Below are 142113 nucleotides of genomic sequence, written 5' to 3'. Positions count from 1 at the left end.
AAGGGGGAAAAGGAAAGGGTCCCAAGCATGAGTAAAAGATCACACAAAGACAGAGAGGTTAAAGAAGGAATATCATGCACAGAGAACTCTAAGTAACCCAGTACAGCTGAGATGTATATATTCCTAAAGAATATATACTACACACAAACATGAAATCAGTCTAGAAAGAGAATTTGAACCATTCTGAAAAATAATTTGGAAATAAGATGAACAAAAATTGATCAAAATACCCATAACCTTTGAATCAGAGATCCCACATATACCAGTAATAAATAGGAAACATGTAAAAGACAGATGGGTCCCATATGTACCAAAACATTCATTAGTATCCAAAGATTAAGTAATGGCCAAACATTTTTGATGAATGTTATTATGCTATTTTTTTAAAAAAAGTTAATGTGAAGGATTCAGAGAAGCATGAGTGAGAAGACTTGTATGAAATTTTGCAATGAAGTAGAAACAGGAAAAAAAATGTGGAATGACTACAGTAGTATAAACAAAAAAAAAGACAAGAAAAAATTCTAATGAATAAGCTTGAACATGAAGACGAGTTATGAAAATGTACTTCCCTTCCTTATTGCAAAGATGGGGGACTTTAGATGTGAAGTAATATATACATTGCCAGATGTGTTTGGATATATTTATTGGTTTTGCTAAATAGCTTTCTTTTCTTTTCTTTTTTTTTTTTTTTTTTTTTTTTTTTTTTGTAACTTTTGTTACTAGGGAATGCTCACTGTATCCAGAAAGAAGGAGGGTTATATTAAGAAACGAATGTAATCTTAAATATATATATATATATATATATATATATATATTTCAGTTTTTTAAATAATAGATTGTAACCACATCATGAAGAGCTTTAAAAGTCAAACCAGAATATTTTGTATTTTATCTTGGAAATAACAGAAAATCACAGACATTTCTTAAATAAAGAATCTAATAATAGTTAGATTCAAGGATTAAGGCAATTATAATCATAGCTAGTTTTTTTCTTACCCTTTAAAGTTTATAAATCACTTTTTATATATTATCTTTTTTCATCCCTAAACAAACCTAGAAATTTGGAAGGGGGGGGGGAAGAGAAATAAGCATTTATTATTATTAATTTACAACAAAGATAAAAAGGACTCAGAAGTGTTTGAAGTAGGTTGGCTTATTTGCTGTTATTTCCAGAAGCAAGTGATTGTCCAAGAGGCAGTCCCTGGGAAGATGCACCCTGATATACCAGAGAATGAGCCTTTTATTTTCTGTCCCAAAGTGAAAGATCTCTTCCCCCGTGGCCCCACTGGCTGGGGATGATTAAGTTGAATAGATATCTTGGCCCATGTTTTGTAGGTTTCTCCTTGATATGTTCCCCCTCCCTCACCATACAACACATGTTCAAAAATGGCCGAAAACTCTTCTTTAGGGAGAAGTTAATATTAATTAACTCAATAAGCATGCCAGTACTTCCAATTACTTTTCACTCACTTCTGTTTTTGGTTGATTTTTATCAGTTTATCAATTCAGTGGCTCCATATCTTGTTTTGTACATAGGTAATGGCCTTTCTCTAAATCTATGTCCTTATATAGAAATACAATTCTATAGGTTGCTCACATTAAGTACCTACTATGTACCATCACTATATTTAAAGTTAATATTAACAAACATCTCATTTCCTATTGTAATTCCTATTTTACAGATAAGGAAACTCTGGCTGAGGGGTTTAAGTGCCTTGCCTAGGGTCACACAGCTAAGTAAATGTTTAAGGAAGGATTCAAAATCATTTCTTCCAGATTTCAAGTCCAGCATTCTATCTGCTACCTAGGTAAAAACACATTGCAAATTCTAATAGGCTTGTGATGGAAAGAGTCATCAGCATCCAGAGAGAGAACTATGGGGACTGAATGGAAGACATCTTTTTGGTTGTTTGATTGTTTGCTTGGTTGTTTTCTGGGTTGTTGTTTTTTTTAATCTCATGGTTTGTTTGATTTTTTCCCTTCACCTTTTGATCTGATTTTTCTTGTGCAGCATGATAAATACAGAAATATGTTTAGAAGAATTACTCATGTTTAACCTATATCAGATTGCTTGCTATCTATAGAAAGGGACTGGGGAGGAAGGAGGAAGAAAAATTTGGACCACAAGGTTTTGCAAGGGTGAATTGAAAACTATCTTTACATGTATTTGGAAAAATTAAAAGCTATTAAGAAAAATAAAATAAAATAAGAATGACAACCTTAAAAAAAATACTACAAAATCATACAGAAATTATATGGATGTCTGCAAGCTTATAGTACAGATAAGTAAAAGATAACTCACTATCCAGAGAAGATATAGTGGCAAGAGCCCTGGGCTAAAAAAAACTGTGTGGTTTGAGTAAATTATTTCACCTTTATGAGTTTCAGTTCCCTCATTTGCAAAATAATGATAAAAACTTATACTAATACCTCAAAACAAAAAGATTATTGTGAGAAAAGCTATAGTTCCTAAGACTGTACATGGATTTAGGGCTAAAAAGGAACCTCAGAGATCATTTAATCTGACTTCCCTATTTCACAAATAAGGAAAATAAATCCTAGAAAGATGAAGTGATTTGTCCAAGTATTAAATGGGAGTCAGAATTTGAATCCGTCTATGAAAGTATGAGCACAATATTACTTTTACTTAGCTATTTTCTCCTCCCATCTCACAGATAGCTACTTTTTCACTTATCTGCAACATTTTCTCCCTTTCTCTTCTCCAAGATCTCCCTCCACCTTTCATCCTGCAAGAATTGGAGGTGCCCCTCATCAACCACCAAGTCTGTGACATGTACTACCACAAAGAATCAACTATCTCTCCCTTGGAGCCCATCATCCTGTCTGATATGATTTGTGCTGGCTTCCCTAATGGCCAAAAGGATTCCTGCCAGGTAAGATGGCTCACTGGGACCCCTTCCAGGAATTTTCTCCCACCCCCAAGATTCCAAATGTATCTATCTCTCTGTTGTCTTGCTTAGGAGTCAATCATCCACATCTTGTGCTCTATCACAACTAACCAGGTTACCAAACATCCCTTCCAAGCCCATTTGGTGCCTCTTTCTCTTTCTCTACATGTCCCAGCCCAGCTCTGAAAAGTCCAGGGTCCCCTACTGAACTCTTTCCTCCCCAGACTTTCCCATGGTCCAGATTAACCATTTTTCTCACCTCTCCAGGGTGATTCTGGAGGACCACTGGTATGCAATATTAGTGGCGTCTGGTTCCAAGCTGGCATTGTAAGTTGGGGAGAAGGCTGTGCACGCCCCTATAGGCCTGGAGTCTATACCAACGTCAATGTCTACAAAAATTGGATCTTAAACATAGTTCCAGAAGCTGGGGTCATTAACACTGATGCTGCTGAACCCACCAGGCTGTTCCTCCCTATTCTACTGCTACCGGCTCTAACTTTATTGGGGAATCCTTCCCTTGCCTTGGAGACATGCTAAACTCAAAGGAGAGATTAATAAAATTGAAATAAAGAAAACTATTGAACTAATTTATAAAACTAAGAGTTGATTTTATGAAAAAACCAACAAAATTAATAAATCTTTGGTTAATTTGATTAGGAAAAAAAAGAAAAAAACAAATTACCAGCAACAAAAATGAAAAGGATAAACTTACCACTAATGAAAAAGAAATGAAAACAATAATTAGGAGCTATTTTGTCCAACTGTATGGTTAATATGGTTAAAATGAATGAATAGTTATAAAAATATAAATTGCCCAGCTTAACAGAAGAGGAACTAAATTATTTAAATAATCCCATTTTAGAAAAAGAAATTGAACAAGTCACCAATGAACTCCCTGAAATGTGGTAAGTATGGTCAGTCTTCTACCTGCCACCCCACCCTCCAACAGCTCTAAATCTCAGCCTTCCATCCCAAGGATTATACATTCTCTCCTGCAGGCAAATTGAGGAAAAAACCCCTGAAAATCAGTTTTTTAATGTGGAGAAAGACCTAATTGGGGTGAAAATGTAATGCCAGAGAAACTGAGGCAAGACAGAGATTGGGTTTTTGATATTTTAATTGTGGAGAATTTGAGCTAGCCAGTCAAACAGGATTCATGTCCAAAAGATGTTCGATTTCCCCCCCCCCCTCACCCCCCAGCTGGCTGCATGGGACTTGTCTCAAACCATTCAGCCCACAAGCAATTAATTCCAGATACTTTATATTATAGAGCTCCAGGAAAACAAAGGCAAGGGGAGAGAGGAGAGAATACTGAATGAGTGGACAAGCCATAATTCCAGGAAAAGATCATAACTTAGTACTGACAAGAAGGGGGTCAAGATAGGAGGGTGGAGGGGTAGCTAGTGGTGCAGTAGATAGAGGACTGGTCCTGAAGTCAGGAGGACCTGATTTGAAATTTGACCTCAGATAGTTAACACTCCCTAGCTATGTGACCCTAGATAAGTCACTTAACCAGCAGGCACTTGAGATAACCCTCCTGGAAGTTTATGACTCACTGGTATTTCAGGGCCTCTTAATTTCTCCATTCCTCAAAAACAAAGGAGAGGGGCTATAATAATTTTATTGAGGGCATAATAATTCAGGGAAGCTGAGGCATTACAAAAAAAAAAAAAAAAAAGATTGAGTTCATAAAGATCATGTGGGAACCTAAAAAGCTACATGATCTTTTTGTTGTTGTTGCAATTTAATATTTTATTTTTCCCCAGTTACATGTAAAACATTTTTTACACTAGTTTTTAAAACTTTTGAGTTTCAGATTCTCTCCTTTCTTCCTTCTATACCCCATCCTCCACTGAAAAAGCATATGTGAAGCTGTGCAAACCATTTCCATAAAAGTCATGTTGTAAAAGAAAACATAGGTCCCCTCCCCCCCAAAAAAACTAAAGTTAAAAAACAAAACTAAGTTTTAATCTGCACTCAGACGCAATTAGTTCTCTAGGTGTGGATAGCATCTTTCCTCATAATTAATATAATTAATCATTCAGAGTAGTCTTGGATAATTGTGTAGCTGGGAATAAAAGTTACATGATCTTACACTGCATTGATAGAAAAAACAATGTCCAGAAAATGAGAGGAATCCCACTGTCTTTAATCCTTATCAGACTATATCTAGAAAGCTGTGTTCAGTTCTGGACATTATATTTTAGAAGGAGTCCAGGGAATGGTGTTTAAGAAACTGGAATGTTTAATCTAAAAAAGTATGGGCTGGGATTGGGAGAAAAAAATCCCAGTTATCATATATTCAAAGGGCTAGCATTTGGAAGGTGAACTAGATTGGCTATGCTTGACCCTTCAGGAAAAACTCAAGTCGAACTGCAGAGGGGACCCCGAAACTCTGAAAATCCTTCAAGGAGAAAATCTTCAACTCTGCCTCAGTGAGGGACTTTGCCCTGAGTGACAAACAGTTTCATCTTGTTATCTGGGTGGGGTCAGCTCAGTCCTGAAACTCATTGGATTCAATTCAAATTCTAACTCAAGCTGAAACCCAGTGAGGAGCCAACTTGGGACTCCACTCACAGGCCCCCTTCAGCTAAATCCCTCTTTATAAAAAGAGCCAAACTAAAACCTTCTCTTTGCAGAGGTTCCAAACATGCCAGCTATACCATGCTTGGCATCCCAAGGAGCTTCTGTCCACTGGAATACTCTTTCCAGTGCCATCCTCTCTTTACCCTCACCTATTTCCCTAACCAGACTTTATGCCTCTCTGTCCTTCCTTCTTTTTCCTTACTTCCAATTCCTATAATAAACTTCTTTTATCAGTCTAGGTTTTCGGGTCTGTAAATTCCTTTACGGAGAACCTCTGCGCTGCCAGAAGGGAGTCCCCCAAACTCCCTACTCTTGCGCCGAATCCCAAGGGGGTGCAGGGGAGCCAAACCTCTCCATTTGGTTCCCTGAACCCCGAACCTGCCACTAGATCGTGTCATTTAACTCCCTGACCACCAGAAACCTTAATTTCATTTTGGTTCCATAAATCTAAACCTCATCAGAACATTGCAACAGATTTTGACTTAGAATAGCAAAAAGAAAAGGAAGCTCATTACAGGACTAGAGGTATCCAGTGATGTAATAAGCTACCCAAAAATGAGCTACCTATCATTAGAACTACATATATAGTCTAGATCTGCACTGAGTGGGCTATTGTTTTAAGTGACCTTTAAATCATTTATGTTTGGTCTTTTTATTGTCTTTCACACATATCAAACTTATTCTTGCCTCAACTTTTTTCCTCCTGGTGTATACATTCACTCACACTCACACACACACACACACACACACACACACACACACACCCTAGAATGTATTCCCCATCATTCTTCAATCCAAATCTTATCCTCCTCTATGAGATCTGTCCTAATGATTCTGGGTTACACTGATTTCTCCTTTCTCTGGCCTCCTACTATAGTATTTATTGTCAATACCACAGAAGCCCAATCTTACATTGCTCTTTTATTGTTTCTTTCTGGTTATCTGAATTTTAAAATGTCCTTTAAGTTCAAGATCATATTTTTTTGTCTCATGAATGATTGACAAAAATCTGGCCACATAGTAAACACTTCTGATTCTCTACTCAAATAAACTTTGCATTAATGTACTGTATATAGTTGTCTCTGTAGTCTTTGTGTCCCTTTTCTTGATGTATATATGCCTATATCTATAGTTTAGTACTTTTAAAACTGCAGTACTTTCCCATTAAATGAATTGGCCTGACTGGCTAAAACAGTATCTAGGCAAGGCTGTACCTCTTTAAAAACAAAGGTCCTTTTATCTTTTCAAAGAATATGTCTCAAGGTCATTCCTCTTGGCAATGATTAAAGTCATTTGGATATAAAGACACATTAAAATGGCTCATTTCCTACTGGGTTTTTTTCCATTCTGCTTACTTAGGCAATTTATTGCCTGTGATATTTTGCTTTACTGCTGAGAACTGCTGAGATCTTTCCTTGTTTACAAAAAATTAAAATAATGCTCCTCTAGGCCTGAATGAAGTCATTTTCATTTGGGCTTTTTTTTTTTAATTTTATAATTTCTGGGGCTATAAGTAACAAATGTCTGCATCCCAAAAGCAGTGAGTGGTCCATCACTCACCATCCCATCCATTCAATCACTGCCTGAGAGCACCTGAGAGTTGAAAAATCAAAACATAACTGATGCAGATTAGAGATGAAACCTTTCCTGTATAAAGTAGGAATGCTGCTGAAACATGTTTAGTGCCAGGGTCTCCACTGACTGTGCTGTCATACAACCTTGAGTGTTATAACATTCCTATACACAAATCTGCTTTGAGACCTTTGACCATGCTGCTCAAAAAAGTGGTAAAGATTCACTTTAAAACCCAGTCTTAGAAGAATTTTAGCTTTCATGTCCCATTTCCAGCCCTCCTGAGACCTTTCCTGTGTACAAAATACCTTTCGATAAATCCTTCTGTTGTAAGTGATGCAGACTTGCTTTCTCCCCTTGCCAGGAAGAAGACCAACCAGCTATTATCAAGTATAACCAATTCCCAGACTATCCTGTTTATATAGATTGTGAGACTGGAACTCATTTATCAACCTTCCTTGTCTTCCCTCCAACCTCTGTGTATCTTTAAATAATCTTGAGATAAATTATTTCCTATGGCATCCCAAGATAAACTTGATGGGGTTCATCTTCTAGGGGAAAATATAGCAGTAATCCTGAGGCCCCCTGACCTTAGTGTTGGAGTTCAGCTCCACCTAATGCAGAGAGTGAAATGAATACCCAAGGCCAGAAGGAAGATAATGCTTTGCAGTTTTCATTTATTAATCTGAGTATCAGCATTTATATACCTTTTAGATTAGTGTTACAAAATTACTAGCTTCCAGGGCATTTCCATAGCCACCTTAACTGTCAATACCAAGATGATTATCAACACAGAATTGTAAATAGCATAGTTGTTAAACTCATTAACATCACCAGAATTGTAAATAGTTGTGATATTTGCCAATACAGAGCAGAAATTATCATACTAATGTATTTTCATCAAGTATGTCTTTGATTCATTGTATAGTTAAAATGCTTTTTTGTTGTGCATGCACTCTCCATCAAGATCATCCTGAATTTACCAAGTATGTCTTTTCAATTATCAGGGAGATGGTGAGCCAATATAGTTTGAAAAGTTCACCCTAACAGAATAAGTCTCAAGTAACATCTGGACCAGACTCTTGCTGTTCATAGACTTATTCAATATTGGCTCTCTACACCTTAGGAGTGCTATTATTCTAACAGTCTGTCTGTTAATAATCCTAAAGTCTCCTGGCCTTAGGGATACTATAGCATAATTCTACAAACATTGCTGCCTGTCAGATAAACAATCTGTTGTCAGTAAGAACAAAGTTCTTGAGACAATATGAATAGACCTCCCCTCAGACCTACCTGTAATCCATAAAACTAGCAAATAAGTAACATGAAGCTACTGATCTCTCTAATTTTAGCATATTGCATCGTCATTATTGAAGTTCAGAAGGGACCCCAAAAGGTTGGAGGTTGCAGAGGTGTCTCAAAAGAATTTGCAGGCTTGAACCCATATCCAAGTCAAGAGGCAAAGTTTATTGCAATTATAACACCAATTGAAGCAGGCTAAATTTCAAAAGAATTTAGCAAGGAACCAGTCCTCCATGTCATTGATATGCTAATTTTATGGCCTAGAGGTAGAACTGAGAAGTGATCTTAGGAATTTGGTTGTCATTCACCAGCAAATTATTATGTATCTTACAGTCAGCAATGTTTGTAAACTATTTTAAGGCCAGAAGACTTTGGAATCATTGACAGATAGTTAGAACAAAAGCAATCTAAGGTCAGGGGACCTTAAAATTATTGCTATTTCCCCTGGAAGCTCTACACTATCAATCATTATCATTTTCTTTCACATAAATATTAGTTGCTTCTATGATTTGTACAGTGGCATACTAGCTAGTAGGATTTCATTGTTAAGACTCCATTTGTGCATGTATCCTTTTTTTGAGGGTGTCAGTAGTTTACTAACTCAAAATACATTAATTCAGTTCAAATTGTATTAAGCATTGTAGAGGGCTGGAACTCTGAAAAGGTGTACTTGAATCTAAGACAGCAGAGCACTTCAGGCTAATTACCCACTCAATGTGAAATCTCTAATTAGCTCATATCCTAATAGAGTAAAACTAGATGTGTGTGTGTGTGTATATATATATATATATATATATATATATATATATATCATAATATGAGGAAAAGAGAAAAAACACCTAGTGAGCTAGGAGTGAGGAGCGGAAATGGATCGGGAATGACTTTATGAAGGCTCATCTGAGCCTTGAAAAGATTCTAAAAAGGTGAAGAGGGAGTTTATTACAGATATGGGAATCAGCCTGTGCTAAAGGATAGAGATGGAAGTTGTCATAGACTGAATTAAGGAGACACCAAGACCATAACAAGCAAGATGATAATTACCCTGTCCCCTACCCTGTGTTCTGTGCTAGAGCACCTTCTAAAGAGGAAGGAAATAAGCATTTATACATTTCTACTATGTGCCAGGTACTGTGTTGAACACAAATATTATTTCATTTGATTCATCCAACAATCCTGCAAGGTGGGTGTTTTTATTGCCTCCATTATATAGTTGAGGAAATCGAAGCAGAAAATGAGGGTCTTACCTAGAATTACACAGCTAATAAGATTTTGAGGGTAGGAACAACATACTGTTTTGAAGATCAATCAAAGTAACTGAGGAGGTTCAGCCTGGAAGAAAGAAGTCTCAATTGAGGACATGAAAATAGTCTTAAAATATCAAAGAGGCTGTCACTGTGGAAGAGAATAAGACTTGTTCCCAACAGGGCAAAATTTGAAGTCAGGGTCTATTCCATTTTTGTCTTTGTACTTCCAGTGCTTATCATGATCACCTTTCAAATAACAAGCATTTAATGCAGGTTGAGTTAAGTTGACCTTGATGTGATTTATTCTCTTCACCTGTCAGGAAAAAGCTATTAGCAGATAATTCCCAGACTACCTAAGAAAGAATTCTTTAGGAACCCCCACTGTCCATCCTTCAACTTCTGGGTATCTTCAAACAACCTTCTGAGATATTGAATTGAATATCTTTAGGCAGGTCTGGGACCTGGTCTGCCTGGTGCATTCCATCTAGCTCCCTTCCACTGAGTTTCCCCCTTTACTTCTCTGGTCTCCCTAAGAAACCCCAAGGCTATATTTTCCCTATAAAGAATTTGTTTAGGATTATTTGCTAAATCCTTTTCAGGACTAAGCCCACTATGAGGTTATTTAGTACCTTCCTTCTAATGACCTCTTTCTCTTTACTTTGACTAACTCTAGTTAGTCTAACTATATACTTTCCCAGCTCTATTTCATATTTACCATTCCTCATGTCTATTGTATCCCTTCATTTTGTCTAACTTCTTCCCCTAAATAAATCTACTTTTTGCCAAAGAGAATGGCCATTGTGAATTTGTCACGTGTTTATTTTAAACTAGAGCAATCTTTTCTGCTTTGGTCTTAAACCTCCCAGATTTATTTATTTATTTGTGTGTTTGTTTGTTTGTTTAGATTTTTTTTTTTTGATCAGGTGAAATAGGAGATACTTTGCTTCAATTTCAACCCAGCCTTAATCACTGAATAGGTGCAGCCTCAGTCAAATTGAGACTTGTTGAAGAACTCAGTTTAAAAAGGCCAAATTCTTCCATTTCATCCAAGGCCATTTCCAATCATCTTGAACACTGGACCTAGATGGCTCTGGAGGGGAAAATGAGGCAGGTGACCTTATACAGACCTCCCTCATTTAAATCCAATTCACTTGCATGTCATAGCATCACCTTCCTGATGTCATGGTCCTTTTCAAGAATGAAGGGCAAACACCAACAGGTATTGCTACCCCAACCACATTAACTTGGTCTAGGAGCAAACAGATAGAAGCTGCCAGGAAGAAAACCAACAACAACAATAAACATTAACCTAATATTTTAAGTTTGCAAAGTGCTTTACACATATTGTCTTATTTGATACTGTAAAACAGGGACTATTATTGTTACTCCTATTATAAGGGATGAGAAGGGACAGATGAGGGGCATAGTGGATAGAGCACCAACCCTGGAATCAGGTGGTCCTGAATTCAAGTCTGACCTCAGACTTCCTAGCTATGTGACCCTAGGCAAGTCATTTAAAGCTGATTGCCTCCCAAAAATAAAAATAAAAATAGATAAATGAATGAATGTATGCATGCATGCATGAATAAATAAATACACACATTACATAAATAAGGAAAAGGAAACAGATTGAGGGAGGTGAAGCAAGCCCTCCAGGCTCACAGAGTTAGTATATGTCATTGTGAATACAGGTCTTTTTGACTCCAGATCCAATACTCTATTTGCAGGGCCATCAAGATTCCCCAAACAATTAGAGTTATCTAGAAGATAAACTGATTGTCTTGGGAAACTGCCTTTCCTGTCTCTGGAGGTCTTCATATTGAAGCTCAGTTACCACTATTTGGGGAGAAGGGAGAATCATTCAATGAAACACCAAGTATTTTTGAAGCTTCTACTATTACAAAATAGATTCAAAAGTGAGACAAATCCTGCCCTGACATTAATAAGTTTCTATTCTACTAAGGAAATACAATATGTCCGCTGATAGCATAGAGAAGAAAGAGAAAATGAGATAGACACAGAAACAGTAAGAAACAAAGGGACAGAGAGAGATGAAATACACAATGATGAGAATAGGGTATAACCCTTTGATCCAGCAGTGTTACTACTGGGCTTATATCCCAAAGAGATTATAAAGAAGGGAAAGGGATCTGTATGTGCACGAATGTTTGTGGCAGGTCTCTTTGTAGTGGCTAAAAACTGGAAACTGAATGGATGTCCATCAGTTGGAGAATGGCTGAATAAATTGTGGCATATGAATATTATGGAATATTATTGTTCTGTAAGAAATGACCAACAGGATGATTTCAGAAAGGCCTGGAGACTTACACCGAACTGATGCTGAGTGAAATGAGCAGGACCAGGAGATCATTATATACTTCAACAACAATACTATATGATGACCAGTTCTGATGGACCTGGTCATCCTCAGCAACGAGATCAACCAAATCATTTCCAATGGAGCAGTAATGAACTGAACTAGCTACGCCCAGAGAAAGAACTCTGGGAGATGACTAAAAACCATTACATTGAATTCCCAATCCCTATATTTATGCACACCTGCATTTTTGATTTCCTTCACAAGCTAATTGTACACTATTTCAGAGTCTGATTCTTTTTGTACAGCAAAATAACGGTTTGGTCATGTATACTTATTGTGTATCTAATTTATATTTTAATGTATTTAACATCTACTGGTCATCCTGCCATCTGGGGGAGGGGGTGGGAGTAAGAGGTGAAAAATTGGAACAAGAGGTTTGGCAATTGTTAATGCTGTAAAGTTACCCATGCATGTATCCTGTAAATAAAAGGCTATTAAATTTTTTTAAAATGAATATAAAAAAAAAGAGAGAGAGAGAATAGGGTATGAAAACTAGAGGAATCAGAAAAGGACTCACTCAAGTAATAATGATAATAGCTAGTAGTTATATACTATTATAAAGCCCTTTAAATGTAGTAAGTTATTAGATCTTCCTAACAACCTTTAAGGTAGAATCTATTATTATTCATATTTTACTCTCATTTAATATATTTATTATCTTCATTTAGAGAAGGAAACTGAGCCATAGAGAAGTTAATGACTTCTCCAGCAGCACATAGCTAGTAAGTGATAAGGCAGATATGAACTTAGGTCTCCTGATTCCAAATAGGGATTGGCCTAAATGTCCTTTGAGATCCCTTCCAATTCTAAGCTGTAATCTGTCTACCTCTCTTCCTCTCTTTATCTCTCTCTGTGCATTTTTTTGTGTGTGTCTCTCTCTGTTTCTCTCTGTCTCTCTGTGTGTATATCTATCTGCCTCTCTCCCTCTCTTTATCTCTCTCTCTGTCTCTCTGTTTCTGTCTCTTTGTGTCTCTCAGTCTGTCTGTCTGTCTGTCTCCCTCTTCCTTCCTCTCTCCTTTTCTTTCCCAGAACTCTAGGAGGAAGGACTCTTAGTCACCACTGGGAGTTTTCCTTAATAAAAATTTCTCCTTGGAATGAAAATTTCTTTTGGTAGTTTATTCCTTAGGATAGAGATCATGAAAATGTTTTCTCTTCCTTCCTCCATGTTCCTAACATGGGATGAAAAAAGAGCTTGAAAATATCCCATAGAATAGAATTGAGAATCACATCTGAGAAGTTAGGCCCTGATATAGGTCCCTGGAGATTTTGCCCCTTATAATGGATGGGTCCGACTCAGGCACTCATTAGGACTACCTAGGTGAGAGACTTACAGGTCATTCTCCAGTTAACCAAAAGGTTTACTGAAAAGCTATTTGATAAGAATATAAGCATTTACCATGAATAAACACATAATCGCCCTCAGTTCCACACAGAAACAAGTCTAGTCAGTGGGGAAGAAAAGGGTGACCCATTAGCCTTGGAATATCCACCAAGTTGAAAAGAAACAACATTAGAAGGGCAAAAGACCTGTGAGAAGTTATCATTAAGAGAGGCACAGTTCTCTGGATCAAACACACCCCAAGGACAGTTCTGTCATCTTTCAAAAAAAAAATTAGCTTAACCTAGATGGGAAACCTGATCCAAGAGACTCATAGGTAATTTGAATAAACAGTCATTTCACATTGTGTTTTAGGAAATTAGATCTATTCAAACCACAAATTTATTAATTCATACCATAATTACATAGTAAATGATTGACCAGAAGGGATTCTCCTTTATCAAGCCAAGAATCTCAACTCAGAATGGGAATCTAATTGTTCACATGCCTTTCCAACGGTCTTCTAGGAAATTCCAATCAGTTATCTATAACTACTTACAATCTTACATTATAGTTGTAACTCATGAACAGACTGTTCATTTAACAGTAAGGGAAGAACAAATCAGGATACATTAGTCATGTGAAACAATATCAGCCTCAAGGACTCCAGGATGAGATCAGGGTGTTGTAGCTCATAAAGATCCAAATAACTGCAAAATTAGTAGAACAGGAGGACTTTGCATCTTTAATATTACAAATCATGGCGTGGGGTTGGCTGCAGAGGAGGGAGGCAGGATTAGTATCAAGAGACTTTTCATTATCTGAATCTCCTTTCACCCCCAATTTAATTGATGAGATTCCAGAACTAAAGTGACAGGTAACAGACACAACAAAGCTTTAAATTGTCATTCTAAGGCTTGGAGTGATCGCATTTGCACTTCCTAAAGGTTGTGAGACCTTGAGAGGTCCATTTTCTATCTCTGTATTTCTCTCTGTGTGTATGTGTGTCTGTCTGTCCATCTCTATCTCTATTTAGACACACACACACACACACACACACACACACACACACACCACTTTTACAAAGGAATATTTTCTACCAAGACATATCAAGAACAAAAGTTGAAATCATTTCTTCCCCCAATACCTGTATACTTTTTCCCTATAACTTCTCTCTGTCTTTGTTCCCATTGTCTGTCTCTCTATCTGTCTCTGTCACTATCTCACTTTCGCAGATACGTTTACTGCCAAGAAATAACAAGAATAAAAGTTACTGTCATTTATATTTACAATTGCTCTCAAAAGTCAGACACACATTTTCTTCTCTATCACCTCAGTTCTGGGGAAAGTGGTCTCAAAATTAATATATTGTTTGCATAGAATTCATCCCACCAAGTTCACTCCCAAATAAGGGATAGCTGATAGATGGATGGATGGATGGATGGATGGATGGATGGATGCATAAGAATCTATATCTCTTCTACTAAGCTCGTTCAGCACAGTTACTGATGACTTTATTCTTCATCATCTGACTTCAAGAAATTTCCAATAAAGACTCTAAGCTCCCAGAGCTCTAGTGGCTCAGTATTCTGACTTTTTGATTCTTATGGAGTCATAGTCTTGTCTGATCTCCTTTACTTAAAAGCAGGAAAAACTAAATTCAAAACAACAGAATGAACAAAAACAGGGTCATACTATCTTGGCTACATGCTGGCTCTGATTAAGTCCCAAGGCCCTTCTCCAGTCTAGAGACCCAAAGCTGATTGTCTTCCTTCTATAACACAAGCCAAGCTGGGAATAAAACCAAGGGCCATCACTTCCCAAAGACATTCATCCTGCAAGTTTTCTTGCTACTAATTATCAAAAGACAAGGGGAACAGAAAAGATTAGTCTAATATAGCAATGTTTATAACCTTTGATGATTTCAGTAGATTACCTTTATGCCTTTCATAAGGAACACCTTTGACCAATAGCACAGGTCATCTGCATCCACATTGGTTTTACATTTGATCAGTGCCTCACCCATCCCAGACTGGCAGCATCTAACAGTGCTAATGAAACATTCAGTGGGCCTAAATAAGAGATTCATAAATCATTCTGCCTACATTTGAAGTCCATATATTGTTGTTCAGTCCTTTCAGTCATACCCTGCCCTTTGTGGCAAGTAGGTTACCATTCCCCTCTCCAGTAAATCCATTTTGTTAGACAATCAAAAGTTAAGAGACAATGCCCAAAGTCATACAGCTAGGAAGAATCTAAGGCTGGATTTGAACACAGTACTTTATCATGAGCCATCAACTGCTGCTATACTCTATATGCAATTCCAATTTGTGAATAGGATACTTTTTTTAATAATAGCTTTTTATTTTCAAAATACATAAAAAGATAGTTTTCAACATTCATCCTTGCAAAACCTTGTGTTTCAAATTTTTCTGTCTCCCTTCCCTCCACGCCTTCTCTGGATAGCAAGTAATCTGATATATGTTAAACATGTGCAATTCTTCTATACCTATTTCCACATTAATCTTGCTGCACAAGAAAAATCAGATCAAAAAGGAAAAAAATGAGAAAGAAAACAAAAAGCAAGCAAACAATAACAAAAAAGGTGAAAATTCTATGTTTTGATCTACATTCAATCCCCACAGTCCTTTCTCTGGGTGCAGATGGCGCTCTCTATCACAAGACCATTGAAACTGGCCTAAATCACCTCATTGTTGAAAAGAGCCAAATCCATCATAGTTGATCATCATATAATCTTGAAGTTGTTGTGTATAACATTCTCTTAGTTCTACTCACTTCACTTAGTATCAGTTCATGTATGTCTCTCCAGGCCTTTTTGAAATCATCCTGCTTATCATTTCTTATAATAATATTCCATAATATTCATATACCACAATTTATTCAGCCATTCTACAATTGGTAGGCATCCACTCAGTTTCCAGTTTCTTAACACCACAAAAAGGACTGCTACAAACATTTTTGCACACGTGGGTCCTTTTCCCTTTTTTTTTCTTGTCCCTTTTTCATGATCTTTTTGGAATACAGTCTTAAATAGAGACATTGATGAATCAAAGGGTATGCATAATTTAATAGTCCTTTGGACATAGTTCCAAATTGCTCTCCAGAATGATTGGATCAGTTCACAACTCCACCAATAATGTATTAGTGTCCCAATTTTCCCACATGGGATACTGTTATGATCAATGATTTCTCTACCATCAAATACTTCTGTAGCCATCCTTTCTTAAAAATTGTTACTAATCACTCCAGACAGGTGTCAATGTAGCAGGAAGGGCTCACTTAGATCTGCAAACACTAGGATATTTATAAAAAATGAGACAAAGTCCTGTTTTTAATTCTTAATCCAACAATCTACAAATGGCACTAGAAAGGTTAAGAGAAAATTGTCTGTTTTTGTCTTTGTGCTTTTATTGCTTCTCAGCCCTATGCCCATGAAGCTTTAAAAGTCTTTGCAGAAAGACTTATCTCTCTACCAATCTTTAGTAGGAGTCGGCAAATCTTACAAGTCTTTAATTCTTGAAAATTCTTTAGATGTGGCCAGGTAATAAGGCCTATTATTTTCTCTCAAATCTACTATAAGTATTGGCCTATTGCTTGGCCCTAATTGACAGAAGTGATTCCATGTTTGATCATGGAATTGAGCTACCTATACAGGCAAATTCCTACATACCCTGTAACAGACTTAATTAGCTTCATTTAGGCAACAAATGCATTGCTACCCTGATTATAATCAGTTGATCAGACTTCACCCAATTTTTAAGTATGTAATGTTAACAAACTTTCCTAATTGCAATGCCTTTAACATCAATGAAAAGGCAGCTAGGTGGCACAATGAATAAAGTAAAGCTTAGAGTTAGGAAGACTCATCTTTCTGAATTCAAATCTGGCCTCACTTATTTAACTCTGTTTGCCTCAGTTCCTCATCTGCAAAGATGACTTGGAGAAAGAAATGGCCAACCATGTTGCCAAGAAAATCCCAAATGGGATCAAGAAGAGCTGGACACAACTGAAATGACTGAACAACAATGTGATCAGTAAAGGGAGTCTCAGTCTAAGACTCCATCCCCTGAATAACTGTCTCTAAGCCATCCCCTCCTCCTTGGTCCCTATGAATCTGTCTAGCAACAACAATCAGATATGAAGACTCAAATTCAGAATGCCATGCTCTCTACACCCTTAGTGGAGGTACATATGCCAACATATGCCTATTCAACCAACCATATTTGCCTAGAAGATTTATGGTCTGAGGAGCCATATGCTCACATGTAATAAACTGCCTGATTTGTGGTACTTGGGAATTTATGTTCCTTTTAAGTGCCTCACCCAGGATCTTTTCATACCAGCAAAATCACCTCAAAACCTGAACATGTCCAAGAGATTGATAGTCATCTGCTCAGAAAAAAAAAATGGCCCAAAGTGGAAAAAAATAATTCAAGAGCTCAGTTGTAAGATTGCTCCACTGAATTTTGCTAATTTAGCTACCATATGGGAAGACTGACAACACCAGAGAAGAGAGCCAGCTTCATTCACCTCATCCCCTCAAAAGTTCAGGAGTTAGATGATGTCAGCCAGAGAATCAAAAGAAGAGAACCCATCAGGAGTCGCTTCTTTTAATTGTTGCAATACCATCACACCCCAGCTACTGTCATGGGAAGGGAAGGACCAATGGACCACTTTGGATTTTTAGCAGTGTAAACAACTGACAAGTTCTTTCAATATATGGCCAGAAGCGACCAGAAAGCCTGACATCATCAAAAGGTTCATGTGTTGAATCACTATGTAGCTGGGGTTATTGGCAGTATACAAGAGAGCTCTGTGTACACACTCCCTGAAATGATCCATAAAGATTAGTTCAGTCTCTACTACAGAAAGAAAAACTTATCAATGAATCACTTAAGACATACACAGAAGAAAGCAGAAGGTAGTTTAGAAGGGTACACAGAGAAAAAAGGCAGTGATAGAACTATCTTGTTAAATTTGAAATATACTTAAAAATTCAAACTATGATTCCTCGATAGTCACAATTTTATAAGCAGTCCTCTTTTTCTGTTCTTTGTATGGAAAAATGGAAAAAATTTAAACCTCTAGCCTAGAGTATTATAATACCTTCTTATAAGTATCCCTTTTTCCTGTCTCTGCCTTCTCTTTTTCTCTATATATAGCCTTCCTAAGTAATCTTCCTAATGCACAAATCTGATCTAACGAATTTCCTGTTCAAGTATCTTCAATACCTTCATCTTGCTGGCTAAGTAAAATACAAATTCTTCCAATGCAAAATAACTTTAAAATGTACAACATATCTGGGAGATAACTAAATACAAGTAAGATTTATATGTAGAAGAGTGTCTAAAAATTCTGAAACTTTGGCTGGTATCTCTGCATATGAAAAGCGTAGGAATGTGGGGTTTTTTCATTAATTTATTTTTTAATACCCATTGCTTTATGAATCATGTTAAGAGAGAAAAATTAGAACAAGAGGGAAAAATCATGGGAGAGGGAAAAAAAACAGAAAAAAAGAAGTGAAAATAGCATGTATTGGTTTATATTCAATTTTCATAGTTCTTTTTCTGGGTACAGATGTCATTTTCTATCCAAAGTCTATTGGGCTTGCTTTGGATCACTGAACCACTGAACAGAACCAAACCTTTCATAGCTGATCTTCACACATTCTTGCTGTTATTGTATACAATGTAATCCTGATTCTTCTTGTCTCACTCAGCATCAGATCATGTAAATCTTTTCAGGCCTTTCTAAAATCATCTTGTTTATCATTTTTCATAGAACAATAACATTCTACTACCTTCATATACCACAACTTCTTCAGCCATTCCCCAGGAATGTGGTTTTTTAAAAATAAAATAATGACTTTGCCCCCTTGTGTTCGCTTGCTTTTCCCCACTCCATCATCTACAAGGGAGAATAAAAGGGTCTTAGGATTCAAAAACTGGGGAACCTAAAATCCCAGAGCTATTTAGTATTTATGAAGCAAATAGCCAATAGCTAATTTAAAATCTAGCTTTTACCAATTAAAATTGGTAGATATATGTGAAGTGGGGAAAATGAGGGAATCCTTTAATCTACTAAACTAGGGTGATCCATGAAACAAACTAAATGTTCTGGTTCCATTGAAATGCATACTAGACTTACTGATAGGTGCTTCTCTGCTGAAAAGACACCATTGTGTCTTTTTACTGAGTGGTCTTTATGTGTTTCTATGACTGAAGTATATATCAAAAGAGGATATTTAGCACCAGAGGTGATGAACTCTTATGGAAAACTATTAGAAAGGATGGAAGAAAGAATGGTAAAAAAGAATTTTCTTTTCTCCCATAGAAGCTGAGAGGATCACTTTATGGGAAATTGTGATAATGTGGGTTTTGAAGAGATTGTGCAACATGTGTAGGTATTCTATAACTGGTTCTGATCTACATTTAGTTAGGAGAAAATTTTTTTGAGGTACCCAGAACTAGGATCAACTTCAAAACAGCTGGGTCAAGTCTAGGGATAGGCCTTTTGGTTATTCTCACTTTCAGTTTATTCTGCTGTTATGCCAGCAGCACTCATAGTATCCAGTGCTAGTAAGAGATGATGCTATATAAAGAGAAATCTTGGGGACTCATTCCTTCTGAGGCCATATGGCCCTGTGCCTAAAATGCCCTGCCTGCTCAACACTACCTTCTTGGCACTTTGGCTTCCCTCAAGGTTTAGCCAAATTACCATCTGCTTCATGAAGTCTTTCATAGTCCCTCTGCTCCCTTCCAGTGGTTAATAAATCCCCTCTAAAAAAACAACCTAACATTCATTTTGTATATGTTCTATATATAAACATGCATGTGCATTGTGTTCCCCATTAAATATGTAAGCTTCTTAAGGGGAGAGACTGTTAAATCTTTTTTCTTTTCCAGGATTTAACATAGGTTCTAACACTTAGTAAACCTTTAATAAATGCATGTTGATTAAAAGAAATACAGGTGGTAAGAGACAATAGAATTTCCTTGCCTCAAATATTATAAATGATAATCATCAAAGCTGTTCAGTAATTGGTTAAAAAAAGTTTTAATACACTATTGGAACAAAAGTGGATACCTTTCACAACTAGATCTAGAGAATTATTGACTAAACAAGGGATAGTAAATAGTTATAAAATACAAAATGGACAATTTCAGGTATGTAAAATTTTTATTTTTTTGTACAAAGAAAATCAATGCAGAGAGAATAAGAGAAACTATGGAGTGAAAAAAATCTGCATCAAACATCTCTGATAAGTCAGGTATTGAAAATATTTCAGTAATTAACACAAATACATAAGCCCAAGATATATCCCTCAGTTGATATATGATCAAAAGAAATGAATAATTTTTAAAATAAGAATTGTAAATTGTCAGTGACTATATGAAATATGTTCCAAAGCATCAATAAGATAAATTCAAATTAAAATAACTCAGATTTCACCTGACATTCAAAAAATTGACAAAGATGAAAAAAATAAAAAACAGGCAGCACTGGGGAAGGTACATACAATAGGGATACTAATACATCATTGGCAAAGCTTTGAATTGATTGAACCATTCTGAAAAACAATTTGGAATCATCTGAGAAAATTATCTCTCCTGTTCTTACCCTTTAATCCAGCAATCCCACTACAGAGTATGTATCTCAAAGAGGTCAGAGACAGAACAAAAGGCCCATGTAGAGCAAAATATTCATAGCAACACTTTTGGTTGAAGCAGACTACTGGAAACAAACTGGTGACCCATCAGATGAGAAATAACCAAATATGTAGCTTATACATATAATAGAATATTATTATGCACTAAAATTATTTATATGAAAAATCCAGAGAAATATGGGAAGACTGATATAAACTAATGAAGAGTAAAAATAAGCAGAATCAGTCAATAAGCATTTATTAGGCACCTACTATGTACCAAGTGCTATGTACCAAGCAGTGTGCTAAATGAATAAGAAAAAAATGAATAAGAAAAAAATAAAATAAAAACAATCCTTGACCTTAAGGAGCTTGCAATCTAATGAGGGAAGACAATACACTGAAAAAAGACTGAGAAGGGGCAGATTGGACAGAGAAGTCCCAAAGTAGTGACGTCAGGTGAAAAATAAAGAGACAATCAGAAAGAAACCAGAAAAACATATATAGTGACTGCAATAATAGAAACAAAAAGGCACACTCAGGGAAACCTGATTTCTAAGCAATTGTCCCTAGATCAGTTATTTCTACTAGGTTTGGGGAGAGATGGGGCTAGGGAAGACATAACCAAAAATGATTATGAAGTACAAACAAGAGATATCCACAAAACTTTTCTGAAAAATAAAATCACCAAGCATGGTGGTGCACACTTGTAATCCCAGCTACTAAGAGAACTTTCTTCGATTGGCCGATCTCCAGAGGTTGAGACTTCTGAATTGTATTGGATGAAAAGGACTAGTTGTCTGCCCTAAGTCTGCGGTCAGTATGGTGGGCCCTTGGGGACAAAGGCAACTAGGTGACCTAAGGAGGGGCAAATCTGCCCAGGTCAGAAGTAGAGCAGGTCAAAGGTCCCATGGGAGAGGCCTATTTGTAAATGGGTAAAACTGGGGAGACTAAGTTAATATGTAATATAATGCAAAGTAATATAATATAACATATGATAATATACGAAATATAAAATAAAATTTAAAAAAATAAATTTATCCTAGCAATCAAGCATTCTCCCTTCTGACTCCAATCTATCGTCCAGTTCTGCTGGATATTATGCCTCTTAATGGATACCGTGGTCCCGCCATTTTGGACTCCTTGCCCTTGCCAGCCTTACTCCCCTCCTACTGCCATGGCCTCTGCAGAATCCCCTCCCGTCTCAGCAAGCTGAAAGGCCCCGCTCAAGCAGCAGAGACTCAGGAGTGCGCCGGAAACGGCTCAGATCCTGGGAGAGCTGATGGTTGTGGCCTAGAAATCGGGGCTGAATTGTTTGGTGGTCTCCACTTGAGAAAACACTGGAAAGTAAACGCATGCCGTTGGGCCATTTACCAGCACACGGGGGCAAAAAGGAAGCATTGCCCACGGCCCAGGCCGCCACTCAGGAGTCAGGGAGGCAGCAAAGGGCCCAGGCCACGACCTGGGGGGAACGGGCAGGGCGTTCGGGAGCCTTTGCTGAAGAGCTCTGGGGGCTTTGAGGGGCCCAGTGACAGGGCCAGCAAGACAGGGAGGCTGGGGCAGCACCGAGCCTCTGGAGCGCCAAGGCCCCCGCCTCGGCCAGAGCACAGGCCTAAGCCGGCCTGGGCGGGGGGGGGGGGGGCGCAATTACTGCCTGGCAGGGAGCCCTGCAGAGCAGGCCCAGAGTCAGGAGCGATTCCTGACTGGCACTCCTGGGCTCCCCACCCCCACGGTCCAGCCTCCCCACCCCCACGGTCCAGGCTCCCCCAGCCCTCCAAGCCTGCAGGAGGCGCTAGAGGAACGGCCAGAGCTGAGGGAAGGAGAGGGGAGCAGAGGCCCCAGGGCCAGGCCGACGACCATGGGCTGGGCCCGCCTGGCCTTCCTGCTGTCCCTGCTGTCCCTGCTGCTGCAGACTGACCACACCTGTGAGCTGGGACGCCCCCCCAGGCCCCAAGGCCCCCAGAGCTGAGGGCAGCAGGGACCACCCCAAGTGTGCGGGGCAGCACGACCACCTTTGAGTGTGGGGGGCAGCAGGAAGCACCCCCACGCATGGGGGGCAGAGCTGAGGGCAGCAGGAGCCCCCCAAGGGTAGGGGGCAGAGCTAAGCTAGCAGGGACCACCCCCCCAAGTTTGAGGAGGGAAGAACCCAATTCCCAGTGTAAATCTCTCTCTCTTACACACACACACACACACTTTGGCAGGGAGACAAGTCTGCAGCCCGTAATGCCTTTCTCTTCTCTCCCTTGCCCCCTTCTGCCAGTTGATCGAGATAGAGATTTATATGAAGGTAAGACCCGGGCCCCAGAAGTCGGAGATTTGGGAAAACAGAGCAAGTGTTTGGAGGGAGGGGCGTAGAGGGCGCGTGTCCTGGCTAAAAACTAGGTGAGAAACCTCAGGAAGGGAAAAGAGGAGCAGGCTGCGGCCCCAGAAGAAGTGGAGGCCTAATGCTTGGGCCGCCAGAATGCCAAGCCCTGAGGCCGGCCGGGCAGGCCTGGAGGCCTGTTCTCAGGAGGCCTCTCCTCGCCCACAGAATGCGGGCGCTCCAAGCTCAGGCCCCGGGACTTTGGCATGGAACCGAGGCGCGGGCGGTGGCCGTGGCAAGCTAGCCTGCGGTATAAGGGCAAGCATCGGTGCGGCGCCACGCTCATCCAGGCGGAATGGATCATAACAGCTGCCAGCTGCTTCCAGTTGTGAGTGCTTCCCTGGGGGTAGGGCCCCGGGGTCAGCAACGCGGACCTCGGCTCACTTGAAGGCTGTCCAATCTCTGTTCTCTCTCCTCCCAGGTCCAATAACACTTGGGATTACAGTGTGATGATTGGTTCCATCTATGCCTACCCAACCACTCGGTTCCTGGCCACGTTTCTACAGCACCAAGAATATTTCCCCAGGGTGACTAAAATCATTATTAGGTCTGAGTATATTCCTTACCAGTTTGGGGACATTGCCTTAGTAAAGCTGAGCCAAAAAATCCCATACCGGAGAAATATTTCGCCCGTCTGCATCCCACTAGGACCCTGGGAATTGAAAATAATCAGACAGTGCTGGATAACAGGATGGGGAAAATTTGGAGGATCTCAAGGTAAGTCTTATCTAAAGGTGCTAGGACTATTTTACTTAAGAAAGTCAGTCAAATTTCTCTCACTAGCAGGCCAATCAACCACTGCCATCAGTCTGGGAAGGATTTGGACTTCTGCTCCATCATCCTCTTCTTTAGATGCTCCCAACATTGCATGGGTGAGAGATCCCACTTATTTATTACTCTTTAATTCCCTATGATGCGGTTAGTGGCAGTGCAGAGAGTTGATGTGAGAATCCCCCCTTTGGTTGGAGGCTCAAGTACAGTGTGAAAAGCATTCATGAACCCAAAACGTGTGAATGGAAAAAGGGAGGTTTATTGGCACTGAGAAGTCAGCTTTGCTAAGAAGGCAGACTTCTGAGTGGCAGCTCTGAGAAGAGGGTATCTTCACAGCGGGCAAGAGTTCTGGTGGGCAGTTGTGCCAAGAGGAAAGAGAGGTCCCTTGGCAGAAGCAAAATTCCTACTTCTGACTTCTGCAAAGATTTGGAGTTTAGAATTATCTTTTATAAAAGGCTAAGGCTTCCAGTGGAAAAGAGAGCCAGTCCCCCCAGACCTAGATACTTATCTTGGAGTTTCAAGCCACCAGTATCAGGCCCAGATCTCCAATTGAATGAAATTACTGAATATCTGTCTACCCCAAAGATCAATGGGAGGTGGGGGAGGGGGGTCTGATTTGACAGAGATCTCTTGTTGAATGAAGCTGCTTATCTTAGAACAAGTTTGTCTGGAAAGTATGTTTCTTCCCAGACTTTTTGGAGTCAGAGACCCGAATCTTCCTTCTTTTACAGATCACAGTTTCATCCCCATCACCTAGACCATCACAGAAGTTGCAAGAACAGAGTTTTTTTTTATTTTATTTAATTTTTTTTTTTTTTTTTTTTGGCTGAGGCAACTGTAGTTAAGTGACTTGCCCATGGTCACACAGCTAGAATGTGTTAAGTGTCTGAGGCCACATTTGAACTCGGGTCCTCCTGACTTCAGGGCTGGTGCTCTATCCACTTTGCCACCTAGCTGCTCCAAGAACAAGAGTTCTTAAGTAGAAGTTCAAAGCATCATCACCATCCCAGAAAACCTATCAGGGATTCCTGAAAGGAAATCAGTTCAGTTCAAACTGGTGTTTTGCAAGGCTGGTGGGAAGAGAGGAAGTACATTGAAAACAATGTTATAGTGCCTCATGGAAGGAAAACTTGAGTTCGATTGCCAGCTCTAGTACTTAAGTCACCATGAACAAGTCATAACCCCTCTAAGGTTCTGTCTACTCTTCTGGAAAATGGGGATAATTATTCCTGGAGTATCTACTTTATAGGGATATAATATTACTACTAGTAACTGTATGATGTTCTCATGTTCACATGAGATAATATGAGTTCATGTTCATATAGTGTTTTAAGGTCTGTAAAGAATGTAATATAAATTATTTCATTTGATCTCACAACAATTCTGTGAGATAGGTATTATTAGAATCCCCATTTTTCAAATGAGATAACTGAGGCTCAGAATTTAAGCGGGTTGCCAGAATCACATAGCAATAAATGGCGACATGATACAGTGGGTAAAGTACTAAACTTGAAGTCAGGAAGACTGGATTTGAATCCTTTCTCAACCATTTACTAGCCATGTATTCCTAAGCAAATTACTTAACTTCTCAGGGTCTCAGTTTCCTCAATTTTGAAATATGATGGTTTTTACCCAGTTACCTCTAAGTTCCCTCTCAGCTCTAAATCTAGAATCAGAAATGTCAAAGGCAGGTTCTGAAATCTTTTCTTATGGCTTCAGTCAAGTTCTATGACATTACACCAGAACAGTTCTCTATAATGTATAGAAAGTCCTCTGCAAATTTGAAAATGATATCCATGTTTCTTTTTTTTTTTATAGGTTTACAGATCTATTGTTTTTTTTTGTTGTTGTTGTTTTGTTTTTATTTAATAGTCTTTTATTTACAAGATATATACATGGGTAACTTTACAGCATTAACAATTGCCAAACCTCTTGTTCCAATTTTTCACCTCTTACCCCCCCACCCCCTCCCCTAGATGGCAGGATGACCAGTAGATGTTAAATATATTAAAATATAACTTAGATATCCATATTTCTTACCCACAAGGGATGCTACCTTCCCAGTACTGTGCAAGGGTACTCAGTACACAGAGACATTAGGAAACAAGCCTTGCCAACATTAAGTTTACATTTTACTGGGAGCTAGATATGAAACAATATTAGGTAGCAATATTAGGTAGAATTCCATATACAAAAAGTGGCTTAGAATGTAAGTGATATCAGCAGTAAATTCCAATGAGAGGGGTCACTCTATGCAGACTTATGGAAGGAGTTGGAGTGAAGCTGTAATTCCCAAGACAGAGAGATGAGAGATGGAGAGGTGGCAAAGTGGGAGCAGCATGAGCAAAGATGAGCCAAGAAGCTAGGAGCAGTGAGCAGATGGACGGGGAAAGGAAATGTCCATATTGGAACACAAGGATGGAAGTGGGAGCTGATCAAGAAGGGGCTTGAATGCCAGGTTGTGGTATTTAGACTTTTATTCTGTGATTTCACTGTTTCATCTATGGTATTCTGATCCCCAGAACCTCAGATAAGCTCACACAAATGACAGAAGCACTGCAGAGCTACAAAGGAACACACCTGTGTTTTGTTTTGTTTTCCTGGATTTGGGGAAATTTGAGAAAGACAACATGGAAGAAACTGAGAATCCCAAGCATTAAAAAATGGCAAGGTGGCTGATTGAGTGCCACAGAAACAGATGTAGGGAGGTCAGAAGACAAGGCTATCTATCTGGACTACTCTTTACTCCTTAATTATGAGTACCAATCAAGATGGAACCATTAAGCTACACAAGGATTAACAATATCCTGTTTTTTACTTCTCAGTGTCCTTCATTTTAATGCTGATGTCTTTTTGTCATGCTTCTTTAGCCCTAGAAGGTTCCCTGGAACTTCGGGAGGGAAGAGCAAAAATCACTGACTTAGACAAATGTGAAAACATCTATGGAGACATGGATCAGTCTACTGACTCTGAAAGCTATCGGAATGATGTACTTTGTATACTTATGCCTTTATATCCAGCTGAAAGATGCGTGGTAAGAGATAGCTTGATAAAACTTAGCCATCCCTATTTGCCTAAGGACTCCAAAGAAGTCCAAACATCTCCAGCTCCTATGCTGGACCCAGGTATTTTCATCCCTAAGAATTCACATCAGACCTAAGCTTCCCTGTTTCATAGACCTAGGCCCAACCTAGAAGTCTCATCACAACTAATTTCTTCCTTACTGGCCTTTCTTCTTTTCCTCAGGGTGATCAAGGTGGCCCCCTAATATGTCGGATTCAGGATATCTATTACCAGTTTGGGATCATGAACTGGGACTATGACTGTAAGCCAGGAATCAAGGCCAAGACTTTCACCAGTGTTGCCCTCTACAGTGCCTGGATTGAGAAAACAATCAACAGCCCCACCACCACTTTGAGTCCATTCAGATTCCTTCTCCTTACCTTGCTTCTACTCCAGGCTCTTCTAGGACCCTTCTGAGCAGGGTTTTTTTTTTCTCCTTAAAGCTTGGCTAAATATGGTCATATTCAGGGCTCTTACCTCCTTTACTCATCTGAAAAGATATATAAGGGTCTCTAGTTCCTGGGATAGGGACACACATACCAGGTTCAGAGAAATAAGTGGTGAAAGTGGGAGTGGGGATGGGGAGACTGTCAGGACCATTTGTCTATTTGCCAGGAGGTCCTTTTGGAGAACTTACAATGGCAATAAAATGTTATTGATTTCAGCATTGATTATACTGTTGATAATTTCCTAAGAGGGGCAGAAGTTAGCATGAGGAGAAAGCAAGGTGTCAGTGCTGAGAGTTTTGGGAGGGGAATCTTAAGACAAAGCTGTATGATGGCCAAGCAAGAGTATTGAAACTTGGGGCTTTTACAAGATGACCCAGGATTCATTTAAGAAAAGAGTTTCATTCCAAAATACTTTCAAATGGACCTTGTATTAGAAGTTAGAAAAATGACCTGACTACAAAGCTAGAACCCCAGTCTGAGTTTTTGGCACTGGATTTTGAAGATACACCTGGGCAAAAATATCATCGTTGTAACTAGAGGGTGGGAAGCAATCATGGAGAAAGAGAGAGAGTAGAAGAGATAGAGAGAGTAAAGGAAGTTTGGTCCCACTTCTTCTCTTTCCACCATGACAGGACCAAACAAAGTAAGGATGGAAGCTTCTTTTTCCTCCTCTACCTACTTCATTCTCACACTGTTCCAAACATAGCATGCCAACCATGACCTGATTCTCCATTTTGAAAGAAAAGGTGGGGAGCTGCAAGTAGCAAGAACGATGACTATGGACAGGACTATAGGCACATGGAAGAAATTGGACATAAGCAGGGACTTCCAGGAAAAAAAGAGCTGGAAAGGGGACAAAGTTGGCAGAGATGAAAAGTTGGGGAGGCCAGGATGCATGGCAGATGTAAAAGATAGTGAGAAGATAGACTTCTAAGGGGGAAAATATGGGGAGTAATGGAAAGAATTCTCCTGGGCCAATAATCTCAGCAGATCAATGGAAAATCAACTTCAAAGCAGATTAACTACAGGAAAGCCCTGCCTGTTGTACAGGAGCCAAGAGTCTCCAAAGAATTGGTTCAGTTCAGTTTGTGCCACCCTAAACAAATGTTCTTTCCACATAATGGCTTCCTACTTTACTATAATCTGATCATGAGATTTCTAGGCCAGCTAGGTGTCTTGGATTCAGAGATCTGCACTCTAGTCCCTAATTACTTGCTGTACTACTCTTGTCTGTGGGGACCCTGGTTCCAAATAAATTTCATTCCCCAATAAGTTATGCATCTATTATGTATAAAACTCCTAGATTTTAATCAGATCCTTTGATTTCAAAGCCAGAGAGAGCTCTGTTCACTGTGCCTTGCAGAATGGGAATGTGGGAAGAAAATTTGAGCCTAAAGGCTTCTCTTACTCCCCTCAAAATGGTTCTCTGGTAAAAGATATTCTATATTGGTGACAGTTCTATCTCCCTCTCCCAAAGGCTGAGCAACAGTAGCAGTAAGGACTACTATAGAATGAATGGAAGCAGTTGGGGACATTTGAAGTAGCAGTTGCCATCCAGGTCTAGGATTAACTGGACTGAGTTTAGCAAAATAAAGAAATTAAGATTTGCTGACATTTAATATATGGACTGACACTAATTCCCTCACTGGTTCTGTATGTCAGATGCTTGATCACATGTAACCTATGGTTTGCAAAAATAAGTATCCTAAAGGAAGTGCTGGAATTCCACCACCCAGATGCATTTACAGAAGTGTTTTCATTCATTCCTTCACTTTAAACATTGCTTTAATTAGACAAGGATTTTCAATTGTAATGAAGCAATCACATTGCTCTTGCTAAAAATAGGATCAGTAGAGACAGCTAGGTGACAGTGAATGGAGCATCAGCCTTGAAGACAGGAGGACCTGAGTTCAAATATGGTCTCAGACACTTCCTAGCTGTGTGACCTGAGCAAGTCACTTAATCCCAATTGCCTCAGCAAAATAAAAAATAATTAAAATAGGCTCAGGTAGCTTAAGGGGAAGGGCATCCCCATCTGCCCAGACTTTACACTGAACTTACATGCTCCTTAATATTTGCTTCATACCTAAGAATCAACTCAGGAATCCTTGCTGTGAGCTCTGACCCCCTAGATCTTCCATCCTCCTTTGGCCAAGTTGACCAACTTAATCAAGTTGACCTTCCTCTCCTTCCAAGAAGGGAGAGATCTCGGTGTATAACAAGTATAACTGGCTCCATGATAAGATTGTGAGTTTGGATTATGAAATGATTCCCAGTCAAATCTTTACCTGTCACTATTGGATTAATTGATCTGTTAGAAGAGTACAAAAATACATTAAAGACAATATTCAAGCTCCCTGCCATGAGCTCCTTTGGGATCTGGGGGGGGGAGGGGGAAGAGGGTACTCTTTCCTGCTATCCCATTCTCTCCTTGGGAGTGATGTCAATGGGTATATGATGAATATAGCCACAGTCTGGCTAAAGGGCCAAGACTTCCTCTATAGCTGTCAGCTTTAGCAAAGTTAATATAATCTACCTTTGAAAGGGACCTGTATGTGCTAAAATGTTTGTGGCAGCCTGTTTGTAGTAGCTAGAAATTGGAAAATGAATGGATGCCCATTAATGGGAGAATGGTTGGATAAATTGTGGTATATGAATGTTATAAATATTATTGTTCTGTAAGAAATGACCAGCAGGACAAATACAGAGAGGTCTGGAGAGACTTACATGAACTAATGCTAAAAGAAGTGAATAGAACCAAGAAAACAAACACAATCACAGCAAGATTATGTGATAATCAATTCTGATGGACATGGCTCTTTTCAACAGAGAGGTGATTCAGGTCAGTTCCAATGATCTTGTAATGGAGAAAGCCATAGGCACCCAGAGAGAGCACTGTGGGAGCTGAGTGTGGATCACAACATATTATTTTCACTTTTTTATTGTGGTTTGCTTGCTTTTTGTTTTCTCATTTTTTTCCTTGTCTGATTTTTCTTGTATAGCATGATAATTGTAGAAATATGTACAGAAGAATTATTGAATATGTTTAACATATATTGAATTATTTGCTGTCTAGGGGGAAAAGGGAGAGAAGGGAGGGAAAATTTTTTGGAACACAAGGTTTCACAAAGGTGAATGTTAAAAATTATATATGCATATGTTTTGAAAATAAAAAGCTTTGATAAAAAAAAATTTAATGAGATCTTCATCAGGGAATATAATCATTGAAAGTTTAAAAAAAGCCAAGTTAGGAGACTTGAGTGCCTTCACAGAAAAGCAATAGGGGACCAGGAGGAACAGAAACACAGAAAGTATTGTTTATAATAGAGTCTAACTAGAGGACTTTCTAATAAAGTCATAGGGTGAAGCAAGGATGCCCTTATCACAAATACTATTTGCAATGCTGCTAAAAATGATAACATGAATAATCATGTAACAATAACATGAAAAAGAAATCAAGGAAAGAATAGACAAAAAAAGAAAATTATCACCTTTTTTTTCAGATGTGTGAAACATTGCATATATTGTCCAATTTTTATGATTTATTGATCTATTTTAATGATTTTTATCCTTTTTCTTTATTCTTTTTTTAAAAATATATTATTTGTTATAAGGATTGACTATCTGTGAATGGGAAAGAGATAAATGGGGGAAAGATATGGGCAAATTTTTTAAAGAAACTTTGGCCAGGAAAAACAAGTTCCAATACCATTATTCTTGTTATGAAGGATTATTCTCTGGGAGAGGAAGAATGCAAAAAACAAAAGTCACCAAAAAGAATTTAAATTTTAAAAAAGTCATAATTTCTCTTGAGAGTTAGTCACTCCAATACCTCAATTCTTCCCTTTCTCCTAAACCCAGAATCATGTAGTCAATCAATTACCTCTTTCCCCACGTTTGAATCTTCACTTTGCTACTTACTCTCAGTGTGACATTAGGCAAATCAATTCTATTCTTTGGGTCTCAATTTCCTTATCTACAAAATGAAAGGATTGCATTAATGCCCTCTGAAGTCTCTTTCAGTTCTGTGTCTAATGCCCATTTTACAGGGAGTTAGATTCAAGTTGACTCCATGGTAGGAGGAGAGAGGATGAACCTGGCACCTTTTGGGGGACACTTGGCAGTTCAGAACGAGGTTCCAAACCCTGAGGGGTCCCTTGTTCCTTTCTCCGAGCCTGATGTCCTTGCCCCATCAGAGCAGTGATGCGGCGGGATACGGTTCTTTAATACAAAGGGGAGGTAGCTTCAGACCTCCTGCTCCTTCTCTTTTGATTCTTCTGGACCACACCAGCAGCTTGGGAAGGGATACATAGCAGCTAAAGTGCTGGTTGTTTGGGTTGTTCCCCTGGGATACTTCCCTGTCCCCTTCTTATTTTTTAATTAATTAATTTTTTTTTAATACACACAGCTTTATGTTGGGAGAGAAAAATCAAAGCAAAAGGAAAAACCATAGGAGAGACAAGAAAATTAAAAAAAAAAAAAAAAACAGAAAAAAAGAAGTGAACATAACATGGGCTGATTTACCTTCAGTCTCCTAAAAGGCCCTGCTTTCTTTCCCACAGTCGCCCTCCCCAGCACCAGGGGGGCGCCAGTCGCCTCCACTCTGCCCCCTGGGCCCCACCGGGAGGAAAAGAGAAGAGCAGGTGGCGAAAAGAAGCCCAGGCCCGGCCATCGCCAACAGCTTCTCAGCTGGGGCCGAGAGCCCCAAAGCCATAGGAGCATGGGCTGGGGCGGCCTGGGCCTGCTGCTGCTGCTGCTGCTGCCCCTCCTTCTGAGGGCCCAGATCCAGCGTGAGGCACAGCCAGGGTTCTGGAGCCCCAGTGGGGGTGGGGCCTTAGGGGGGGGGGGGGGGGGGGGGGGGGGGGGGGGGGGGGGGGGGGGGGGGGGGGGGGGGGGGGGGGGGGGAGAAGCAATCGATAGAAGTGCTAAAACGCAGAGTCCCCCTACCCAAGAGCTCAATCCTCCCTATACTCTCCTTGCAGGTATTGAAGGGTCTGAACTGAATAAAGGTAAGAAATCCAGACTAGGGACCAGAAGTCCAAGTTCCCAAGGGCAAAAGAAAAGGTGATCCTAAGGGAGGAATGGAAGCATAAAAGAGCAGGGCAGCTTGGTACTCAAAATGGAGGGGGAGGGGGAGTCAGGAACCTGAAAAAATGAAGAGACGGGGTTCCTCTGCACAATCTCTTTTCCTTTTTATCCAAGTCTGCGGACAGCCTGTGAAAGAAGGACGAATCTTTGGGGGCCACAAGACTACCTTCAAACAGTGGCCGTGGCAGGCAAGCCTGCAGTATAAGTCTTACCACTGGTGCGGGGCCACCCTCATCCATTCCAGTTGGGTGATGACAGCTGCTCATTGCTTCCAGAAGTGAGTGCCTGTTCTAAGCAAGGTCTGGAGAGTGGGGAAGGACCCAAAGGGGGGGGGGGGCAGGGAATCCTGGACCCCTGTTTCTTAAGGGTATGGTTGAATGAGGAGGCAGGGTCAGCATAAGGGCCATTTACCTCCCCTTCTCTGGACTTAACCTCTACCGGGCCTAGCCCGCCTGTTCCCCAGTTTTTTTCTCAGACCTTAGAAAGAACCTAAGGGATTTTGTGGACATCTGCAAACACTTTCCAACCGAGTCATAAAAGTCTCTGTCACAGAAACAAGACTGTCTTCACAAGTGGGGAAGGAGCTACCTCAGGAATCTGAGCCCCTCTACTTTCCTTTCTGTACCCCTCTCACCTTCATGGACCCAGTCCATTACAGGACTAGGTCAAATTTCTGAAGAAGCTTACTCTCAGAGGCTGTTCCCAACCTCTAGGAAAATTAAATCATTCCCCTAAGACACACACATTTGTATCACCACTTAGAACTACTGAATAGTAAAAAAAAAAAAAAAAAAAAAAAAAAAAAAAAAAAACCCTTTTAGATACAAAGGAATGGACCCTTAATGATGGAATTTTTAGGCATCATGGCATACAAATAAGGGAACATTTTGGTATAAGAGCCTTCCAAGTACCTCAAATGACAATGGGTCATTTCCTAAACATAAGATTCCCACATTCTCACCCACATTAAGAAAATCCCCAGGAGGTATAGGATGATACTGTCTCTGGTTGTCCATAACCTTGCTGACAAGAAGTAACTCTAAATCAGCAGAAATATTCATCCCCACTACCCCAAAACCCAGCTTCCTCTGAGACAATTACAATATCTGTTCCTCTTCTTCTCTCCAGCCAGGCACACGATCCCAGTGTTTGGAGGATTCAACTGGGCTCACGCACAATTAGGCCACCCAAATTAAGTGTTGGCCAGCTATATTTCCGACGGGTGTCGAAAATCATTGTGCACCCCTTGTACTTTGGGTGGCCCCCCAAGGACATTGCCTTGGCCAAGCTGCAGATGCCAATCCGCTTCCAGAAGAATATCCTTCCTATCTGTCTCCCAACTTCCATGAAAAATTTTGAAAATGTGTCCTTGTGCTGGGTGACAGGTTGGGGAAGAATAAAAGAATATGAATGTAAGGATGGGTGAGGGGACAATGGACATTTGATAAAACAACTCCCCAGCCCCAGCTATGGGAGGAAGGGAGAGGGAAGGGTTAGGGGAGACCTGCATCTGCCTCCCCAAGCAGATCACCATTCTGAACCAAAACTGGAGACCTCAATTGTATTTGCTCATTTGTTACCTTCCACTCTGCTCATGTGCTCAATTTATCCTTTCTTTTTGTCCCTAATAATGATGTCACCTTATGTTTCTACAGCATTTTTACAAAGTTTACAAAATGCCCACATAGTCTTCAGCTCATTGAGCCTGCAGTAAGAGAGACAGGGATAACCATCCCTAATTTACAGATAAACAAACTAAGGCTCGAGTCCCAAAGCTTATAAACACAGGAATCATGAGGCTTCTGATTCCTTGTTTAGTCCAGTGCCCTTATTACTACTACATGATGGGGCCTACCTATCATTACAATCCAGCAGGAACTGGAGGAGAGATTGCAATAATCAAAACACATAACTATCAGACTCAGCATAAGGAAGGTATGAGACAGTGGAAAAAGGAAGACAAAGAAGTTCTGTCAGAAGACAGTTCTGAGAGAAGATACCATACTCCCCGGCATTCAGGATGAAGTCTGAGTAAACTGGACTATATAAATCTGGAAGGGGAACAGGGACCCTGAATTACAAATAATCTACATTCTTTTGTTATTCAATTAATATTTGCTAAAGTGTCCAAAAGTTTGTAAGTAGCTGTAAAGTTACTTGTTTGTAAAACAAACTTTTCCTCAAGAATCCCATAATCTCATTAGGGAGACAAGATATAATCATGTGAAAATTTAAAGAGCAATGCCAGAAATTATATGGTAATATCAATGGAGGGGATTCAGTCAGGAATGGCTATGGGAAGAAATTACTGTAGATTGGAGAAGTCAAGAAAATCTCTTGGAAGAAATGAGATCTGAACTAGCCCCTGAGGAGAGGTAGAATTTCAGGCAGAGATTGAGATAAGGAAGGGAATGTCCTTAGCGTGGAAGAGGTAAGGAAACAAGTTTGTCTGAAATACTGACTTTCTGTGATGAATAGCAATAGGCTGAGACAAGGGATAGAAAGGTGATATGAGACCACACTGGGAAGAGCCTTAAAGGGTACACTAAAAGTTTGGTCTTTATTCTGTAACCTCAATGAGTAACTTCACTTTTTAGTCCAAAATGTCATGAATTCTCAGACTTTCTGAAAAACCATGTTGTAATGGGAAGACTGGGACACATTCTAGATCTACTTCTAAAGGAAGGTTGTGTTTTGAGTCATTTGGTGCTCTAAAATGTTTGTTATTCCCAATCAAGGTTTTATTATCCAGATGCTGGGTGCCCCAACCAGAGAGTCTGCTGCCTCGATATTGCCTAACTATGACCTCTCTTGTTTCCACATCTCCAGACCTAAGGAAACCCTGGCACCTCCAAGCAACGGAATTGCCTCTCATTGATCAGGAGACCTGTGACCAGTACTATCATATAGGAACAAATCTTCCCCTTTTTATAACCAGGATATATGATGATATGCTGTGTGCTGGCTTTGTCCAGGGCCAGAAGGACACCTGCCAGGTGAGATCAGACACTGGTTTGTCGTCACTTTGCATTTCTTCTGGGGTTCCTCAATTGATCCAGGAATCCCCAACTCCCAACCCTCCTGTTCTGCCTCCTCTGACTCTTGACTCCACTCCCAAAAATCTCTTTTAGTGACTCACTTTCTCTTCTCCAGGGAGACTCCGGGGGTCCCTTGGCATGTATGGTCAATGGTATTTGGCATCAAGCAGGTATTGTGAGCTGGGGAGACGGCTGCGGAAAACCCTACCGGCCTAGTGTCTTCACCAATGTCAGTGTGCACACTGACTGGATCTTAGAAATAATTAACTCGAGCACCGTTAGCATAATACCCTCTAAGCTTTTCCTCCTCTTCTCTCTACAACTGTGCCAGGCCTCCCTGAGACCATTTCCCTTGTGGCCTGCTTAAGACCTGAGATGGGGAGGATGGGTTCTCCCAGGACCAGGCACTTTGGTAATGACTAATTCAGATTTCTCGTTTATTCCATTGAAAGGACATTTGAAGCCCCCTTCAGGTTGGGGTTGAGAGTGATTTCATGCAAGGAACAAAGTACTGACTAGCAAGAAGTGGGGTTGCAGCTAGGTGACTCATATGCTTGCCTTTCTAACTGTCTGATGTTGGTTGACTATTTTAATAAAAAAAATTCATGATAATACCAATTCTTACTGTGGCGTCCCTTTTGTCCTATCCCTGGGTCTATCCTCACTGGTCATGATCAAGATGTCATCCTTGGCAGGAGAGAAGGAAATTAAATGTGGAATGTAAAGGTTAAAATTGGATTATCCTGTAGTTTAAGCTTCCATATAACTTCTGTTCTCTCCTGCATGGGAACTTCTGACTCACAGTGTGTCTCCATTCCCCAGCCTTTCCTGGCATTCACTCTTAGCTTCCACTTGCCTTCTGGAGCTAGGAACCAGCTCAAGCACAGTAAGATCATGTAGAGCTCTGAATCTAAACTCCCTGTGGCATTAGGTTTGTATGCCCTCAAGAGCCTTGTGTGGTAACCTAACTAGAGAAGGGAATGTGGAGTTCATATATAAGGAAAAATGTCAATCACTACATTAAAAAAAAAAAAGATTCAATTGCATGATAAATGGAGGCTGCATGATTGCACTGAAAAGATCACTAACTCTGAAACCATCTATTATAGTCTTGAAGGACTTAGGTTCAAATTTTGCCTTTGATATTACCTGTATCAATAGGCAACTCATTTAACTTCCTGGGCCTCAATTTTCTTAGGAGGAGATTATGTAAAATGAGGAGATTAAACTAAAAGGTCTCTGGGATTCCTTCCAGCTTTATTTCTATGATTCACAAATGCTAAAGAATATAAACAGATCATTATCAAAAAAGGCAACACATACTGCTAATAATCACTTAGAAAAAATTATTATTGTCACTAATAAAAATTAAAATAACTTTGAGGGATCACTTCAATTAAATTGCAAAGAAATTATTAAAAGCAATGGAATTCAATGATGGTAGTGTTGTGGAGAAATAGGTACACTTATTCATTATTCATGTATTTGCTATTTTTTGTCTTTTTTTTTTTCCTGAAGCAATTGGGGTTAAGTGACTTGCCCAGGGTCACACACAGGTAGGAAATGTTAAGCATCAGAGATCACATTTGAACTCAGGTCCTCCTGACTTCAGGGCTGGTGCTCTATCCGCTGTGCCACCTAGCTGCCCCTATTTGCTATTTTTTGGAGAGAAAACACTTTACAATAAAAGTAACACAGATAATCATAACTTTCAACCTAATTCCATTTTGGAGATGAAACCCTGGAAGTGTCACCAAAAACAAACAACAACAAAAATTAACTGTTAAAAGATTAGCCGAATAATTTTAGCTAATTAGATATCGATTCTAAGATCTGGAAGCAACTTTAGTGTCCAAAAATAAATTGTGGTATATCAATGAAATGGAATATCTTAATTCATATAATTTGATCAAGAGAATAATAGGATTATAGATTTAAAGGGAAGGGACCTTAGATGCTATCTAATTTAATCTCACTTTATAATAAGGAAACTGAGTCCCAAAGATATTAAATAGTTGACTTGCTATCACACAGATAACAATCTAGTCATCCATCCAAGGCAGTTTGCCATTTCCCAACAAGTATGTGGCAAAGGGTAAAAGTTGAAGGGTAGTAAATTTTGATATGATATGAGGGAAGGGGAGAGGAAGAGAAATTTCTTACAGCAGAGATATTCAAACTTGAAATAGGCTATTGCCCAGGTAGGTGAAGGGTAGTAATTTCCCCTTACTGTTGATTTGTAAGAAAGAATGTGGTTCTGGAGTCAAGTACAGTTGGATTCGAATCTTCCCTCAGACACTAACCAGATGTAATCCTGGGCAAACTCATCTACTTCCTTATTTTGGTGATAATAATAGTATCTATGTCAAAGGGTTATTATGATGCTAACAGGAGATATTACATATAAAGAACTTCACACACATTAACAGGCTCTATACCTGCTTACTAGCCATATTTACAATACATTTAAGAGTATATGAATGGTCATCTAAGAAGGGAAGCCACTAGCAACTGCAAGAGATAAGATTTAAGTTTAGTTGTAAAGGAAGCCAGGAAAACTGAGACAGAGGCGAAAAAGCAGAACATCACAGGCACTGGGAATATCCAAAATAAAGGCAAGGAGATAACTGATAGAATGTCATACTCAAGGAACAAGAGTAGGCCAGTATGACTAAATCATAGTGTTCATAGATCGTCAATATAATGAGGATTGGAAATGTGGGAAGAGGCCAGGTACTCAAGAGTTTTAAAGGCCAAGCAGATAATTTATTAAAAGTTATTAAAGTTATTAAAAACTGCATCCCCTGCCATTCTCCAATTGACAAATGGTCAAAGTCTACGAACAGACAATTTTCAGATGATGAAATTGAAATTATTACCACTCATATGAAAGAGTGTTCCAAATCATTATTAATCAGAGAAATGCAAATTAAGACAACTCTGAGATATCACTACACACCTGTCAGATTGGCTAAAATGACAGGAAAAAATAATGATCAATGTTGGAGGGGATGCGGGAAAACTGGGACACTGATACATGGTTGGTGGAGCTGTGAACGAATCCAACCATTCTGGAGAGCAATCTGGAACTATGCTCAAAAAGTTATCAAACTGTGCATACCCTTTGATCCAGCAGTGTTTCTACTGGGCTTATACCCCAAGAAGATACTAAAGAAGGGAAAGGGACCAGTATGTGCCAATTATATTGTTTGTGGCAGCCCTGTTTGTAGTGGTTAGAAACTGGAAAATGAATGGATGCCCATCAATTGGAGAATGGTTGGGTAAATTGTGGTACATGAATGTTATGGAATATTATTGTTCTGTAAGAAATGACCAGCAGGATGAATACAGAGAGGATTGGCGAGGCTTACATGAACTGACGCTGAGCGAAATGAGCAGAACCAAGAGATCATTATATACCTCAAGAATGATACTGTATGAAGATGTAATCTGATGGAAGTGGATTTCTTTGACAAAGAGACCTAATTTAGTTTCAATTGATCAATGATGGACAGAAGCAGCTACACCCAAAGAAAAAACACTGGGAAATGAATGTAAACTGTTTGCATTTTTGTTTTTCTTCCCGGGTTATTTTTACCTTCTGAATCCAATTCTCCCTGTGCAACAAGAGAACTGTTTGGTTCTACACACATACATTGTATCTAGGATATACTACGACATATTCAACATATATAGGACTTCTTGCCATCTAGGGGAGAGGGTGGAGGGTGGGAGGGAAAAAAATAGGAACAGAAGTGAGTGCAAGGGATAATGTTGTAAAAAAAAAAAATTACCCTGACATGGGTTCTGTCAATAAAGATTTGAAATGTCTTTGGAAAAAAAAAAAACTGCATCTCCTTTCACCCACTACTACCTACTACCTCCCTCCCTAGGTATTACCTATACCTCTAAAGAGACCAAAGGAAAAGGAAAAGGACTCATGTACAAAAATATTCATAACAGTTCTTTTTGTGGTGGCAAAAAATTGGAAACTGAGAAGATGCACATCAATTGGAGAATAATGAAACAAGTTGATATGTGAGGGAATGTTATTATGCTATAAGAAATAAAGAGGACAGTTTTAGAGAAAACTTATATGAACTGACACACAATTAAGTAAGCAGAAGAAAAAAAAATTTACCCTAACAAACAGCAATATTGTAAAGATAATCAATTATGAAAATACTTAATAATTGATTGATACAATGATACACCACAATCCCAAAGGACTCGTGATGAAAAAATGCTTTCCATCTGAAGATAAAGAACTAATCCATCATCTGGAAGAACAAAAGGTCAAGAATTTCAAGGGAATTAATGAAAAAAAAATGCAAAAGAAGGTGGCACAGCTGTACCAGACCTAAAACTATATTACAAAATAGCAGCCATTAAAACTATTTGGTACTGGCTAAGAAATAGAATAGTGTATCAGTGGAATAGGATAGGGTCACAAAATATAATAGTGACTATAGTAATCTAGTTTTTGATAAACCTAAAAGCTCCAGCTTCTGAAACAAGAACTAACTAGTTGACAAAAATTGCTGGTAATACTGGAAAATAGTATGGCAGAAACTAGGCACTTAGCTAACACTTAACACCTTATACTAAAATCAAGTCAAAATGGTTCAAGATTTAGATATAAGGAGTGATACTATAAGCAAATTAAGAGACCAAGGGATAATCTACTTCTCAGACTTGTGGAGAAAGAAGAAATTTATGCCCAAAGAAGAACTAGGGAACATTATGAAATGCAAAGTGGATTATTATGATTATATTAAATAAAAAAGATTTTGTACAAACAAAATCAATGCAGCCAAGATTAAAAGGGAAGCAGAAAGCTGGGGAAATTTTTACATTCAATATTTCTGGTAAAAGCCTCATTTCTAAAATATATTGAGAATTGACTCAAATTGGCAAGACTACAAACCATTCTCCAATTGATAAATGGTTAATTTTTTGAACAGACAATTTTCAAATAAATTAAAGCCATTTCTAGTCATATGAAAAAATACTCTAAATCTCTGATTACAGAATGCAAATTAAGACAGCTCTGAGGTATCACTGCACACTTCTCAGATTGGCTAAGATGACAGGAGATAATGATGAATGTTGTAGGGGATGTGAAAAAACTAGGACACTAATGCATGGTTGGTAGAATTATGAACTGATCCAACCATTCTGGAGAGCAATTTGAAACTTGCTATCAAACTGTGCATACCCTTTGATACAGCAGTCTCTGCTGGGACTGTATTCCAAAAAGATCATAAAAAGGGAAAAGAACCTACATGTGCAAAAATGTCTGTAGCAGTCCATTTTGTAGTGGCAAAGAAATGGAAACTGAGTGGATGCCCATCAGTCGGAGAATGGCTGAATAAGCTATGGTATATCAATGTAATGGAATATTATTGTTCTATAAGAAATGATGAGCAAGCGAATTTCAGAAAAACCTGGAAAGACTTACATGAATTGATGCTAAGTGAACCAAGAGAATATTGTACACAGTTTCTGCAAGATTGTGTGATAATCAATTGTGATTATGTTTTCAACAATGAGGTGATATAGTTCAATTCCAATAGACTTGTGATGAAAAGAGTCATCCACATCCAGAGAGAAGACTATGGAGACTAAATGTGGATCATAGCATAGTACTTTTATCCTTCTTATTGTTGTTGTTTGTTTGGTTGGGTTTTTTTTTCTTTCTCATTTTTCCCCTTTTGATGTGATTTTTTTGAGCACAACATGCTAAACATGGAAATATGTTTAGAAGAATTACATATGTTTAACCTATAATGGATTACTTGCTCTCTAAGGAAGGCAGGAAGAAAAACTTGGAACACAAGGTTTTGCAAGGGTAAATGTTGACCACTGTCTTTATATGTATTTTGAAAAATAAAAAACTATTATTATGAAAAAGAACAAAAAAATAAGGTGAAAAGATATGCTTTTTAAAAAGAACTAATGGATTCAAAATACAGATTGAAACTTTTTCTCTCTTTTTCTTGGGTTTTTTTTTTTTCTGGGAACATGATTAAAGAAGAAATGTTTTATACAACTTCGTATATATAATAGGTATTTTATTTCTTGCCTTCTTAATGAGTAAGAAAGGGATGAAGGGAGGGAGATAATTTGGTACTGAGAATAAAATAAAATTGAATTTTAAAAAATTTCAAATACAAATATTTATCCTACAGGTATAGGAAGTCAATGGAGCTCATTGAACAAGAAAATAACACTGTCAGAACTATGCTTTAAAAAGACCATGTTAGCTGTGTAGTGATGATTGGATTAGACTTGGGGGAAGACTTCAAAGTAGGAAAATAATTAGAAAGCTTTTGAAAAAGTCCAGGTACATGGCTCTTTTTAACAGCGAGGTGATTCAGGCCTATTCCAGTGATCTTCTGAGGAAGAGAGCCATCTGCATCCAGAGAGAGGACTGTGGGGACTGAGTATGGATCATAACATATTATTTTCATTTTTGTTGTTGTTGTTTATTTGCATTTTGTTTTCTTTCTCATTTTTCCTTTTTGATCTGATTTCTCTTGTGCAGCACGATAATTGTAGAAATATGTATAGAAGAATTTCATATGTTTAACATATATTGGATAACTTGCCATCTAGGAGAGGGGGTAGGGAAAAGGGAGGGAAAAAAATTTGGAACACAAGGTTTGGCAGGGTGAATGTTGAAAATTATCTATATATATGTTTTGAAGAAAAAAAAAGCTTTAATTAAAAAAAAAAAAAAAAAAGAAAAAGTCCAGATAAAATGCAACTAAGTCTTGAACAAGGGTGGCAGCTATGTGAATAGAGAGAAGGGACATCAACCAAAGATTGTAGAAGTAGAAGCAACAAGAATTGGTAATAGACTAGATATGCAGAATTACTCATGAGGAGGCAAGGATGAATAGAAATTTAAATCTGAAAAACATGCAGCAGGACAATGGGAATTCTACCAAACCTCCCAGTTCCTCACAGGTTGATGCTCCAGGACTAGAAGACTAAGTCACTGATTCAGGTCCTAGTCTTCCAGACCAAAAAAATCTGAGGAAAACATCTCAATTTTAAGGAAAAGCATTCCAATTTAGGAAAAATTCACCTGTAATGTGATATGGTCATGAACTCAAATCATTATCTTTGGGCTTCCAACATTCAGGATTTGAAATCTGAGGATCTGGGTTCAAAATTTAACTTTGATATCGGCTACCTGTATAAATACAAGTGTATTAAATATTAAATGATTTGGGCAAATCACTTGACCAATCTGAGTCTCTCTTCCTCATCATTAAAATAAAGGTGCTGAACTCGTGACCTCTGAGGTCCTTTTTAGCGCTAAATCTATGATCCTTTGATTACTGATTCTTTCTACAATCCCAAATTCACTTGCTCAGTTTATGATTTTCCCCCCTCATACAACTATCTCTTTACTATATAATTTATGTCCTTTTTGACTCTTTTGATCATAAAAAACAGGATAGGTCAAAAAAAAACAAAACAAAAAAAACCCAGAATGGCCATCACTTCCAGAACAGATGACTCTCAGAAGTACAAAAAGACTAATTTTGGTCCTGTCTTATTGAGTTTGGAGCAAGAACTGGCCTCTTGTTTTAACACATTATGTGACTGATTATTTTGTTGACTGCTAATGAGTTCATAGTTTTTAAATACCTTTTCTTTTTTTTCTATACCCTATTCCAGACCTTCCAGGATGATGCCTATTCCCAGTTGCACAGAGCTGACCAGCCGACTTTGCCTAGAATCTGAAAGCCCCATTCAAATTCAGCCTCAGGCTTTTACTAGCTGAATGTACTAGACCCTGTTCACCTCCATTTTCTCAACTGTGAAACTGTTAAATACACACACACACACACACACCCCCTCCCAGAACCGACCTCCCAGGACTGTTGTGAAGAGGAAACAAGATGCTCTTTGTGAAAGTCCTTCCTCCGCTTTCTTTCCCCACCCCCCCCTCCCGCTCTTAGGTTCCCGCTCCAGGATAAGTTGCCCAGACTTCTGTGGGCCCCTTTTCGGGGCGGGAAAACCCGAGGCCTTGCTGTAACCCGGGGACTGAGAAAAGCTTTGCCCCTGCCCCTAAAGGGTCAGGACGCCTCCATTTTACAGCGTCCCGCAACGTCAAAGATCTCAGAAAGAGACCTCGGCCCGCTTTTCCCCGTGACCTCCCGAGCCGGGAGCCTCCCGGCCGGCACAACGTCCAGGGACGGAGAGGGGCCGAGAGAAGGCCGGGTGGGGGGGAGGGGCGGTCCTCGGGCATCCTCTCCCAGCTTCCCTCGCCCGTCCCCGGCCCGGCCCCGGGAGCCGGAAGGCCTGTGTGGGCCTGTCGAGGCTATCTCCCAATACAAGGGCCTCCTCGGCCCCCTCTCCGAGAGAGAGTCCAAAGGCTGCTTGTGGGGGCGCGGGGCGCGGGGGAGGAGCCCCCAGCCACCAGCAGAGCAGGCAGGAGGGCGAGGCCGCAGCGGGCCTTGGAGCCCTCGGCGCGCGGCGCGCGGGCTCAGCCTCAGGGAGGAGGCCATGGGCTGGGTCAGCCCCACGCTCCTGCTGCCCCTGCTGCTGGGGGCGCAGGAGTACCCAGGTAAGGAAGGGGCCCGGGCCGCGGGAGAGCGGGCACTAGGAAGGGGGGCTCTCCTAGGCGGCGCTCCCCCGCCCCCGTGCCTCCCTACTCTCCCCAGGGCTCCCGGAACTGAAATTAAAGAAAGATAAGATGGAAGTCCCGGACCTAAACCCTCAAATGAGACGGCGGAGGCGGGGGGAGGGTGCGGCGTACCTCGGGGGGTCCGAGGGCGGGCCGTGGCGGTCCGAGGGCGGGCCGTGGGAGGTCGAGGCGGGCCGTGGGGGTCGAGGCAGGCCGTGGGGGTCCGAGGGCGGGCCGTGGGCGGTCCGAGGGCGGGCCGTGGGCGGTCCGAGGGCGGGCCGTGGGGGTCCGGGGCGTGCCGGGGGCGGTCCGAGGGCGGGCCGTGGGCGGTCCGAGGGCGGGCCGTGGGCGGTCCGAGGGCGGGCCGTGGGGGGAGGGACGGGCGGGCTGGTGAGAAGGAGGGGGGCCGGTTGGGATGTCTGAATCCCGCCCCCCCCCCATCCCCCTTGTCACTCTTCCAAGTCTTGCAAGCCTGTGGGCAGCCCCGGGAGTCAGCGCGGATCACGGGAGGCCAGGCCAGCAGGATAACCCGGTGGCCGTGGCAGGTCAGCCTACAGTATAAGTACTACCACCTATGTGGGGGCAGCCTCATCCATTCAGAATGGGTGATAACAGCTGCTCATTGCTTCCAAAAGTGAGTCTCCCTTCGGGACAGGGCCGAAGTGGATGGGCAGGGGCGGGCGGGCGAGGGACGACGGAGAGAACTGAGCAGGCCACAGGGAGGGCCAGGACCCCAGTCCCTGGGATGCGGGGTGGAGTCCCCATAGACCATTCGCTCTGATGCCTTTCCCTGTCCCCTAATCCCCCATTCCCCCAGTCTGCACTTCATATCTAACAGGGATTTGAAGGTTTGGAAACATAGTCAACCGAGGAATAAGGAATACTTTTAAAAATGCTGTGGTACCACAAAGACTGCCCTAAAAAAGAGAGAAAGAAGAGTCTTTGGAGTCCTCAGTTCCTGCACCTTCCCTCCCACAAATGTCCCATTCCAAATTCCTGTAATCCCCTGCTCTCAGTTAGCTGTCAGCTATTCCCTACAAAATGGATAGCTCAGAAAGTTATGGTCCTTGAACCTCCCTCCGTTTTTCCATACTCCCCCCAACCCTCATAAAGGAAACAGAGCTTTGAATCTATTAAGCATTTAATTAAGACTTCTTGAATGGATCCAAATGGATGACAAATTCTTTCAGCCCTCCCTTCCTCCCCCCCCAAAAAAAAATGGATCATAAGATCACAAATCAGATTTTGAGCTGAAAGGGAATTTACAGATTACCTTAATCCAAGCCCTTCGTTTCACTAATGAGGAAACTGAGGGCCTGAAAAGTTAAATAACTTGCCCAAGCTACACAGCTAGTAAATGTCAGAGCTGGATCTAAATTCAACATCTAACCCCATATTCAGTATGTATTCCAGTGTATGGGGTGCACTTTTAGGCACTTTGACAGGTATGTGGGTAAGAAATTTGGACTGAGGACCTACTCAAATAATTTCAGCTCTACTAAAGCATGAGAGCAGCCCATCTTACATTAAAAAAGTCCCTGAACCCAGAATTTACATAATTCATAGATATGGCAATCCCTATTGCATCAGTGATTACAGCTATCTCCAAGACCCCATGATCCTTCTGATACCTCAAAGAAATCACTTAATTTCTCTGATTTTCACTTCCCTCGTTTGTAAAATCAGAGACATAGATTAATTTATTTCTAAATTCCTTTCTAGTTGCTAATTCTAGGAGTTTATGTACCCAGGATCCAGTGGCCCTGGGGCCATCGTGATATCTATTCTCCCTCCTTTTCCCCTTTAGGAAAAGAAAAATTAGACATTGGACGGTTTTTGCAGGCTCAACTACTCTCCTACCACCACTATTTCCCTTAAATCGTCCCAGACGTTATTCTGTGGAAAAAGTAATCCTTCACCCCAAATTCTCTGGTAGGCCACCCAAGGACATCGCCTTGGCAAAGCTGAATTCACCAGTTCGTTTCAAGGAGACCATCCAGCCCATCTGCATCCCACCTTCCATGATGTTCTTTGAGAATGTAACCATGTGCTGGGCAACAGGCTGGGGAGAAATAAACGAAGATATACGTGAGGATGGTTGCAAAGATGATTTTACTGGGTGACAATTGCATCTAGCCCCCATCTACAATAGAGGCAACATCTCTTTCCCAAGGCAGACCATCCACTTTGTACCAACCTCTGTGAAGGAAATCCTGATTTTAATTTCTTATTCACCCAACTTTTTGATTTGCTTTCTTTGGCCCTTTGGTGATATGTTTGATTTATTCCATTTCCTCTCATTCCTAATAGTAATAATGCCTCACACTTGTACAGCATGTTACGGTTTTTGCAACCTCATCTCTTTAGAAGCTGCAGTAGGTAGGTGAGCCGGTAAGATCATGCTAATTTTACAGATGAGCAAACTGAGTTAGGAAGACCTAAGTTGAAAACCAATCTCAAATATTTATTAGCTGTGTGACTGTGGTCAAGTCACTTAACCCTGTTTGCCTCAGTTTCCTCAGTTGTAGAATGAGCTGGAGAAGGAAATAGTAAATCACTGCAGTGTCTCTGCCAAGAAAATCCCCAAAAGGGATCATGAACAAGCAGATATGACTGAAAACAACTAAATAACATCCAGGCTTCCAAAGCTAGCAAATGTCAATACTGAAGCTAGAATCAAGGACTTCTTAACCCTAATCCCAGTCTTCTTCCCAATGTCCCACACTCCATCAGTAAATGGAAGAACAGATTTTCATAGTTATACTACTTCATTAATTAGCCCAGTCTAGAGAATTTTTGCGTTACCAGCAAACTCAAGAGAAAGCTCAGTTCTTTCTCTTCAGGTTGTTGGTCGTTCTCTGAGAGGACCATGACGTCAGGGAGGTGACATGTAAGTAATGATTTCAGTGAGAGAGGCTGTGTAAGGTCACCTGCCTCAGTTTCTCCTTCAGAGCCATCTGGGTCCAGTGGCCAGGACGACTGGACATGGCCTTGGATGCAGTGAGAGATCTTGGCCTTTTTAAGGTCTTCAACAAGTCTCAATTTGACTGAAGCAACACCCATTTAGTGATTAAGGGTAGGTAGCAGTTGAAGCTAAGCTTGCATACAAATAAAGAATCTGGAAGGAAATGCCTTCCTTTTCCAGAATCCAAGGGAATTTGGGAACTTTTGATAAATGGATAAAAAGGGGAATGGGATACATTTCCAGTGCCCTTTAAGTACAAATGGAACATATTTTGTTATTCCACTAATTGTATTACATCTCCAATAGTTTGCAAGGTTCTAGGGTGGGACTGCAAGGGTTTAAAAGGGGAATCATAAAAATATGGAAGAGATAGTTTTTGATCTTAGGAAGCTCACAGTTTGACTGGGGGAGCCAAGACTCAAGCAAGTGAAAATTTAAAATAGCAATAGCAAGCAATATATGGTAACTGCCCAGGGTGTTGTCCTGAGGGAGGACTATAAGAAGAGATCTTGTGAGCAAAGGCTGCCAAGACAGACTCCTGGGGAGGGGTGAGTGGATGGATCTGGCCAAAGGATAGACAGAATTTCAGTTGGTGGAGAAGGAGAAGGACATTTCAGATGGGAGAAAAACTGCATTGAACAGCATTTCAGAAGAGAACTTAAATGGGAATGTAAGAAAATGGATTTTATTGGAAGAATGATTTCATGCCTCAGAAGTAGCCTAAAAGGCCAAGTGAAAGGCCTAAGAGTTTTAGCCTCTATCTTCACTCTTTGATTGGAAGTGCTGTGAATTCACAGCCATTCTGATGAAGCAACAGTTCAAAGGAGGGACAAAATTTTATATATATATATATATATATATATATATATTTTTTTTTTTTCCCTAGCCCTACATCTAAATGAAGGTTAGTTTGTTTAGTGTTTTGAATTAGTCACAATTGCCTCCAGTAATCTAATCTAAGGTTTTTCCTTAGTTTTTCCCAGTTTATAGCTTTACCGACCCAGAATAGGCCATCTTTACACTTACTATATTCAGCTATTGTTCTTTATTGTTGACACCAGATATAACCTTTTTTTCTTTTCTAAATCCCCAGCATTGCGGAGACCATGGATCTTACAGGAGATACAAATACCCCTCATTGATCAAAAGACCTGTGAAAAATACTACCACATGGGAATGCCTTTTGTGGAAACACCTGTGATATATGATGACATGCTATGTGCTGGATCTTTACTCGAAAGGAAGGATTCTTGTCGGGTAAAGTAGCCAGCTGGGACCCATAATGGATACTGATATTCTTTGCTTCCTCTTCAAGTGTCTCATTTGGATTCAAGAGTCCCCTATCACCCTTTACCTCTGAGCCCTAACCCATAAGGTTCTAGCCACCTTCTTCCCAAACTGACTCCATGTGTATTTTTCCAGGGTGACTCCGGGGGACCTTTGGTATGTAAAGTCAATGAGATCTGGTACCAAGCAGGAATTGTGAGCTGGGGGGTAGGTTGTGGTGATCCCAGATTTCCTGGTATCTATACCAATGTCAGTTTCCACACTGACTGGATCAAAAGTGTAATTATGTCCAAAAGCTCCACTCAGTTTCCAACTGATGTCCTCCCTCTCCAACTCCTCCTCCTCCATCTTCTGCTGTACTAATCCGACCTTCCTGAGACCATTCCTCATGAATACTGTTTAAGAATACTCCATGATTCGATTTAAAAGCTGGAATGGGCATGTTCCCCAGAGCTGGGCACTTGAGCCAAGACCTTGCTTGCTTCTCTGAAAAGATCTTTAAAAGGTATTTGAAGATTTTCAGCCCTGTGCCCAAGGAGAAAGAATTCTAAGTATTGGAAGGGAGTCGAGATGTTATCAGGAAGATTGGCAAGCAAATGGAACTACAGAAGAACGGACAATCTGTTTAATGAGGATTGACTGTTTCAATAAAGGTTGTTGGATTTTTTCATGCTAATAATAATGTTTCCAATCATTTATCTCTTTGGATTAAGTCTCGGAAATCATAAAGAGTTCACCTTAAGCTATCCTCTGGACAGATTGTCTCTGTCTCTGTCTATCTTTCTTTCTCTGTGTCTTTCTCTTTCCTTACTCCCTCTCTCCCTCCCTCTCTCTCTTTCTCCTTCCCTCCCCCCCTTCTCCCCTTCCCTCCTCTCTCTGTCCCTTACTCTCTTCCTGTCCCCTTTCTCTCTCCCTTTTTTCCTTCCCTCCCTCCCTTCCCTTTCTCCTTTCCCTCTCTCTCTCCCCTATTCCCTCTCTCTCTTATTCACCCTTTCCCTCTCTCCCTCCCCCCTTCCCCTTCTCTTTCTTTCTGTCTCTTTTTTTATTCTCTCTCTTTTTTCCTGTCTCTTCCTCCCTCCTTGTTTCTCCTTCCATGTTTCTCTTCCTCTCTATTTTTATCTATGTGTATCTCTTTCTGCTCTTTCTTCCTCTCCCTCTTCCCCTCTCTCCCTTTTCCTCCCCCACCCTCTAACTTTTTCCTCTTTCCCCTTTTCCTCCTCTTTGAAAGGGAATGTCCAAGCAACTAAGAGATCCATCAAAGTTTTCACTGACTATTGGAATCAGTCACAGATTCCCTTGTAATACCTAACAAGAGAGTAAGTCCTTGCAGACAGAGGGGAAGACCTGTCTCCTGAGGCTGGCAGTAGCTTCAGAGATTGTGACATGGCACAAAAAGAAAATCAAAAATACTTGTCTTAAAAAGGCACTGATCCTGATTTCAGAAAGGCCTGGAAAGACTTACACGAACTGATGCTAAGTGAAATGAGCAGGACCAGGAGATCATTATATACTTCAACAACAATACTAGATGATGACCAGTCCTGATAGATCAGGCCATCCTCAGCAACGAGATCAACCAAATCATTTTTAATGGAGCAGTAATGAACTGAACTAGCTATGCCCAGAAAAAGAACTCTGGGAGACGACTAAAAACCATTACATTGAATTCCCAATCCCTATATTTATGCACCTGCATTTTTGATTTCCTTCACAAGCTAATTGTACAATAATTCAGAGTCTGATTCTTTTTGTACAGCAAAATAATGTTGTGGTCATGTATACTTATTGTGTATCTAATTTATATTTTAATATATTTAACATCTACTGGTCATCCTGCCATTTAGGGAGGGGTGGGGGAGTAAGAGGTGAAAAATTGGAACAAGAGGTTTGGCAATTGTTAATGCTGTAAAGTTACCCATGTATATATCATGTAAATTAAAGGCTATTAAATAAAAAAAAAAAAAAAAAAAAGGCACTGATCCTGAGAACCTCCCAAATAAGTATAGCTAAAGACAATCTTAGCTGAGAATTTCATCAAGGAAGTAAAGCAATTCTGGGGTCAGAAAATGGGAGTGTATATCTTACACATTGGTGCCCTTTCAATTCTTTACTGGTGTTTGGGTACCCTTTGGATTATTTACCAGGGCAGCAGGTTGAACTAGGTAATAAAAAACCAACCATTGAATTGTAACCGGAATTTTTTAGGTAGATACAATCTAAAATGACCTATTCCACATATCCAAGCAAGATTTATTTTCTTTGTGGAAAGTAGGATGATGATGGCTAGGCAATACTTCTTTCACTCTCCTATCTTCAAGAGGGGTATTGGACTAAAATTATATCTTTCTTTTACACATTAGATATTAGCATTCAGGGTTATCAGGCTTTTAGAAGCTTCAGAACAAAAGCCTCTTTTCCTGGTTGCTCCAGATTGGAACTAGTAACAACTTAATCTTAGCCAGTTAAGTTCTACTCCCACCAAATATTTGGTACATAAAGATAATCACAGATTGCAAGCAAACATATATAAAACAAGCAGTAAAAAAAAAAAATGTAACCTGGATTTCCCTGGGCATCCAATTCCAACATCCCCAGTTTGCCTAAGGTGAAGCTCTCTTTGTCCCCTCCCACGTGGGTAGGGGTAACCCCCTTCAATTAGTTGTCTGCATCTTTATATTGGTGAGTGAGCCTTTCACCCTCTTTCCCCCCATTTTTTAGGTAGTATTCTTTTATCTGCTATATTCAGTGTAGATGCCATGAACCAAAACAGGGAAAGAACAAAAGCATCCTTTCCTTGCTCCTCCTCTTTTGCCTAAGTCAAGGTAAGATATCTGGTGATGTTTATTTCTGTCCTAGGTAGTTTATCCTTAGTTTTAAGTGATGAAGATGATCCCCAAAGGCCCAATGGTCTGAGCCTTGGTGACCTTGGAACCAGGATTTGCAGGTGAGGTGGTGCAGCCAGCGGTCTGATATGTTAACCCTGAGAAATCAGGGTACCTGAGACTCAAGTCTGAAGGGGAATTGGGGATGAATCCACTGGACTTGGATCTGGGATTGTGCTACAAAGAAACTATGAACCTAATTCTCTTCCCCTCCCCAGAGACTGAGGTGATGAAAGAGAGGAGGAGAATTATGCCTCCCCAAAATTGGGGGAATTTGTATATTTGTGACTATATTTTTGAAAGTAAATATTCCTCTGTTTAAAAAAAAAAAAAAAAGTTCCTGTGTTACACAGTAATTAGAGAAGTCACACTGATGAATTTAAATCATAAAATAACATACAAGAGTAAAGGGTCTCTACAAGTATGCAGTTAAGGAGAGAATAATCCCAGCCTGAGAAGTCCTATCTTAACAGGCCCTTGAAATCAAGGGACATTTTGAGGTACCAGCTTTGCCTCTGGCTCTGAAAAGGGCTTCTGCTCATGCTTCTCTCCCTCTACATTTTTCTCTTTTTCTCACTCTTAAATACACATCATAGCATTATCTTTCAAGGAACTTCCCCAAGTTCACCTAGAGAGCCCAGCTGCCACTGACAGCAGGCCCTGCCAGAAAAGGGAATAGAGAAGGCAGTGAGGGTTAGATTTAGAGATTGCCAGAGGAACCACCCATGCATGCCCTTAGGTACAGTCTTGTCAGGTAGGTGATCCATTTCACAGATAAGAAAACTGAGCTCAGCCTTGATTAACCCAGATATCAGGTTTCAGAGCTAGAGTTCAAACCCAGGTCTGTGTCTTTTTCCTTTAATCCGAGCTGTTAGATCATAAAACTGTAAGTTGTCAAAGATATTTCTCGTCTACTCCAATTCACATCCTTTCCAAGTATAGCCTGAAAGCCTGAGTTCTCCAGGACATAGTACCTGGCCTCCTGGGGTGTGAGGGTATCAGGGAGGACTGGCCCTTCTGCTGTGAAGGCTCACTGAGCCCTTTTCAGGGTTGCTCATCCACCTTTGGTGTTTACCTGGCACTCAACGCTTACCTGTGACTCCAAGGTGTAGCTCAAGCAGCCCAATAAACAGTCTGAGCAGGTTGAGGGAAATCTATAGGCCTCAAACTCAGATTTAAGATGCAAAGTTATTCCCCAGCAGAATGGGCAAATAGGAGCACTTGTTTTAATAACCATTGATGTGATCTACAGTGTGGGATTTGTGGCCAAATGATGGCAGGCCCAAAAGCTGGGGTTCGGTTGTGGGAAGAGTTCACATTCTCCTTGGTAAAAGGCAGGTTTATTTGGGAAACAGGTTACAGACAAAATGCAGGGATATGACAGACATCAAGGAGGGTAAATATGAAACAGAGTGGGAGAGCATAGGAAAGACCAGATGGAAAGGGAGCACCCCCTTGGGACTGAAGCAGACCCTCAGCTGGCAGGCTAATTCCTGAAAGGGATTAACACCCCAAAAGAATAAGGAGGAGAAGTGGGATTGGGGAGCTTGTGGGCTCCTTCCCAGAATCATGTTCTTAAATCCATAGAGTAAGCTGCAAAGGACTACAAGGGAGAAGGAAGAGGAATAAGCCTTCCCAGAACAATGTTTATAATAGTGTTACTATAACAAAGAAGGAGTTATTATTTATTAAATGACTACTACATGCCAGGCATGGTGCTAAGCATTTTATAAATATTGCCTCACCTGATTCTCTCAGCAACCCTGGGAAATAAGTGCTATTATTATTCTCATTTTGCAGATGAGGAAACTGAGGCAAGCAGAAGTGAAATGACAAATCTAGCATCCCACAGCTAGTAAATGATCTCAGGTCTTCCTGATTTCGGGCTGTCACTGTCTCCATGTCAACTCCTAAAAACTCTTGATCTAATCCAATTATTGCTGTTCAGTTATTTCTTTCACACCCAACTTTCGTGAGCTCATTGGGGGTTTTCTTGGCAAAGATCCTGGACTGGTTTGCCATTTCCTTCTCCAGATCATTTTACAGATGAGGAAACTAACAGCAATAATAAAAACACATTTATATAGCACTCATGCTCAAACTTTGTCCTAAGCATTAGTATCTCACAACCCAGGAGGGTAGGAGCTATTATTATCCCTATCCTACAGGTAAAGAAACTGAGGCAAGCAGAGAAGGGACTTGCTCCAAGAAGGGAGGTCAGTGCTCTGAGCCGAAGCCCAAACCATGGTCCCTCTCAGAGGTTTTCCTTCCTCTCTAATGGGTCTGCACCCAGAAGTGTCTCCCCAGACATAGATTAGATAAGGACAGCCTTCAGCTATCCCTTCTCCATCAATGATTACAGTATTCTTATATTCATAAGGGCCCAGACTAAGGCCTTCCCCTTTCCCTGGGGACAGTCCCAAAGTCCAAGTACATTTCTCATCTCTCCCACTCCAGTTAGCCAGCTCCACTCACTTTCCCCAGGTTCAAGGTCATTTTGTTTTATTGTACCCTGGGAAAGGGATCCTTTTTCCTATGCATGTGACCTCACAAGGATTTTACACTTATAGTTAATGTAACACATCAGTTCCATAAAATGTATGAGTAGGTGGAAGAGGAAGAAAAGGAGACCAATCAAACATTTTTTTTTTTAAACAAGCAATTTTTTTTGTTTTAATTTTGTTTTGCTGAAGCAAAGGGTCACACGGCTTAGAAGTATTAAAGTGTTCGAGGTCACATTTGAACTCAGGTCCCATGCTCTATCCACTGTGCCATGTAAGTGCCCCCAATCAAACATTTTTAAAAGTACACAGAAGAAAATAAAAAGATGTCCAGAAGAGGAAACAGAAAGGGCAATTTTTAACAACCATGTTAAAGTTATACATAACTATTTATAATGACATGTTATAATAGATATGTTTATAATTTATAATTATAGGTATAATAATTATATCTCATTATAATATATTGTTATCCAATACATAGATAATGATATTTTATCATGTATATATGGAATAGTGGATATATTGCATTAATAAGGTATTTGTTTATTTTTAAATATATATTTTATATAGGCATACTGGATAAAACCTAAGTTTTTTAGTTCACATGAGTCTTCCCTTTTGTTCATTCTTGAACATTGAAACGTTTGTGTTCATTGGTAATTAAGTTCCCAATAAAACCAAGATCTGGAGGGATGGGTTGGTTTGCCACATCCAAGTTTAGACACAGGGATGGAAGTGGGGGGAGGCCGGACAGGCGCCCACCACCTCCTCCTCGGCACGGGAGGGCAGGGGGCACTGGCCCCCTGGGAGTCTCTCGGTAGCAGGAGGAAGAGGAAACAGTTGGGGAGCTCCCGGGAAGCTGCCCCCAGCAGGAGGAGCAGGAGTTCTGATTGCCACCCTCACCCTGCCCCCAGCTGGAAGACCATGTGCTGGGCCAGCCTAGGCCTCCTGCTCCCCCTGCTAATGGGGGCCCAGGACTACAGTGAGGGGGGTGGGGAGGTCTGCGGGGGGAGGAGAAGTGGGGGGGGGCAGGAAAGGGAGGAAGTATGTTGGGTGCCAGTCTATAGAAAGGCTCTGTGTGTGTGAGTGTGTGTGATTCCCACGTAAGTCTCCCCAGAGATCCATTCTCTTCCATTTTCTCCCTCAGATATTAAAGGGTTAGAGATGAAGGAAGGTAAGTCACTCTTTTATTTGGGGGAGGTACGGGGCCGGTGTGCAAGCCTAAGGAGAGAGAGGGGCCTATGGGAAGAAACGATATAGAAACGGAATTACTGTAGACATGAAACTTGGAGTGGAGATGATGCCAAATGTGGACAAAAAGCCTAAACCAATCTCCTTGCCTCCTCTCAAAGTCTGCGGACGACCCCAGACCCCGGAGCAGACCATTAAGGGCCCGGACACATCCCTCACCAGGTGGCCCTGGCAAGCCAAGCTGGTCTACAGGGCCAAGTACTGGTGCGGGGCCACCCTCATCTCACCAAGCTGGGTGCTAACAGCCGCCCACTGCTTCCACAAGTGAGTGCTCCTGGTGGGCAAGGGGAGGGGGAACAAGAGCCCTTGGGGGAGAAGGGAGAGATGGAGAGTCCCCATCAACTTCCTGGACTCTGGACCCGATGGCCGTTCCAAGCGTCCCCATTCCCCAGACCCTGCCTCCAGTACTTAGGAACTCTGCACGTCTCAAATAAACCAATTGTCACCCACTCAGCATAACCCCGGAGATCCCTGAGCATAAAACCAAAACCTCACATGGTCTAAAAAGTCCAGCAGGCCTCCACGAGCCACTTCTTTGGACTTTGTTACCCTAAGAATATTTTCTAACCTCAGGGACAGTCACTGCTCCCCGACTCCTCCCTGGCGCCTCCCCCCTCCGACCACAAAGCCCCCCAGACTCAGCAGCTTCTGAGGCTCTCTTGCCATTCTTCTCTACAGTCAAACGAAAAAGCCCCAGCTCTGGAAGGTTCATCTGGGATCCAAGAAAATCAGGCCCCATAGGCTGGATGCTAACCAGTTTTATGAGCGACCGATTTCAAAAATCATCCTATACCCTTACTACAGAAGAAACCCATCCAGGGATATTGCTCTGGCAAAGATGAGCTCCCCAATATCCTTCAAGAAGACTGTCCAGCCCATCTGCCTTCCAACCTCCTTGAAAGATTTTCAGAATGTGACCTCATGTTGGCTGGCCGGCTGGGGAAAAACTCTGGACAAACAATGTGAGAATGAGTAAGAGGAACTGTTATTATTAAGAATAAAACCTTGCATTTCTACTTAGTTCATTTGAACCTGCAGTAAATAAGCTAAGAAAGTGAAACCATGAGGGGTTCTACGGCTTTTATACAGAGTCCTAAAGCGAGTAAGGGAGAGAACAGGGAGGATCAGAGGTAACAAAAGTTGTCATGAGAACAAAGTCTTACTTTAAGAGGAAGAACAGGTGGGATAAAATAGAAAGTTAGGAGATTGTGATTAGAAAGAAATGTGAGAGTTCAAAATCATGAAGGTGATATATGGAAGAATGATGGATGGATGATGTGTATGGATGTAAGGATATGGATGACGATAAAGTCTAAAGTGTGGACATACTAGGAGATAAAATATATAAATATATTGAGAGGGGGTGATTGTGATGAGAGGAACCTTAGTTTGCTGGATTGGGGTATCTCCCACAGAACTGAACATAATACCCCCAAAAGTGAGGATGTTAGAGCTGACTTGTCCGACTCTGGTGGAGGTTTGCTTCTTAGGTATTAATAATGCTGTGAAAGAATGTTGGTATTTTGTTTTATGCATTTAAAAATCTGATTTTAGGCTTTACCAGATTGTGCTTTTGACACACTCAAAAAAACTTGGACATTTTTAATCTAAGAATATTTTCCTAACTCAGGGATAGTCACTGCTCCCCAGCTCCTCCCTGGAGCCTCCTCGTCCAACCACAAAGCCCCCCAGACTCAGCAGCTTCTGAGGCTACTACAAGCTCTCTTGCCATTCTTCTCTACAGTCAAACAAAAAAGCCCCAGCTCTGGAAGGTTCATCTGGGATCCAGGAAAATCAGGGTTCTGAAAAGGAAAGATTCTGAAAGATTTCAGAATCTGAAAAAGAAAAGGACTTCTCCAGACAAACTATAAAACTTGATTTGCACAGTGTTTTATGTTTAGACGACTTATTTAGAGCTAGAGATGGTCATTTAATTTTTTGATTACTCTCCATAGAGTCAGGGACATCTGTCTCTTATTCTCTGAATTTGTTCCTCTCTGTCTCTAATTCCAACAATGACTTTCCCTCCTTTTCCCACATCTTTAGGGTTGAAAAGACAAAGAGGCTTGAAAGAAACAAAAGTATCCCTTATAGATCAAAAGACTTGCGACATTTATCATAAGAGATTAAGCACTCCCAGTCAGGTGGGCTTGATGTTTGATGATATGTTCTGTGCTAACTTTTCAAGTGGCAAGAAAGATAGCTTCCAGGTGAGGTGTCTGTTTATTTTGTTAAAACAGAAACTTTTCAGTTTTATGTAATTAAAATCATTTATTTTGTCTTTCATGGTCCTTTTTAGTTTGGTCAAGAGCTCTTTCCTTATCCATAGTTGTTAAAAGTTTTTTTTTTTCCCCCTTCCTTGTTTCTCATATTTGCTTATGGTATTTTATATATGTATATATATTATACCTAGATCTTGCATTCATTTGGAGCTTATTGTGATATATGATGTGCAATGAGGTCTAAACCTAATTTCTACCAGACTATATACCAATTTTCCCAGATTTTTTTTTTAGTCAAACAATAAGTCCTTAGCCCAAATTTTAGAGTTCTTGAATTTACCAAAACATATTTCAATATTAGTTTTCTTCTTTTCTTCTTGTTCTTATGAACTTAGTCTATTCTATTTTTTTAAATTAAAGCTTTGGGTGAGGTATCACAATTAGATTTAACAACTTGATTCTGCTTAACCTTTCCAAATTCCCACTAGGATTCCTAAAGTGAACCCAGAGGGCTCCCCTGTGGCCTTCCCTACCACCACCAGATATTCTGAGTCCCTTTCCCTTTCAGTTCAATCCTATGAATGCTTTAAAAAAAAAAAAAATACTATACCCATGTCCTTTATGTCTCACTCCCTCTTTCTTCTTCCAGGGTGACTCTGGAGGGCCCCTGTCCTGTCAGATTAATGGTACCTGGCATCTAGCTGGAATTGTGATCTGGGAACTGAGCTATGATTACACTAACCTGCCTGGTGTCTACATCAATGTCAGCATATACACTCCTTGGATCCTAAAAACCATCAACTCAAGCACCGCTGACCGCCAATCCTCAGGGATCTTTTGCACCTTCTTAGTACTGCTAGCTTGGATTTTCTTAGGTCCCTTTACTTCCTCTCTCATGAATCTTAGTCAAGGCTTGGCAAATATGGCAAAGCAAAGAAAGACTGAACATTGTGGCAAAGATTAAGTCCTTACTTTTCCAATTAAAATGATATTTGAAGATATTCCCTAACCCCATACTACCACCTTCCCCATCCCCTACCTGAGGAGGTGGTACCTTAGAAACAAGCAATTAAATTTAAGAAAAGTTGGGGATAAGAGTCAGAAAAACTTTGAGTTTTTTGAAGTAATCAACAAACTTCTTTCCTTGTCTATTTATGATAGATTGACTGTTAAAATAAAGATTTCTTTTTCAAGGCAATATGGATTCTTTTAAAATAGCTTCTCTATTGGACTATCCCTAATCATGACTTGCAAAGAAGAGTGTTAAAGATAAAAGTTTTACTTTTCCCGGGAACTCTGGCCCCCAGTCACCCCACAGCTTCCCTCCTTTGTTCTCACTGTTGGGACAGCTAGACGGGCTCATTCTCCCCATGTTCTCTGTGTTCCTCATATACATTGCAGTCCCTCTCACTACCTTTGGAACCAGAATCTAAATACAGTCTCAAGCATAGAAGATATAGAAGATCAGAAGACTACAATTTACAGAATCACAGGCTTTCCATATTAAAAAGACATTCTCCATTCCATGTTATAGCTCTGTTAACTTGACCAATTAATTTCTTTTATTTCATTATCCCTTTCTTGCCCTCATTCTGAATCACTACCAAAAAGGTCAGTTTTAAATAATGCTCTTCCCCACTCTTTCCAAAGTGCATTTGGCTACTAGTTTATGTCTAGGAGTAGGTTGGGACAGGCTAGAAAATAGGCTTGTTGGCTAGAAAAAAGCCCAAAAGCACAAAAGAGAAGATTTAAGATGGGATACCTAGAATTCAAAGGGTATAGGGCTAGAGGGATTTAAATAAGTACTTAATTAGAAGTTCTAATTGAGTTAGTCAAAGTCCTCATCTCTGGGACTTTGACCATTACAATGTAGCATAGAATATATATAGTCATATGGTGGAGCTGTTGGTGATATGGAACTGGATTAGCCTGGGTCAAGGTCCCAGAGATTGTAATAAAGGCAAAGATTTAGTTAAAGTATGAATAAATGTGAAAGTCAGAAAACTAGATTTTTTTTCAGAGGATGGAATTTCAGTTTCATATCTTACAATTCAACCCCTTTAGAGGATTTCAAAGACAGTTGAGATACCAGACATCATCTAGTTCAATTCCCTTATTTTTCAGATGAGGAAACTAAATCCCAGGATGATAATTGGTGGGGACTTGAATCTGATTCTGGTTGGGTAAATGCACAGTAACCATATCCTCCCAATCTCACCACCCTGGCCATGCAAGGGATTCTTCTTTATTTAACAGTGTTAGAAGCCTTTATTGCCTTTATGTAAAACAGGTTGTGGTACCATAAATATAGAAAATGTGAAGATTAATAACAAAAAGATAGCTATTTCCTTTCAGAAGCTTACAGTTTATTTATTTTAAAAAAATAAAACTTTTATAAAAAATCTGGCTTTGTAACTACAATGTTACACAGTATGGAAAACTCTCTCTACTGATGAAGGTCAGCAACTGCACTGTAACATAGTCTTTTTTTTAATTAACAGTTTTATTTAAAGTTTTGAGTTCCAAATTCTATTCCTCCTTTCCTTCCTTCCCTCCATTCTCCTGAGATGATAAGAAATCAGATCTGGTTTTAAACATGTGCAGTTATGTAAAACATTCCATATTAGTCATTTTGTGCAAGAAGGCTCAAATAAAAGGAAAAAAGTAAAAGTGAAAAATGGCAGGCTTCAGTCTGTATTCAAACAGTTTTGGTTCTTTCTATAGAGGCAGATGGTGTGCTTTTACCATTAGTATTTTGGGATGTTTTGGACCATTGTATTGCTAATAGCTAAGTCATTCAGAGTTCTTCATGGAATATTGCCATTACTGTGTACAGCATTCTTCTGGTTCTGTTCACTTTATCAGTTTATGTAGTCTTTCTGGGTTTTTCTGAAATCATCCTTCTTGTCATTTCTTATAGAACAATAATACTTCATTACAATCATATACCACAGCTTGTTTAGCCAATCCCCACATGAGGAGCTGCTATAAATATATTTATACAGCTAGATACTTTTCCTTTTTTTTTTCCTTTTTTTGGGGGGAGGGGAGGAAGATATAGACCAAGCAGTGATATTGCTGTTGTTTTTACTATTTTGATAGCTATATTTTGATATTATTGGTTTCCCTTGTAATAGTATGTGTTTTATGCATTTAAACATGTTATTTTTTCTCAACAGTATTTTATTTTTCCAAATAGATATAAATATGGTTTTCCAACATTCATTTCTGTAAGATTTTTGTGTTCTAAATTTTTTCTTCCTCCCCCGAGATAGCAAGCAATCCAATATTGCTTAAACATATGTAATTCTTCTGAAGATATTTCCATATTTGTCAGACCAAAAGGGAAAAAAATGTGAAAGATAAAGCAAACAATATATATGTTCAACTTTTAAAAATTGATCAAAAATGATAATATAATGAAGGGGAAGGGAGAAGGCATTTAAATAGTGCCATGATATTGTACTAAATGCTTTACAAATATTATCTCAAAAAATGAATATGCCAGGAAACTTCCAGTGGTATACCCTAAGGCTTTATACTTAGCCCTGGGTTGTTTAACATTTTTATCAGTAAGTTGGATACACATAGAAATGGTATACCCATCAAATTTCCAGATAATACAAGGCTGGAAGGGCAAGATAGAATGATGGATGATGAGTCATGATCCAAAAAGACCTGGGTGGGCTTTCAGAACACTGAAAAAAATTATATATATATATATATATATATACACACACAAGGGAAACCAATTATATTGAAATATAGCTATCAAAATAGTAAAAACAACAGCAATACCACTGCTAGGTCTATATCCCAAAAACATTAAAAAAAAAAAAGGAAAAGTATCTAGCTGTATAAATATATTTATTTATATATAATATATATATTTACCTATATATAAATATATCTATATCCAAAATATAATTGGATAATGTAGTCTTAAACTTGAGTATAAAAAACACCCAGCTTTTCAAGTATAAATTAGGGAAAGGGATGGCATCTTTCTTACCAGATGCCAGTTATTCTGAAAAAGATATGAGTGATTAGTGGCCTACAAGTTAAAAATGAATTCGATTTTAGGCTGCATTAAAAGAGGCTGAGCTTTAAGGACTAGGGCAATGAGAATCATACCATACTCTACCTTCACCAGATTTCATTCGGATTGGTGTTCAAGCTTCTAAGCACCACGGTTTAAGAAAGGTATTTAAAAATACAAAGTGGTAAATATCACAATATTTATAAAATATTATAAATGTTGACAGTAGCAATATTCTAACTGTTCTCATACAAATTAGGCTAGTTTTTCCTTAAAAGTTACTGGCAAACTAATGAGTCTATATCCCTAAGAGATCATAAAAAAGGGGAAAATGTTTGTAGCAGCTCTTTTTTGTGGCAGCAAGGAATTGGAAATTGAGTGGATGCCCATCAGTTAGGGAACAGCTGAATAAGTTATGATATATGAATGTAATGGAAAAGTATAGTTCCGTAAGAAATGATAATCAGGGTGGTTTCAGAAAAGCATAAAAGACTTACATTAACTAATGCTGAGTGAAGTGAGAAGAGCCAGAACATTGTACATAGCAACAGTAAAATTGTGTGATGATCAACAATGAAAGATTTAGCTCTTCTTAGCAATACAGTAATCTAAGACAATTCCAATAAACTTGAGAAGGAAAATGCCATCCACATCCAGAGGAAAAACTATGGCGAATGAATGCAAAATAAAGCATACTATTTTTACCTTTTTTGCTTGTTTGTTTTATTTTTCTTTCTTGTGTTTTTTGCCCTTTTGTTCTGATTTTTCTTTCCCAATATGACCAATATGAAAATATATTTTAAAAAATAATTGTACATCTATAATCTATATCAGATTGCCTACTGTTTGGGGGAGGAAAGAGTTAAGAAAGGGAGGGAGAAATTTTTGGAACTCCAAATTTTATAGCTTTTTATTTTCAAAATATATGCATAGTTTTCAACATTCACCCTTGCAAAACCTTGTGTTTCAAATTTTTCTCTCTCCCTTCTCCCACCCCGTCCCTTAGACAGCAAGTAATCCAATGTATGTTAAACATGTGCAATTCTTCTATGCATATTTCCACAATTATCATGCTTTAAAAGAAAAATCAAATCAAAAAGAAAAAGAAAATAAAAAGTAAGCAAACAGCAAAAAAGGTGAAACTATGTTGTGATTCACATTCAGTCCTCATGTTCCTCTTTCTGGATGCAGATGGCTCTCTCCATCACAAGTCTATCAGAATTGACCTAAATCACCTCATTGTTGAAAAGAGTCAAGCTAAACAGAATTGATCATCACATAATCTTGTTGTTACTATGTACAATGTTCTCTTGGTTCTACTCACTTTACTTAGAATTAGTTCATTTAAGTCTTTCCAGGCCTCTATGAAATCATCCTGCTGATCATTTCTTATAGAACAATAATATTCCATAATATTCATATACCACAACTTAGCCATTTACCAATTGATAAGCATCCATTCAGTTTCCAGTTCTTTTCAACTACAAAAAGGGCTGCTACAAACATTTTTGCACATATAAGTCCTTTCCCCTTTTTTATGATCTCTTTGGAATACAGACCCAGTAGAGACACTATTGGATCAAAGGGTATGTTCAGTTTGATAGCACTTTGGGCATAAATCTCAAGATCTTACAAAAATGAATGCTGAACACTATCTTTACATGTAATTAGAAAAATAAAACACTATTTAATTTTTAAAATTTGAAAATGTAAATTCTTAAGCTTTAATTAATTGCTGATTGATTCTGGTGGACTATCATGGGCAACTTTTATTCAGATGAATTGACGCAAAGTACTCTCAATTCATATCCCTGTTTAAAATCCTTCCTCTGCTATAGATATAGAAATATAGATATTAGTAGATAAATGATTTTTAGACATCTGTTTCAATCCAGTATCAGTCTTAAACTACAAGAAGACTGGCCTTAATCAAGCCCAGTCCAGAATACAACATTTCCTCTTGTTTTTGTAAATGTAAGTTTATCCCCATTTAATAATATTTTTGATACTACATTGTGGTTCTCTCACTTTCCCAGTACTTCCATCATTTGAACATCAGCTCTCCATGGGCTATAACATCCTTTTCAACTTTTATTTTTTGGTTTTAGTATTATTTTTTATTATAGTTTTTATTTTTAAAATACATGCGAAAATTATTTTCAACATTCACCCTTTCAAAACCTTGTGTTCCAAATTTTTCTCCCTTACCTCTCTTCAACCCCCCCCCTTAGACAACAAGTAGTCCTATATAGATTAAACGTGTAATTCTTCTAAACATATTTCCACATTTATCATGCTGTACAAGAAAAATCAGATCAAAAGGGGAAAAAATGAGAAAAAAGCAAACAAACAAGCAAACAACAACAAAAAAGATGAAGATACTATGTTTAGTACCCACAATCCTCTTTCTGGATACAGATGGCACTTTCCATCCCAAGTCTATTGGAATTGACCTGAATCACCTCATTGCTGAAAAGAGCCACGTCCATCACAGTTGATCATCATATAATCTTGTTGCTGTGTACAATGTTTTCTTCATTCTACTCACTTCACTTAGCATAAGTTCATCTAAGTCTCTCCAGATTGCTGATCTCAACATTTCTTTTTACTTTATTAGGCTATAAGAAGTTAATTTTCAAAAACTGGAGAGAAAACCAATTTCTCTCCAATTATTAGCAAAAGTTTTCTAATGAATGATTATGTGGTATATCTATCTGCTATCACAGCAGAGAATTGAAAGGTAGTACATACAAAAAACTTAGGTATCCCAATAAAAGTTATTGAAGAGTATATATAGCTAACCAAGGCTTCTGGAAAAGGGGCAGGGCCAAAGTTTATCCAGTAATTTCTAGGAAGTATGTATCTTGTTTCTGTCTAGAGATTGTCTCACACCAATCATTTGTTCCATGAAGCAATAGCATCTCCAGATCAGTTCTTGAGAAATGGCTCTCTACCTTGCCCTTTAAATAACATTTTGAGATTTACAAAGTGACATATATAATATATACAAAAATCTCATTAGAGATTTGTACTAATTATATCATCTATATAGACATGTAGGTTTATATGTATATGTGTGGGTATATAGATTTGTTGTAGTGGTTCAGTCATTTCAGTAACGCCCAACTCTTCATGACTCCATGGGAGATTTTCTTGGCAAAGATACTGGAATGGTTTGCCATTTCCTTCCCAAGTTCATTTTACATATGAGGAAACTGAAGCAAATAGGATTAAGTGACTTACCCAGGGTCACAAAACTAGTAAATATCTGAGGTCATATTTGAACTCTAGTCCTTCTGACTCCAGGCCCAATGCTTTATCCGGTGCATCACCTAGCTGCTTATATAGATATAGATATATACATATATATATATGCTCTGTATGTATGTGTATGTGTATAGTCCCATGTCTGATATGTTTTGGTGACACTTCACTTTCCAAGAGAATTTAATTATAAGGGGCTCTTAACCTTGTTAATGTTATAGACCAAAAAACTTTTGTCAGTTCAGTGAAGCCTTTAGACTCCTCAGAATAAGATTTTTAAAAACATAAAAAATACATAGTATGACAAAGGAAACCAATTATATTGAATAGTTATCAAAACAATTTTTATTATAAATTCATAGACATCAGACTAAGGAATCCTGTTCTAAAGCAAATGGTTGGTCAGGAAGCACAGGTATCATCTGTTATTTTGGTTCCCAATTTCTTAAGAACTGTGAGCATTATAATTGGTTGAGGGGTGAAAAAGGGAGAAATGACTGGCTCATCCTGTAACTGACTTTGTACTTTTAGTATTCATTACATGGAAAAAGGGATCTGTTCTCATGGCCTTGAGTTAGGGAAAACATTCTTATCTGTGTTTTCTCAGATCTAAGAGCAGCAAATAGCAACAAAGAAAAGAATAAAGATACCACTATGTTTGTGCAAGATTTGAATTTCCAACTTAACTCTTAATGTTCCCAAGCCAATATCCAGACTCCAAAGCATGCTATCTCTATTGGTGTAGTAAAACAGTTAACATTCACTCAATACTCTTAGGTATTGAAACTAAATCAGATGGCTTGCTGTCTTGAGAAGGGGGGGAAGAGAGAAAGGGAGAAAAAATTTGGAACACACAAAATCTTACAAAAATGAATGTTGAAAATTATCTTTACATGTATTTGGAAAACTAAAACACTAAGAAAAAAATATAGTCCAATAGCCATATACTGAGATCTTGCACTTAGAGACAGATCTACAGGCAAGTACAGAGGGCTACAATAGATAACCAGAACCCTATTTTCCTTATATCCATTATAGAGTTGTCAAATTTCTCTGCAATAGAAGTTGGAACATAGGTTGCAAGTATTTTCATGGCAGTCTTTATGCAAATATTGATTTCATGAGCTCTATAAGATGAGCTCATGAAGCTTTCCAGGAAGTCATGTTTCTTCTTCTCTTTTGATACACAATAAAACCAGTTTTTGTTTGCCTTTGCAAAGAGAACTCATGGCTCAACTTCCTTTTGTTTTCTGGTTTTATTTCTTGTAAGAATATCAAGACCACAATGATTAATAACTTATTCATTATGAGATAAGAAATTCATACCTTATAGTATCAACAGTCATTTTAATGTTTGTAGTCTAAAAACTGTTTGAGTCTTAATACCCTATTCCCCACCTCACTTTCTCCTCCATTTTCTGCCACCAAAACGGAAGAAGCAAAAGGAAGATGCATTGGACTCGGGATATTTTATATTTATCTTTGTGTCATAGGTTGACAATTCCAAATGCCAAATGTCAGCCTATTGATTTTAAGCCTTTCCCATACTTAGGCCTTGCGAAGCAGACAAGAGCTATGGCTAGAACCACACGCAAGTACTTAATTTCACATGAAAAAAGTGCATAAAAGGGTAACCACTGACTATATGGGAGTGCTGGAAGGAATCTAAGGCCTCACTGAAATTACTCAAGTCCATCCAATACATTATCTTTCCAATGCGTGCCCTCTTCTCTGCTCCTATGTGCACCATCCCAGTCTGGATCCTTCTCCCTGCCCACTCAAGCTATTGGAATAGTCTCCTGGATGGTTCCCCTGCCTCCAGTCTCTCTGACTTTGAACTCTCCTTTACAAAGCTGCCATGATGATTCTCCTAATGCACAGGACTGACCCAGGAACCTCCTGCCAGAAATCTTCATTAACCTCCCAGAGAATAAAATAAAGGTTGCACCAATCTGGTTCCAAGGTAGGTTTCCAGACTCATTCCATACAACTTCCTTTGAAAGACTCTATGCACAAACTGTATTACTTACTCTTGCTCTCATCCTTCTTTCTCAGGCTTTAAAGACTTAGATCAGGTGCCACCTCTTCAATGAAGACTTCTCTCATTCCCTCCCACTAAGAGTGACTGATTGCCTTCAGTCACATGGAAATTCTGAAACCAAGGACTTGAATTTTTTTGTTTCCCTCAATATCTAACCTACTAAGGTAGCACATAATAACTGAGGTTTTTTAAGTTGTCAACTCTCTCTCTACTTAAAATTTTCTAGAATATTTTGTCTAACTGTTCTTTTCCCCCCAGTTACACTCCTCTCTGTGTCAAAGGATTTGATGTACAACTGTGAAAGGCTTGGACCTTTTCAACAAAGTGATTCTGGCCAGGTCCAATAGATTTGTGATGTCTAGAGCCATTTGTATCCAGAGAGAGGACTGTGGGGACTGAGTGTAGATCATAACATAGCATTTTCACATTTGTTGTTACTTGTTTGTTTTGAGCTGTCCACAAAATAGGTCCCCAACCTCTGCTAGTTCACTATTTCAGCCTTTCCCCTACTGGGGAAATAAAAAGGCTAAAGCTCCTCTGCCTATGAAAGAGCTTACCACAGTCCTTGTATCCTCACTTGAACACAGCCAGAGAGGAAAGGGGCAGAACCTTGATTTGGTTGGTTAATACCTTTGATTATCCCCCAATTCTAACTCAGTAGCTAATCAATAATCTTTCTCTTTAATGAATATAATATTATGAATATATATATTTATATATTATATAATATATATATATTATAATATCTATAATATATATATCTTTCTCTTATATATATATATATATAGAGAGAGAGAGAGAGAGAGAGATCTCCTTATACATAGAAGAGGAAAGGTAACCTTAGAATAAAAGACACTAGCAGCTATTAAGTGGACTGGGAAAAAGTCTCTGACAGAGGATACTATATAAGGAAGGACTGCTGAGATCCATTATCACAAAGAGTCAAAATGAGCCCTTTGGATTATTATTTTAAAGAGAAAAGAGACTGGTTTCTACTCCCATGGAAGAAAAGGATGCATAATAATTTGAGAAGCAGAGGATAAACTGATCAGAAGTATCAATAGAAGCTCCCAGTTCAAATAAAATAATGACAAAGTCCCCCCTACACACACACACACACACACACTATTCTAGTCTTGGACAGGCATCTCTTGTTTGTCTAGTAAGTGCTCTGTTGCTCTGACCTTGCCATCTTTGTGACTATATGGTTGTTCTTGTCCTGGGGCTACATGGTTCCCTGAAAAGGCCACAAGTCCTTATCTTATCCCAAGTAGGAATGTTCCCGTATGGTTGCAATTTGAACTACATGATCTCTAGCTATTCTGCCCCTCCAGAAAGTTTTCAGATTCTTTATAGTAAAATGGAGAGTATCTTTCTGGGCTGAAACAGAGAGACTCCACAGGTTCTGCCAAGTTGGAAATGTTTCAAGGACAAGCTAACAATAGACTTTATGTCAGAGAGCCAATCAACCTCAGTGTAGAAAGATTCATCACCAGACTCAAAGGGTAACTTTTTAAGAACCATAGCATACCATGTAACCATCTACTAAAAGTGCCAAGACAGTTGTTGTCGGCATCAGTGAAAGGAGCACAGATGTTGGTACATAATCAGTAATTACCTTCTTGAGTTCCTTAAGAGACTTAAACAAGTGTTTCTATTAAATAATGATCCTAATTGTTTTCAGGCACAAGAATAAAACTAACTTTTCCAATTCTCTTTTTTGCTTCTCTAAAGAGAACCTGTAAAAGGAGAGATTCTTGACCTAGAGTTCATGAACTTGTTTTTAATTTGAGGTGAGTTTTTTAATTTATTTTAATAACTATCATTCAACATAATGGAAGAATATTATTGGTAGTGATGGTAATATTAATAATTATAAGAATTCACATTTGCATACAGTGAATGAAAAAGAACTAAGGATCTGGCTTCTAAAACTATGGATAACAGTAAGAATTGTGCACTAATCCCAGTAGGAAACACAATGTTTATCTTTCTGATATAATCAAGTATATATTATCTTCGCTCCAAGTGAAGGTTAGTCTCCTCCTCAAGGATGTAATCCTTGTTCTATAATTGCAGGTCTAAGCATAAACCATGAGATTCAGTGTTGGAAACTTCTCAATAAAGAATCCCATGGCTTATACTCCCTCCCCACAGGGTTCCCCTGGAAACACCTGAATTTGGATCCCGTTTGCCCCTACCTAGAGTAGTCCCCAGGAACATCAGAAATTCAACTAGCTTCAATTAGTTTCTCAAATGAAAAAAAGGATCTTCAGCTTTCGTATAAACACTCAAGTTAACAGAATATTTAACATAGGTCAGATTTAATTGGTCCCAACAGAAAACACAAATGATTCATATCTGAGAATATAAACAGCCAAAACAAGCCACCTTCAAAGGCACAGGAGTCAAACTCATAATCCAAAAGTGCCTGTTAAAATTTTGAAAAATGTGACAGAAGAGAAAGGAAAGAGGAAGGACCTAAGGAGCAATTGGAACTAAGGAATTGAGATAGAAGATCCTTTAGGAAGAGGAGAAATTGACTGCTTCTGTTCAAAGGAATACTTATCTGGATCCACAGATGTTATCAAGTGAAAGCTCATCCAGCAAACACCAGTAATGATTGCTGGCTCCCTGATAAAGATCACTGAAGTAGCCTTAGGCCTTAGGCCATATACTTCAATATTTTTGGAAATGGCATTTCTTCTGAAATAAAGCAACCCTAAAAAAATTAATAAGATGCACCCCACCATCCAACTATTCTCCCTTTACCCTTTCCCTTCCCACTCCTGCCCAGCAATTAACCTCTTCTCCTTCTGCAGCTAACCTTCTTGAGCTTCACTTCCTTTTACTTTCTTCTCTGCCATCTAGATTTTGGTTTCACCTACACATTTCTCTCCAAAGATACCTGAGATCCCTTAATTGCCAAATATAATAGGCCCTTTCTCAGTCCTAATCCTTCTTGATTTCTCTTTAGCCTTTGACACAGTTAATCACCCTGTTCTTCTGAATGTTCTCTCCCATCTAGGTTTTCCTGATTTTCATTCTTAGGTATTGTCCCACCTGCCCAATTGCTCCTTCCTGATCTCCTTTGCTGAGCTGACCTTCTAGTAGCTCAGTAATTGTTGGTGACTTCTAAGGGTATATTTTGGGCTTTCTTCTTTTCTCTCTCTACACTATTTTCCTTAATAGTTTCATCAATTTCTATGGGTTCGATTATCATCTCTAAGCCAATGATTCCCTCTGAACTCTTTATCCAGCTCTTATTTCGCTTTTAAATTCCAGTCTTCAAATGCCTCTTGACCTGGATCTCCTATAGATGTCTGAAATTCGGCATACCAAAACAACTCATTTTCTTTTCCCCAAAACTTTCTCTTTCAAATTTCTATATTATTGTCAAGGGCATCACTATCCTCCCAGTCACCTAGATTCCCAACCTTCATGTTATGTTTCTTCATATTAACTCTACACATCAAATCTCTGGCAAAGACTTGCCATTTCTGCCTTTACATCTCTCATATAAGCTCCCTTCTCATGTATTCTCACAGCCAACATTCTGGTGCAAGTCTCACACATGACCTATTTAAATAACCTGCTGGTGGATCTTCTTGACTTATTTTTCCCCACTTCACTCTCTCCTCCAGTCAACTACCTAAAGTTCAGATTTAACCATGCTGTCACCCTCTTCAATAAACTTCTGTGTTCCCTATAACCCGGCACCAGCTACCTTTCCAATCTCCTTATACTTGACTTGCACTCACATGTTCTATGATCTTGGTACATTGGTCAGCTTGCATATTGCACATGAGCCTCACACACAATATTCCAGTTCTTGACTACATGCATTTTTACTGGCTGTCCCCCACATCTAGAATGCTTCCTCCCCCCACTTGTCATTTATATTGTCTATATTAATTTATATCTCATATTTTGTACCATTGTCTCCCTTGTTAAAAATATGAGCTCCTTGAGAACAAGGACTGGTTGAGGATAAGGATCTTTCTTTGAATCTCCAGTGAGTAATAAAATGCTTGGTACATAGAGTAACAAATAAATATTTGGTGGCCATTGACTGATAGCATGCAAAAGCAGACCATATTCCAAGATGATGGCCAATGTAGGGAAGACAAACACTTCCAGGTGAAAATTTCCCACAATGGCCATCAGAATCAGAAATAAAATGAAGAATGTAGAAGTTATATGTACATTTTGTTGTTGTTGTTCAGCAGGAGGAGGAAGTAGCAAGAAGGAGAGATAATAAATGTTTATAAAAATTAGTTTTAAACTACAAGTAAGAGTGGGAATAAGCTGTGTGAGGCCAGTTTGTGAAGTTTTAAATGCCAGAGTATTTTATATTTCATTCTAGTGACAATCGGGAGCTATTGAAGTTTATTAGGGGGAGGTAAATTGGAGAGGGAGAATAATACGGTCAAAGTTTCACTTTAGGAAGATCATCTTGGTAGCTGAATGGAGGAGATTTGGATTTGGAAGAGATTTGAAGCAAAACCAACCAGCTGGCAGATTGAGGATGAGGGTGCAAAGTAGAAGAACTGGGTTTAATTCTCAGATCAACAATTTGTGTAACTTAAGAAGGTAAGTCTCTTTATCTGTCTGAAGCTCACTTTTCTCTTCCGAAAAATGAAGGGATAAATGATTTCTAAAATCCTTTCCACATTCTGTAATCAATCCTAAGTCAGTCTGGAGTTGAGAGTTAAGCATCCCACTGGAGCTAGTGGGCAGTCCAGAGGGGCCTCAGGTTGAGGGATACACATTGGTCTGGGGAAGGGGAGAAGGGGAAGGTATGTCTGGAGGGATCAGAGTGGGGTGGTTAGAGAACTTTGTGGGATGGTGGAACAGAGTTTTTTATGTGTGGTGCTAACCGTCCAGAACAAAACAATGATGTCTTAGAAAGTGAAATCTGAAGCTGAATGGAGACAGGATTCAGAATGGAGACAGGCTCCTGGGGATGAGCTGCTAATTATCCTCCTAGAGGCTTCCGGGAGTCTAGCAAAGATTGCAGCCTACTTGGCACCTTTTTGCCAGATTCTCACATATTTTCCCAGGCCTGCTGCCTTCTCAGAGCATAGGACATCTGACTCTCCAGCTCTCTCACCCCTTACCTTTCTAGACTAACACCCCCCCCCCCCAAACACAGGTGTCCTGAGCTGGAGAAGCTGCTCCTTTCCGGAAACACAGGTGTCCTATTCCCTAGCTCACCGCACACAAATAAGCTTCTGAAAGCATCTTTGTTTCTTTAGTCTGAGGATACCACCCCAGGCCTGCCCCCTACCTCTTTAATTATTCCCCTCTCCCCCAGTCTCCTCCCCTCTGGAGCACTTTAAACTCTTCCCCAACCAGCACCACCCCCTTCAGTGTTTTCCATGAAGTCACTGAGAAGAGTCCAGGCCAATGAGTGAGAAGGGAGAGATACTGCATTCCTGGGTCCCAGAAAAGCTGTAAGGATTGAAGAATCCAGATCCCTGGGTTCTAGGAGATAAAAGCAGATAGGGTGCAGAGCTGGGACCCTCAAAGACATAAGGTGAAAAGGAATGGGGGTTACTTCCCAAGGTGTGGGAACTGAGGCTTCTGAGTTCACTTAACCTTTTCCTCCACACCTGTTAAAGAGTTGTCCTTCCTATCTCCTAAGCTCTGTCCCTTTCCCTCAGGACTCTGTGAGAAAGAATGAGGGAGTTTTCATGCCGACAGGGCCCTCTGCTGCTACTGCTTTTGCTGGGTAAGTGAGGAGAGGGGCAAGACACGATTGGCAGTGACAGGTGGGGAAAGTAAACAGATATTGAACACTGATTCTTAGCACACAGCTATTTCTCTCTCCTCCCAGAATTCTTGCTCTGCCTTCAGCTTCTTTCTTCTGGCTCATTCATCTTCACTGTTCTAAAATCTCTGCATCTCTAAAAGTTCGAGGAATTTTCCCTTCTGAGGCCCTCTACTCTGGAGGTTCCCCTGCAACACAGACATATTCCTGGCTCCCCAATCTAGATTCCAGGCATTTTCCTTCCTACCTTTCCATTTCAATCTGATTATTGAAGCCCAGGCCCCAAGCACCTGAAGATACACATTATATCCCATGTTTTCTTACTCATTTTTTCTATTATTCATATTGTCACTCCCTCCCTCTTCTAGATTTATATTCCCCTTTTCAGTTCTAACTCTACAAAATACAAGAGAATTAATGTAATTACAAACCTTAACCCCTTCAAGCTGGGTTAGATTCCTATTGTCTCTTAAGCCCTCTTCAGTATTATTTCCCCTCCTCAAGCAGATTATCTAGTCCTATCTCTTTTTTCTGTGGGACATCTGTGAAGTGACAGAAACCTTGATGTGAACCCTAGCTCTGACACTTAAAAGTTGTGTAAACTTAAACAAATCCCTTTTAATCGTTTATAGGATTTAGGGCTAGAAAGAACCTTCTACATCAGGATCCAATATTCGTATTTATAAGGTAGACACTGAGGTGCAGAGGAGTGAAAACAATTTGCCCAAGGTTAGACAAAGCAGCTAAACTAGGATTCCTAACTGGGTCTGCTGATTCCATATCCGATGGTCATTCAGTTACACAGTGTTGTCTCAGTGGCGACTTTCTCATCTATAAAAAGGAGAGGATAATGCCTCCTTCACAAAGTTTTATGAGGATCAACTACAGAGCTATATAAAGGTCAGCTTTATTATTCTTTCTCCAGGAGCTGCAGAAACACAGATGTTTCCAGGTACAAAGCCCCCAGGACTGGCTTCTCTACCCCCTGAGCCCTGTCCCGACCTATCTCCTGGTCTGACTGCTCTGCCCTTCCCAGAATTCAGGCCTTGGCCTGTCATCACCCCCTGCCCAGAACCAGAAAGGTCCCCCTCCCAGGTTCCCCCCACCCCTTTCCCAAGATTCGGCCCCCTTTCTCACCAGGCCCGCCCCTATGTCTCCCCAGGCTGTGGGCAGCCCCGGATGTCTGGCCGCATCGTGGGCGGGAGGGATGCCCGGGAGGGGGAGTGGCCATGGCAAGCCAGCCTGCAGTACCGCTGGGCCCACGTGTGCGGGGCCTCGCTCATCTCTCGCCAGTGGGTGCTAACCGCAGCTCACTGCTTCTCAAGGTTCGAAGCCGGTGTCATCCTCAGGGCCCCTGGGTTCTGGGAGGGAACCAAAGAAAAGGATCTAGGTGGGACAGAGACCAGAAGTGGCTGCCTGGGTCTTGGGGGGGGGGGGGAAGAGGGGAGAGCCAATGTCTGGGAGAGGGAATGGGCAGAAGTAGATGTCTAGTGGTCACAAAGAAATGGGAGCTCTAGGTAGGCATCCTAACGCCTGGACCTGAGGAGAGGAAAGGGTGCAAGGGAACAGGATGCCTACGTTCCTGATCCCCCGCCATTCTGGACTAGGGGATGGGAAGAACAGGGCCCCTGGGTTTGGAAAGGCACGAGCTAGAAGGACTGAAAAAAAGAAGCCGGAAGAGAAGCAGAGGACATCTGAGTTTGGGGAGGGGGAAAAGAGATGGGAAGGGGAGGACACTTAAAAGAAGTTCCAGAGTCAGATTCCAGAGTCAATTGGTCTAGGTGCAGGATGTTTAGACCGTTATGGAGCAAGAGCACCCAGGTTAAACCCAGCTTTTCTGTTTAATGCCTGGATGACCATCGGAAACTCGATTGACTACTCTGAACCCCATCTTGTAACAGGGGTGGGGTGGGCCACATGACCTCGGATCCTTCCAGGACTAAACCCTAGGAAGATTTAAAAAAAAACTCTTTGGCTCAGATCTCTCCAACAGTGGGATGCCTGACTCCTCTGCAAGGCTGAGGGGGCAAAGACCACCAGGCAGGGTGCCGCCAGCAGAAAGAGGCCAGGGGCTCATGCCTGGTACCACAGGGAACTTGGGAGGGAGGAACACGGGGGGGGGGGGGGGGGGGGGGGCAGCAGAGGGCGGGTATGGGGACAGATTTGTGGAGTGCTCCAGCTAGGGTCAATCTCGGGATCCGGGAAGAACCAGAGCCAGTGGGTTGTTGGAGGAAGACTGAGCATCCTCAAACACCGCGTCCCCTCCTTTCCAGGGCCCTGGGGTGCAGTTCTAATTTGCCTCTGCTGGGCTCTCTCTCCCCCAGACCAGTGAGGCTGTCAGAGTACACAATACGCCTCGGGGAGTTGCGCCTGGCTAGGCCCTCACCTCAAGCCCTCTCTCTGCATCTGTTGCGAGTTGTGCTCAATGCCAACTTCACGGAAGACGGGGCCCAGGGAGACATCGCACTTATTCAGCTCCTCCGACCAGTCCCATTCAGTGCCCATATCCTGCCAGTCTGCCTCCCTGGACCTGGAAGCCCACCACCCCCAGGCACCCCGTGCTGGGTCACTGGCTGGGGCAGCCTCCGGTCCGGAGGTGAGCCCAGAAAGGACAGTCTTCTCCTTGCAGAGAACAGTGTATCCTGCCCAATGGGCACGTGGGGCAGTGGGGGAGAGGGGTCTGAGAAGGGAGGGATTGCATGCCTATCTTCTCACTACAGAACCTCACTCTCCATGGAACCCAGTCATGCTATTCCCACAATGGAGTATCCCCGTGTGCCCCTATCCCCTCTGGCAAATTTGTTGCTCTCCTTCCCTCACCCCTACTAAAGAGTATTTCTGAGAGCCTGCTGTTCCTCTCCATGCCCCAGGGCTGCCCCATCCCTATCCTGTCTTGTCCCTGCAGTGTCACTGCCTGGCTCCAGGCCCCTGCAGGGAGTCCAGGTCCCACTGATAGACAGACGTACCTGTGACCGGCTTTACCACGTGGATTCCGACACCTCCCTCACCGAGCCTATAGTCTTGCCTGGCACCCTATGTGCAGGTTATGCCAGAGGCAGCAAGGATGCCTGCCAGGTAAGGCCCCACCTCCTCAGATCTAGGATTACCCCTGGCAGCTGTACCAGTCCACAGAAGTGGGTGGGCCTCCTCCCTTTTCCCACCTCAAAATGGGGGTGTGAACTGGTGCATCATTAGTGGTGATTCTGCCAGTGTCTTGACTGATTAGAGCACTGCTAAAGAGATGATCCTGTCACCACAACCAGAGACTAAGTGATGGTAGATTAGGAGATCCACAAGACCTGGGTCAAAAAATTGGGGGAACCATCTGAAGATCTCATATCGGAGCCTTCATCAGAACTGACTGGTTCCAATGGTCTCATGTTACAGGGCAGGAACAGTGGCTCTAGTAGTCAAACCCTTTCCCATTCCCCATATATCAATAAACAAGACGCAGTGGGGACCTCAGCTGTAGCAGCCCCAAGACATGACACTTGGGTTCCAAGATGGAAGAAGGGGCTGACAAGCTAAGAAGGGAAGAGGGATACTGAGATTTGGGAGGTGGGAGCTGGGACAGCAACAGCCTGGGTTCTGAGAAGGGCATCAGGGGTGGAGAACACCAGAAAGCTGAGCTATTTCTTCCCTCAGGGAGATTCTGGGGGACCCCTGGTGTGTATCCAGTCTGGTCGATGGGTCCTTGAAGGTGTGGTGAGTTGGGGCAAGGGATGTGCTTTACCCAACCGCCCAGGTGTCTACACCAGTGTGGCCTACTACTGGCCCTGGATCCAGGCCCACTTGGGCACTTCAGCCCTGCAGGTCCACCACCATGTGCCCGGTCATCCCCAACCCCACCAGTTCTTGCACTTTTTCCTTCCTAATTTCTAAAAACGGTCAACTCAGCTCAGCGTGTCAGTTAAGTGAAATAGGGAGGGAAGAGAGACTATCTGCCACAGAAAATGGGACGATGGCTCTTTCAGGAAGTAATAGTGACTAATGTCTGGATCCTTCCCCCACTTTCCTGACCACCTCAAGGGGCCAACTGATCTTAGGATCCTCCTCCCACTTCTAGAATTGCTCCTTTTACCTAGTTCTGTCCCTGGGAAATTCAGAGCTAATAAGTAATTTTAACCTAAGGTGCCTAATAAAGTTGAATAGACTCCTAAACTGTAATTTTGAGTGTCATGAACTCTTCCACTACTCATTTTCCCTTTCTTCACATTAACCTCCTCAAAAAAAAAAAAAAAAAAAAAAAAAAAAAAAAAAAAAAAAAAAAAAAAAAAAAAAAAAAAAAGGCTGCTAAAAGTCAAAATAAGCCAAGAGCAAAAACAATATGTCTCCATTAAAGCTAGGAAAAGGATGTGATGATATAACTATGGCAAGGAGTAAAATACAAAAATGCTCTTTGTTCTATGAACTTAGCCAGAGCTTATACATAAGGGAACACAGATCTGGTCCTAAGTTTGCCACTGTATACCCTTAGGCAAGTCCCTGTTCTCTGGACCTCATTTTCTCCAACTGTTTAAAGTTTCCCTCAAAAGATGCCCATCAGTTGGGGAATGGCTAAACAAAATGTGGTATATAAGTTTTTTAATTTTCTTTTTTAATAGTATATTTTTTTCAATTATATGAAAAGATGGTTTTCCACTTTTATTTTTGTAAGATTTCAAATTCCAAAATTTTTTTTCTCCCTCTTACCTCCTCCCTCCCCATGCTATTAAGCAATCTGATATAGGTTATACATGTACATTCATTTTTTTTTCTTTTTTTTCTCATTTCTTTTTTTTTTTATTTTATTTAATAGCCTTTTATTTACAGGATATATGCATGGGTAACTTTACAGCATTAACAATTGCCAAACCTCTTGTTCCAATTTTTCACCTCTTACCCTCCCACCCCCTCCCCTAGATGGCAGGATGACCAGTAGATGTTAAATACATTAAAATATAAATTAGATACACAATAAGTATACATGACCAAAACGTTATTTTGCTGATGTACATTCATTTTTAACACATTTCCATAAGCCATGTTCCATATGAGTCATATTGGGAAAGAAAAATCTGAACAAAAGAGGAAAGTAATGAGGGGGAAAAAAGGAAAAAAAGGTAAAATAATATGCTTCAATCTATATTGTCTTCATATTTCTCTGGATGCAGATAGCATTTTTAATGCAAATTTTATTGGAATTGCCTTGCATCATTAAATTGCTGTGAAGAGCTAAGTCTTTCCTAGTTGATCATCACACAATTTTGAGGTTACTAAGCATATTGTGCACAATGTTCCAACATTGTCTCTCCTGTTAAACTGTGAACTCCTTGAAAGTAAGGAGTGTTTTTGCCTTTCTTTGTATTCCCTTCATCCCTTTTGCTTAGTTTGGCACATAAATAGGTGCTTTAATAAGTATACCATATGACAAAGAAATGGAATGCCCATCAGTTGAAGAATGGCTGAATGTGTTAATAGTATATGAATGTAATGGAGTACTACTGTTCTATAAGAAATGATGAATAGAATGATTTCAGAAAAGCCTGGAGAGATTTACATAAACTGATACCGAATGAAGTGAGCAGAACCAGGAGAACATTGTACACAGTAACAGCAAAATTGTCATTTTTTTGTGTTCAGTGTTTTGTAGATGTTTTATGTTTCTACTTTGCATTTTCACTGGCTGTCCCTCATGCTTGAAATTCTTGTTCCTCCCCTTCTATTTTCTGACCTCTCTGACTTTCTTCAAGCCCCAGCCAAAATTCCACCTTGTATAAAGTCTGACTTAATTTTAATGTTAGTATCTTCCCTCTGAGATTTTCTCCAAATTATCCTGTCCATATCTTGTACAGCAAAAAATATCAGTGACTGAATTAAAGAATGGAAGGGAATATGGTATAAGAAATCTGGAAAGGTAGGAAGGAGACAAAGTATGAAAGGTTTTAAAAGTCAAACAGGATTTTATATTTGATATGATACCCATTAGGAAATTTCTCTTCTTGGTTTCATTCAACCATGTAGGAGCTTTGTGGCCTGCTTCTGGTCATGTGTTGACCCAGCACTGAAATGACTTGGTTTTTGTTATAATCTGGTAAACTCCAAGTAGTCAATTCCACCAATCACATTGACTCGGCAGGTAAGTTTCCACCCAAGCCCTTAACTACCTTTTCTGCTTTGTGCTCAATTCCCTGGTGTGGACATGCAATCTCAATAGTCTGAGAAGTCCACACATCTTGGGTCCAAGAATTGGAGTTGGCTGACAGGTGAAATATTTCCAACAAGAGTACTGGCTAAGGCTGGATATTCTACTACCAGATGTCTTACTTGGAGTGATTTAGATAGTAAAGTCTCCTGAGAAAACATAATTAAGTTTGTTTGTATTAAATGAATATTTATAAGTGCTTTGTATATAGGAAATAAGTGCCTGTCTCATATCTGATTTGGATTATACACTGAATACCTTTCTACATCCATTTGAAGAAATTCCTATATATAATCCATAAACTAAAATTCTAATAAAATTTCCCCAGAGTTCCAAGGTGGAGGTTTTAGGAACCAAAAGAGGTTGAGAACAAGGAACTTAGCCCTATTTTTAGGGAACAGGTATCCCTAGGAGCAAACACAATCCAAATCACATGCTTGGGTCCCTTAATAGAAAAGGGAGATAGACAACGCAAAACTGCCCAGAAGCAGTTTTTCAATATTAAAGCACAATCAAAAATGTTAAGCTTGAAGGGACCTTAGAAATCATCTAGAGATTCCGTTTTTTTCATCTTGGAAATGAGGAAACAGAAGAGAAATTTGTACAAGATCAATGGCCAGTCTGTGCCAGTCAGAATGAAAACTGGTTTTCTGATTTCCAGGTCAACAGCATTTTTGTGGCCTCAGCCTTCACTATAACTCATCCTCAAGCCAAGGATCTCCAAGGCCACAAAAGGAAAATGAGCCCTGGTCAGAGAATAAATTTATTCTAACAACACAACCCAGGTTAGGGCTTGAATATGTCCTGAAAAGCCCCTGCTTGGTTCCTGAGTCCTCTTCTTAATCCTTATCCTCATCTAGTTTCATTTTCTGGTCTTTCCCTGTCCTTTCTCGCAACCTGCTCTCTGCTAACATTTGAACTCTGCCTCAGACTCCTTTGTTCGTTCTCTCTCTCTCTCTCTCTCCTCCCCCCCCACCCTTTCTTTCTACTCCTCATCCATTTCTCCCTTCCTCTTCTCCATTCCCTCTCTTTTCCTTCCTCCCTCAGGCTTTTTAACAGTTGTTTCTTGGAATCAGGGTCTCTGGCTCAAGCCAGAGGTTTGTTTATTCTATTGGTTCAGTAGAAATTAACTTTCCATATCATCTGCTCAGTCCTCAAGCTATGAGATTATCCTTAGGTGCTGGGGTAGGGCAGAATTGGCCAGAGTCCATCCTGACCCGGATCTTGTACTGGTTCTTTTTTCTTTCTTCTTGTACTGATTCTTTTCTGGAATTACAGATTCCATGGAATCAACAGAGGACTGAGCACTTGAATGGTACATATTCTAAGTGTCATGTCACTAATTAGAATGTAAATTCCTTAGTAGTTAGGGACTGCTTAATTTTTTTTCTCTTTCTTTTTCTGTCTTCTTATCCCCAGTGCCTGGCACCTATCAGATACATAATAAATGCTTATTTATTGACTGTTGTCCCTAATCACATAATTTGTCCCTCCCTTTCTCCTTAGATCTTTGTTACAACTTCCTTGTGTATCTGCATTTTCCTTCCTTTTCCAAGCCATAGACTTTTTTTTAATAATTGTAACTTTTTATTGAGAGAACCCATGCCTGGGTAATTTTTTTACATTATCCCTTGCACTCACTTCCGTTCTGATTCTTCCCCTCTCTCCCTCCACTCCCTCCCCTAGATGGCAAGCAATCTTATATATGTTAAATATGTCACAGTATATCCTAGATACAATATATATGTGCAGAACCCAACAGTTCTCTTATTGCACAGGAAGAATTGGATTCAAAAGTTAAAAAATAACCTGGGAAGAAAAGCAAAAATGCAAACAGTTTACATTCATTTCCCAGTGTTCTTTCTTTGGGTGTAGCTGCTTCTGTCTGTCGTTGATCAATTAAAACTGAGTTAGATCTTCTCTTTGTCAAAGAAATCCACTTCCTTCAGAATACATCCTCATACAGTATCGTTGTTGAGGTATATAAGGATCTCCCGGTTCTGCTCATTTCACTCAGCATCAGTTCATGTAAGTCTCTCCAAGACTCTCTGTATTCATCCTATTTCTTACAGAACAATAATATTCCATAACATTCATATACCACAATTTACCCAACTATTCTCCAATTGATGGGCATCCATTCATTTTCCAGTTTCTAGCCACTACAAACAGGGCTGCCACAAACATTTTCCAAGCCATAGACTTCTGTGGGTATTTCTGAGTACATGTATCTGAACATGCATCTATATATCTTCAATGTGTGTCCATGTATGTCATGATAAGTTTTCCTTAATTTTACTGAAATTTTTTTATTTTTATTTACTAACAACAAATAGACCACTTGTAAGAGCAATATATCCAGAAATGAATATGTAAAAATAAATCATTTTTTAAAAATTTTCAATAAAATGTCTGTTCCTATACAAGTCTATATGTATATTATCTACAATTCAACTCAATTCAACAAGCCATCCATGTACCAGATATAGACTTAGATCCACCAGAATCTTAGTTTTGAAAAAACAAAAACAAAAATAAGAGTTCCTATTGTCAAGGATCTTATTTCTATTGGGGAAAAACAGCATGGACACAGATAGGAGACATACAAAATAGAAGCAAAATAATTTCCTATGAGAAAAGACCTAGTGACCTCAGGGAATAGGAAGAGCTTCTTGTAAGGAGGATAACACTTGGAGAGTTGGGCATTTTAAAAGACAAATGTGAGAAGGAAGAGTATTCCAGGAATAGTCACTGCAAAGAAAAAGTGGCAAGAAATGAAATATCCTAAATGAGAAACAAGAAGCCAGCCAGTTTATATGAAACACAAAGTTTATGAGGGGGAGTAATGTGAAATAAGTCCATCTGGAAGACAGATTGGAGTCAGATTGTGAGGAGCTTTGATCCCCAAACAGAGGAATTTATATTTTATATCTTTAAGCAACAGGGAGCCAATGATGCTTCTTGAATAAGGGAATAGCATGGTTAGACCTGAGCTTTTGAAATATCATTTTGGCAGCAGTACAGCAAATTAATGGAGGAAAGACAAGACAGACATTGCCTTCAATATAGTGAGGTTAAAAAAGGAGGTATAGGTTTAGGGGGAAAGATAAGGAGGCCGCAACCCCATACCCCACCTCAGGACCTAGGATTCTGGCTTCCCCACCATGTTTTGGATGTACATAGTGAAACTGAATTCAATCCAGAATATCCAGGTGGAAATGCCCAGCAAGCAGTTAGTGATTGAATTTAATGCTCTCCTTAAGGGAAGAGCCTTTTTTTTTTCTTTCTATTTTTATCTTGGTCTCTGGCAGACACTTGGCACTTAATAAATGCTTGTTGATTAGGGACTGAGATTACAATTTGGGAAAGAGATGAGGGCTGGATTTGGGAGTCATTAATAAGAATCACAATTGAAGCTACAGGAGCTGATGAGCTCATCAACAGACTCCGGCAAGAAAACAGGACATAGGACACTCATTACAGGGATCAGCATGCGGACACTGAAAGGATTCTGAGAAGGAGCAGCCAGATAGAGAAGATGATCAACAGTTTCAAAGAAGAAAGTCTGGCAATTAAGACATTATTAGTGGCCTTGTACAAAGCAGCAATTTCAGTCCATCAATAGAATCAGAAGCCATATTGCAAAGAGCTGAAAAGTAAGAGATGAATAAGCAATGGCAAGAGATGTGGAAAGCTCATTCTGCTTGGCTGTGAAAGGGAAAAATAAGAATGAACAAATATAGGAATTTCCTACTCCAATACCCTTGATGTATGTTTTAATTTGAATATGCTTGTCCCTGTGTCTCCCTGTCCTCAAAATGTGAGTCACAGGTCAAAAGTTCCTAGCATTAGACAATCTATTTCCCTATAGCTATAAACCTCTATCTCTTGAGACTTTAACCCTGGCAATCCCTCTAGATAAAGTCTAAAATGGACTATGGATAGCCATGCCTGGGTCAAAATGCGCTGGCTAGGCTGAGTCGCAGGCAAACAGGCCAGAAGTGGGATGGCTGGCTTCCTCCACTTCAGTCCTATCAAAAATTGAAACCACAACTTGTTGACTTGGCTGGTGCTTTTCTGGCCTGCAGAGCAGGAAGTTCTTGGTACCCCCTGGGCAAGGAGGGGAACAGGCCATCAGAGGAAAACATGTCCACCCACATACACACACACACACACACACACACACACACCCCAGATGGGAGTTCAAGGAAGCACCCAGGCTGGGGTGCTACTGCAGGGAAGCCCCGAGGAGGTGGAGTCAATTATTCTCAGACCTGCCTACCTCTGCCTTCCCAGGCCCTGAGGACAAAAGGGCAGGAGCAGGGGAGCCTGGCGTTCTGCCCACTGCCCCAAGGTCCAGTAAGGGAAATGGAACTGGGGACTGCCTGGCTCTTGCAGTTGCTGCTTCTGCTGCCGTCCACGACAAATGGTGAGTTCTTAAAATTGACATCCCAGCCCCAAAGTACCCGTGTCTGTAGGACCCAACCATTCCTCCCTGTTACTCTTTTCCTCACTCTTTATTACCCTTTGTTCTAGCTTATCCCAGGGTGCTTCCTATCACCCTGGCCTCACTGCTCCCCCTCCTTTGGTACCCTTTCCCCAGCCGGGACTCAGTGGTAATAACCCAAGTCCCTGTTCTCACCAGGACCTAAGTGTCCCATCCTCTAGTCTTGGACCCAGATATCTATCCTCAGTACTCATTTGCCGAGGGCTCAGATATAACGTACACAGGACAACCCTAAGACCATCCCAGTACCCAGATGTCCTGTTCCTTTTCCTATATACAGTTTTCAACCCAACCTGCTCCAGAAAACTCCCTTCCATCCTGGGTCCTGAAGTCCTATATTTCTTTCTATCTATTCAGAGATCAATTCCCATAGCATAAGGATCTCTGAGAAATCAGTAACTAAAAATTAAACCTCCTATGTGACTGAAAAATCAGTCTAAGAAAAAGCATGGGGTAATCTATCAGGCTGAGAACAAAGGAGAAAAGAAAGAGAAAACTGAGGTCCAGAGAGTAACAAGAGAGGATCTAAAGAGAATCCTGAAGCATCTAAATGGGGCAGAGGGTATAGGAATAAAAGGGGAGTAGAAACTGAGGACAAAAAAAAAAGAACCAGGGTAAAAGGAATAGTTGAAGGAGAAGTACCCAACAGCCCAGCTGAAGCCCCTAATAGGAAGTCAAGTTAATTAAAAATGACACTAGTTCAAGAGCCTTTTCCATACCACTAGCCATCCTGTCCTTTTCTTCCCAGGTGAAAAAGATCTTTGGATAAGTTCAGGTAGGTCACTGGAGGGAAGAAGGGAGAACATGAGTTACTGGAAAGGAATTAAGGGGAAGGTATAGAGGCTGGGGGGGAGGGCAAGAATTGGAGGGTACTGGGCAAATTGGGGCAAGGCAGAGCCCCAAGTCCTTAGTCCTAAATCTGCCTTCTCTGTTCAGGCTGTGGTCAGCCAATCCTGAAGAATCAGGTGAATGAACGCATCGTTGGAGGCAGAAATGCCGGTGAAGGGGCCTGGCCATGGCAGGCCAGTCTAAGGCATAACAGGGCCCACATCTGCGGAGCCACTCTGATTTCCCATAGCTGGGTTCTGACAGCTGCCCATTGCTTTTCCTTGTGAGTGACCAGGCCCCTTCCCATTCAACCAATCACCTCTTCCCCCATAGGCCTGTAACCCTATCTAAGAGTCAGCTGCACCACCTGCTTGATCTCCCAAAGTCCTCTGATCCAGTCCACAGACACAACAGTGCCCTAAACTGGGGCCCAGAAATGGGAGAAGGGTCCTGCCTATAGTCTCAATGGTGATCTCTGAAATAGCTAGAACTAGAACTCAGGTTTCCTGACTTCCAGTTCATTGCTCTTTTCACTATCATACTCCCTCCTCTGAGATGTCTCCATCTCCTCAGTAGTAGCTACATAACCAAGTTGGTCAAACCTGGGGCTAGGAGTAAGATCTTAGATTAGGTTGTCTGAGCTGGTCCCAGTTCCACAACTCACTGATTGTGATGGTGACAAACATTATAACATCTTCAGGCAATCTAGAGAGGATAATCCTAATTGCTTTAAATGTTTCTACAGAAGTAGAAAATACTGTCTTTATGGTTATTTAGTTATATTTTGGTGTTTTCCCACTTGAAAATCCGCCATCCTTCCAGTCATTTGGGAATTGGAAGGGAAAGAGAGGCAAAACGAATAATTTAGGCATCTAGGACAAGCACAAAACCGTTCCTAGAACAAGCAACATTAAATGCCCCCTCAAATCAACCATGGTTGTAAATCTGGAGAGGCTGCTGCTGAAAAAACTATCACCCAGGAAGGATTAGGGTTGGGCTAGAAGGTCAAATCCAGTTTAAATTTCTGTTATCTGTAGTCATGTTGGCTGGGGCAAAAGCCTGGTCAGTCTGCTCTAGTTATGGCTCTGGATACAATAGTAGCTAGAGCAACTGCCCAAAACATTAGTCCCCATTAGCTGGCATAACTTCCCTGTCACCAGGTTGGTTTCAGCAGTACTCCACTTGCATTTTCAGAGCAGTGAGCTAGTCCCCTCATGATGAAACCTTATTTCATTGTCACCATTTCCTCCTACTATAATCAGATTATAAAATCAGTCACCAAGTCCAGCCTGGAGAGACAGACAGTATGCCCCCTTCCCCTAGGGAGCTCACATACACTTTGGATAACTTTCAGAGACAATATTAGGCAAAAAGATTATATTATAGGATTTCCTGCAAAGCTTACTCACCATGGTGCTGGGCCTGGGGTTCCCCTCCTCCCAATACGGTTCCAGCCCTCTCCCAACAATTTTCCCCCTGCCCCCATCCCCACCCCTTTGCAGGCCTGTCAAGGTGTCCCAGTTCCAGGTAGTCCTCGGGGAACTCCAGCTCTTTTCCACCCCAGGCCAGTCCATCTCAAGCCCACTGAGCAAGGTGATCCTGCACCCAGACTACTCGGGGGTAGATGGCTCGTTGGGGGATATCGCCCTCTTGAAGCTGGCCCGGCCTCTCTACTTCTCCCCCTGGATTCTGCCTGCCTGTCTCCCTGAGGCCGACAACCCCTTTCACACTAATCTGACCTGCTTTGTGACAGGATGGGGGAACGTGAAGGAGGGAGGTGAGCCTTGGGGAGTGAGGGGGAAAGTGGGAGGTTCTCATGGGGAAAGAGGGAGTTTGATGAAGTTTCTTGCCAGACTAAGGTGAAGTTCTCTAGTCCAGCTTCTGCTGGGAAGTACAGGATTGCAGCCAATAGCTCTCTATGGAATACATAGAGGTAGTTTTGGATAATCCCACAAAGAAAATAATCCCTAAGTGATTCCCTACTTCTAGACTGTATATAGTTAATAATGTTACTTCAGATTTCCAAAATACTTTAGGCTTTCCTTTTTAACAACCTTGTTAGCGAAGCAATGCAAGTGATATTATCTCAGTTAAAGTGAGGAAACTGAGGCTCAAAGATGATAAATGACTTGCCCTTATCTACTAAGGTTAGGAGCTGAGATTTGCACTATGGCCATGATTGATGTCCTCAAACCTTAATCAACAGAAAAAAATCCAATCCTCCTGTTTCCCCCCCTTTCTCTCTCCCAGCTGGAGAGTAACCTACAGCATTATCTCTCAGATTGGCACAAACAGGAAGCTAAGGAAAGATATCCCCACTGTTCTCCCTTTTTGTTGAAGCATTATCTTCCCAGTAGGGAAACTAAAGAGATTTGAATTAATGCTAAAGTGAATAATTCTGAATCTTAAACACTATCTATAGATGTTCAAAGAAAGTAGAGCTTGCTCTAATGGAAAAGCCAGGACTGGAAGGCAAAGTCCTTTTGTCCCCCCCAAAAAAGAAAGTCCAGGTTAAGGAATGGTGGGGAGAAAAAACCCTAACATACTCACATGACAGTGTAGTAATACTGGGAAACAATAACAGCTGGGCAGCTAGATGCCCCAGTGCCCAGAGCATTGGCCCCAGAGTCAGGAGGACCATAGTTCAAATGTGACCTCAGACACTTAACACTAACTAGCTATATGATCCTGGAGAGATCATCTAGCCCCAATTGCCTTGCCCAAAACAAATAAACACAACAATAATAGCAGACATTCACAAAGTCCCAAAGTTTGCAAAATGCTTTACAAATGTTACCTTATTTGATCCTCACAACAATCTTCTGAAATACCTCAAGTATTATTTTTCTCAGTTTAGAGATGAAAAAAACTTTAGTGACTTGTTTAAAGTTGAGCAGCTAGACAGAATTTGAACCCAGATCCTTCTGACTTCAGATCTAGCACTTTATTATACAAATAAAGCAGGAGAGTTAGATCGGGAATAAATTGAAAAGGGCCATGAATTTGAAGATAAAGAATCTGGAATCAGGGAAGCTAAGTGGTGCAGTGGATAGAGCACCAGCCCTGAAGTCAGGAGGACCTGAGTTCAAATCTGGCCTCAGACATTTAACACCTCCTAGATGTGTGACCCTGGGCAAGTCACTTAACCTCGATTGCCTCAGCAAAAAAAAAAAAAAAAAAAAGAAGAAGAAGAATCTGGAATCACAGTTACCTAGAATTAGTAATTTATAATTTGTAGTCTAATTTAGAATCACTAGATGTGACTGTAAAGATTGTAAAGATTCAATCCTGTCATTTTGCAAACAGAGAAACTAATGTAGAAAGTAACTTGCCTTGTCAAAAAAAAAAAAAAAAAAAAAAAAAAGTCAGCAGCAGAACTAGAACTAGAATCCAGGTCTCTTGCTTCACAGAGACATGCAGTGCTATAACTAGTACAGAGTTTGTAACAATTTCAACTTTGCTTACTCATCCTAGAGCTCACTGAACATCAGAAAAGCAGTTTGCACAGGAATATTTATACCTGTCTGTGCACCCCCTTCTCAGAACTAGCCTAGTTCAGAATCTTCTTCCTGCCCTCTCATAAAGAGAAGGACTAGGGTTCAGCTCTTCCTCTGAGTAAATTTCTTTGCTCTCTCTCCCATCCCCCAGTCCAGCTGTCCTCACCATACACTCTGCAGGAAGCAAAGCTGCCACTGATTGATGCCAAGGAGTGTGACAAGATCCTGAATTGGCACAAGGTCACCGATAAAATGATCTGTGCTGGCTACATCAAAGGGGGTGTAGATGCCTGTCAGGTGAGGGCATAGATGGCCACTGAGTTAAATACTTACAGAATTCTATAACCTATTGCCTCTTTGGGGGAGAGGGGGGCTGAGGAAGAGATCCTGGGAGGAAATAATTTTAAAATCATACTGTGTCAGAGCTGGAAGGGATACTGGAAATCATCTCTAGTGCAGGGATCATCAGCCTTTTTTGTGTCATGGAGTTAGAAATCTATAGTTTCCTTTTTAAATGCAAAAACACAAGATTATCCCAAAACCAATCATACCAAACTACTTTAAAGTTTAGAGATCCGAGGTTAAAAAGCCCTAATCTAGTCCACCTTCTAAATTTAACAGAGAGAACCTGAGGCACAAAATCAGATTTGCCTAATTAAGGTTATAAGTGGGTTAATGGCAAAACCAGACTTAAACCAGGTCTTCAGACTTCAAATTCGGGGCTTCTTCTGCTATTTTGGGCTAAATCCTCTTCATATAATTTTAAATTAGAAAAAACCCTACACTGAGTCAGGAAACCCAAATGTTAGGCCTGCATTTTCCACTTACTGTGAGATCTTCAGCAAGTCATTTGAAGTACAGTTTCATCTTTTCAGGTGAAAGGACTCAGTGGGTTCTAAGGGCCCTTCCAGTTTCTATAATTTCTATTTTGGGTGGGTGGACTGGAGAACTGGGGAGACTTGAAAGACTAATTCCTACTTTGTTCATCTGCCACGGCAGGAAAAGGGTATCCTGGAGAAAGTGGGCTTGGAATCTAGGGAGGAAAATAGCTTCTTATTCAAGCCTAAACTAATAAACCTTTCTTCCCAACCTCAGGGTGATTCTGGGGGTCCTTTGGTATGTCCCTATCTGGGTTCCTGGTTCCTGGTGGGAATTGTAAGCTGGGGCATTGGCTGTGCCCAGCCCAAAAAACCAGGTGTCTACACTCTTGTCTCTGCCTATGGGGACTGGATCCAAAGTCACGCATCGGAAGTGCAGCTGGGCTCCTATAACATCACAATCCGAAGTGCTGCTGACAGACAGACTCGCGGTCCTCATCTCATCAGCCTCCTCCTAGTCCTGTGGAGCTTTGTCAATCACTGCTGAATCCCTTCTCTACAGGCGCGATGGCCGCTGCCCCCCTTCTATTTAACTCTGTCGGACCTCCACACCACCCCCAACCCCCACCACCCACCTGTCCGCAAATCGTTTCTTTTCCAAATCCATCTCTAATACCTTCCGTTTCTAAAGGGCCTTTCCTCTCTCAGCCAGCTGATGCTCCCAACCCAGGGACAGAGCGTGCCCCTTCACGCCCCCCCTCCCCGAGCGGGGTTTCAGCAGCTAACTCCTCCATCTCTCTCTCACAAAGACGCCAGGAGAAAGTTTAACAGTAAGCCTACTGGGCCCCAGCCAGGAACGAGTCCCACCAGCTGCCTCTCCCCCAAAAGGGTGCTGCAGAAGAGGAGGGGAGCAGCTGTCAAAAGAGTGCCGGGCAAGGAGAGGAGGCAGGACTGCAGCAAGCGAGCCCCTGACCCGACTCGGCCCCAAAGCGAGCTCTCGCTTTCCTGGGCCGGATTGTCAAGTGGGCCCCGACAAATGCAAAGGCACGCCCAGACCCGAGGTCTTGAGTCTGCCAGGGCTCAAGCTGGGGCCTCCTTCAGAAACCGAATAAGAGTAAACGGTGAAAGCCTCAAGCGCCGGTGTCGGCTCTCATGCGCGAGGGGAGAGGACTGCTGCCTGCTTCCCGGACAGATGAGCAAGGCTTCCCGGAATAGGCGGCCTGGGCCGGCGGGGGGGGGGGGGGGGGGGTTCAGAGAAAGGAGCCGTTGAAAGAGCGACAGCCCCAGAACCCACTGGGAAGAACCGAGGGCCTTAGAAAAAGAAGCCCGATCCAAAGCCCACGGCGGGGAGGGCACAGAGACGGGACAGGGACAAGAGCGAGAGACTGAGAGAGAAACGGGAAATCGGTGGGAGGAAGTGAGAAGAGACACAGAGAGGGACGGAGGGGAGAGGGGAGGCCACATTCTCCATCCCCCAGTCTCAGAATTCTAGTTATATCATAGCCCGGGCCTACAAACAGGAAGTACTTCTGTCTGACTTCAATCCCTTCGGTTTAAAATAAATAATTTCTCTTTCCGTCAAGCAGTCCTGGACTTGATGGTTTCTTCCTCCCCCCTCTCCTGCCTTCTCTGATTCAGGAAGGTGAGAGTTAACCGAGGGGGCTCGAACCCAAGATGGAAGCCGAAAAGGTCCCAGATTGACCTTCCTATCATGGTGGCCGGAAGCACCCTTTGACCATAAGCGAGGGAGCAAGCTGCCTCCAATGACAGACCTTCTCAATATGGTCACCTTTGCGAGGCTTCTTTCTGTTTTGTATTGCCGGGTGCTCGTCACGCCCCACCGAAAGTATTCCTTTCTCTAAAATCAGCGATGTAATTGTCAGTTGGTCTCAATTCGAATCCCTCTAATAACCCAAAACTTGGGGTCAGCGCATTCTATTGGCGTTTCTTATTTTTTTTTTAACCCTTTACATCAAACCCCACTTTGTCTCTCAAATCTGGCAACATAAGGAGTCCACATTCCCTCACTCCCATAAAGGCAGTTTCCTCGGAGTGTCGAGAATGCAACATCATCGGCTTATTTCGTCTCACTGGGGTCTTTGATACTGGCCCTGGTATATTTGGGTCACCGCCTCCGCAACCGCTACGACCTCAACATGATGGCGTCGCCGCCGCCGCCGCATTGTTTCCTTCTCCTGACCTTACCAAGATGGCGGCCTCACCGCTATCTCTCTCTCTCAAGATGGTACTCGCCTCGGGTTCTCGAAACAATATTCCCTTAGCGATTATCCTCCCGGATTCCTAGTTCTTCAGTAAAATAAGCCAAGCTACCGATATTGTCGCCATGGGCCAACTCAAGACTGCGTTTTACCATACAGACCTTTACTAAGATGGCGGCAGAGACGCACGGAAAAGGGAGAACGTGCGAGCACGCGCACGTATATTCCCGGCAAGTAATTTCCGCCGAGGCGTACTCAAAGCATCCCGGGACTGGGGCGGACTGAGACTGCGCCGGGCAGTTGATTGGGGGGGAGGGAAGCTAGACGCCGAGATGGTAAGTGAGGAGGAAGAGAAGCAAGGGGCGCCCCGAGGGGAGGGGTCGGGCTCGGGCTCGGGGCTGGGGCATGGAGGCTAGGGGGCCCGGGCCGAGCCGGGGTCGAAGGGGCTGGGGATGAGGCGGGGGCCCGGACCGTGCTCGGAGCATAGGAATAAGGGCCTAGGAATGTATGGAGAAGGCCCGCTCTGACCGGGGCTGGAGGGAGAGGGGCTCGGAGCGTTCGAGGCTAGCCGGCTTGGAGAAGACTCACTCCTGCCCCCGGCCCCCAGGACGTGTTCCTCATGATCCGGCGCCACAAGACCACGATCTTCACAGATGCGAAGGAGTCGAGCACAGTGTTCGAGCTGAAGCGCATTGTGGAAGGCATCCTCAAGAGGCCTCCGGATGAGCAGCGGCTCTATAAGGTTTGTAGTCCGCCCCCACCCCTACCGTAGCCCCGCTTGCACTTTTCTGCCTGCGCTTGCCGCATCACGGTACACTCCGTTTGGAATCGGAGAACTAGGTTCAGATCGCACTTCTGACAAATATTACTTATGTGACCTTGCACATGTCACTTAACTTCTTGGGGACTATTTCTTCATCTGTAAAATGGGTGTGGATTTGATCGAACTCATTTCTGAATCTGAACTTCCCCTTTGGGGCTGGACCTTATCCCCCTTTAGCAAGGGATCATTTTCGATTCAATTTTTTTTTTTTTACATCCCATACCCCTGTTCAAGTCTTGACACTCCTGAAGCAGGTGTAGAGGCTTGATTGCCAAAGGTTCTTCTGAATAAATCTCCAGAGCCAGCTGTCTTAATATAGAATGCCTTCCCTTCTCTGCCTTGGGAAAAAATGATCCCCGTCCCTCCTCTCCCAACTCGGAGCCAGCTGTGGCCGCTTATTGTTTATAGAACCTGCTGGTCCTCTACTCGTTGAACATCATTGCTGACTGCCATCACCTGATTAAGAAGCTACATGGTAATTTGTAAAGAGTCTTTAAAATGGGCGTACTTAAAACAGTGCCATATCTGATGCTAACAACCAGGTAAAGTGCTTTGCAAATCAAAATGTTATACAAGTGTCAGCCACCCAGTGTACCTACTTCTCTAAGCAGGGAGTTTTCTGATGTCACTAGGCTGAATGAGCTTTGCCAGCAGCTTATCCCTAACCCTGACCTTTTAGGAGCTCCCCATCACCATCCTTCTCTCCCCAGGATGACCAGCTGCTGGATGACAGCAAGACCCTGGGTGAGTGTGGCTTCACAAGTCAGACAGCCAGGCCTCAAGCACCAGCCACTGTGGGGCTGGCCTTTCGAGCGGGTAAGAGGACCAAGAGAAAAAAAAAATTGGGAGGGTGTGCAAAATTCTACCTAGAAATTAGGGTGTGAATTGGCACTTTTGTAACATTTGAGACTGTACATCTGTGAAATTTACATGAAACTTATTTCTCATTTATATACTACACTGCCTTAAAGCTTTTTTTCTTGATCCCGTTGATAGAATTGCATCAAGGGGTCTGAAGAATGCCTCTTCTGTGGTTTAACTTGATACTAATTTAATACAAGACTGTGCTCATGAGCTCTCACCAGTGACTAATGTTTTAAGAATTTTTATTGTGTAGTTCAAGCATCAAATTTTTTCAGGGAATTGCAGAAAAACGAGTTTTAGGTTGTCTTTCCTGCAGAGAGAAGGCAGTACAGCAACTTCTCCTGGCCTCAAATGCAGTGATGTGATGTAATTGAGAATAAGATGTAACAGGTATCAGTCCACAAGTACCAAATAAGGGGTGGATATGACAATCTTGGTGAGGCAGATGAAATTTTGCATTTTAAGTATAATGGTAACTAGTGTTAGGGAAAATTTCTCCACTAAAATCCTGCTGCGATTTTTATTTAATTGTGCTGTGGAGATAACTTTGAATTCCTGTAAACTGTGTCACCAGAGCTCTGACAAGTCAAAACAAACAGCAAGATCTGTGGGCTAGAAACTATTATGTGAGGATTATCCTAGCAAATTTAGAGATCACTAAATTTGACAGTCATGAATTAATTACAGCAAGTATAGAAAGGAATAATCAAGGAAGATTTAACGGTGACTTTGTTATTGTGGGTGCCTACTGGCTGGCAAAGAACCAAAAGAAAAGCCAGCAAGCTGTGGGAGCCAAGCAAGAGTTAATACCAAGGCTCTAAGGACCTCAAGGGAGTAAAGTAAAGCAGGTTACAATCCTACACCCAAGGTGGTTAATAGCTCTAACCACCTGCCACCACTGGACCAAAAAAAGGGACATTTAGGCAAATGAAGGGAGCAGTTGTGATGGTTCTCTCTCCTCCTTCACAGATGATGTATTTGAAACATTGCGCATTGAGTCTTTCTCCAGCCCTCCAGAACTGCCAGATGTCATGAAGCCTCAAGACTCTGGAAGTGGCACCAATGAGCAAGCTGTGCAGTAAGGGCCTGAAGCCCCACCCCCTATAGTGATCTAATACAATAAAAAAAATTTTGGTGTCAAGCTGTTGCCCGTCTTCTGTGGCCTCTATTCTTAACTCTTCTTTGAACCTCTTTCTCAGTATTCCTATAGCTTTACCCAATACTGAATTTCTTCTCATTCTGTCCCCAAATCATTTGTTTTTATGTCTGAGGTGTTTTCTAGATTTGCCAGCACAAGCTTTTTCCCCTGAAACATACCCCCTTCTCCAAGATTTCAAATGCATCCAAAGTTGTGCCCTCAGTCCTTTGTTCTCTCTCTGCTCACTCATTCATTGGCATTGCAGTATTCTCCAGGCTATCAGTTACCATGAAGTAGACTTGAGAATCCTTGGCAGGGGCTAGATACGGAATTCTAAAATATTCTCCAATTCCGAAACTGATGGTTCAAGTTAGAGAAACTGGGGATTGTCAACAGCCTGGGAAGCCCTGGCCATCTAGCCATTTTCTAAACCTGCATCAAAGTGCAGCAAATATAAAGCCATTCCTATGAGCTGCAAGTTGACTCAAAGCCTGGTTCTTTTACGTTCAACATCTAACTTTAAAAATTCAATGTAATCTGAAGTAAAGGCCATGTGTGCTGGTTCTAGGTTAGAACGGAGTGCAAAGTGATGTACAACCTTGTAAAGTGAAGAATGTGGAGAAACCAAAGACTTCCAAAACTGTGTAGGGATGGATGTCATACAACTTGAGAGCTAATCTAGACTCAATAACTCTTGAAACAATGATCCCAGAGGGAAGAACACTTTGAAGTATATGAGTGGGGAAAATAGGTTGCTTCCTATTCTCATTAGGTTTATCTCCAATACAATCACCTACCCTATTGAAAGGCTATGTAATCTGTCAGTACAAGACTCCCATGTTTTTATTTTTGGGGAGGGGGGAATGGTAGAGTACGAGTGATCATAGATGGATTAATCTATCTTTCCATAAAAACACCCCTTTTCTGTAGATTTCCATTTATGCAAGGGTAGAACCATCTTTCTAATCCCATTAATTTCCAACTTTGGTGGTATCTTGAGATGTCTCACTTTCTCAATTTACATACATCCCAATTACAAAACCCTATTTCTTTGTCCACAATATTGCTAGCATCCCCTTCTCCACATTAACAGGATCGTGGATCACCTCTTACCTAGACCACTATAATGGTCTCGTCAGTTTTGCCTAGTCTTTTCCCATTCCAATACTCCAACATGGCAATTTTTCTAAAGCTTAAGCATGTCAACCCTACTCATAAAAAAACCCATTAAAATGATTTAAGAAATTTAACCGCTTTTACTAGTTTTTACATTGTATACAACAGTATCTATAGAGAAGTTTAACTTTCTAATAAACCTGTTATACAGAATTATGGGGACTTTTTAAATGTTCACCTTTCAGTTTTATTAAAGTATCCAAAAAAGTGTCTATAAGTATAGTTACCTACTCCATCCCAGAATTTTTCAAGAATGATGCATGTCATTTTTACCAAAAACAGCAATATTTTAGTTTTTCTATAATTCAATTTAAATTTAGGTAATCTTTAATTAATATCTTTTAAAATTTTTTCAACTTTAGTGTACTAATATTAGCACAGCATTATGTATAAATTATACATATATTAGGGAGCGGATATGCAAAGTTGTTCACTGATGAAATATGATCAAAAAGGACTACTACTCTAGAACAGCTATGATAATGGAAAAGCATAAGAGAGAAATCACACCTACAGCACAAGCTAGGGAACCTTTATATTATCTCTCACCTGTAACTTCTTTCAAATGGGAATACAATTAATAATGTTCCACATTCACCTCACAGGATTTTTGTGCCATTTTTTCCTCAGACTTTTAGGGTTAACAAAGCAGCTTAAATTATTTAACTGCCCATTAAAAAGTCCTTATATTCAAAGCACAATCAAACTCCCTCTAATCTTTTATACCATGGTCCAGAGTTTCAATTCTACTTTCCTAATAACAGCAGTCAATTCTTTCATGATAATCCTTCACAGCCATTGTCAAATTTTATCATCCAAATTGACTGGACTATTGATAGCATCTTGATTGTGGTTTACAAGTGCCTCCCGGAAGAAGGAAAAAGGCAGAAGAGAAATCACTAGAAACTATGACCAAAAGGCTTGTCATTTCTTTCTCTTCCAGTAGGGGGTGGGGGACAGTAAGGATAGGAGGGGGAATAACCCAAAGTACTTCAAGAAAAATGCATCCCCTCTAGATGGGCATATGTTAATCAGTTTGGAAGGGCTAGATATTCTGGCTTCCTTTCCCCATATTCCTACCTTGCTGAATAACCCAGGTCTCCAGCCCTTTCACCTCCAACAGCAAATAAATAGACCCCCACACCCAGCTCCTGCATTTCTCATTTTTATTCGACAGAAAAAGTCGCTCTCGCTGTACAGATTAAAAAAAAACCAAAATGCCTTTAAGAAACGTGAAGAAAAGTTGGGGGGAGGGGCCCATGGCCAATCTGGGTGGGGGGGGTGGGGGGGCGGCGGCACATGGAGCTAACCAACACATTCCAATTTAACCCTGCCCCCAGGGAGCTTGCCAATAATCCCCTCCACACAAGTTGCAAACCATCAACCCCTGGTAAACTCAGGAGCTTGAGAGGGGTAAGAGGGCAGCTCCCTCCTGTCATCATGAACTCAAGGTTGGGGAACCCCAAAACTGTACCTTTCCCTACTCATACCCTCCCACCCCAAACCCCCCAAAACACGTGAACCAGGAAAAAACTCACAGAGATCAACATTTCACAGGAACAAAGAAAAAAAACAAATTAAAGGGGGGAGGGGAAGAAAGGGGACCTCCCCCCAAGACGCTGCCAAAGTTCAAAGGAGAGGGAGGCAGATGGGGGTCCCCATCCCCTGCGGCTCTGTTAGGGAGATAAGAGGGGTGGCTCCCTGTGGCTCCAGGACTTGGGGTGCGATGTGATTCCCCCAAAAAGGAACTATGGAGACCTGAAAAAAAGAGAAATTAAAGATACTGAGTTCAAATCCCACCTTGCATTTATGTTCACTATGAAAATATCAAGGAAAAAGATAAAAAAATAAGCATTACAAATATATACTAGAGAAAAAAGACATTCACTGAGTAAAAACAGAGGTAGCTAGAAACACTAAAAAGAACCTTATACTGGGTTAGAGTCCAGAGTCAAGACTTTTGCACTAGTCCCAAATCCACCACTAAACTCCATAACCCTTGATTAAGCAAATTCTTTTCCTATTCTGAATCTCCCATCTATAAAGTGAGGTTAGACTAAGGTTTCTTCCAATCTGAAAATCTTCAAGATAGTCATAGTCTTCAAGATAGTCTTTTTGAAGTAAAGATTCATGATGCAAGAGAATCCTCCTATATTCCCCTTTTGTGCATACCTGGAGGAGCGATGACGGACAGTTCGAGGGCTAGGTGTTTCTCTCCTACGCTTGTGGCCTGGGGAGCGGCTATCCCCACGTGGGCCCCGTCGGGATCCCCGTTCACTGCTACTGTAACACAAAACAGGGTATATAAAATATGCCTGGCACCAGTTATCTCTATTAAGTCTTCCCAGACTGGAGATCTGGGGTTGGGGAACAAAGGAGTCCAATGGCACACTGTTGGAGAGGATAATAAAAAAACAACAAAAAACACAAATTCCTACCTATGCTGGTCCCGCGGAGAGGGCTGTGGCGAAGGGCGGCGGCGCTCAGCAGGTGAGTAGCTAAGGGAACGGGAATCCCTAAGGGAATCTATGGGCTTCCTGGGGCTTCGGGATCTAAGGGGGAATAGAGGAGTCATCCAAGGCCCCCTCCCTAAGCCTTCTCTATCTTCTCTCTAGTCACCACTATCATCTTAACCAAATGTTAGCCTGAATCTAGTTTCCCGGGTGAAATGGTATATTCATTAGGACATTAAAAAAAAAAAAAAAATTGGAATCACAAGCAGCCCAACACTAATGTTCCCACTCATCTATACCCCCGAGACAGATTAGGAAGGGAACTGGAATCCCAAGGTAGACTAAGCCTGAAAACCTAAGCAGTACTTACCTCCTCTCCCCAGGGGACGGCTTCTTAGGACTTGCAGGTTTGGGCAAAGCCTGGGGACCAGGCTTGGCAGGGGAGGGAGAAGAGGAGGAAGAAGAGGAAGATGAAGAAGAGGAGGAAGAGGAGGAAGAGGAGGAGGAGGAGGAAGAAGAGGAGGAGGAGGAAGAGGAAGAGGAAGATGAAGAAGAGCTGGAGCTGGAGCTACTAGAGCGCCGTTTCCGCTTGGCTGGGGTAGGCTCCAGGGGGCGCCCCTCTCGGACAACCTCCTTGGGGGCTGGGGAGGGGCTAGGGACCCTGTGAGAAAAAGATTTTTTTGTCAGATGGAGAACTGCCCCAACCCCAACCCTACCTTATTTGGCCTAGAAGAATGGCAGTGGATGGGTAACTGAATGGATTTCAGTCTCCCCAAGCATTTATTCTCTGAAGAACAGTAAACTAGTATCCTCCAACCTCTCCTAACAGAAGCACAAAGTTGGAGCATCACAGCACAACAGAGAAAAGGTTAAACCTCAAGATTTCCCTGACAGAGGAATCCAAGAACCTGGCTCAGGTGTGGAAGGCTGGGTTATCTCCTTCCTTGGAAAGAGGGAAGCCCCTGTGTGTATGGGCTGGGGGAGGGGCTGGCCTGCCTAGAGGCAGGGAGAGGGATAGGATGACCTCTGAAGATCCTTCCAGCCCAGGGAGTTCCTCTTGAGGTCTAACTGCCATCCCTCCTGCTGCAAATTTAAGTCCATTTCCTCTAGTTCTGTCCTCTGTAGAGATGGAAAACTATCATTACCCTCGAGAGAGTAAACCTTTGGAGACTTGTGTACCCCACCACCCCAGCTTGAAGGATCAAGTTTCCCCCATCTCCACAGAGCCAAGACCCTCCTCCCTTGCATAGCTTACCCTCCCCTTTTAGGAAAATAAGAGATTTAGAGCTGGAAGGGACCTTAAAGTGTCATCTAGTCCAACTTCATTTCAAATGAGCAAACAGGCCTAGATAAATTGCTTTAGCCAAGGTAGTTAAGTAAAAGCCCCAAAGTTTGAACCCAAGCTAACTAAATCCAGCACTCTCCAAGACTTTTTGCCCTTCCCAACATTATTTCCAGACTGTCAATTCAACCATTCATTTAAGTATATGTACAATGAAATATACAAATGAAAATACAAAACTTTTAATAAGCTTCCTCCCCCATTCCTTCCTAAAGCCCAACTTTTTCTCACCTTTTCAGTGCCACCTCAGGTTGACATGGGAGGCTAGAAGCCTCTGAGTCGCTGGAGCTAGATCCAGAGGACGACGAGGACGAGGAGGAGGAGGAGGAGGAAGAGGAGCTGGATGATGATGAGGATGAAGAAGAGCTCCTCCGCTCCTTGGCAGGCTGCAAACTGGCCAGTGGGGAGGAAGGCAGCTGGGAGCCAGCTGCAGAAATTGGTTCTGCACCATCAGAGCAGGGTCCCCCAGGAGTAGGACCAGAGAGGGTGCCATTATGATCACCTGCAGGTGGCATGGTCTTTGCCACTGCAGTAGGGGGTGGGGGCTGAGATCCTCCTAAAGGATGGGTCTGGGTAGATAAGGAATGGAGTTGGTCTGAAACAGGTGGTAGGGGGGACCTAGCCCGATCCTGAGGTGGAGGGAGAACAGACTGAGAAGGAGCTAGGGTCATTCGAGAGGCAAGGGGAGGAGGAGGAGAGCCAGCACGCTCAGAAGCCATTCTAGATTGGCTCGGAGCAGAGGGTGGGGTTCTAGAGCCTGGGATTCCAGGTGGGGTTCTAGAACGGGCTCGCTCAAGATGGGGTGGTGAGGTTCTGCCACCAACTCTGTCATAGGCAGAGAGCGCCATCCTTGATGGGGTAAGGTTTGCCCCCGACAATGCCGGTGGCATTCTAGAGCCAGCAAGGCTCGCAGGTGCCAGACCTGGCGGTGTTCTGGAACTCGCAAGGTTCACAGGTGCTGAAGCATGAGCAGTCCGAGGACCCACGAGGCCTGCAGATGCTGGGGTTTGTGGTGTTCTGGAACCTGCATAGTTTGCAGCAGTTGGTGGCGTGCCTGAGCCTGCAAGACTCAAGGCTGCTAGAGCAGAAGGGGTTCTAGCTCCAGCCAGGTTCACAGCTGCTGTAGCGGCAGGTGTTCTGGGATCAGCAAGGTTCACAGCAGAGGGTGCCACTGGTGTTCTGGGGCTGGCTAGATTCATGGCTGCTGCAGCTGCAGGTGTTCTAGATTCAGCTAAGTTCACAGCTGGTGGCATAGCTGACGTTCTAGCTCCAGCAAGAGTCATGGCTGCTGCTGAAGCAGCAGGTATTCTACTAGCAAGGTTTGCAGCTGGAGCCGTTCTAAGGCTCATCAGGGGGACTGGGGCTGGAACTTGAGCCATTCTAGCAGCCAGGCTTGCAGCTGACATAGAGGGAGGTGGTCGAGCTGTGCCAAGGCTAATGGCTGTCAAGGCAAGGGCAATTCTAGATTGAGCATGGTTTTCTGCCACAGAGGGGGTTCTAGGGTGATCAGGAATTCTAGGACCAGGTCCATCTAGCATAGAGGCACCAGCTTGTTGCAGAACAGATAATGGTGTTCTAGAGCTACCCAAGGCCCCAGAAATGCCAGAGCATTCAAGCATTCCAGGGGGAGTCCTACAGCGGTCTAGAGGAGTTGGTGAGATGCTAGGACGACTGAAGCAACTCATTCTTGAGCTGTTAAGCGCCACAGGAGGAGTCCTGGAGCCAGAATGATTCCGGGTTGCTGGAGGAGTGGCAGATCGAGAACGATCAGAGGAACTTCCGGATGCAGAGCGCCGCCGAATGGCCGGAGGAGACCGAGTTAGGGAACGCTTGCCACGAGCTCCTCGTGGAGTACGGGATCTAGAACGCCGACGAATAGCAGGTGGTGAACGAGTTCGAGAACGTTTGCGGGTTAACAAAGGTGTCCGGGACCTGGAACGACGCCGAATAACCGGAGGTGTTCGAGATCGAGATCGACGCCGAGTCACTGGAGAGGTCCGTGAACGAGACCTCCTTCGAGTCACTGGAGAAGTACGTGAACGAGACCGTCTACGAGTCACTGGAGATGTTCTGGACCTTGATCTTCTGCGAGTGATTGGTGATGTTCTGCTTCGAGACCGCCTTCTAGTCACAGGAGGGGTTCTAGATCGGGACCGCCTTCTAGTCACAGGAGGGGTTCTAGATCGGGACCGCCTGCGATTTGCTGGTGTTCTGGATCTTGATCGGCGACGAGTTACTGGTGGTGTTCTGGAACGGGACCTTCTACGATTAACTGGTGATGCCCTAGACCTAGACCTTCGTCGAGTAACTGGGGATGTTCTAGACCTTGATCTCCTACGACTAACTGGGGAGGTTCGAGATCTTGACCTCCTCCGTGTCACTGGAGGTGTCCTTGACCTAGACCGCCGATGAGTTGCCGGAGAAGCTCGAGACCGAGAGCGATTCCAAGGAGCTGGTGACGTTCGAGAACGAGAGCGTTTGCGGCTAGTAGGGGGTGTTCGAGAACGCCCCCGGCGACGCCGAGATGATGTCCGGGAACTCTCTTGTCGAGTGGGTGACCGAGAGTGATAACCCGAGCCTCCTCGCCGTCGACGAGTAAGACGAGACCTTGAACGACTCCGCTGCCGCCTCCTTGAAGTTGATTGAGATGAACCAGATCTGTCTCGACGACGGGTTGTTCTAGTCTTCTCCCTTCTAGAGCGGGAACGGGAACGCTGGAGTCCTCGAGGTTTTGGTGATGGAGAACGACCTCTTCTTGAAGCTGTCTTAGCCCTTGGGGAGGAACCTGACCTTCGGCGACGAGAGGACCTCGACTTTTCAGCTGGTTCTGGGGATGAAACTGATGGGCTTCGGTGGCGTCTTGGAGGGGTCCTAGAGCGGGCTGCTGGAGAAGATGAAGCAGAGCGACTTCGACGTGAAAGTCTGGCCTTCCTAGTCAGCTCAGGTGATGACCTGGAACTACGCCGCCGAGGTGGTGTACGAGATTTTGCCTTAGGTTCTGGAGAGGATCTAGAACTTCTGCGAGGTGTTCTGGATTTTGGTTGGTGCTCTGGAGAAGACTCAGAACTGCTGCTCCCTGCAGGTGACTGTCCCCTCCCTTTACTGGCTGGAGATGAACCTGACCGGCTTCGCCTAAGCAGAGTGCGAGGTATAGCAGCTTTGGGTTCAGGAGAGGACTCTGAGCCACTCTGGCCTCTGGGTGAAGCTCTTGTCTTATCATTGACTTCTGGAGAAGAAACAGACCTACTACGTCTAGGAACTAGTCGAGGTTTGCTGTCAACTTCTGGAGATGACCCAGAACGACTCCTTTGCCTAACTGGAGTTTGAGTTGTACCTTTTGGTTCTGGAGAAGAATCGGATTCACTTCTTCCCTGGGGAGGTGTTCTGGGTTTCACATCAAGTTCCGGAGAAGAACCAGAGCTTTGTCTAAGTGGAGTTCTAGGAACTCCCTTGTGTTCTATGGAAGATTCTGACCCACTTCTCTCTCTTTGCGGTGTCAGACATTTGTTGTTCAGTTCTGGGGATGATCCAGAATGACTCCCTTTTCTGGTTGGTGTATCAAGCATTTTTGATTCTGGGGAGGAATCTGAACCACTCCTTCCCCTTGAAGGTGTTCTTGGTATATCTTTAATTCCTGGTGAAGAACCACAATGGCTCTGCCTTGAGGGACTACCAGACCCATCTTTCAGTCCTGGAGAAGACCCAGACCTGCTCCTCCTTGATGGGGTTCTTGGTATATCTTTGAGTTCTGGAGAAGACCCAGAACCACTTCTTCCTCTTAAAGGTGTATCTGGTGCACCATCAAATCCACAAGGTGACCGAGTAATGCTCTGAATTGAAAACATTCTGGATTTCTCTACTTCAGGAGATGACTCAGAACTGCTGTGCCTTGGTGTTCTAGACTGTTCATTTATAGCAAGACATGGACCTGACCCAAGTTGACTCAAGGAAGTGACTGCTAAATCCTCATTAATTTCAGGAGATAAGGCAGGTTTTATTTCTGTAATGTTTGTTCTGAGTTCTGAAGGAGATCCAGAACTGTGCTGTTTGAATGCAGTATTATGTAGCTCTTTGTGTTCTGGAGACTGTGAAACCACAGTCCAGGTTTGGGTCACAGCTGGAACATCTGCCACATCTAAAGGTATCTGTGGCAAAATCTGTCCAAGAGGAATAGCAAGGGTTTCTTTTATTTCCTGAGATGACTCAGAAATGGTTCCAGCCATACCTTTAAGTTCTGGCGATAAATGAGGCAAGCTTTCATTAACTTGCATTTCATATTTCTCTACCACTTCTGCAGACACCTCAATCTGATGTGGCCTGGGTAGCATAGTCTCTCTCTCTCTGACTTCTGGAGATGATTCTGAGCCATTTCTTTCCCTTGGAGGGCTCCTAGTTATGTCTATGTGCATTGGTGAGGACTCGGGGCTACCTTGAGCCGAAGGAGGTCTAGATTTATCCTGAGATGTATCAAAGAGACTCTGCTTAAGGGGTGAACTAGCTTTTTCTTTTGGCTCTGGAGAAGATCCAGAGCTACTGAGTCTTGGAGGAGATTTAGAGTCCATTCTGGCACATGGTGAAAACTCAGACCTACAACTGCTCTGCTGTGGAGGTGGTGTTACAGATTTCATCTTAGGACTTGAAGATTCCGTTCTCTGTCTTGATAGAGTTATGGATGTCACTTCAGGGCTGGGAGATATGGACCTAGACCGGCTGCCTCTAGGAGATGTCTGGGATGTTCTTTTCAATGGAGAAGATTCAGAGCAGGTGGGTTTTAACAATGTTCTAGATATCTCTTCAGGACTTGGTGAAAATGAATCTGACTCATGACCCGGTGGAGTTGGAGATTTTGCTTTTGGTTGTGGAGATTTAGAGCCTGATCTACTCCTCCTTGATGGTGTTCTAGACTTCACTTTGGGACAAGGGGAGTGAGATCCCGAGTGACTTAGACTTGGTGAGGTTTTTGATTTACTCTGTGGACATGGTGAACTTGATCGAGAATGGCTTTGCCTTGGAGGAGTTTTAGATTTTGCTTTGGGACACGGGGAAGTGGACCCTGAGCGACTTTCTCTTGGTGGCGTTTTAGATTTTACTTTGGTATCAGGTGAAGATGACCGAGAATGGCTCTGGCTTGGAGGTGTTCTAGACTTCACCTTGGGACATGGAGATCTTGATTTGCTTTGCCTTGGTGGTGTTCTAGAAGTCACTCTACTAGGGCTTGGAGAAGAAGAAGCAGAATGGCTATGCCTTGGTGAAGTTCTAGATTTTAAACTAGGACGTGGGGAAGATCCAGACCTGCTACGTCTTGGAGATGTCCTAGATTTCACCTTTAGGTGGGGAGAAGAACCAGAACGACTGCGTCTTGATGGAGTCCTAGATTTTATCTCGGGTCCAGGAAAAGAACCAGAGCGGCTGCGTCTTGGAGTTCTTGATTCCCCTTTGGCATGAGTAGAAGATCCAGATCTGCTTCGCCTTGGGGGTGTCCTAGATCTTGCATTTGTCATAGGACTTGATGAAGAATTCTGTTTGGGTGGAGTTCCTGATTTTCCTTTGGGGAGTGGAGAAGATCCTGATCGGCTTCGTCTAGTTGGTGTTCTAGATTTCCGTTTTAGACATGGTGAAGACCCAGAACGACTTCGCCGTGGCGGAGTTCTAGATTTCTGCTTTGGGGGTGATGATCCAGACCGACTTCGCCGGGGTGAGGTCCTAGATTTAACTTGAGGACGTGGAGAAGAACCAGACCTACTTCGCCTAGGAGGAGTTCTGGATTTTGCTTTAGGGCGGGGAGATGATCCTGACCGGCTTCGTCTGGGTGGTGTTCTAGATTTCAGTTTAGGACGTGGAGAAGAACCAGAACGGCTTCGCCTCAAGGATAGATGAGATTTTGCTTTGGGCCTTGGTGAAGAAAGAGAACGGCTGCGCCTCAAAGAAACACGAGACTTTTTCATTTCTGGACTGGAATTAGATCTGCTCCTTCTCTGGGATGTTCTTGACTTGTTTTTCCTCTCTGATGATGAGCCAGACCGGCCCCTTCTTTGTGGTGTCCTAGAATGAGATCTTCCACGTCGGACTGGGGTTCTAGTACGAGATCTCCCTCGTCTAGCTGGAGTTCTAGAACGGGATCGTCCACGTCTTGCTGGGGTCCTAGAACGGGATCTACCTCGCCTGGCAGGGGTCCTGGAACGGGATCTGCCACCCCGTCTAGCTGGAGTCCTAGAACGAGATCTTCCACCTCGTCTAGCTGGTGTTCTGGAACGGGACCTGCCACCTCGCCTGGCTGGTGACCTGGTACGAGATCTCCTTCGAACTGGTGATCTGGTACGTGATCTTCGTCTAGCAGGTGTTCTGGAACGTGACCTACCACGACGAGCTGGAGTTCTAGAACGAGACCTCCGTCTGGCAGGTGTCCTGGAGCGAGACCTCCGTCTGGCAGGTGTCCTGGAGCGAGATCTACCTCTCCGAGCTGGTGTTCTAGATCGAGACCTTCCCCTAGTAGCTGGGGATCTAGAGCGTGACCTGCCTCGCCTTGCTGCTGACCTAGACCTTCCTCGTCTCTGAGCATTTCTGCTCCTAGACCAGCCAGGCCGTTGAGGAGACCTGGAGCGGCCACGCCTCTGAGGACTTCTAGATCGCCCCCATCGCTGTGGAGACCGTGACCTACGCCACTGTGGGGTCCTGGATCGAGAACGGCCCCTCTTGTTAGGGGTACGGGACCGTGATCGTCCCCTTCGCGTAGTGGCAGGGCTGCGAGACCTCCCCACCCTACGGGTGGGGGTATGAGATCTTGATTTGTCCCGTTTTGCACGTCCCCGTGACCTGCTGCTCTTGGTTGTGGGGGAAGGAGAAAGCTCCCGGCGAGGGGCAGGAGCTGGTGCAGGTTTGGGGGGACTTTCAGGTGAGGAACTGCCATGTCGGGGAGCTTTGGCTGGTTGAGGAGATGCTGGGCAGCTTTCTGAGGAAGAGGATCGGGTAGGTTTCTCAGGAGACTTAGGGGGCGAATGGCCCCGGGATGGGGAGGGTTCAGCTGAGGGCTTCACTGGTTCCTGACTCTGGGGAGTTGCTGCAGGGGGTTCCGGGGAACTGCGATTTCGCTCAGCAAGGAGCGGGGTAGGGGCAGGTCGATCTAGGCCTGTGTTGCTCCTCTCCGGGGAGGGGCTAGTTCGGGTTGCAGATTTCTGGGATTAGAAGAAAAAGTAGGGATGGGAATGCATAAACACCAAAATTTCAGAATATGCTTTATGAAGAAACCTTTTTTTCCTACTGTCCCAAGTTCCCCTAACTAGTGATTTCTCTCCTGGAAGTTTTAACTATGTATAAAATGTGAAATAAAGCATATAAAAATTACATTTTAAAATATTACTTTTATTCAATCCTAGCTCATTAGCTCGTTTCTTAATTTTCATCTAGTCTTGATCCCCAATAATTTTCAATTTACATGCCCAACGCAAACTTAAGAACTCAAAATTTCTCATTTCTTGCAATTGTTCCTGTATACATTTCCTGAGCACTAAAACTACAATCATAATTTCATTTAAGGACTTACCTCCCTCTTGTCTTTGTCTTTTTCTTTGTCCTCATGAGGACTGCTGGATCGTTGGATAGGAGGTGGCAGCTCAGGGCTGTGGGTCCGCTCTGTGCTGATGGCTGCAGATTCCCTAGGTGGAGCATCACCCTCTCCATGACGACGAGAAGCAGGAGAGGAACTGCGATGAGTCAAGGTGGCTGTACGGGGTTTAGTTGCAGCACTTCTAGACCTATGTATGGAATTTGGGGAAGGGGAGAAAATGGAGAATCAGCTAGTGGGAGAAGAGAAGGCCCCCTCCCCATCTCCCTCTTCATCTACCCATAATTCATTCACCATATTACCTATTTTCAAGTTTTCTAATCTTTTCATTGTTCTAATCAAAAGATTTAAACTACATTCAAACTGGGAAAAAAATTCTTCCCTGCCTTATACTAACTCCCTTGTTTCCCAATAAATCCCTCCCTTGGACCCTGGCCATACCACCCAGGCCATACCCACCACCTGGGAATGGCTTCCCCATGCCCTCCACCCATTCCACTCCCTACCCCCCCAACTCATTTCATAACTCACCTCAGAGCCCACCTCCTCCAGGAAGCCTTCCCTGTTTAAGCAGGCCAGGGTAAGGATTCCTTCCTCCCCCAGGGAATTGCTGACAAACCACCACCCCCCCTAGCCTGGCAGTCCATATACATCAGAACAAAAAAATAAAATAAAATAAAATAAAATAACAAAATAAAAACAACAAAAAGAGAAGGGGATATGTATATGTCTGTCCATCCTGTCGCTTTAGCCTGTCAGCTCCTAGAGGGCAGGGACCGTGTCTTCGGAATGCTCTGTGCAGCGCCTAGCACACCGTGGGCGCTCAATAAATATTAAATTAATTAACCCATTAGACCCATTCCCTCCCTTCCTCTTGGACCACCCCTTACCGACTGCGGGAGGTGTCAGAAGATGAAGCAGAGTCAGCTGAGGTTGAACGATGACCCCGGCGGCTCTTTGGAGCAGGTGATGCACTTCGGGACCTGAAAGAGAAGGGACTACAAGTAGGACCATGTTTTCTATAGTGGTACTTTGGCTCTGGACCTCTCAAATGAGGTTTCTTCCTTCCACCAACACCACTAGCCACAAGTCAAATGTTCTTACTTTTTCCCCTCTAGTATGAGGAACCAAAAACTCTTTCCTCTCAGATCATCAACTCACCGTTTCCGTTTCTTGTCCTTGGATTTGCGTTTGCTCTTTGGAGTAGGTGATCTGAGAATGCAAACAGAGAAATTAAAAAGAAAGCAAAAAATAAAAATGATACACATATCTAGAAAGTTTACTTTACTGACAGTCTGGAGAGGCAATGAATCTAATCTAAAGAACATGGAAAATAAAGCCCTGAACATGCCCATGCCACCAGTTACCCCTACAAGAAAAGGGGAGCTCTCACCTATGCTTCCGTTTCTTGGACTCAGACTCTGACCTTTAAGTAGAAACATAAAAATTAACATGTTTCCCAAGGTTTTCTCGAGGCCCCCAATCAAATCAAATGCTCAAGCTTCATACCTGTGTTTCTTCTTCTTTGAACTCTTTTTCCTCTCCCTTCGAGGAGAGCTACTCTCTGACCTGCTAAAGATGTATTCAGAAGCACAGTCATTGGATGGATCACACCAATATTCTTCAATGATCTCCATTCACATTATCACCTAACAGATACCCTTTCAATGATTCCTAAACTACTTGTACCTTCTAATTCTTAATGAGACAAAGACATAAAGAAAAACCCCTGAAATATTTTCTTCAGGAGATAAATAAAAACAGGTCCCTGATATCCTGCTAATTAGCTCTAGCTGGAAAAAGCTCCAAACTTTAATCTCTTCCATTCATAAAAGCACCCACCTCTTACAGGAGAAATTCAAACATATTGTTTTCTAATTCAGCCTATAAAGAACAGCTTTCTGATGCTCTCAGCACCAACAAACATCTTTTCCATCAACATTGAAGGTCACCAATAACCACACTCAATTCCACAGCAACAAACAATCCTTGACTATCCCTAAAAAGCCACCTTTCCCAACATTAACTCACCGGCCTCTGTCTTTCTTCTTTTTCTTCTTCTTTTGTTTTGGGGTAGGAGATCGTGAACTACTAGACTCCCGAACAAGACTAGAAAATAAAGTAAAATTGTTAACAAGGTCAGCTGCTCGGGACACTTGATCCCAAGAGAAAAATAGCCTTTTATATCAAAAGGCAAGCATTTCAGAAAAAAACATTCAAGGGACACTAATATAGGAAACCTGGACTTAAAGAGAAAGAAACAGACAGAAATGGAATCTGACATATCCATATCTGTAGTCCTCAAGTACCTGTAAGGTTTAGGAGGTTCTTGGGCTGGTTGCTTGGCCTCTCGAGCTCTACGCTGAGGGTCAAAGGAGCTACCATCAACATAGGAGTCACTGATACCAAAGGCAGCACGGAGCCGCTCATTCTTCTTCTCATTTAACTCTGCCAGCTGGTGAGTCTCAGTTACCCTGCAGAGAAAGAAAATCAGGGTCAAAGGTTGAACTGAAGCAAAGCTGGGACTGGGAGCTTAGGGAGGTTGGGAACAAAGGGCAAAGGAAAAAAAAAAAAAAAAAAAGCTCTACAAAAAAGGAAGCTAGAATAAGACAGATATAGCAATAGAAAGACTCAAGAAAAAACAAAGTACTCTTCAATATGCAATGGATAATATCATAGATAGAAGCTTATTGGGTACAGAAAGCAGGACCAGGAGACTCTGGAAAGATTACAGTGGAGTACAAAAGAAGCCAAGATGGAAATGAAAACAAGCATAGTAGTGTAATGGCTGGAGAGATAAGAGGCAAAACACTTACACAGGCCTCTGTGTGGAGGTCTCCTCCTTGCCCCCAGGGTTCACATCCTTTTCCAGCAACATGAGTCGGAAGGTTGCTACTTTCTCTTGAATCTGTTGTTCCTCGTACCTGCAGCACAAACTCCCCTGATTAGAGGTCAACATGATATCCCCCCTTAGTCCTATACCATATTCCCTTTTGTCTTCCAACAGGGTCTGAATTCCCCTCATATACACACCTTTTCTTCTACACACTCACACAAACCTTTCATTCTCTGCCACCCAAAGGACCCTGGCTCTCTAATTTTCCATCTAACTTTCTCATCTGTGTGCTTATCCTTTGACACAAACATTTTCACCACCCAGCTCCAAATTCTATCTATTCTGTCCCTCTTTTCCCTTTACAATTCTGTCATGTCAGTGCTTCATTCAACCCCAGTCCCTTTGGCTTTATTTTTAAATCACTCCTGCCTCTGTAGTACTTTAACTACCCTAAGATTTGTTCCAATTCCTATCCTTTATCCCTATCTACCTTCTTACACTGCCTTATCGAAACCAACACTTGCCTGTCCTTTTCTCCTGTTATATTTTGTCCCCCACAAACTTTTCCTAATAAATTAGGAAATTTCTCAGTTCCCCACCCTATTTGTCTTCCCTCTCCCCTTCAATAATACCACAACTATTCCATCATCTTCCCAAGTTTTCACTTAACTCTTCCCATTTCTTGCTTTTTTCTATTTCCCCAACTTCTCTTTACATCCTTTTTCAACCAATCCTAAACTTCCTGCATTTTAACTTCAATCTTACTCCCAGCTCCCTTCTGCTCTTCAATCACTCAGTCCTCAGCTCTCCCCCAGCCCTCCCCTCACCCCTGCTCTTCCATCATCTCTTCCAGCTCGAGGCATCGCAGCTCGACGCGCCGCTTGCGCTCGTGGTCCAGGATGTCAGGGTTAGGCCGCTTCACCAGGGCAGCCTCCAGGCGCCGCAGTTCTTCCTCGCCCTTGTAGTCAGGCCGCTCGCCCCTCCGACCCCGCACCAGGGACAGGTTGCGCTGGACGTAGCCGTTGGTGCCGCTGCCCCGGGGCGTCGGCAGCCCGATCCCGTTGTACATGGCCCCGTGCCCAGGGGGCACCACCGCTCCTGAAGGTGAGCGGGGAGACATGGGTCAGGCCCCTTATCCCACACTAACCACCACCCACGCAAATCCCTGTTTCTTTCATCTGTTTCTTTCTTTTATAATAGACATGCAAGAACCATCACCAAAGCTTTTATACTGCCACTACTCTTTTGCCTTTTCTCCCCAAATCAGCTTTTCCTTGGCCTTTCTCACACCATCTGTTTTCCCCAAACCTCCATCATACTGAAACAGCATCCTCCAACCCCCCTTTCTCCTATATTTTCAATGGACCTGATCCCTTCCAGACTACCCATTTCTGTACTATTCCTTCACAAGTCAACAGAGACTCATTCTTCTTATCTTATCAGTCCTTGTTGCTTCTTTGGTCTCAGTACCACAACTATCACTAACTTCAAACCTTTTGTTAGCTGACTGGCCTCCAGAAGAGGGCACCACAGACACCAAGCATAAATTTCAGAGGCACAAAAACTTCCCACCTCAAGTCATCAGGGGCCCTTTAAAGGCTGAGGCCTAAACAGGGATTCACAACAGCATAAGGTTATCTTTTAATAGGCTCATGATTCTAGAAAATCACAGACGAAACTATTATTGAGTAAACTTGTAATGCTCTCTCTAGTTCCAGACAAGAACTAGAGGCCCATATGAAATATAGTACTAGAATAGATACTGTTCTTCCAGAAAATATCACCCTCTTACCACCCATCATTTTCATTCTTAGCCTTCTACTGCCTCCAATATTAAATCATATTTATGAAACCAAAAACTTGCAATTTCTTACTCTTAATTTTCTTCACATGGAATCCTATCTATGACTTAGAAAAACATACTTCTCAAAAAAACCAAAAACATTTTCCCCAAAGTACCAATGACCTTAATTTCTTTTCTACATTCTTAGCCTTCTTACTACATTTCTACCCTTCTTAATCAGAAGGTCATTTTTTCTCTATTCAGTCCCTCAAAATGTCCCCAGTCTTTCCAGTCCCCCTCTCTTCAGAGTATTTTAATCCTTACTCAAATTATCTACTGTCCCCTACCTCTTACTTCCCTCTCAAAGTCCTGACCTATCAAAGTGTTTCTTTCTCTGGCAAAATGTTCTACCACATTTCCCTATCTAAAACTGTGACAATTCCCCCTCTCTCACAATGTTTACCTACATACACCCTGTTCCTTTCTCCCACTTTTCCAAAATGTTCTAAAGAGAGAAAAGATCAAAAAAGAGAAATTCCTAAGTGGAAAATGAAGGTATAGCCTTAAGTAGAGAAAAAAAAAGTAAGAAGACTAGTGGAGAAGCAAGGGAACTAAGTAAAACCATACATAAAATATGCAAGAATAGCAATTTAGGAAAAGCTGGGAAGGAAAAAAGATAAAGGATAATATGTATGAAAGACTATCCCAAGAGGAAAAACCTTTTCCAAGAATTCCACTTGCTCTGAAAAAGGGGTCTACAAGAGCCTGGGTTTTTCTTGCTCCATAGGTCTTAAAGAAAAGGACAAAAAGTAAAACATGACCAAAGAAAAAAGAGGCAAGCAATGGGAGAAGCAAAGTAAGTGAAAATAGAAGAAACAGGAAAACCTTAAGTGAAAGGTTTCCTTAGTCCAGAATCCCACCTTCTTCTCTTATCTCTTTTCTCACTCCTCAAAATCCCAAAATTTTTTCCCCTTGTACTATAATTTCCACTTTCTTCCCAAGGTCCTGGAGTGTTTTTTCCCCCTCAAATTATTCAACATATTCACTCACCCACACTTCCATACCACTTCACCCAAACTCCCTTCCAATCCCCTACAGAGAAAATCAAGTGACTTCATTTCAGGCAACACTAGAGACTGGGAAAGGGAAAACTGTTAGGAAGCCCTTGGGGTTGGGGGCATCTAAAGTAGTATGTTCAGCAAAGGCTGGGAGGGTATAAGAAAAGATTAATGGGTTAGAGGCAGTAGGAGTGTGGGGAGAGAAGAGACATGCAGGAAAAAATATGAATCTAAAGAGTTAGGAATTATGTGGGCATTTATAGGAAAAAGGGAATCTCTCAAGAAGCCACAGGGGAAAAAAATTCAGAAGGCATAGTTCAAAGTAACAAAATAAAGGACTAAGTGAAAGGGATTCACAAATAAAAGACTAAAAGCAAAGATTATCAGAATACATAAAGGAGGCCTGGATAAAGGACATATAAATTGGCTTTACAACTAGAGGAAAAACCTGTTAAAGTTGGGAAAAGTCACTTATTTCTGACTGATCAGAACAGCAATATGAACTTATAAAATGACATTAGATAATTATAGTGGAAAGTAGTAACTTGTGAATATAATGAAAGGAAATGCACCAAGAATCACACTAGAACAGGTAATAGTTCATCTAATCCAACCCCACATTCCACACTGAAAATGGAAAGAGAAAAGTGACTTGCTCAAGGTCATACAACTGATCACTAAAAGCAAGGTTTCCCAACTCCCCATTAAGTAGGCTCTCTCTTGTCATTCCTATTCTCAGGGATATAACGATTCACATTAGATTATAAACTCCTTGAGGGCAGAGACTTTTGCCTCCTTTAGTATCTCTTCATGTTTAGCACATTGCCTGGCACACAGTAGCCGATTATCAAAAAAAATTAAGGATAATTATCACAGTAGCCGATTATCAAAAAAAAATTAGGATAAAGGGGTAATGGACAGACCACAGGATCCCCTGAAATCAGAAGGATCTGCCTGAATCCAAATCCTCCTTAAACACTTAACTTCAATTGCCTAGCAAAAAAAAAAAAAAAAAAAGGGCCAGGCCAGATTTGGTCTTGCCAGCAACGAAAAAGAGGGAATAGATTTAATCTTCACACGTGGCTATATGGAGTACATATTTCTCCTTTTTAACATTTCTATCAGTTCATAGAGATTTTCCAGTTCAAATTTTTAAGAAACCTTTTAGGAGTTCCCAGTACAAAAGGCACATCCACCAAAAGCTAACCATACACATTTTTTGGCAATTTTGAACAACAAGGAAAGAAATCCTCTAATATGGCAGATGAAAAAATAAAATAAGATTTGGGGAAAATTGAGTAGTATCATTGAATAAGATCAGGGACCAATAACAAATATAAGAGAGAAAAAGGAGCAACAAGAAACTGACGGACTAACTAGATAGAAAACACAATTAAGGAACCCTGGGAAAAAGACGACATAGAGAAGGTAGTATGGGAGGGGGTCAAGGACCTAAGGGGAGGTTATAATTCGTGGAGGATGAAACAGCTGAGTAGTAAAAATTAGGAGAGAGGGGAGCGTCAGAGTTAGCCTACTACAGAGTACCCAGCTCCCCCACCGGAAGGTGCAGGGGAGCAGCAATTTTTTTCATTTTGGAAGGAAAGGGTTTGGCTACAGGTCGAGTCACAGGCATATACAGTTCTCCAATTCTCCACAATTGGCACGTGGAACGGGGGGGGCGGGGGGAGGGGGAGGTTAGTTACAGAAGCGCGCACCCTTCTCTCGAGTCTCGGTCACCCCACACACATACACACACATCCCCTCCCCCGCGCGCGCGAGACCGCGTTCGGTTGGCGACGCGCGCCGCAGCCGAAGAGGGGGAGGGAAAAGGAGTACGCGCGCCAGGGTCAGCTACGAGGAAAGGGGGAAGTGGGAAATAGAAGGATATTGAAAAAGAGTAAGGAAGGAATAAGCGCGAGCGCGAGGCAGCGAGCGCGCGTGCGCGTATGCGGCCTGGTCGGTTCTCCTCGCGCCGGGGCCACCGCGCGGCCGCCCCTCCCCCCACCGCCCGGCTCTCTCTCACCCGCTCACCCGCCGCCGCCGACTCCTCCTCCGCCTCCGCCCGCCGGGCCGGGGGGGGGGGGGGGGGGGGGGGGGGGGGGGGGGGGGGGAATTCTTCCGCGACTGCTTTGCGGGGTACTGAGTCCTTCGGGGCCTGGAGTTGCTGCCTTGCCTTGCCTCTTCTTCTACCTTGCCACAGCCGCCACCGCCTCCTCGCTTCCTCGGGGGCCGCAGCGGGCTCCGACTGCGCCACTCGCACCCCGCCTGGGCCGCGCTGCACGTCAGTACGACTAACAGAAAACGTCAGCACGCACGTACGTCGCAGGGATCGCCGGGAAGCGTAGTGTGAGACGCACTCTTCCCACGCTCTTTACACTGTTTCTTCGCGCAGTCGCAAGCCTCCAGTCTTTCTTTCTTTAACCCCACACACACCCACACCCCCGCAAGCTTTCGCATCGCGATGCCTTAAGGGAAGTGTAGTCCCGTGAGCATGTACGTCTGCTTAATGCCGCCAGGAACTCACTGCGACTCCCGTCATGCACCACGAGTGGGGGGGGGAGGGGGAGTTCGGGGAGTAAGGAAAGCTGCGGAAATGTATTCTGGAGACTGGCCACTGGGGGAAAGTGTTGTATTAACGCCACATCAATAGGATGCCCATAAGGCATTGAGAAGGCCTAAACCACAGTTCCTCGATCCCCGAGGGAATTCTGGGAGTCGTAGTTTAACAGGGGAAAGGAAACTTGTGTCTTAGTATCACCCCAAGAGCAGGGGGGTAAGGGGGGATGGGCTTTACCATTTTGTCGGTCGCCATCTTAATAGGCGATGGCCTGACTCTGATTGACCCTTACCCATAATTCACTTGTGTGAAATGTTTATGGGAATAGTCTAGAAACATATCCAGGGTGCACTTGATGAAAAGAAGGGAAAACAAGCAGGTTTAAAACATGATTTTCTGTAGCAATCCATATAATTAGGGAAATTTCCCCAGTGGATCATAGAATTTAGATAAACAGTCCCCAGCTTGCTAAATCCAATAGTTCCGTGTATATCTTTTAGACAGCCAATTGCAGTACATGAAATCCTCACTTTCAACACTTATTTGTTGTGTGACCTTGGTTACTTCTAGTGTTAGCCTCATTTTCTAAAGTATAAAATGTGAGTGATAATGCCTCCACACTTCAATTTAAAGTCCTATTTTACGCCGCATCAAACATCACCCTAGTTTCTCAAAGGCACAAAGCACAGTCTGGCATGTCCCAATAAGATATAAAAGCTTTGAGTAATGTATAGCTGCCTTCACAAACACCTGTCACATACAAATTGATTAATTTTTTGGCCACAGAAACTCTGGAAATCCATGTCTGGAATTTATTAGAAGTTATGATCTGCTTCAATAAAAACACTATCCAAACAAAATTAAGGCTCCTTGATCCTATTACATGCATCAAAAAACCAGTGTGAATAATCTTAAAATGATATAGAAATGTGAGTTATTTCACAGTATAAAAACATAATGGAAGTGCTACAGTTATGTAGGAATTAATTTTTAAATATATTTCAAAGGGAGAAATAATAGAAAAGAACAGGAATGTTATCATTCCCAGAAAAGATGATCAGGCAACATCAGCAACTATTCAATTCAATGGACATTTATTAGGTGCCTACTATGTATGTGCAAGGTACTATACTAGGTGCTAAGGATACAAGGATAAAAATTAAATTATTTTCCTATCTCTAGAAAATCTTTTATGAGATCCATAGACATTTAGAGAGGGTCCTTAATTTAAAAAAAAAAAAATTAAGCTTTCTTGAGCAATTTTATACAACAGATTTCATCTTCACAGTCATGCAATTAATTGAAAGGGACAGAGAATTCAAGATCCCAAAAAAGCATTAGATTCAGTCTTCTAAAAAACAGTGCTCCCAGTACCTCTTAAGATCATATGAATCCTTGACAAATATCATCTCTAAGTATCACTATCAAATAAGTAATAAAACAGAGTGGTATTTGTTCACTACTCTTAGTAAGGAGATTCTATACAGAGTCTAGAAGAGGTATTCCCTATAATTGGCAAACTCCTCCAGATGCGATTGCATGGAGATAAAATTATGTTGGAGTAGATAGTATTTGGGTTGATCTGTATAACTTAGGTTAGAAATCAAAGGTGAAGAAGAGAACTGAAAGTATTCCAAGTAGGGGAGCAAAAGTGATATAGAGAGGGTAAAAAGGGATATCCAGTTTGAAGAGAAGTAAGATTATAGAGAACCGAAGGAATCTGAGTTGAAAGGAAACTTAGAAAGATTTTAAAATATCCTTTCCCATTTTACAGATGAGTAAAATAAGACTAAAAGATATTTAAATGACTCATTCAAACTCACAAAGTTATTAAATGGCAAGGCCAGGTTTCAAACTCAGATTTCCTAACTTCAAATCCAACAGCAAATTCATCCACCATGTTATCATACTTCATACGACTGAAAAGGTAGTAGTAAAAGCTTGATATGAACCCAAGACTTCTGACTCTATAACTCTTTCAACAAAACAACACTTTTCTGGATTCTGAAGTCCTTGAGACCAGGAATTGTGTCATAAATTTATCTCTGTAGAAAAGCCTGCACTTATTACAGTGCCTCTACATGACAGGGCTTAATAAATGTTTGTTGAATTGAAAATTAAACTGGGAATGAGAAAATCTTCAGGGATATATTCTAATCATAAATTCAAAAATACCTCGTCATTAATGTTTTTCACACAAAAGTTTTGTCACAAAAGACAAACTCAATAGACACCATCATATTGTATTATTGTACCTGAGTAATCACATATTTAGGTTATAACTCCCTCAAACACTTCAAGAACTGTGGTTTCATCAGCTAGGGAGTCTCTTGACCAATCCTCTACTCCTTGAGTGACTATTAGAAAGATGAGATTAATTTTGTTAGGTGGAGATGGGCATTCTAATCAATCAACAAGTATTTACTAAGATTCCATCAGACTTGATAATCAACATCTCATGAGCACCTTCAGTACCATCTGCTCTTCTAACTAGAGAGCTGGAAAGCAGAGTAAGTAGCTATTCCCAAAGCCTCCATTTAAAGAGAGCTCCCAAGCTAGCCATATCTTTATCTCCCATCAGCTGCAACTCCTTTGGACTGAACTCCATGCCTGGGTATCTTTCCCTCTATATAGTTTCCCACTCCGCTTTTCAGTTTCCTTTTGTGTGTTGTCTTCTTCCACTAGAGGAAGTTCCTTAAGGATAAAAGCTCCTTCTGTTTTTGTTTTTATATCTTCAGCATTTAGCACAATGCCAGGTACATAGTAAACACGTAATAAATATTTATTTATCAACTGACTTTCTACATTGCCCATTTCCATACACTAGATGACTGGTACTAAGGATACAAAAGAAAAGAAAAATAGTCTCTATCCTCAAGATATCTATATTATGGGAAGAGAAAACTACAGAAAGTTTGTAGTTTTCTACAACTATATTTCTATAGAATTATAGAAATGCAAGATGTGTTCAGATATCTGTGAGAAAGGCTGTTAAAATCTTAGGAAGTAGTGAGCAATCAGACTGTTAAGGGTAGATGGAGTACTTTATAGAAGTTTGAATTTTGGATAATTGATACCTTTGATTTCATCCTTCATACTGGTTTACCATCTTTCTCTGGGCTACCCCTCAAATCCATATTTTCAGGTTGGATATCTAGAGAGATAACTACCCTAGAGGTTCAATGGGGCCTGTACTCTTAAAACTACAGCTCACCATCCTCCACCAGTACACTTACTTTTAATGGTTGGCCAACAGGTAACTAGCTCAAAGCAAAGGCCTATCTTGAAACAGCATCAAAAGAACAATTGTAATAAACATTCCCTGGTAAACCTAAGGCTCATACTTCCACAGCTACACTTAGCTCCTTCTTCAATGGAAAGAGTGTATACTCATAGAGTACCTTAATAAAGAGGCAAACACATAAGGAACAAGGGTGGCCCAGGCAACTCATTGCTCCAGCACTGCAAGGTTCTCCTGACCTGTCCCTTCTGGAGTTTTCATCTTGTTCCCCTGGGAGTCAGCATCTCTCCTGGGCTCCCTGAGCTCTGCAGTTGAGTCTTCCACAGCCAGGTCTAATTCCTTCATCAGTGCACAGCTCATACCCCTGAAAGTTCTCTATTTTCATGTCTGTGTAGGCCTATTCTTGCTAAGTTCGGTGTTTTCTACAAGAATTAGTTCTGATATAAGACACCATAGCCAGCAGGGAGGAGAACGATGAGAGAAATCCCCTCTACACAATGAGAAACAATTGCGTCTCAAGAGCTGTTTTCCTTCTATAGCTATCTTCCTTCTCTAATGTCAGAGATTACCCTCCTGATAGTTTCTATGCCTCAACTCAAATCTCTAGAGATTAGAGCTTGCTTTTTAACGGGCCACCAGGGGGCAATGCTTTGGCCAGTCTATGGCGAGTTGCCTTCCAATACCATAATTGACTTGAAGAATTTCACACTTCAAAAAAGATAGGGTAGTACAAACATTTCTTTGCCCTTTATTTAAGACATTAACACTTTGTTGTCTTTGCTCTTCATCTATATATTCAATAATTTCATTTTCCAGTCTGGGGGAAAAGCAATTATTCATTCAGAGGTCTTCCTTTATTTCCCCCCCCCCCCACCACATACTAGTAACACAAACCAAGGGCATTAGAATACCCTATGGAACATCAGCAAGTTCTGCTGACCCCAGAGTTTGTTGGAAATTCTCTAAAAAGTTGGGATAGAACACTATAACATAATGTAATACCAACACTACATTAGCATTATATCATCAGAGAGAAGGCCAAGAATGGGAGTCTTTTGTTATCATTAGTGAGCTTATTAACAGGAAGTAAGGACTTCCTGTTAATGAATTAAAGGAAAAACATTAAGTACTTATTATGTGCCAAACACTGGAATGCAAAAAGAATAATATTCCCTCTCCTCTCAAGGAACTCGCTTCGAGTTCAGCTGCAGGGAGGATGCAAAGGCTTGAAGATCCTAAGGGCTCAGTGGCAAGAAGGATGTCAAGGCCCACAAGTCCTTAGGCTCCATCAAGGCACATTATTGAACATTTGTATCAGCCTTTGGGCATCTTACAAGTAGCCAGAATAACCATTTATCAGTCAGTTTCATAGAACCCCGACTTCTGTGGTTTCATCACACCTATTCTATATCACACATCCTATAATACCATATAGGTGAGTGTGATGCAAGTTTAAGATGTGTTCCTCTGCTTTGTATGTGTGTGTGTATGTTTTGAGTAAGAAGAAGGGTTGTTTGTTATATATGTTCAAACAAGCAGAGATAATTGTCAGTTTAGATAGATTTATGCCTTTGCTACTAGATTCTGCTAAGTGGTTAATTAACCTTCTAACTCTGTTAGGTTAAAAACTGTAAGATTGTCAACAAATATTTATACTTTCACAGGTAAGATGAGGAAGTTGACCTTGATTGTCTCTAAACTCTTTTCTAGCTCTAAATCTATGATTTTATAATAATAATAGTAATAGTAATAATAATGATAATTGCTAGCATTTACATAGCTCTCTAAGATAACAAGCAATTTGCATATCTTATGAGATTTAATCCTCACCGCAGTTTTGTGAGGTAAGTTCTATTATTGACTTCATTTTACAGGTGGGGAAACTGAGTCTGAGAAATTAAGAAACTTGCCCAAAGTCACAAAAATAGTAACCGAGGCCAGAATTTGAACTCAGGTCTTCCTGCCTCCCAAGTCTAATGTTGAGGCCACTTAGCTGCATGTGATTCTACTAGAACTTGTACTATCCCTCCACATTAGAGAAGAGGTACAAAGATGGATAGGGAACCCTCCTAGTTCCCAGTTTCATGTTTCATTTGTTTCAAGTATTCCAAAAACACAAGTGACAATCCAATATTATTACAATGATGGCAGTTAAATTACCTGGGGGAACCTAGTTTATTATTACTGAAGGCATGAGGAGTTGGTGGTGATTTTTGAGCTAGTCAGGATGTTACAACCAACCATCCCAGTAAGGAAGCCCCAAGGTGCCTGGGATACCAGCTCAAATAGGACTTTGAAGTTGCAAGCTTTATAGGAACAGAGCTAAACTATAAATCCTTCTTCTCTTCATAGACTGAGGCAGTATGGACAGAAAACTATGTCTTCCTTCTATTGTGGAGCATGTTTGTATATTTGTTTTCACAGCTTTGAAGTAAATGTTTCTTTGTGAACATTAATATACTATTAGTAGTTAAAAGAAATTGGCAGACTACTGGGTCTGTATTCCAAGGAAATTATAAAGGAGGGAAAAGAACCCATATGTGCAAAAATGTTTGTAGCAGCTTTTTGTGGAGGCAGAGAACTGGAAAATGAGTAGATGCCCATCAGTTGGGGAATGCCTGAACAAGTTGTAGTATAGGTAATGGAATATTGTTGTTCTATAAAAAATTATGAAGGCCTAGAAAGGCCTGGAAAAATTTACATGAACTGATAATCAGTAAAACAAGTAGAAGCAGGAATGCATTGTACACAGTAACAGCAAGAATGTGCAATGCTCAACTGTGAAAGACTTGGTTCTTTCTCAGTGGTTCAGTGATCTAAGACAATCCCAATAAACTTTGGATAGAAAATGCTCTCTGCATCCAGAAAGAGAACTATGGAGACTGAATGTAAATCAACACATGTTATGTTCACTTCTTTTTTCTATTTTATTTTTCTCTCCCATGATTTTTCTCTTTTGTTCTGATTTTTCTCTCCCAACATGATTCATACAGAAATGTGTATTAAAAAGTTAATATATGTGTATAACTGAAGTGGGAGGGAAACTGTTCCCTTTACTGAAGCTGTGTTTCCTTTAAGCTTATCACTCTGAAACTGTATTTCCTTTTGGAGTCTCAGCCCCCCCTTCCATAAGGAAGGCATATCCCCCAGATAAGTTATCTTTCCAGGATGCCAGAGCCTTTGATTCAATTAGAAATTCTGGTCAAAAGGTACCAGTGTTGTTAATTCCAATAGATCGGGGCTAGAAACTATTAAGCATCTAAACCTGGGAACCTGAGTCCTGAAATCTCAAGACTCGTTTTAAAGGGCAAGTTTCTGGACTCACTCCTTGCAGAGGCCCAAGCAATTTGCTAGAACCCTCTGCCCACTGAGAAGGCATTCTCTTCTCAATTCCAGAATCCATTTCCTTAATAAGACCTTGCCACTATAGAAGTCAGTCTCTTAGCAAACTGGTTTCTATCCAACAATAAACTTTCATTTCTGTCATTAATAATTCGGGATAAGTGAATTCTTTCACTTTAAACCTGCAGCTGACCAAAAGGGGATTTTTTAACTCTCTTATTGCTACTAACCTCATACCACTGGGAATTGAGGGGATACAAACTTCATCATAACCAGAAAAACATAAAATTAAAAAAGAAATTGATAGGACTGAAGACCCTCTATACTTGAGTGAACACCATCAATAAAGGGTAGAGCCAATGGCAGAGAGTCTGAATACCCCTTTAAAGATCTATAGAACCCTGGGAGAGCAGTGAGATATAACCTCATTGTAATAATAAATGCATTAAATGCTTCTCTAATAATGGGGGGCTAAAAGTAAATGTTAGACAGTGTTAAGTATATGCAATCTCATATAGCGCTTTGTTCTACAATTCTATAATGTACTTAACATATGTAATATGGTGGGATAGCAGCTCTCTATTATGTCCCCCCCTCCCTTTTTTTTTACTAGATTTGAAGAAAATGCCGTCTAGAGAATTCAGAATGTTCCTTCCTCAATATAAGATATTCAAAAGACTGAGTCCATAAATTCTTCACTCAGGCTCCATTCCATGTTCTTCTGCCATTGCCAGTGGTGGGTGGTTAGGAAGAAGTCCCCCTTGCCACAGTTCTTCAAGGGGAGAAGGTGAAGAGATAGTCCTCAAAAATTACAGCTTCCTGAAGAACTCAGTTCTTCTGATCTAACTTCTAAAAGCTGACTTGAGTCTGCTTTTCATGCTGACTGACTCCTTGAGGTCAAACTGCTCTTTAAAAGTCCAAAGCATGGTTGGGCAATTGTCCTCATACAATGACCAATGCCATATTATGTTATCATATTGTTTAGAAAGCACCTTTATGGGGGGCAGGTAAGTGGTGCAGTAGGTAGAGCACCAGCCCTGATTCAGGAGGATCTGAGTTCAAATCTGATCTCAGAAATTTAATACTTCCTAGCTGTGTAACCCTGTGCAAGTCACTTAACCCCAACTGTGGAAAGGAAGGAAAGAAGGAAAAGAAGGAAGGAAAGGAAGAAAAGAAAGAAAGCACCTTTATATTCCAATTTTTGCTCCTATACATCAAATACATAAAACAAAATTAAAGGGTTGAAACTAGGTGATCACTAAAGTACCTTCCAATCCTAAACTTGATTATTTTACTCCAGGCAGGAGAATTTCTAAAGACATGAACTCTATAGCCAGAAAAATAAAGTCTTCTTAGAGATTCCTAGGTAATAACCTTTCCTGCTCACTAGTTTAGCCCACTTCCAAATCAGAATCCCAGAGAAAGTCTGTATATTGTCTTTTTACATCCTCACAGTTTCTATGCCAAGTTCCAGATTGAGTTTTCAGTCTTAATCTTTCAACAGCACGCTCATTCATCTCTTTGCAAGGGATTTTTTTTTTTTTTTTTTTTTTTTTTGCTGAAGCAATTGGAGTTAAGTGAGTTGTTGCCCAGGGTCACACAGACAGGAAGTATTCAGTGTCTGAGGACACATTTGAACTCAGATCCTCCTGATTTCAAAGCTGGTACTCAACTACACCAACTAGCTGTCCCCAAGGGATATTTTTTTTTTAACCTCACATTTTTCTCTATAAAGAAAAAAAAGTTGATTTTTCCTAAAGCACATCGATTGGGAACTATTGCTATTTGCCCAGGGGGGAGTGGGAAGGGACAGAATAGTAAAAAGGCTCCCCATTCCTTTTAGAGAGGATGCTTACAAGATTTTCAGGCTTGAAGAATTACACCTAAAAAGTTAAGATAGAAAAGACAGCAGAATTAGTTTTTCCTTGAGCAGGATTGCTCTTATTCTGCATATCTCAAGCTAAAGTCTGAGATAGCCTTAGTCATCGTCTTAGATAATTCTAAATGATCTGCTGATTTACAGAAAGAAATGGGTAAATTCAAGCATATAGGCCATAAGCTATACAATGTGTAATGAGTTTTCTCAGTCAGTAAAAATTAAGTGCAGAATTACAGAACAGTGTCACAACCAACTATCTCTCAATGAAAACTATGCAAAGCTCTATATACTTATGTCCTACTTTAAGAAACCCACACATAAAAATCACTCAAGTATTAAATACCTACTATATTCTAGTCTCTAATAAATGAACAAAAATAAAGCAGTTCCTGTCCTCAAAAGAGTTTATATTCTCCTGAGAAAATAACATATACCCATATAACTAAATACAAATTATAGGATAGAAAATGAACCTGATTTGCATAGAAAATTCCCTCTACTAATACAACTTGGATCTTGTCTACAATTTACAATAGCAAAGAGTTGTGTAGAGCACTGATAAGTTTCATGACTAGACAAGGCCACATAGTAAATATGAAAATCGAGGACTTGAACTCAGGCCTTCTTGGTTCCATAATATAAGGCAAAGTATGTGTGTATGTGTGTTTATATAATGAATCCAATGTAATTTGAGGTGGCTGCCTAGCTTTGGAGATTAGGAAAATGCTTGCATAAGAGATGCCACATATACTAAGCTTTAAAGGGATTCTAAAATGCAGAGGTGAGGAGAGAGTTTATTCTGGACAAGGAGTGGGAAGCCTCTGCAAAGGGAGAAAGACAAGAGAATCAATGTTGCATATACAAAAAACAAGATGCAAGTTTGACTGGAATGTAGTTTGCAGTAAAAAACTTGACTGACAGGTCACAAGACAGGAAAGGGAGGTTGTAGTTAAGTTGTGAAGAGTTTTAAATATCAAACCGAGGATTTAGCATTTTATCTGGGGGTAAGAGGGAGTCATTAGTGCTCCTGAGCAGGGGAGTCATATGATCACATAGCACTGTGACAGCTGTTTGGAGGATTTTGGAGAAAGGGGAGAAACTTGAGGCATGGAGATCAACAAGACTATTGCCGTAGTTCAGACAAATTTCTACTTGGTATTCATCCCACCAAGTTACAAATGGAATTCCTAACTCATGTTTTTCTGATGATTGGATAAATGTTCAAAGTATACTTGAGATTGGTTAAAATGAGCCCATCAAAAACTGGATGAGATCTTCCCATCTAAAACTGAATCTGTACTAGTCCCAAAGGGGTAGAATATTGCACCAGTCCTTGCTTTATTAAGGAACTCATCTGGTTGGGACTCAGTTATACAATATGCATCAAGTTCATACCTTTAGGAGCCCAGACTCTAATGAGAAGTGGAATAGGCCCATTTTTTTCATTCTTTTTGGCTTAATAAACCTCTTGTCCTAGCACCCTGGGGAAAAAAAATTATTTAAAGCTGAGATTTAGGAAATGCAAATTAAAATAACAGGTTTCTCTTAGTAGATAGGCAAAATTGGCACATACTAATAAAGGGAAAATGACAAATACTAGAGAAGCTATGGAAAAACAGACACTGTCAGTAGAGTTTTAAACTGGTCCAACTCTTCTGGAAAGCAATTTAAAACCATGCCCAAAGTTATTAAAGTATATATCCCATCTGACTACATACCACTACTAGGTCTATATCTCAAAGAGAAAAAGGATCTAGATAAATTAAAAAAAAAAATACAGAAGTTTTTGTTGGTAGTGGTTTGGGTTTGGTTTTTTACAGTGACAAAGAATTGGAAACTAGGGGGTATCCATTAAATAGGGAATGGCCCAACTAGCTAGGTAGATTATTTCAGAAAAAAATCTGAGAAGACTTATAGAAATTGAAGTATAATGAAATGAGATGAACCAGAAGAATATATACAATAATAGCAACAGGCACATTTCTGAAACACTTAAGAACTCTTATGGAGGCAATGAGCAATCAATATTCTAGGAGAGTCAGGATGAAACAAACTACCTACCTCCTATAAAAGAGGTAAGGTTCCCCAAAAAGTGTCATATTGAAAAATATTCAATGTACAATATGAATCATACATGACATTATTTCCTCTACACAAAAAAGTGCCAAAACACTAAAAAGTCTCTCACACAGAAATGTACTAATAAAAGTTCTTACACAATTAAATTTCATCTGCATTAGTAACACTTTCTTAAATCTAAACAACTAAAAAAAAACCCCAATAAATCAATCTCTTAATTTGTAGAATTTGTAGATTTCTAAGGTAGAAATGCTTACAATGAAAATATAACAATCAACTCTCAGAGCTGGCTCCATTACACCATACACACCCCTTTTTTATGTGAGGCAATCAGGGTTAGGTGACTTGGCCAGGGTCCCACAGCTAGTAAGTGTCAGATGTCTGAGGCTAGATTTGAACTCAGGTTCTCCTAATTCATGGTGCCACCTGGTTACCCCCACATCATTTCTTCACACAGGTGACAGTCAGACTTAAATAGGTAAAATGGATTTCAATTCTACCTTTATACTTCCCTTATGGGATTATTGTAAGGAAAGGACTTGGCAAACTGAAAAGACCTGATTATTATATTTATCCAAGGGCAAAAGGGGGAGGGAGATGATTTCTTTGTTATTGAGGACTTTCCTTATACTTTCTGGTTTCTTTTTCTAGGAGAGAAGTCAACAACAGTGGCTCAAAGGCCTCATGTGTTTATTTTAGCTATAATAAACAAGTTAAATGTAGCATGTGTCAACTCAGTAACCAAATATGAGTTACTTAATATAAACAATAAATCATTTATCTTGGAAGTATTTCTTACTGTTAGAGATATCTAATGTTAACTATGTTAAAAATAGAATATTTTAAACTATATTTTGTTAACTAACTTCAATACTTACAACAAGGGGTAAATTTATCTGTGTGAACATTCCCTCTGTTGGCAGAGATCACAAACTTTCTACGGTGGCTATGGCCAATAAAAATTACTACATGGTGGCAACAAGCCTCTCCAACCTTATCATGGTGATCCTTAAACAAGAAATGCACCAACCATTCCAAGGTCAGTACTTAGCAACTTAGTTAATACTTAGCAGAGTTTGAACTCTGATAGCAAAGCATTTGAAAATCCAAGGTCAGTGCTACACCAGGATGAGGTGTCAGAATAGGACAGAGCACCAGCCCTGAAGTCAGGAGGACCTGAGTTCAAATGTGTCCTTGGACACTTAACACTTCCTGCCTATGTGACCCTGGGTAAGTCACTTAACAATTGCCTCAGGGAAGGAAAAAAAAGCACCATAAACATTAAATAATAAAAATATGTAAACCATTACAATTGAGGTTAATGTAAAATCTATCATCAATTTTTAAATATATTTTAAAAATAATGAATATATTAAAATTTACATGTGTATATGTATAAAAATGGATGTATGCACATATATATAAATTGAGCTTTAAAAATTATATTCTATAAATTGTGGTATATGAAAATTATGGAATATTACTGTTCTGTAAGAAATGACCAACAGGATGATTTCAGAAAGGCCTGGAGAGACTTACACGAACTGATGCTGAGTGAAATGCAGGACCAGGAGATCATTATATACTTCAACAACAATACTAGATGATGACTAGTCCTGATGGATCAGGCCATCCTCAGCAACAAGATCAACCAAATCATTTCTAATGGAGCAGTAATGAACTGAACTAACTATACCCAGAAAAAGAACTCTGGGAGATGACTAAAAACCATTACATTGAATTCCCAGTCCCTATATTTATGCACACCTGCATCTTTGATTTCCTTCACAAGCTAATTGTACAATAATTCAGAGTCTGATTCTTTTTGTACAGCAAAATAATGTTTTGGTCATGTATACTTTATTGTGTATCTAAGTTATATTTTAATATATTTAACATCTACTGGTCATCCTGCCATTTAGGGGAGGGGGGGGGGGGTAAGAGGTGAAAAATTGGAACAAGAGGTTTGGCAATTGTTAATGCTGTAAAGTTACCCATGTATATATCCTGTAAATTAAAGGCTATTAAATAAAAAAAAAAAAAAAAAAATTATATTCTAATCTTAAAAGATTGCTGATGACTAGATTAGGGATTTATCATATTACTCCAATATGAGAGAACTTCTTCATAAGATTCTATTTAGTTAATAACTAAACACAGTACCAATAATTAGTTTGGCTCTGGATTAAAGCACTAGATCTAATCCTGTTCTCACAGGTTTATAGAATCCTAAACAATTTTTACTGTCATGTACCTTTAGTACACTGTCCTTGAACTTTTGGGGCTTAAAATCATTGATACATACATCCTATTAGATTAAGCTAAAAAGGGAAATTAAAATAATCAAAGCACAGAATATCAGAGTTAGAAGCAACTTTAGAATGTTAGAGCTAGAAGGAATTTTAGGTAGCCAGAAGAAACCTTCAGGAAAATCTACTCTAACCCCTTCATTTTAGAGGTGGGTAAACAAAGGCCCAGAGGAAAAAAAGGCACTGTGGCCTACAATAATCCTGGTTTTGGCTAAAAGCAGTTTAAAATGTAATTGGGAAATATTTAACAAAATTTTTAAAAATGCATAATATATAGATAATATTGTGTTTAAAACTAAATCTATATTTAGCCTTCAATCTTTATGTAGGGATGTATGTAGTCCCTTTATATAACCTTCCTTCAACCTCACCCAACCTCTCTAAGTATGATACCACTAATATAATCTAGAACCCAGAATTCTTGACTCCCAACACAGGATTCTTTCTATCAGACCACATTTATTCTAATTCTTTTGGTTATTCCATCCCTGATTCCATCATGCAAAAGCCAATTGAGTGTCATTTTAGCACCATTGCGGAGGTCTGGAGAATGTTTCTTGATTGTCTATTCTTTCTCTCTTCTCTGACAAATGGTTTCAATAGCTCTGTATTAAAACACATAGAATATTCTCTTCTTTTCAATTTCTTCCTATTTATCAGAGAGCCATGTCCCTCCCCCTGCCCTCCAGCTACCATCTCACACTTAGTTTTTAAAATTACATTTTTAGTTATGACTTTTTTTTAAACAAATCTTTTTTCCCAATGTATCTATCTTTTCCTCCCTTGATCCCAACATCATCCCTTATAATAAACATTTTTTAAAAAGAGGAGGAAAACTGCAACAAAATTAACCAACATATTGATAAAATCTTCCTGCAGTATTCTACAATCAGAACTGTTCCTACCCTCATATCTCTTCTTTGGGGTAAAGCTTAGTACTTGTGATTTCTCAACATTCAGTTTCAGTCTTTTCAATTTACATTTTCCTAGTTCTATTTACTTCTCATTGTATCAGTTCCTATGAATCTTCCAATGCTTCTCTGCACTCATGTTTTTAATGCAGCTTTAAAAATTATTAAGATAAATAATAAATAAAACAATAATAAAATATAAAATATATTTTCTATATGACATATAATTTTACTTATAAGCATACTAAATGTAATATAAATTAACATAAATAGTATAAAATATAAATATTAATAAGGTTATTATATTCCAAATGATCACAGTCATTTCTCCCTTTTCTCTATTTTTACAATATTCGCTATTTCTTACAGTACAATAGTATTATATTATACTCAAGTGCCACCATTTATTCAACCATTCCCAACTGATATAATTCCTTCACTTTCAAACAAAACCCCATAGCTTTTCACATTCCTGCTTCTTAGTTATTACCTATCCACCTAGCCCAAATATCCTCCAGCTTGAGATATTATATCTCCTATAGATTCAGGACCTTACAATACATATATGCATTTTGTTTTATTAACTCTTCTTGATATCTTTTTGTTTTTAAATCACATCTGTTTCCTAGGTATACCACCCTCCCTTACTCAGCAAATTTTTCCTTATTAAAAAAAAAAAAAAAAAATTTAAAGCAGTTCAGGAAAGCAGACTAACACATCAACTTTTTCTAAAGTTCATATATCATATTCAGTGTCTGTAATCCCCCATATCTTCAATGAAAAAGGGAGGTTCATAGCTGTGTTACCCTGGCCATGTCATTTAACCCCAAGTGCTCAGAAAAAAAAAAAAAAAAGAAAAAGGCAGGTGCATCTTCTCATTTCTTCTTGGGGTAAAGCTTGGTCTGAATGTGCACGTTAAAGACAACTTTACTGAATCTCCTCTTCCCCACCCCAGTTGCTAGTATCTTTCTTCCCAAAATTACTTTTTATTTTGTCTATAACTTGCACATAATTAAATAGGTATATAACCTGCCTTTCAAGGTACAACGGTGACAGGATGCCTAGTAATAAGCATACAGATATAAAGATAGATAGATGTATATGACAGGAATAGGTTTGTATCAAAATCTGGGAAGAAGATAAAGGTGCTCAAAGTTTCAGAGGAATTAACATTTTTCACCTTGAGGTAGAGAAAATTTTGGGAACACTTATTTTCTCCCCAGCAAAACTAACCAAGACAGAAATACTGATGACAATATAGTTGTGTTATGAAGAATTCTTTCCAGTTAGGTAAGATAAGCCCTCACAGACATTATCCTCTAATTAGCCCCTTCACTGCTACTCCAATGACATGCCTCTCTCTAGTATATAAAGCAGAAAGCCCTTCTAGCTCCCTCGAGTAAGATACTGCTATACATTAACTATGCTGGTTAGCTCATCCTCTCCACTGAGCATTCCCTCCAATCCCCTTTTTGTCCTAATTTATCTTCTCTGATACACAGAATTTTTTTTTTTTTTAACATGCTAGTTCTGGCAAGAGGAGGTAAGATGAGATAGACTTGGTCCAGAAAGAAGATAAGAGATTCACTCAGTGTTCAACTAGAGAGAAAGACCTAGGACTAAAGTAGAACAATGAGCTTTCTTCCACATGAGCATCAGCCACATTCCCCATTGAGTTTTAAGTCAGTCCAAAGTAACAGATGAGAGGTAAAGGAAGGACAGAACACTATAATCAAACCCTGTATTCATCTCTAGATACAACACCAGCCCAATGTTAGAAGTTGATCAGCAAAAGAGAGAGACAGAGACAGAGGAAGCCAAAAGAGAAATTATGCTGACTTCCCCTAGGTTCTTCTGTCCCTGGAACTCACCTTACTTACTCCAAATGAGCCATGAAAGCCTCACTGCAAAGAGATCCTAAACCTCTATTACACATTTATGCCATCTCCCTCTGGAATAGAATGGAAAGTCTTTAAAAGCAGAAAATGTCTGCTCTGTGTCTTTTTATTCGAAGCCCCTAATTCAGTGCCCAACGATGGTGTTTCATTAATACCAGATTGACTTAATCCAGAGTAGCAAAAAGGGTACAGGAAGGGGTAGAATGTGAGAAGAGGTGAGAAAGGTAGATTGATGCTTGATTCAGTAGAGCTTTCAATGCAGGATGACAGATTTCATCCCACTGACAATTAATGCCTATGATGTGCAGCTGTTAGACACAGGAGGGATATTCCATAAGAATGAAAAGCTAGTGAAAGTTGGCACTATACATGAGGAGATATACACAACCCAGCAGGTTGTGAAAGATGGATAGGAAGAGAGAAAGATTAGAGATAGTAAAGTAATTTTGAGAGGTATTAACATTAGCCAAGTGAGAAGCAATCAATAAGTATTTATTAAGCACCTGCATTGGAGGAGGAAATGAAGACCTGAACAGAGGAAGAAGTAATGAGGATGAATCACATCTCTGGAATCTGTCTGCTCCTACTCCATTTAGATTCAGAAGCACAGCACTTGCTGGATTTAGGCATCTTTTCAGGGCAGGAATTTCTAACCTTAATTTTGAACATCAAAGGAGAAGAACAAATTAGCTATTTTGTGTGGGTGTGTAACCCTAGTCTGGAACATTGCCACTACCTCCTTCCTTTGGCTTTATAAGAATTCCTGTCACATGATTTCAGAGAAGTTCCCTAGGCAGCTACATCAGAAAGGTTAGGAGCAGCCCCCAAACTTAACCCTGTCCTAACCCAATCCATTCCCCTTTGTTCAACTGTTGATGAGAGAGACAAAGACAGGAGCCTCAGAACCCTTATTGGAGGGGCTTGGACCAGTGCTGATGCAAAAGAATGAAGAATTATTCTGTAGAGGTCCAAGGCCAAGGAACCAGATGATTAAACTGTAATTAAAAGGGAATGGGAATGTGAGAGAGCTAGAAACTAAGAAGAAATTAGATGGGTTCTGAGAAAATAGTGGAGCCTGGAGGGCAATGTTTCTTCCAATTAACCAGCTGTATAACTGTATAACTTTCTTTGTATCTTAGTTTCTTCCTCTGTGAAATGAGAAGTAAGGTTAGTGGAGGGAGAAAGGATAGAGTTAGCTGATATCCCAAGTCCCTTCCAGCTCTGATAAGTCTATATTTCCAAGTCAGAAGCCACTGAGGTAAACAAGATAGGGGTCACAGTTTTACTAGAGGAAAGAAGGTGGTGGATATCAGAATAAGGCATCTTGAACACAGATTGTTAATATTGTTTACTTGTCTTTAAATTATATAAAGATGTGGCTATATATGTAATAGATCTGAGGTAAATGATAAGTATTGACTAGTAAATTTAATATTTGGCAATTTAGTCTTAATCTTGTAGTGATAGAGTAATCTATAATAGTCCTTTAAATGTGAACAATTTTTAAATTCGTACATGCATGTTTTCACATCCGTTATTTTGTTTAGTCAAATCTGTGAGGTAGAAGAGGGCAGAGAAGATCATGCCCATTGTACAAGTCCAGAAGGGCCAAGGTCATGAGGTCACATAGTTGGACCTCCAAAGTTCTCTTATATACTTAGCTCAGAGATAGTAAACTCAGCTCTTCCCATGGCACCCTCTGAGAATCTTTCTTTGTTTCTATGTAATAAAGATTGCTCTATTTCAAGTTCAAGGACCTAAGTTCAAATCCTGACTCTGCTCCTTATTCCCTATGTAACTAGGGACATGTCATTTATTTTGACTTTCTGATGCCCAGCTTTACCTGTAAATGAGGTAGTTGAATTGAATAACCCTCTTCCCCACTCTCCATCTCTTTCTAAATGTACAGTACTTTGCTTCCATATTACTTCTCAGGTTCCTTCTATCTTCTGGGGCTCATTGTGTCTACAGGAATTCTTGATTTGGACCTTACCCTAGTCAATAAGGCAAACTCAAGAAATATGGCAAAAGTAGTTTATAAATATACCAAGTTAGCAAACAATCAGGGTACAGCTAGCCCCAATTACAAACAGGGCAGAGCTTTTATAGACAGGAACAAACAACTTCCATATACAGGCAGAAAAATGATAATTACTTATATTATAAAAAAAATGGATTTGAAGTTTTCCCCCAAGTACACGTGTGCAAATATACTTTTAGACTGCCATTTTCTACAGGCTGTTTGAGCAACTACCCAAAGTTCAAGCAAGGTTTAACGATGGAGTTCCTTAAGCTAATTTTAATCAACTGGAATTTCATTTTCTCCTGAAAAATAGCATTACCCTTCCAAAGGCTGGTTTCTCCTATCATTCACCGTGAGGTACAGACCAGGAAGAGAAATTAGCTTCCTGTTGCTCCCTTCAGACCCTGCCACTAAAACTATCTCTCTTACTTGGATGGTCCCTCCAGTGATGAAACAAAATGAGGTTTTTGACTTTTTTTACTTTCTAAAATTAGCTTATTCATAATTTTTATAGGATAATAATATTCCATTATTTTCATATACCATAGCTTATTCAGCTATTCCTCAATTGATGGGACATTATATATAGCAACCTTTTTCTCACTTTCATATCATAGGAAAAACCTGGAAAGATTTACATGAACTGATACTGAAAGAATCAGGAATACATTGTACACAATGTAACATCAAGAATATGCAATGATCAACTATGAAAGCCTTGGTTCTTCTCAGTGGTTCAGTGATCCAAACTAATCTTAATAAACTTCAGACAGAAAATGTCATCCAGAAAAAGAACTATGGAAAATGAATGTAAATCAACACATGCTGTGTTCACTTCTTTTTTTTATTTTTTTCTCTCCCGTGGTTTTTCCCTTTTGCTCTGATTTTTCTCTGCCAACATGATTCATAAAGCAATGTGTATTAAAAATAAATTTTTTAAAAACCTGACAGAAATGTGGTACACATACACACCCAAATGTACATATACATATATACACACTTATATAAATTTGACTGCACTAACCTACAATCCAATTTTCAAACAAATAATCAGGGAAGATATTTAGTAAAAAACAATAAATGTATTCCCCTTAGTCCTTAGGGATTGTTGTTATTCATTTACTTGTGTCTGCTTCTTTGTGACTCCATGGACCAACACCAGCCCTCCTATCTTCCACTCTCAGTCTAAATTACATTCCTTGTTTCTATGAAACTATCCATGCAACTCATTCTCATCTATCCACTTTTCCCTATGCCTTCATTCTTTCCTAACTAAAGTGTCTTTTCCATTGTTAATGCTGTAAAGTTACCCATGCATATATCCTGTAAATAAAAGGCTATTAAAAAAAAAAAAAAAAAAAAAAGTGTCTTTTCCAATGAGTTCTCTTGATGTGGCCAAAGTATTTGAGTTTCAGCTTCAGGATTTGATTTCCCAGTTAAAAGGCTGAATGAATTTCTTTAGGAGTTTACTGATTTCCACAAAGGAGGGAAAAGGACCCATGTATGCAAAAATGTTTGTAGCAGCTCTTTTGGTGGTAGCAAAGATTTGGAAAATGAGTACATGCCCATCAATTGGGGAATGGCTGAATAAGTTATGGTATATGAAAGTAATGGAATATTATTGTTCTATAAAAAGTGATGAACAAGCTGATTTTAGAAAGGCCTGGAAAGATTTACATGAACTGATGCTGAGTGAAACAAGCAGAACCAGGAATACATTGTACACAATAGCAGTGAGAATGTGTGATGATCAACTATGAAAGACTTGATTCTTTTCACTGGTAGAATGAAGAAGTTCCAATAAACTTTAGATAGAAAATGCCATCTGCATCCAGAAAAAGAACTATAAAGATTGAATGTAAATCAACACATCTAGGTTTACTTTCTTCTGTTTTTTCCTCTCCCGTGGTTTTTTCCTTTTGTTCGGATTTTTCTCTCTCAACATGATCATAAAGCAATGTGTATTTAAAAAATTAAATTTAAAAATGCAAAAATTAAATTAAAAGTCCTTCCAAAGGGCTCTCAAAAGTTTTCTCTAGCAGTCTTTGGGGAGTGGTAAGTGAAAGGGAGAGCTTCTTTGTTAGGTCTCTTAGTAAGCGTGTTTTCCGTAAGGATTACTTTTGCACATTTGGGTTTGGAAGCACAGAAGTAAAACTTTTCGCTTTGATCTTCTGGTTTCTCATAAGGGTTGTCTCCAATTCAAGCACTCTTATTTGGCTTGGCTATTCTACATGGGTGTTTCTGTTCTCCCTGTGCTCATTATATATGCTCCAGTAACTCTGGTCCCCAGTCCTCCTCAAGATATTCTATTTACTCATTTAACCTATTTTCACTATCTGTCCTCCACTTCAGGAATTCTCCCTCCTCATATAGCTTCCTGTTTTCCTTCAAGCCCCAGCTCAGACCCTTCTTCTGCAAGAAATCTTTCCCAAACCCTCCCCCCTTAACGCTGCGATTCCCTTCATTTAACTATTTCCAATTTTCCTTTAGTATCTGTCCGTAGTTGCTTTCTTATTCCTCATTAAGTTATGAGTTCCCGAGAACAGGAGCTATCTTTTGCATTCCCAGTGCTCAGCCCGTCATCCAGCACATAGTAGGTGCTTAATTCAAAAATGTCGACTTATCTCTTACCTTACTTCCTCCAGCCCACTTACCTTAATATTCCACAATGATGAAATGACTTTCTCCCATCCTCTCATTTGGTCTCATCTGATTTTTTCCAGAAAAAAAGAAAAAGGGCATCAAAATTAAGACCAACCAAGCGTCCCAGCAAGGGCCCCCTGGGAAAACGTGTGGTAGCTCAGAGTGGTTCCTCTTTGCTGTGGGAATGTGTGTCATTTCTGCTCATTTATCCAAAAAAAACCCTACTGCGTGCATCTAACTCTGACCCATGGGCTCCGTCTCGGTTCATGTGCCCCCCCCCCCCCCCCCCCCCCCCCCCCCCCCCCCCCCCCCCCCCCCCCCCCCCCCCCCCCCCCCCCCCCCGCAAGCTTTCCCCAACTTTATCAGTTCAAAACGGTTTCTCCCAGCTCTGAGCTCCTTAATTGGCCAGGACGTCCCTGGCTCACTTGACAGTCCCTATAATGATCTTTTCCCACGTGTCTATCTCACCTGCCCAGGTGAGTGAGCAAGCCTGGAAATATCAGTGTCTTATGGAAGCCCAACAAGGCTCGCTTCGCCCCTCCCCCCAGCTGTTTATGGGGAAAGGACCGCTTCCCGTCTTTCGCCAGCACGCTCCCTAGGGGGAAGGGGGGCGCTGAAGCCCGACCCTCTCTGGCCACCTTAGGCGCCCTGGCACCTTCCCGACCCGGCACCTTTGCGTACCCCTCTGTGTCTGCACGGGACGGGAGACGGGGCGGCTCAGTGAGCCCGGGCAGGAACCTGGGCCCTCGCCTCCTGGGGGAGGTCTACAGAGAACAGTACACGTGGCTGCCGCACCTGGCCACAGACTCCGGGCGGCCGCGCCCCAGACCCGGAGAGTTCTGGGGTCTCACGCGCCTGCCCAGGACCCTTCCAGCCTCGCGCCTCCTACTCCTCCCCGGCCCGGAGAGGGTCCACCGCTCGCCAGGCCCCGCCCCCGCCAGATGGCTTTCACTCCGCCCCCGCCTGCTCGCCTTCTACGCAGGCGCACTGGCGAGGCTTCCGAATCCTGGCCTAGAGGCCGGAGCCCGCGCGCGGCTCCCCGGACGCCGGAGGGCGGCCTTCCGGGTGTCTCCCGACACCGGGAAGAGCTCCTTGTGAAATATCAACGCGCTGGGAAATGAACTCTAAAGACCAAGTTTCCCAAAAGTTTCTCGTCTTGGATTGTTCACTTTCTCTTCTGGATTTACCGAATACTAGACTAAATTCGTATTAAAATGTGGCTGACACATGAGTCCTCTTCACTTCTCCAGAGTGATTTATATTTTTAGAAAATGATGCATCACTGATGCAGATAAATCTCACAATCCCCAAAATCTCTGACTGCGAGGTTACTTTGGAATTTTAAGAGTGAGGGAGGTGTTTTTCACGTGTGCGTGGGGGGGAGGGGGGGGTCACTTCGAGTCCTTCTGGAAAGCAGAAATCAGGAAGTTGTCAGGGGAGTCTCGGGACAGATTTCTGTCCAATCAGCCCCAGAAAAGTCAGACTTCAGCTTCCATCGCACCCCGTGCACTCTGCTTCCTTTCCTAGTGGATAAACTCGGCCATCAGTGACTCTGAGCCTCGGGCCATCTAAGAGCAGCTCTGGAGATGCGGATAAAAAAGCTATCGGGTTCCGTTTCTGGGACTCGGGGGAGCTTTAAAAAAAGCAATTCTATGAGTCAGTGCTGAGAGGAAGAGGCTCTTTTATGTCTTAGTTAAAGAAAGACTTTGCGCCTTAACTGGAGACATCCAAGGGATAGATCACTATAGGGTGGCACGGGTAACAGAGGAAGGAGATTTTGGCAGCATCCACTCTCAAAACTGGGGCAGAAGCTGACATTCCCAAAATTAGGGCAGCGTACCGACCTCTGCTATACCCCCCACAGTCATCCCTGGGGGCCGGACCTGCACTTCCATAGCAGGACAGGCAAGAAGTTGGGAGAGGGACTCAGCTGGATGGTCGCAGAGAGCTCTGCATATGATCCTAGTCCGGACGCGGCAGGAAGAGGGAGTCCATGAGCGTTTTTACAAAAGTTCGCTCCCAGCTCTTAAAGCATCTTTACACACAACTATCATGAATTCCATGGGAAAGATTCCGAGATCCATTTTCAGTCTGTGCTTCCAAAGTAAGCTGAACAAGCCCAGATACTTTTGACAAGGAGAGGTGAGAACACTCTTTGGCCATTCTAGTCGGTTTCCCTTTTCCATATGACCAGGAAGTGACAATATAAAACTTTGGGGATGAAGATTCAGAATACCCAGGAAAGTTTAGGAGACTCTCCCTGCAATTGCAGAGCCTTTGGAGGATCAAAGATCAAAAAGACTATAGGGTGTGCACTTAAGCACACAAGTACTTCCCAGATTTACCCAAGGCTTTCAGCTTTGAGAGAATTTTTTTCTAAGAAAAGGGAATGGCAATGTTTAGCACCATCCCCCTTCACTGGAAAGCTGGAGCTGAGATTCCCTTACTGACCTGGTCCATGAAAACACCCGACATATCATCTGCAGCCTATGACAGGTGCAATGAACAAAATCCAGCCTATAGTTCATCAGTTCTCTCCTTTCCTAGAGCTTATTTTAATTCCTCTATTTTTTTTTTTTTTTTTTACTTCCTGTTGTCCCTCAGAATGGTAAGAAGGATTGGATTGGGAAAGAAAAGAAAAATTGAACTCTGCATATCCTTGTTATAATGTCTCTCTCTACATTTTTAGCACCTTTAATAAGAAACATGACCATTATCAATGAGTGTTTTTTATTCTCTTTAATCTAGGATGTGAGTAGGAGAGTGGGAGCTAGTCCACAGAAGAATGAAAAAAACTAACTGTTCAAAGTCAAAGATAGAGGTTTGCTTTTGGGAATAACTCTTTATATTTTTCAGATCAATATGTTAAACTATCTTTGAACCTAGAGAGAACATTGATACTCAGAAAAAGCTCAGAGTGTGGTGTAGTTGTCTCTAAGTGTTCCTGACGGCCTGGAATTTGGGATCATTCCTGCATCACACAAGAAAAGGTACAGGAGAAAGGTGTGCCTCAATCAGAGACAACCTATTACCAAAAAGGCTAATCCTGGCAATAGCAGGTTTTTCTGGACTATGATAAAACCTGAGGATTTGATCGCAAATGACAAATTCTTTAGGTATGCTTCATCTCTGGTTCCATCCTCAGTCCCTGAAAAAAACTTGGGTACTCATGGCCACTAATTAGGTAATGGCAGTCCCTTTTCCCACTCCTGTACCAAACTGGTTTCAAATGGAACGAAATTATCAGTTCTGTAGTTTATTCCCCAGAGCCTGGGTATAGCCATTTTGCTAGCACTAGCCAGGCAATTTAGTCATGCTAACAAGCTTTTTAATTTTAATCAGTTTTATTTCCAATCCCCACTACACACACACACACACACACACACACACACAGAGTGCATCATAAAAACATAAGAAAAACAGCCCATTACAAATCATATACAGTTATGCAAAAGAGATTCCTACATTAGCTATGTCTGAAAAGAAAAGAAAATAAATTTCAATATAGACTCAAGAGTTCATCAGTTCTGTCTCTGGAGATAGATAGTATATTTCATCAAAAGTTCTTTGGAATAAGCATTTTTCTAATATGTACCACGGGCCAGTCAATATGGTAAGCAATAGACAACAAAAGGCAACAAGAGTCATTGCCATCAAGGAGTTCACAGAGCAATGCAGGAACCCCTTACAAACAACTATACTAATAAGATGTATACAAGAAAAGTTGGTAATAATCACAACCAGAAGATATTGACATTAAAGTAGATTGGAGACATTTTTTCCCCTTAGCTTTCAACATTCATTTTTGTAAGAGTTTGTGTTCCAAATGTTTTCTCCCTCCCCCCCTTCCTTCTCCCTCTTCAAGAGAGCAAGCAATCTGATACAGGTTATACATATACAATACTTTTAAACATATTTCCATATTTGTCATGCTGTATAAGAAAAAACAGACCAAAGGAGAAAAATACCACAAGAAAGTAAGAGCAAATTAGCAAACAAACAAACAAACAAACAAAAAAACTTATATAAATACTATGCTTCTATCCATATTCAGTCTCCATAGTTGTCTCTCTGGATGGAGATGGTATTTTCCATTCCAAGTCTATTGGAATTGTCTTGGATCACTGCATAGCTGAGAAGAACTAACTTTATCCATAGTTAATCATCACATAATCTTGCTGTTACTATTCTGCTCCCTTCACTCAACACCAGTTCATATTAGTCTTTCCAAGTTTTTCTGAAATCAGCCTGCTCATCATTTCTTATGGAACAATACATTTAATATTGCATTTATATACCATAACTTAGTCAGACATTCCCCAATTGATGGGCTACTACAAATATTCTTATGCTTGCCTATCCTTTTCTTTCTTTTATGATCTCTTCGGGATACAAACTCAGTAGTGAGCTGCTGGTTCAAAAGGTATACAATCTTTTGGACATAGTTCCAAACTGCTCTCCCGAATGGTTGGATAAGTTCACAATTCCACCAACAATGCATTAATTTTGGGAAAGACTTCTTGCAGAAGGTTGAATTTTAGCTGAGATTTGAAGGAAGACAAGGAATCTACAAAACAAGTTTCAGGCATAAGAGACAAACAGTAAAAATATTTGGAGTTAGGAAATAGAACTTTGTGCAAGAAGTAGCAAGTGAACTAGAATCCCTGATCATAGGGTATGTGGAAAAGAGGAGTAAGATATAAGAATATTCAAAAGGTAGGAAGGGGTCAGCTTAGAAAGGGCTTGGAATATTAAACAGAGGACTTTATATTTAATTTTTGATGCAACAGGGAACCATTGGAATTTTTTAAATAGGGGAATGACATGGTCAGACCTTCACGTTAGAAAGTTCACTTTGATAGATGAATGGAAGATAGGGAGGTTGACCAGGAGACCATTGTAACATTCTAGGTGGGAAGTGATGGTGGTCTACACCAGGATGGTGTGAGGGCCAAAGAGGGATGGGAGGCATATAAGAGATATTTCAGAGGCAGAATTATTAAGATTTGGCAACTGATTAAATAATAAAGAATAAGAGAGAATGAAGAGTGAAGGCTGACGTTGAGATCCTAGGTGACTGGGAGGATGGTAAAATAATAGAGTTTAATTGTAAACGTTAAATGTAAGATGTCAAAATTTCCAATATGCAATTAGAAATGTGAGATTAGAGATCAGCAGTAAATTAGGGCTGGATAGGTATATCTGAGAATCATCAGTATATATATATATATCCATTGAATCCATGAAAACTAATGAGATCAAAAAGTGAAATGGTATCAAAGAATGGAAGGACCTAGGACAGAACCTTGTGAGATAACTTAAGGTTAGCAAGGGTTACTTGGATGAAAATCCATCAAAGGTCAAGAGAGAATGAGAAGGAGCTATCAGACAGGTAAGAGAATTAGAATAGAGAACAAAGTCACACGAACCTAGAGGGAAGAAAGTAAATATCAAAGAGAAGAAGGTAAATGACAGTGTCAAAGACTGCAAAAAAAGTCAAGAAGGATGAGGATTAAGAAAGGGCCATTAAAAAAAAAAAAGAAAAGAAAAGATCTTTAGAGAGAATAGTTTGGGGTTGAATGATGAATGAAGTCAAAAGCTGGATTGTAGAGAGTTGAAAAGAGAATGAGAGGAAAGGAAAGGAGGCACTAATTGTAGATAATCTCAAAGAATTCAACCATCAAAGAGAGAAATATGAAACAGTAGCTATTGAGGATGTACAGATAAAGGAAGGGTTTTTTGACAACTGGGAAGACCCCTGCCATGTGTGTGAACAGTGGGAAAATAGCCAAGGAAAAAGTGAGAAAATCAGGATAATAAAGGGGGCAATCTACTGGAGAAAAAAAGAGATGGAATAGAATAATTTACACATGTAAAGGAGTTTGCCTTGGCAAGTAGAAGACCACTTGTTTATGTGAGAGAGGGGTGAAGGATGAAATATTGGGAGAAGGTATTTTCTCCCAATTAGAACGATATTGAAGAGGAAATTCTCAGCAAGTAGTAGAATTCCTTGGGAAGATTTGTATTCATATAAATTGTCTAGTGTACTATAAAGACTGTTTCCTTTTATTCCTAAAACCCAGCAGAGGTGAGTTCCTCTTTCTCCCCAATTTATAATTACAGCAACTGATATCTTTAAAAAGATCCTCCATTATCTCCTTATTTAAAACTTTGAATCAGTCTGAAAACATTCCATTTTCAGATTTTTGTTATCTTCAACAAATTGCTGAGCTTGAAGATCTTAAAGTGTAGATCTGGAAACAAAGGTAACATATAATCCTTGCCCCTCACCAATTACTGTTGTGTAAAAGAAAGGCACATTGTGTTAGAAATGTACTTTACTATTCACAAAAAGGAAGATAGGAAAGCATCTTCAGAACTGTTATACTATCATATCATTCAGATTTGAATTGGGATTTCAAAACTATTCCCATTTCCATCTCCATCTAGACATTAAGAAAATCGTTTAATAAATTTCTTTTGGAAATGTTAAATATTGAACACAGATTTTCTTTTCCAATCTTCAATATGGACACTTAAGTTATCACATAATCATTCATCTGCAGAAGCATTCATTGGCTACTAAATAAAGAAATTGAAATGGGTAAGAGAAATTATTTAAGTTTCCTTTTTTATTTTTAAATTCCTCAAACAGAAAGTTCTTGTTCCAAGCTCTCATTCCTTCAAGTGAATGGTCTAATTTAATAATTAACATGCTTGTTATTTTCCTAATGTTGAACACTTGAAGTCCTAGTACAGATCCAAATTGGTCATAATGAATACATTTACATATTTAATATAGACTGTAATCTTTTTTTTAACTAGTATTTTATTTATTTTTTAATCAATGTTCATTAGTGATTTTGGTTTATAGTTCTCTTCTTCTTTATCATGAGTTTGGGAACCAAAACCAAGCTTATATCATAGAGAGATTTTCTTCTTTCCATATTTTTTAAAAGTTTAGCATAGATTGTTCGTTAAATGTTAAATATAATTTATTTGTATATTGATGTGTACCTAGAGGTTTTTTCCATGGGAGTACATTAGTGGCTTCCTCATGTTATTCTTTCTAAAATCATGTTATTTAACCTCCCTATTTTCTATATTGTTTACTTTAGTATCACATATTTTTGTAAATATTAATTTCATTTAAATGTTCAGTGTTTTACCAGATAATTCAATATGGTAGCTTTTATAAATCTTATAATTTCCTTCTTTTTTTATTTTTAGTTTTTTTTTTTTTCATAATTATAACTTTTTATTGACAGAACCCATGCCTGGGTAATTTTTTATAACATTATCCCTTGCACTCACTTCTGTTCTGCCTTTTCCCCTCCTTCCCTCCACCCCCTCCCCCAGATGGCAAGCAGTCCTATACATGTTAAATATGTCGCAGTATATCCTAGATACAGTATATGTGTGCAGAACCGAACATTGCTCTTGTTGCACAGGAAGAATTGGATTCAGAAGGTAAAAATAACCTGGGAAGAAAAACAAAAATGCAGTTTACATTCATTTCCC

The 142113-nt window shown here is 41.0% G+C and overlaps 9 protein-coding genes and 1 long non-coding RNA gene across 21 annotated transcripts in view; 8 read left to right on the top strand and 2 right to left on the bottom strand.

Moving 5' to 3' along the window:
- Positions 1-3496, top strand: part of LOC100918357 (serine protease 27-like) — an 11926-nt gene extending 8430 nt beyond the window's left edge. The window contains exons 4-5 of the mRNA XM_003762820.2: positions 2728-2894; positions 3177-3496. Of these exons, the coding sequence (XP_003762868.1) occupies positions 2728-2894; positions 3177-3446 (437 nt within the window). The 3' untranslated portion in view covers positions 3447-3496. The remainder of the gene's footprint in view (positions 1-2727; positions 2895-3176) is intronic.
- Positions 3497-22738: 19242 nt separating this feature from the next.
- LOC100918101 (testisin-like) lies at positions 22739-27840 on the top strand. Its single transcript, XM_012543966.2, has 6 exons — positions 22739-22905; positions 23241-23267; positions 23511-23670; positions 23764-24059; positions 26984-27147; positions 27360-27840. The coding sequence occupies exons 1-6, from the start codon at positions 22839-22841 to the stop codon at positions 27591-27593; spliced, it is 948 nt and encodes a 315-aa protein (XP_012399420.2). The 5' UTR covers positions 22739-22838; the 3' UTR covers positions 27594-27840.
- Positions 27841-32153: 4313 nt separating this feature from the next.
- Positions 32154-36363, top strand: LOC100917836 (testisin-like). Its single transcript, XM_031945662.1, has 6 exons — positions 32154-32415; positions 32608-32634; positions 32828-32990; positions 33842-34125; positions 35543-35709; positions 35867-36363. Exons 1-6 carry the CDS (start codon positions 32346-32348, stop codon positions 36116-36118), a joined length of 963 nt encoding a protein of 320 aa, XP_031801522.1. The 5' UTR covers positions 32154-32345; the 3' UTR covers positions 36119-36363.
- Positions 36364-44196: 7833 nt separating this feature from the next.
- Positions 44197-49326, top strand: LOC100916446 (testisin). 4 transcript variants are annotated; one of them, XM_031945658.1, is made up of 5 exons: positions 44197-44335; positions 44858-45029; positions 46332-46483; positions 48454-48617; positions 48783-49326. In XM_031945658.1, the coding sequence occupies exons 1-5, from the start codon at positions 44275-44277 to the stop codon at positions 49008-49010; spliced, it is 777 nt and encodes a 258-aa protein (XP_031801518.1). In that variant the 5' UTR covers positions 44197-44274; the 3' UTR covers positions 49011-49326. The 4 variants fall into 4 exon arrangements, with proteins under 4 accessions (XP_031801518.1, XP_031801519.1, XP_012398640.1 ...); XM_031945659.1 differs by lacking the exon at positions 46332-46483 and adding an exon at positions 46203-46327; XM_012543186.3 differs by having other exon boundaries at positions 46203-46483.
- A 5986-nt stretch (positions 49327-55312) lies between these two features.
- On the top strand, positions 55313-58689 carry LOC105749529 (serine protease 33-like). Its single transcript, XM_012543132.2, has 4 exons — positions 55313-55548; positions 55963-56246; positions 57331-57494; positions 58156-58689. The coding sequence occupies exons 1-4, from the start codon at positions 55313-55315 to the stop codon at positions 58468-58470; spliced, it is 999 nt and encodes a 332-aa protein (XP_012398586.1). The 3' UTR covers positions 58471-58689.
- A 13452-nt stretch (positions 58690-72141) lies between these two features.
- On the top strand, positions 72142-76836 carry LOC100916184 (serine protease 33-like). Its single transcript, XM_031945661.1, has 7 exons — positions 72142-72389; positions 72517-72584; positions 73549-73575; positions 73786-73948; positions 74948-75219; positions 75529-75698; positions 76269-76836. The coding sequence occupies exons 2-7, from the start codon at positions 72533-72535 to the stop codon at positions 76503-76505; spliced, it is 921 nt and encodes a 306-aa protein (XP_031801521.1). The 5' UTR covers positions 72142-72389; positions 72517-72532; the 3' UTR covers positions 76506-76836.
- On the bottom strand, positions 73897-88763 carry LOC116420479. Its single transcript, XR_004230816.1, has 3 exons — positions 88468-88763; positions 84034-84097; positions 73897-73984 (listed from the first exon to the last, which is right to left on the bottom strand). It is a non-coding gene; the product is annotated as an uncharacterized LOC116420479 (long non-coding RNA).
- Positions 83159-89021, top strand: LOC100915923 (serine protease 33). The gene is made up of 6 exons (XM_003761928.4): positions 83159-83236; positions 84063-84089; positions 84251-84425; positions 85645-85919; positions 87791-87936; positions 88735-89021. The coding sequence occupies exons 1-6, from the start codon at positions 83176-83178 to the stop codon at positions 89002-89004; spliced, it is 954 nt and encodes a 317-aa protein (XP_003761976.4). The 5' UTR covers positions 83159-83175; the 3' UTR covers positions 89005-89021.
- Positions 89022-90801: 1780 nt separating this feature from the next.
- ELOB (elongin B) lies at positions 90802-93510 on the top strand. Its single transcript, XM_012543137.3, has 4 exons — positions 90802-91011; positions 91284-91418; positions 92210-92315; positions 93333-93510. Exons 1-4 carry the CDS (start codon positions 91009-91011, stop codon positions 93443-93445), a joined length of 357 nt encoding a protein of 118 aa, XP_012398591.1. The 5' UTR covers positions 90802-91008; the 3' UTR covers positions 93446-93510.
- Positions 93511-95826: 2316 nt separating this feature from the next.
- SRRM2 (serine/arginine repetitive matrix 2) lies at positions 95827-135525 on the bottom strand. Of its 9 annotated transcripts, XM_031945655.1 has the most exons (17): positions 135274-135524; positions 134604-134658; positions 109697-109967; positions 108850-108957; positions 108343-108507; positions 108065-108142; positions 107543-107605; positions 107427-107459; positions 107195-107245; positions 106924-107016; positions 106013-106223; positions 100630-105644; positions 98704-100593; positions 97501-97791; positions 97116-97229; positions 96850-96960; positions 95827-96435 (listed from the first exon to the last, which is right to left on the bottom strand). In XM_031945655.1, exons 3-17 carry the CDS (start codon positions 109936-109938, stop codon positions 96426-96428), a joined length of 8475 nt encoding a protein of 2824 aa, XP_031801515.1. In that variant the 5' UTR covers positions 109939-109967; positions 134604-134658; positions 135274-135524; the 3' UTR covers positions 95827-96425. The 9 variants fall into 9 exon arrangements, with proteins under 9 accessions (XP_031801515.1, XP_031801509.1, XP_031801513.1 ...); XM_031945649.1 differs by having other exon boundaries at positions 98704-105644; XM_031945653.1 differs by having other exon boundaries at positions 96850-96957; positions 98704-105644.
- Positions 135526-142113: the final 6588 nt, after the last annotated feature.

The sequence above is a fragment of the Sarcophilus harrisii genome, chromosome 1, assembly GCF_902635505.1.
Source record: "Sarcophilus harrisii chromosome 1, mSarHar1.11, whole genome shotgun sequence".
NCBI classification, from domain to species: Eukaryota; Metazoa; Chordata; class Mammalia; order Dasyuromorphia; family Dasyuridae; genus Sarcophilus; species Sarcophilus harrisii.
Note: the sequence above shows the minus strand (reverse complement) of the source record. Positions and strands in the feature narration are given on the sequence as shown.

Bases quoted from the DNA above. Each gene is read 5' to 3' on its own strand.
- LOC100918101 (XM_012543966.2), top strand. From the start codon at position 22,839: ATGGGCTGGGCCCGCCTGGCCTTCCTGCTGTCCCTGCTGTCCCTGCTG. The intron at 24,060-26,983 runs GTAAGTCTTATC...ATGCTTCTTTAG, and splicing joins AAAATTTGGAGGATCTCAAG to CCCTAGAAGGTTCCCTGGAA. The intron at 27,148-27,359 runs GTAAGAGATAGC...TCTTTTCCTCAG, and splicing joins ATCCAGCTGAAAGATGCGTG to GGTGATCAAGGTGGCCCCCT.
- LOC100917836 (XM_031945662.1), top strand. From the start codon at position 32,346: ATGGGCTGGGGCGGCCTGGGCCTGCTGCTGCTGCTGCTGCTGCCCCTC. The intron at 32,635-32,827 runs GTAAGAAATCCA...TTTTTATCCAAG, and splicing joins AGGGTCTGAACTGAATAAAG to TCTGCGGACAGCCTGTGAAA. The intron at 34,126-35,542 runs GTAAGGATGGGT...CCACATCTCCAG, and splicing joins AAGAATAAAAGAATATGAAT to ACCTAAGGAAACCCTGGCAC.
- LOC100916446 (XM_012543186.3), top strand. From the start codon at position 44,275: ATGGGCTGGGTCAGCCCCACGCTCCTGCTGCCCCTGCTGCTGGGGGCG. The intron at 44,336-44,857 runs GTAAGGAAGGGG...CACTCTTCCAAG, and splicing joins GGGGGCGCAGGAGTACCCAG to TCTTGCAAGCCTGTGGGCAG. The intron at 46,484-48,453 runs GTGAGGATGGTT...CTAAATCCCCAG, and splicing joins AGAAATAAACGAAGATATAC to CATTGCGGAGACCATGGATC.
- LOC105749529 (XM_012543132.2), top strand. From the start codon at position 55,313: ATGAAACTTGGAGTGGAGATGATGCCAAATGTGGACAAAAAGCCTAAA. The intron at 55,549-55,962 runs GTGAGTGCTCCT...TCTTCTCTACAG, and splicing joins GCCGCCCACTGCTTCCACAA to TCAAACGAAAAAGCCCCAGC. The intron at 56,247-57,330 runs GTGAGAATGAGT...CCACATCTTTAG, and splicing joins AAAAACTCTGGACAAACAAT to GGTTGAAAAGACAAAGAGGC.
- LOC100916184 (XM_031945661.1), top strand. From the start codon at position 72,533: ATGAGGGAGTTTTCATGCCGACAGGGCCCTCTGCTGCTACTGCTTTTG. The intron at 73,576-73,785 runs GTACAAAGCCCC...ATGTCTCCCCAG, and splicing joins AGAAACACAGATGTTTCCAG to GCTGTGGGCAGCCCCGGATG. The intron at 75,699-76,268 runs GTAAGGCCCCAC...TTCTTCCCTCAG, and splicing joins GCAGCAAGGATGCCTGCCAG to GGAGATTCTGGGGGACCCCT.
- LOC100915923 (XM_003761928.4), top strand. From the start codon at position 83,176: ATGGAACTGGGGACTGCCTGGCTCTTGCAGTTGCTGCTTCTGCTGCCG. The intron at 83,237-84,062 runs GTGAGTTCTTAA...TTTTCTTCCCAG, and splicing joins GCTGCCGTCCACGACAAATG to GTGAAAAAGATCTTTGGATA. The intron at 84,090-84,250 runs GTAGGTCACTGG...TTCTCTGTTCAG, and splicing joins AGATCTTTGGATAAGTTCAG to GCTGTGGTCAGCCAATCCTG.
- ELOB (XM_012543137.3), top strand. The intron at 91,419-92,209 runs GTTTGTAGTCCG...TTCTCTCCCCAG, and splicing joins ATGAGCAGCGGCTCTATAAG to GATGACCAGCTGCTGGATGA. The intron at 92,316-93,332 runs GTAAGAGGACCA...CCTCCTTCACAG, and splicing joins GGGGCTGGCCTTTCGAGCGG to ATGATGTATTTGAAACATTG.
- SRRM2 (XM_031945649.1), bottom strand. From the start codon at position 109,938: ATGTACAACGGGATCGGGCTGCCGACGCCCCGGGGCAGCGGCACCAAC. The intron at 108,958-109,696 runs GTGAGGGGAGGG...TTTGTGCTGCAG, and splicing joins GAGATGATGGAAGAGCAGGG to GTACGAGGAACAACAGATTC. The intron at 97,230-97,500 runs GTAAGTACTGCT...ATTCCCCCTTAG, and splicing joins CCGTCCCCTGGGGAGAGGAG to ATCCCGAAGCCCCAGGAAGC.